The 122,081-nt window shown below is 37.8% G+C and overlaps 7 protein-coding genes across 10 annotated transcripts; 6 read left to right on the plus strand and 1 right to left on the minus strand.

Annotated features, from left to right (window-relative positions):
- Window positions 1-4,755: 4,755 nt before the first annotated feature.
- Window positions 4,756-19,673, minus strand: ggt5a (gamma-glutamyltransferase 5a). The gene is made up of 12 exons (XM_051118115.1): window positions 19,311-19,673; window positions 17,683-17,810; window positions 17,491-17,586; window positions 17,068-17,257; window positions 11,449-11,609; window positions 11,223-11,369; window positions 9,948-10,078; window positions 9,466-9,650; window positions 9,217-9,308; window positions 5,958-6,070; window positions 5,768-5,878; window positions 4,756-5,677 (listed from the first exon to the last, which is right to left on the minus strand). Exons 1-12 carry the CDS (start codon window positions 19,472-19,474, stop codon window positions 5,528-5,530), a joined length of 1,668 nt encoding a protein of 555 aa, XP_050974072.1. The 5' UTR covers window positions 19,475-19,673; the 3' UTR covers window positions 4,756-5,527.
- A 5,977-nt stretch (window positions 19,674-25,650) lies between these two features.
- asphd2 (aspartate beta-hydroxylase domain containing 2) lies at window positions 25,651-32,786 on the plus strand. 2 transcript variants are annotated; one of them, XM_051117984.1, is made up of 5 exons: window positions 25,651-26,125; window positions 26,345-26,435; window positions 26,806-27,999; window positions 28,819-28,932; window positions 31,560-32,786. In XM_051117984.1, exons 3-5 carry the CDS (start codon window positions 27,105-27,107, stop codon window positions 31,667-31,669), a joined length of 1,119 nt encoding a protein of 372 aa, XP_050973941.1. In that variant the 5' UTR covers window positions 25,651-26,125; window positions 26,345-26,435; window positions 26,806-27,104; the 3' UTR covers window positions 31,670-32,786. The 2 variants fall into 2 exon arrangements, with proteins under 2 accessions (XP_050973941.1, XP_050973942.1); XM_051117985.1 differs by lacking the exon at window positions 26,345-26,435.
- A 4,346-nt stretch (window positions 32,787-37,132) lies between these two features.
- On the plus strand, window positions 37,133-63,904 carry cabp1a (calcium binding protein 1a). Of its 2 annotated transcripts, none has more exons than XM_051116308.1 (7): window positions 37,133-38,160; window positions 59,355-59,385; window positions 59,573-59,716; window positions 59,801-59,910; window positions 59,982-60,056; window positions 62,728-62,800; window positions 62,910-63,904. In XM_051116308.1, exons 1-7 carry the CDS (start codon window positions 37,465-37,467, stop codon window positions 62,933-62,935), a joined length of 1,155 nt encoding a protein of 384 aa, XP_050972265.1. In that variant the 5' UTR covers window positions 37,133-37,464; the 3' UTR covers window positions 62,936-63,904. The 2 variants fall into 2 exon arrangements, with proteins under 2 accessions (XP_050972265.1, XP_050972267.1); XM_051116310.1 differs by lacking the exon at window positions 37,133-38,160 and adding an exon at window positions 58,936-59,258.
- Window positions 63,905-66,410: 2,506 nt separating this feature from the next.
- On the plus strand, window positions 66,411-78,610 carry mlec (malectin). 2 transcript variants are annotated; one of them, XM_051117693.1, is made up of 6 exons: window positions 66,411-66,804; window positions 67,593-67,797; window positions 70,581-70,759; window positions 70,943-71,119; window positions 73,747-73,804; window positions 74,912-78,610. In XM_051117693.1, the coding sequence occupies exons 2-6, from the start codon at window positions 67,596-67,598 to the stop codon at window positions 75,151-75,153; spliced, it is 858 nt and encodes a 285-aa protein (XP_050973650.1). In that variant the 5' UTR covers window positions 66,411-66,804; window positions 67,593-67,595; the 3' UTR covers window positions 75,154-78,610. The 2 variants fall into 2 exon arrangements, with proteins under 2 accessions (XP_050973650.1, XP_050973651.1); XM_051117694.1 differs by having other exon boundaries at window positions 66,411-66,704.
- A 2,535-nt stretch (window positions 78,611-81,145) lies between these two features.
- Window positions 81,146-87,779, plus strand: unc119.1 (unc-119 homolog 1). The gene is made up of 5 exons (XM_051118105.1): window positions 81,146-81,464; window positions 81,825-81,938; window positions 82,641-82,749; window positions 83,134-83,306; window positions 85,372-87,779. Exons 1-5 carry the CDS (start codon window positions 81,239-81,241, stop codon window positions 85,482-85,484), a joined length of 735 nt encoding a protein of 244 aa, XP_050974062.1. The 5' UTR covers window positions 81,146-81,238; the 3' UTR covers window positions 85,485-87,779.
- A 3,549-nt stretch (window positions 87,780-91,328) lies between these two features.
- On the plus strand, window positions 91,329-92,738 carry LOC127170303 (E3 ubiquitin/ISG15 ligase TRIM25). The gene is made up of 3 exons (XM_051118171.1): window positions 91,329-91,440; window positions 91,536-92,061; window positions 92,152-92,738. Exons 1-3 carry the CDS (start codon window positions 91,388-91,390, stop codon window positions 92,701-92,703), a joined length of 1,131 nt encoding a protein of 376 aa, XP_050974128.1. The 5' UTR covers window positions 91,329-91,387; the 3' UTR covers window positions 92,704-92,738.
- A 4,991-nt stretch (window positions 92,739-97,729) lies between these two features.
- On the plus strand, window positions 97,730-102,057 carry c8h12orf43 (chromosome 8 C12orf43 homolog). The gene is given in 7 exon segments (XM_051118173.1): window positions 97,730-98,092; window positions 98,231-98,261; window positions 98,384-98,482; window positions 98,592-98,656; window positions 98,787-98,883; window positions 100,013-100,187; window positions 100,189-102,057. Coding segments are annotated over 7 exon segments (747 nt in total). The 5' UTR covers window positions 97,730-97,998; the 3' UTR covers window positions 100,375-102,057.
- Window positions 102,058-122,081: the final 20,024 nt, after the last annotated feature.

A 122,081-nucleotide genomic window follows, 5' to 3' on the forward strand; every position in this document is an offset into this window, starting at 1 on the left:
GTGTAGTGTTAGAATCTTTACGGAGCCATCTCTAAGTTATCCTGCATCTAGTCTGGTTTTCTGAGTTTTGTATTCTCGTCTAGTTATCTCGTCTAGTCTGTTTCGCTGCCTGTCCTGGATCTCTCGCATGTCAATTGATTACCCTTTTGCCTAGCCCCCTGGATGTAATAATGAACATGGTACTCGTAATTTACTCCTGACATCTAAGCCACTGAAGATGCAGTGGATTACATTTGTTTGTGAAGGGAATGTGCCTCCCGATCTACATAAATGCGTCTATGTTCACAGAAATCATTCATGAACCAGCTTCACTTACCTCCACCCTAATACTCCCCTAACACATCCCTGCATTCCATCCTATCACATATAGCACAACTGTACATACCACCTAGTTATTTGTCAATTTATTTTTTACAAATTATAATTATTATATTCTATTTTATTTTGGTCTATTTATATTCTATTTATGTTCTATGTGTATTTTTCTTATTCTCTTATTTTTATTGTCTGTGCGTTGTTGTCTCTGTGTACTGGAAGCTAATAACACTGAAACAAATTCCTTGTATGCGCAAGCATACTTGGCAATAAAGCTCTTTCTGATTTCTGATTCTGATTCTTACAGCAGAAGTGAGTATAAGGGGTTTTTAATGAATCTTTGCAATCGCCTTTCCTAATAATGTGCTAGTTAGCAAGTTCCGCGGCTAAACGCCGCTGAAGTAAACAGGCTCGTCACTCCACAGAGAGATGAGAGGGGCGGGGCGAGCAGAGCTCATTAAACTAATGCGTCTATGTTTGTGCGAATCATTCGTGATCCAGCTTCACTTACAGCAAGAGTGAGTATAAGAGTTTTTTTTAATGAAACTTTGCAATCGGCCATCCTAATAATGTGCTAGTTAGCAAGTTTGTGGCTAAATGCCGCTATAGTAAACAGGCTCGTCACTCCACAGAAAGAAGAGAGGGGCGGGACGAGCAGAGTTCAATAACATTTAAAGCAACATCCACCAGAACAGGACAATTTTTGCAGAGCTGATTTTGGTAAGTTTAAAAAAGTGTTTTTTTTACACTACCATTGAGAAATTTTAACCAAAGCATGGTATAGACGTTTCATTAAGACCCTAAAGAATCACATCAACTTGTGGAAAATGGGCATCCGATGACCCCTTTAATGCAAAAGCAGCCTGTGGAAACATGTTAAGTCTAAAAGGCCTCAGGCTGTGCGTGTATGATTTGCATGTATTTCCATGTTGACTTAACTCAGCAGGGAAAGACGTAACTAAAATATTCAAGAAAACAAGAAGATCATTATTTTCTATAACAGCCCTGCAGCTGCTGCTGCTCACTGACAAGAGCGTGGTCGCCATCGTAAGCTCATAACTCACTGCGGAGGCTTTGTTCAGATTCTGTAGTGCTCTAAAATGTTCCGTCAAAGAGTTTTCAAGAGCACATTCACACTTTAAATAAAGTGAAAACGAAGGAAATCCACTGATTGGCACACAAAAGGCGACGTCCAAAAGCACATAAGCGTCTGACAGTTGTATTGTCCTACAGCCTGCGGTTGCTGTGGATGACTGTAAGTTTGGGCTGAGGAAAGATGATTCAGTGTCGATGCTATTATTCTACTGTCAGACAGGAAACCCTCTGGCTTCCATATGCTCTCAGCTCCAGGATGGAAAGCATAAAGGAATGAGAGTGAGAAAGATTTGGGTACCAGCAGGCAGAATCAGGACTAAAGCTCCCCTGTGGACTTCAAATGGAAATGACTGGGCTTTAGACTCGCACACAGACGACGGACTCTAAGGGTTTGCTGACTGGCACTCGAGTCCTGCTAACTGCTTATGCCAAGCGATTACACGACAACGTTTATTCTTGTGCTCCGGAATAGCTAGAGCTCATAATGCTCTGTTTATCTTTCCTATCATGATGCCAAAGCTAATGCAATCACTCATATTGTTCATAGCCTCGGATGAGATCTCGCTGTGTGTTTTCATGAGTCAGACACATCCTATTTTTCAGGGCTTCGGACGGTAATTATAAAGAAATGCTGGGCGTCATGCTGTGGAGGCATCATTGGTGAGCAGCTGAGCTCAACATTCCCTTTGACCATCCATCTGCGCACTTCAGAGCTATTGAGATGCCAAGAACCTGTGACAGGCAATCCACCAGAATCAATAAAGTGACTGTAACACTTTTTCAAGAGCCTGTATAGCGCTGTTGTACACATTAAAAAATGTTTTGACGCAATGTAATTGAAAATCTAATTCAAAACTAATTCATGAGAGTTTTTTTATTTTTTATTTTTATGTGTCTCAATGGCAGTTTGGCATCCCAAACATGCTTTAAAGGGGACATCGGATGCTAAGTTCACTTTTACATGTTGTTTGAATGTGTGTTGTCGGTGTATGTACAAATCTACCCTGTAATGGTAAAAATCCATGCAGTGGTTTTTAATTAATCTGTAAAAATAATATTCCCTTTTTCAAATCGAGCCATTCTCAGATGCCTGTCGTTGTTGCGTCAGACCGACAGAGGCCGCTCCCATGATAGTTTATTGACATTAGCATCTTACCTCAGATCAGTTGTTACAATCCAACCTCCATGTTTTGATGCCGGAGCAGGGATGTAAGTTAGACAAGAATTGAGCGATTGAGGTCCCTTACGAAAAAGAAGTTTATTCAGTTGTGCTATTAGTATACTTCTTTTAAACTAAAAATAGGAAAGTATACTTTCAGTCTACTTTTTATGTACTTCTCAGAAATGTGCTTTATATACTTCTCAGAATTATACTTAAAATGACATTTAAGTATACCTGACTTATACTTAGAAAAAGTCTAAATTTATTTGATCTATACTTGTGCTCTAAGAATCCGTGTTTTCATTGTTATACATGAAAGATGCTATTACACATCTTCCATACAAAATTTCCAAAACACAAGTGAAGAAGAAACCAAAACAGATGCTTCCACACTGTAAAAAATGCAAATACATATTTTCTCAAAAACTAAACAATGCTATTTTCTTGAATCTATATAAAAACCCTTGTCAGACCAACAAAATTACCCCAAATGTTGTCCCAACTAGTCACAGTTGTCTGAACAAAGAATTTCATATTGTTGAAATTTTAAGGCTTTGTAAGTTCCCAGCATGCATTGCAGCATGAATAAATTATCCTGTTATAGGATTATTGTTTTACTGTTTGCTGACTAAATTTTGTTGTTGTTGTTTTGTCATTATTGTTAGTTATTTGTTGTACTGTGATGTACAGACCTCATATTTTTAATATTTGCTGATTGCCACTGTTCTTGAGGGTTGTGTATCTAGTTTTGAGGCCTAGATTCTTTTCCACCACTTATGTCCATTTCCTGGATATCTTAGTCTTGTAAAATGCTTTACAAACAAAGATGATGTTGTATACATATAAGACTAGACTTTATAATGTTATGCATATTCAGATATTCATGTAACAAAATGTATACAATTTAATACCTAAATAGAGACATAACAGTATGCTTGAAGTATGATTTAAAGATTTCTTGAAAAAAAATAAAATAAAAATACTTCAGTATACTTGCAGTATAAAACTACTGAACTAGTATTTTACTGAGACTATACTTCAAAGTGTACTAAAAATGCATAAAAAAGTATTTTAATCAGTAAACTATCAGTATACCTATAAGTTCACTTTTAGTATACTTGCAGTACAAACTGAAAACATAGATGCAAACTAGTTGTATACTCAAAGTTTACTACTTAAAAGTATACTTTTGTATACTAGAAAGTGGGCCAATTTAGTCCCAAGGAGTATTAAAATAGTACACTTAAAAATATACTACTAGTACACTGATATTTGTATACTTACTACATAAAGTATACTTAAAATATACTTGAACTTTACTTAAGTATACTTAATAAAATAAACTTGAAGTATACTTCTTTTTGGTAGGGGATGTTGTGTTGCTGGATGTAATAATGAACATAGTGGTCGTCATTTGCTCCCGACATCTGAGCTGCTGAAGATGCAGTGGATTAAGTTTGTTTGTGAAGGGAATGCACCTCCCGATCTACATATATCCATCTATGTTTGCGCGAATCATTCTTGATCCAGCTTCACTTACAGCAGAACTGAGTATGTGTTTTTTATAAATCTTTGCGATCGCCTGTCCTAATAATGTGCTAGTTAGCAAGTTTAGCGGCTAAACGCGGTTAAAGTAAACAGGCTCGTCACTCCAGAGAGAGAAGAGAGGGGCGGGGTGAGCAGAGCTCATTTGCATTTAAAGGAACAACCCCTCAGAATGGGATGATTTTTGCAGAGCTGATTTTGGCAAGGTAAAAAGGGTGTTGTTTTACAAACTACCATTGAGAATTTTTAACCAAAGTATATTATAGACTTTTCATTAAGACCCTAAAGAATCATATCAACTTGTGGAAAATGGGCATCCGATGATCCCCTTTAACTAATAATATTAGAATACTAGCATTCACAACTCTCTTTTTTGCAGTAGTATTAGATATTTATTTATTTGCTAGATATTCTAAAAGTAAAAGGTTCACATTTTAGCTAGATATCAGCTAACATATCAGATATCAGCATAGATATCAGAACAATGAAATACATTCACAAAATAATAATAAAAAAATCAACAAATTAGTTTATGTAAAACACGTTGCAGCTCCATGTGTTTAACCTTCATAAACAGTTTATGAATATATAATTATGAAAGAAAGACACAAACCTGAAGATAAACTTAAAATAAAAAGAAAAAAAAAAGTGAAATACTACTGTTCAAAAGTTTGGGATGAGCAATATTTTTTAATTTTTTTTTTTTTTTTTTTTTTAAATAAGTTCTTTATGCTCATCAGAGATACATTTCTTTGATATAAAAAATTTTAATATTGTGAAATATTATTACAGTTTAAAATAACTGTTTCTATTTAATCTATTTTAAAACATGATTTATTCCTGTGATGCGAAGCTGAATTTTCAGCATTATTATGCCAATCTTCAGTGTCACAGGATCCTTCAGAAATCATTCTCATTCATTCTGATTTTCTTCTCAAGAAATATTATCAATTATTATCTTTTGTAACATTAGAAATATATTGATCATCATTGCTGAATAAAAGCTTTAATTTCTTTTTTAAAAAATCTTGCAGATCCCAAACTTTTAAATCATATTGTGTATTTGACCTTTTTTTGGTCATGTGTGCAAATAAACTCACATTATACAAGCAAGTTGGCTAATATACAAATTGATTTTTTAAAAATATGTGTGGCTAAAGCAGTGTTGCAAACTATTATAAAATAACATTCACATAACGTGTATATATACATCAATATATGTACTGTATTTACAACACACATTATTCACAGTAAAATTAAAAATATTATATTTTCATGTTTTTCACAGTAAAATGTCGAAACTTCACATATTGATGGTGTTTGCTATTATTTGTCAATTTGTTATCCACCCGGTTTACTTCATCCAAACACAGCACAGATGCATCGAGCAGAGCTGATGTGAGTTGCATGTCAATACCCTGCAGCTTTTCCATGTTTCCTTGAATCAGATACGGCCTCTATGCAGCTGTTTTCCTTTGACACTGCATTTACCACATTATAAAACACCGTTGAGTTACTGCTGCCTCTGTGGCCCATCTTGTTAAGTGACTCCTTAACAATCTGAGTAAGAAAGGACATGAAAGTGGTTTAGAAATATCATCAAATTCTTTCTAAACAATTTACAACATGGAAGCATTTGTATTTACTTACTTTGTCAAACAAGGGCTCAAAGTTAGGTACATTTTTGGAGTCTACATACACCACGGGGGCGTCGATGGAATCTTTCAGAGTCTTGCCAAACCACAGGAAGTTCATGAGAGTCTAGCCAGAAGGGTTTTGGTTAGAGTTGAATTACTAAATGACAACGCATTAAATTTGTTGAAGTGCAGTTTAAACTCACAAGCGCCATCCCGGTGGTGATCATACTGCCACCTGAGGCTCCTATGACCACAGTGTGCTTCTGAGATGAGGAATGGAGGATCATTGGAGACATGGAGGAAGGAGGCTGCTCACCTTCATGCAGAAACACACAGAACAGATACTTATACACACCACATATCCACAAAGTGTCAAACTATTCTATCCCTACATTCTAGTTCTAAGTCAACTCTCTGAATATTTTAGCGTGATAATGTATATGACAATGTTAATGTATTTTGTCTTGAAAGAATAGATCTGCTACACTGCTGAACTGCTGCTGCTGCTGCAAAACAAGCACAGGAACTTGCTACTGCCAATATATACACAATACATACTGTGAGTATTTAAGACACACTGCTGCTGCACAAATAGCATATATAATAACCCATAGCAGATCCATACAGGTGGAGCTGGGGAGGTGGAGGGTTTCAGAGTAATTCTGAAAGCTCGCTGTGAAATGCTTTAGTGAAGTCTAACCAACCATTTAAAAGTAAAGCAGCAAGCTCTTCGGGTGCATATACAGCATGAACCAATCAGGTTGTGCCAAGCAGTTTAATGCAGCGAATATCATCGGTTTGCATTAATGACCCTCAACCTGCACCAACTAGAGTTTCATGACATAACTTGGCATTTAAACTCTATCAAGCATTTGTATTTTTATTTAAGCACTTACAAAAATTATTTTGTAAAAATTAATTTAATATTTGAACTGTGAAATTTTATAAATAATCTTTTTTTGACATGGGGATAATGTTCTACACTGAAAAAATGGCAATTGTTACCTGAAGGATCTATTTTTCTCTCTTTCTCTTTGCTCTCACCCATTAAAAAGACTTGTGTAGGTGTAACCTAATTTGTCGGGTTGATTTAGTCTGAATAAATAACATGATAACATAATGAATAATGAACAAGGCAAAAACAAGAAAAAACTAGACACAGGAAAACTAGGACAACGCTTTGTATGAATGCTAACTACAATTCAATACTCGGCAACTAGAGAAAGGAATTCCGGGGCTTAAATAGGGTCTATGATTAGATGCAGGTGATAAGTGCAATGGCTGATGGGGAACGTAGTCCGGGGTGTGGTATAACAGTCAGTGTAATATGAATGTGAGAGGGCGACATCTGGTGGTGAGCAGACTGAAGGTCACCGGCCAGATTTGTAACAATATAACTGTGAAAGTAAGACACTGAACCTGAAGAAACTCACAAAATATTAGCAAATATCTTTTTTAGTTACTAGTTACTTCATTTACTTCAGTTTTAGAAAGAAAAAAAAATTTGACCTACACTACTAGATAAGATTATAATTATGTTAACATTACGTCTGATAAGGGATAAATACCAGAGATTTCAAAAAATACAATTATTCAAAATAAAACAATAAAGTAAATAATTTAAATGTCACAAGTGCATTTATGCATCAACATTTTACACGACTACATTAGCCTTTCTTTCACATTTAACATAATCTGCTTCATTCTTTGTAATCAGCTGTAACATTTATTAGCAATTTTTAAATGAAAATAGCTTCAAAGTAAATTCTACACAATTTTTTTCAGCATCTAAGTGTTTCAGGAGAGTGGCACATGTAATCTAAAAGTAAAAATAGGGAAAATGAGCATGCTCAATTAAATATTCAATATCGGCATACTGATAAACAAACAAAACAATCTGTAATATTGGCTGTATGGAACTTACAGTCATGTGAAAAAGTTAGGAAAGTTAGGACACCCTTTTGAATTCCATGGTTTTCTGTATCCGGACATCATAAAAAATGATGGTCCTTGAAAATAACACCTCTGATCAACAACAACACATGACATATTGCAATGTCATTATGTATTTATCTAAAATAAAGCCAAAATGGAAAAGCCACGTGTGACAAAGTTAGGACACCCTTACTATTAACACTGGAATTAAGAGGGTAAGTAGCAGTCAGGCACTGCTGATCAAATGCCTTTGATTAACTGATCATCAGCAAGAGTGAGCACCTCCATAAAAGCAAATGTTGCTGCCATTAATCTGGGAAGAGTAACACAGCATTATTCAAAACTGACACCAGTCCTCCCAGAAGAGAACGTCCCTTGAAATTCACCCCAAGATCAGACCATGTAACACACAGAGAAATGGAAGACAACCTAAGAACTTTACTGCAGACTCTACAGGCCTCAGTTAACATGTTCAATGATAAATTTCATAACAGTACAATTAGAAAAATATGCGACTAGTATGGCATGTTTGGAAGGCTGGCCAGAGGAAAACCTCTTCTATCTAAAAAAGCATGGCAGCATGGTTTAGGTTTGCAAAGTTGCATCTAGACAAAACCATAAGACTTCTAGAACAATGTCCTTTGAACAGACGAGACCAGAGTGGAGAGGTTTGGCCATAATGCACAGCGGCACGTTTGGTGAAAACCTCAAGAGCATATTAGCACAAACACCTCATATCAAAAGTCACACATGCTGGTGGAGGGCTGATGATTTTGGGCTTGTTTTGTAGCCACATGACTGGGGACCTCACAGTATTAAAGTAATCTATAGTCAAATATGAGGCCATCCATCCAACAGCTAAAGCTTGGCCAAAATTGGTTGATGCAACAGGGCAGTGATCCCAAGCACACCAGCAAATTTAAAACAGAACGGCTGAAAAGAAAAGAATCAAAGTGTTTAAATAGCCCATTCAAAGTCTAGAGCTCTTCCTGACTCAAATGCTGTGGTGAGAGCTGTGCGTAAACAAATGCCCACATACCTCGATAAACTACAGCAATGTTGTAAATAAGAGTGGGCCAAAATTCTTCCAGAACGATGTGAGAGACTGATGAAGTCATACAGGAAATGATTACTTAACTAATTTCTGCTGAAAGTGGATCTACAGGCTGTTGAATCATAGGATGTCCTAATTTTGTGGCTTTTCCATCTTGGCTTTATTTTTGTTAAATAAATAATGACATGGTGTGATATGCCATGTGATGTTGTTCATCTGAGGATTCATTTTCAAAATTTTAAGACTTGCCAGGGACCAGATAATTTTTTTTATGTCCTAATACAGAAAACCATAGAATTCAACAGTGTGTCCTAACTTTTTCACTGACTGTATACATAGTGCATTCTCTAAAAAAATAGTGTGTATCCACTTTTGCAACTGCATATGTTTATAGTATGTGTATCGATCCTGAAATATTCCTTTCACTTCAGTAGCTGCATAAGTCAAGAATTAATTTGTGAATGTTTACTAACCAGCATGAATCTGGTCTGTTCTTCCACAGAAGTCTACAAGTTCATTGTTGAGGAGGATGCCTGTTTTGGGGGAGAAAATTCTGGATCCAAATCTGAAAAGGGAGAAAAAAACAGCCATTTTTGGCACTTTCTAAGGCTTTTTCAATTTTATTCCTGTATAGCACTGCATTCTTTAATACAGTAATAATATAATAACAATACTATCTCACTTTGTTCAAGAGCTCGTATAAATGGAGTGAGTGCACATACATGTAGTTGATGGTGCTGGTCACAGATACCGCCATGCCATCCTCAGCGAGCACGGACACATGAGTGGTGCCATGAGAGTCCAGGTATGGAGTGACATTGTAGTAGCTGGCATCATAAGTGTGGTCAGGGCTGATTTTTGCTCTGACTTTGTCCGCAAAATGCTTCTGAATGATCTCAACTGCCTCCTGTATGAGCCACACAGAACGTCGAGGATGATGAACTAATGCATGACTTTATGTGTCCCAACCAGTGGGTTGCCAGCAATAATGGCAGTGTTGCTGTGCTGTACTCTACTGCCTACAGTAATGATCACCCAGAACACAGCACTTAAGTCATTATAGCAGATTACACCAGTGCCTCCAGAGAGTGTAATGACTGTAATGTTTCTGTTGAGATACTAAAGCACAGCCTGACCAATGGTATCATGCATTACAGAGAAGTTAAAAAATGTAAAATGAACAATTTCCTCCTACAGAGCCTACCGTTTGAGATGCAAAGTTGGGGTCTTTGATGAACTTCTTAAGACCGTTGGCAAATTTACAGGTTTCTATGTAACGATGAAATGTTAAGACTTTCTCGTCCCCCTCCAGAGATGCAGAATTTAGGTTAAAACCTGAGGAAAACAGAGAAATAAATTAGTGTAACAAAAAAGATTTGACATTTGTGGACTTGTTAAATATGTACACTACCAGTTAAAAGATTTTTAATGTTTTTAAATAAGTCTCTTCTGCTCACCAAGCCTGCATTTATTTGATCCAAAGTACAGCAAAAACAGTACAATATTTTAATATTTTTACTATTTAAAATAACTGTTTTCTATCTGAATATATTTTAAAATGTAATTTGTTCCTGTGATTTCAAAGCTGATTTTTAGCATCATTACTATAATTTTAGCATGATTCTGCAGAAATCATTTTAATATTCTAATATAATATATTAATTTGTATTATGTTGAAAACAGCTGAGTAGATTTTTTTCAGGTTTCTTGATGAATATAAAGTTCAGAAGAACAGCATCTGACATAGATCTCTTTTGTTGTCTTTATCATCACATTTGATCAATTTAAAGCATCCTTGCTTAATGAAAGTATTCAAATTTATAAATGTATGTTTTATCACAGAAATAAATTACATTTTAAAATATATTCAAATAAAAAGCAGTTATTTTAAATAGCAAAAATATTTCACAATATTACTGCTTTTGCTGCATTTTGGATCAAATAAATGCAGGGTGGGTGAGCAGAAGAGAATTCTTAAAAACAAAAAAAAACATAAACCTTACTGTTTAAAAACTTTCTTCTTGTAGTGTATTTCAAATAAATAATCACTGCTAATAATAATCTGAAATATTTATTGAGCAGCAAATCAGCATAATAGAATGATTTCTGAAGGATCATGAGACACAGAATCTTGGAGTAATGAGCCTGAAAATTCACCTTGGCATCACAGGAATAAATTACATTTTAAAATATATTCAAACAGAAAACAGTTGTTTTAAATTGTATATATATATATATATTGCACAATATTAAGGTTTTTACTCAAATAAATGCAGCCTTGGTGGGCACTAAAAACATTTTTTTATCAAGTCCTACCAACACCAAATTTCTGAATATAGTTGGGCCACTCATGCCAGGAAAGTCTCTGTTTATTTTAATCATTAAACTTAATATATGAACCAGTAAAGCACAGTAACAGTGATACCTGCCTCAGCAAGCACTACTAACAAAGGACAAATGGGTTAATAAGTTTTCCCACCTAGCATAGTATTGAGAATGAAGCTAAGTGTAGCTCCCCCTGCTGGTGGTGGAGGAAAGTACATGTCATATTCTCCTAGAGCCACTTCCCAGGCACCTAATTCAGATGCTCTGAACGACCTCAAGTCCTCCAGAGAAATCGTTCCACCTGAAATACACAGTGAATAAACTATAATTCATGTATATTTATACAAATCACAACGGTGGATAGTGAAGTTCTAAATTACCTGCGCTTTGTATATCACTGACAAGGTCTTTGGCGAGGTCTCCAGTGTATAAAGCATCTGCCCCATGCTGTGCGATGATCTCAAGCGTATCTGCTAGTTTCTCAAATCTCACTATGTCCCCCTCTTTCAATAGCTCACCTTGTTTATTCTGGAATAACTGGCTGTAAAAGAACGTCCCAGGTTACGTATGTAACCATGGTTCCCCGAGGGAACGAGACGCTGTGTCGGCAAACGCTAGGGGAACGCCTTTGGCGGAACCACGCTCTGAACACATGTGAAATCTGACCAATGAGAAAGCGGGACGTCACGGGCGGGTGATGTCACCGACCAGGAAGCATAAAAGCACGTGCGAAGCCGGCCGGCGTCAGCTTCAAGAATGAAGCGAGCGCTCGGCAGGGATGCCAGAAGGATGGACCGAGACGCAGCGTCTCGTTCCCTCGGGGAACCATGGTTACATACGTAACCTGGGACGTTCCCCTTCGGGAACTCGAGCTGCGTCGGCAAACGCTAGGGGAACGAGATGCCCACGCCACCAGACTTCGAAGTCCCTGCCTAGTGAATTGCTAGGGCACAAGGACAGAAGAGCCAGGAGTGACTCGGGTGTCTAGGCTATAGAACCTGACAAAGGTGAGCGGCGTGGACCACCCCGCAGCATTACAGATGTCCTGGATGGGGACACCTAACATGAGTGCTTTGGAAGCAGCCGTAGCACGAGTGGAATGGGCTCGAAGACCCATAGGAGAAGGAAGGTCCGAAGACACATAAGAAGTAGAAATGGCATCGACGATCCATCTACTAATAGTTTGCTTGGAAGCAGGACTCCCCTTCTTAGGGGGGCCATAGCAGACGAACAACTGTTCAGATTTACGCCACAGGGCAGCTCTGTGGACATAGGCATCCAGGGCACGTACTGGACAGACACAATTTTGCTTCTGTTGGTCGGGCTCCCGGAAGGGAGGAGGACAGAAAGCCTGGAGCACGACCGGCTGAGGTGTGCTGGTGGGGACCTTAGGTACATACCCCGGTCTGGGGTAAAGAAATGCCTTGGTCATACCAGGAGCAAACTCTAGATGAGAAGGGGCCACCGAAAGGGCCTGCAGGTCCCCTACCCGCTTGAGGGAAGAAAGAGCGAGCAACAAAGCTGTCTTAATAGTTAGAAGATGATCCGATATGTCTTCTACAGGCTCGAATGGAGGCCTACAGAGAGCCTCAAGCACCACAGCCAGATCCCAAGTAGGGATATGAGGTCGCGTCGGAGGCCTCAGCCTCAGTGCACCGCGGAGGAAACGTGTAACCAGGGGGTTCCTACCCACTGACATGCCACCAAGAGGGGCGTGGTAGGCCGAAATTGCCGCCACGTAGACCTTTAAGGTGGAGTGGGCTAACCCTGTGGAGAGACGGGCCTGCAGAAACTCCAGTACTGTACCAACTGGGCAGTTAGCTGGGTCTTGCTGGTGTTCTCCACACCATGAAGTGAAAAGCTTCCACTTCAGGGCGTACAGTTTCCTCGTCGAGGAGCTCTGGATTGGAGGATGGTCTCAACAACCTCGGTTGAGAGACCGGAAGCTATGAGTTGTGCCCCCTCAGAGGCCACACCCACAGCTTCCATAGCTCCGGGCGGGGGTGCAAGATGGTACCCCCCCCCTGTGAGAGGAGATCCCTCCTGACGGGAATCTCCCATGGAGAGCCGTCGAGGAGAGATATCAGGTCCGAGAACCATACTCGGCCCGGCCAGTGCGGGGCTACTAACAGTAGACTGACTCCGTCCCGGCGCACTCTCTCCAGAACTCCTGGAAGCAGAGCAATCGGGGAAAAGCGTACAGACGTAGCCTCGGCCACGTCTGTGTCATAGCATCCAGTCCCAGGGGAGCTGGATGAACTAGAGAGAACCAGAGGGGACATTGAGCATTCTCCCTCGTGGCGAAGAGATCTACTTGGGCTGAGCCAAAGATTCTCCAAATCTGCTTCACCACCTCCGGGTGAAGCATCCATTCCCCGGGCCTCGGCCCCTGCCTCGACAGGATGTCTGCTCCCACATTTAGATACCCAGGAATATGAACTGCTCGCAGTGAGAGGAGTTTGTCCTGGGACCACACAAGGATCTGGTGCGCCAGCTTGTATAAGGGGCGCGAACGCAGGCCTCCCTGGTGGTTGATGTAGTAGACCACGGCTGTGCTGTCGGTGCGTACTAGCACATGGCGATCTCTCAGGTCTGGAAGAAAGTACTTCAGAGCTAGAAATACGGCCAGCATCTCGAGGCAGTTGATGTGCCAACTGAGATGGCGACCACTCCACAGACCCCGGGCGGAGCGGCCACTCATGACCGCCCCCCAACCGGTGAGGGATGCATCCGTCGCTAGTGAGACACGGCGGCAAGGAGCTCCCAACACCGGGCCCTGATTTAGGAACCAAGGTTTCCTCCACATATCTAAGGAACGTAGCCCTCGGCGCGTAACCTTGATCATGCGGAGCGGGTTTCCCCTCGGGGAGAACCCCTTGGTTTTGAGCCACCACTGAAGGGGTCTCATGTACAGCAGGCCAAAAGGTATCACGTTGGACGCAGCTGCCATCAGACCCAGCAGTTGTTGGAACTGCTTGACAGTGAGTGACCGGCCTTCTTTGACTCTCCTGACTGCGGCAAGGATCGACTCGATCCGAGCCGACGTGCCTGCATCGTGGGAATCCCAAACCACGCCCAGATAAGTGGTCCTCTGTGATGGAGAAAGCACACTTTTCTTGGCGTTTAGCCTTAACCCCAACGCTTTCATGTGCGCGAGAACAACATCTCGATGCTGAACCGCTAAACTCTCGGACGCTGCTAAGATCAGCCAGTCGTCGATGTAGTTTAATATGCGAATGCCCTGGAGCCGAAGAGGGACCAGGGCAGCGTCTACGCATTTCGTAAAAGTGCGGGGGAGAGTGCTAGGCCGAACGGAAGAACCCGATACTGATAAGCTTCGCCCCTGAAAGCAAATCTCAGGAACTTCCGATGTTGAGGAAGGATGGAGACATGGAAGTAAGCGTCTTTCAGGTCTATCGTCACAAACCAGTCCTCGGACCTGATCTGTGAGATGACTTGCTTGATTGTAAGCATTTTGAACTTCAGTTTCATTACTGAATGATTGAGACGACGAAGGTCTAAGATGGGACGCAACCCTCCATCCTTCTTTGGAACAATGAAGTACCGGCTGTAAAACCCGGATTCCCTGACGTGAGGAGGGACCACCTCGATGGCCTCCTTCCTCAAAAGGGTGACTACTTCTTGCTCCATAACCAGAGCCTGCTCGGGGCCCACCACTGTGGGAAAAACCCTGTCGAAGGGCGGCGGCGGAGCGCCGAACTGAATAGTATAGCCTTCTTCTACTGTACGCAGGACCCATGCAGACACGTTTGGCAGTAGCTTCCACGCTGCCAGATAGTCTACTAAGGGAACCAGCCGCTCGAGGCTGGCCTCTGGTGTTGACTGAACTGCTAGCTCGGAGACCTGTAACGGCGGACCGGCAGGAGACTGCCGAACTAACTGTTCTAGAGACCCCCGTGGGGGGTGACGAGCGCCCTGGCTCCGCTACGAGACCGGGCGGAAAGACCCAGGGCATGCGCTCGTCGGAGGCCGCTGTGTTCTGTAACCTTGGCAGAAACGTCAGACTGACCCCCCGAGGGCACCGAGGAGAGATGGGTACCGTGTAATGCGGTAAAACCCACCCTTCCCCGGCAGGGGCTACCCTCGGCGGTCCTGAGTTGGCGTCAGGACCGCTTTTGGGCCGGGGCCCTCTTCGCCTGAAGCACGACCCGCAGGTCGGGCCTCGCCTTAGAGGACCCCGGTCTAGAGTGCCGCGAGTCTCGGCCCCAGGACGGGGGAGCACGAGAGGCGACACTCAACTTTTGAACCTCACGGTACGAGGAGCTGGTACACGGTTGTGGCTGCTCACGCCCAGCAGCCACATGAGCTAGCGAACGGCGAGGGAGGAACTTCTGGAACGCCGCCGCTTGTTTGCGTGCCTCCTGGTACCTGTTGACGACAGAATCTACTGCGTCGCCAAACAGGCCAGAAGACCCAAGCGGGGGCGTCCAGGAGGAAGACCCTGTCCTTCTCTTTCATATCGGACAGGGTCAACCACAGATGCCTCTCCGCCGCCACCATGGCTGCCATAGACCGCCCCACTGCACGGGCGGTCTCCTTGGTGGCGCGGAGAGCTAAATCTGCTGTCTTTCTAAGTTCCTCCAAATCTACTTTATCGCCTTCTGCTAGCTCTTTCAGCAGGTCGGCCTGATAGGCTTGGAGCAGTGACATAGTATGAAGACACGCTCCGGCCTGACCTGCTGACGTGTACCCCTTACCCAGAAGCGCTGATGTGGTGCGTAGCGGCTTCGAGGGTAAGGTAGGAGCCTTCAATGACGATGCCTCGCCGGGGGACAGATAGCTCGCAAGCGTCTGTTCCACCCGGGGCATCGCCTTATAGGCTCGCTCATCGAGCCCCACCACATTTCCATAATAGTCAGAGGCGGGGACGAAGAGACGAGCCGAAAATGGTCTAGCCCACGACCTCGAGATCTCATCATGGAGGTCGGGGAAGAAGGGAAGGCTCCTTCTTGGAGGTGGATTCTTACTCCGTAGAAAGCGCTCATCCAACTTGCTTCTCTGCGGAGTTAATTCTTCCTCGGCGGGCCAACTGATATTTAATTTGGCTACCGCACGAGTAACCACCTCCAAGAGCTCCTCGTACTGTGGGGATTGAGGGAGTGGCTCACAAACACTCTCCAAGTCACCCTCGCCAGAGGATGACAACAGGAGAGAAGAGCCCGCCCCCTGGGAGGAAGTAGCCGCAGAGCGGGCTTCCGAACCCACGGAACGAGCTGCGGATCTGCTGGGTGAGGAGGGAGATAGGGGGTTACCCGTCTCCATTCCCTCCAACAGATCCAACTGCGAACCCCAGGAATGCAGTGCCCGCTCCGCCTCGGCGGAAGCGGGACCCGCACCCTGAGGAACGCTGATGAAGGATCCCTCCTCAAAGAGATCCTTCCGGGAGCGGAGCGTCCGCAAAGGAAGCTCTTCACAATGCGGGCAATCAGCCCCCTCAAGGGCTGACGCTGCATGCTCCGCTCCCAAGCAGACCACGCACATGCTGTGTGTATCCCCGCTAGTAATATATCGTTTGCAGGGAGGAACACACAGCCTGTAACGCGGTCCGCTTTTATCACTCGAGCCACTCTTAACAAGCGCTTTCTTCGACATTGCCCTCAAAAGAAAGTTGTGCAAACTAGCACAGAAAAACAGGGTCAATGTTAGACAGACAATTCACACACAGAGCGCTCCACTGAAAGACAGAAGCTGACGCCGGCCGGCTTCGCACGTGCTTTTATGCTTCCTGGTCGGTGACGTCACCCGCCCGTGACGTCCCGCTTTCTCATTGGTCAGATTTCACATGTGTTCAGAGCGTGGTTCCGCCAAAGGCGTTCCCCTAGCGTTTGCCGACGCAGCTCGAGTTCCCGAAGGGGAATTACATTTAGATTTTTTTTTTTTTACTCTTATTTGAATGTGACAGATTTCCATTAAAAAAAACTCTATTAAAGAGAACATTACAAGTCTGAATTCATTCAGAATGTGAGTGCATGTATTACCGTAATGGAGATTCTGGCTTCTCATTTCGGAGAAATGGCAAAAACTGAGAGAGCACGTAGGAAACAGGGATGCCCTCTCTAGCCATCTTGATAGTGGGCTGAAATAAACTGGCCCAAGGCAGACGTCCATACAGCTTGTGTGCTCGCTCATAGCCACGAATATCACCTGGGACACCGATCCAGTGAGCACCTACAAAGAGAAAACCATAGCTATCACGTGTGCTTAAAGTGCTCCGTACACAGACTATGTGTAGTTAGGAAAAATAAGAAGGATGCTTCCTTATAATACACAACAAGGTCTGTATTTAAAGTAACAAATAGTAGATTACATCTTTTGCCATGAGGCATTGCACATATAAAGTGTAAATGTAAATAGCTGTATTTAAATTAACCGTAACCAGAACATCCACTGTTAACTGTCACCTTTCAATGACTGTACTGTTGCTGGACACGTGGCAAGAAGGTCTGTTTTGAAAGCTTTTGGGACAGTCTCTCTGGCATTTATTACTCTCACTTTGCCTAGATAACAGAGATGTGAATGAACAATAACAATAATATACATTATAAAATAAAATAATGATTAATTTAAGGTAATAAAGGTAGGATAATCCTCACCACTTTGATCCTGTATTGTAAATATACAGCCTCCACCAATGCCCATACTCTGAGGATGTATGATTGACGTGCACAGTAAAGTAGCAATGGCGCCATCTACCGCTGAGCCACCCAATTGCAGTATATCTCTAGGAAGAAAAAAAAGACGTGAGCTCTGGCAGGGGTTTTCAGTCAATTTGATGTCAAGGGCTTTCAAATATGATAAACGCCCTGGAAAGGGCCCCCTTCTTCAAATTTAAATGCCACTTTAGACATCATGTACATAGAAAATATGTGGTTTCCAAAACGAAACAACTGTACTGGTATTGTAGTAATTTATTATTATTATTATTTAAATATTATCTGGAAAGTAATCAGTTTACAGTGTGCCTATTTACCAGCTGATTTAAAATTTATTTGTATAGTGATTCTCACAGTTATTATTCCTAATGGTGTGTTCACACTTAATTTGCTCAATACTTGTCCAAACCAGATTTCTCAGCCCCTTCCCCAGCTGGATTCTGGTCACACTGTATTTTTCGAGTCAGAAACCGCGGTTCTTTCACGTCATCATATTTAAGTGGAAACTGTTCACCTCTGTTGCTATGTAACGACTGCTCAGGTGAAGGCGGCAAAATGTCTGCTCACCTCAGTTTTGTACTTAAGTTTTAAAACTTTTGGTTTGTTTCTTAAGCCTCATAACATGTATTGGAAAGGTTCCAAAGAATGCAAGAGTTTTTTTCCTTCATTTTACGTATACTTTCATTATCTCTTATCAGGACAAGCAGGTGAACAAACACACACACACACACACACACGCGCGCACACATTTGACCAAAACATAGGTCACAGCACCAAATGTTCTAGTGTATAATGATCCTTTTCTAGGTACTGTCAAATACTAATGCAGTTAACCGAGTAAAACGATAATGACCTAAACATAGGCTACCTAACACATGAGGAAGTAAAAAGGAAAATGATCTACAGTAGATTAATAGCCGCAGTCTGTCACGAATCAAACGCGCTTTAAGATTCGTCAAGCCTCTGCGGGATGCTGGCATAACCATTTTTATGATTACAAAAGATCTATATTTAAATAGTATCATAGCGTGCTCTCTGTCCCCCTCCGAGCCCTCGTAACATACCCATTGCATCGTTTACGTCTACAGAAACAAGTGACTTTATAGTAACAAACCAGCCTAAATATGAAACAGTAGCCTAATAGTAACCGTACAGTATGTTGAAAACTTTAGCGATATAAGTCTAAATTATTAGTTGTTGTTAGGGAATGTCTAGTGAGAGGACGTTAGAGATTGGTGTCAAGAGGATTACTAGGCTGTTTAGTTACTTCGCCTAATTAACTTCAAACTTGCTGTGTACATTTAACCGGACGGTTCACCTCAGTAGCCACTCGTATCCTCACATTTACCTGACCCAGACGATTACGACAACCTAGATGTTGTCATTTCCCAGGAAAAGCGATCTTCCACGATTATGCATGTTTAAATGAAAGCTATGTATGCTAGATTTTAACATATTTAATGAAATGTGAAATCTAATCATCCGTAAGCAAACAATTTCTAAATGTAAACTAACACACTTTATAGTGTACTGCATACATAGTGCACTAGTAAGGCACCATCACTCACCGTCCGATCTTTGAGCAGGTTTCCGAATCCGCCGCCACTGCTCCGTTTTTGTAAAGTCCGTCACACTCCACGTTAAAGTGAGTAATGCAAATAATAATAATTATGATGATACATATAATCGGAATACTTATACACAAACAAACTTTTTCTTTTCGTCTAGCCATTGTATCTCGACCCGCTCCGGCTGTGCTTTCTGGTTGAACTTCTTGAGTGCAGCAGAAGTGCGCTATTAGCCCTCCCCTTTCACAGTGTCAACGCCTAATTAAGCGCATTGTCAAGGTGTAGAGGTCGAGTCTAAATTGGATTGTGTAAAGTGTTTTTGTAAGAGGTCTTTTCGCGCCCTCCAATGATACTAGGCAGACTTCACTTCTACAGTCAGAGACATTCCCCAGCATGCAGCCGAGGGGTGGACTGCTGGACCACCCGGGCTTTGAATTTCTTTACGACCATATGTTGTATCATATTATTGATACACTAAAAGTGAGTTGCTTCAGCTGTTTCTACCTGACTCTTAAAAGAGTTCTGCTGGTGTAGTTGGGTTGCTTGAGTCATTTTCAAATGTAATAATATTTTAAACTACTTTTGTAAATTATCTGACAAAACATTTTCTACAGTGTACAACGCAAACGTCATATTCCCCTATCAAACTGTATGTCAACAAGCTAACTGATCAAAAGTCATTCATATTTTGAAATGTCTCTTTTAAGTCTAATTCACACTACGTCAACATGTTCGTCGGGTTCCGTGGAATCATATGTTAAACCTGTCAACGTCTGTTAGTGTTGGTTGGTGCTTGTTTGAGACATACCCTTGTCGGGTGTGGAATGTCTGCGAAGTGATGTACTGTAATCTGGTAAATTTCGGCGTCTGTCAGTGCAGTATGAAGAGCCTTTAAATAAAGCGATAAGAAGAGGCAGTGCTATAATGTCAATATAGTCAGAGCTTAAGAAAATTTTGGAGAAGTGGTTTAGGGAAAAAAAAATGAACATACTACGACTCCTCTCCAGTGTCCTCATAGGGCAGAAAAGCCCAAATTAAACTTAATTTTACACATACGCTAGTATGTGCACAACATAAGTGACGTAAATATCTTCACCAGCATAGTAGGTTTGGCGGAAAAAAATCATGGATATAGTAGTCCAAACATAGCCTACTATTTTTCCATGATGGCATACTACGACGTCAGTCAGTGTTCCCTATAGGGCTGTCAAACGATTAATCGCATACAAAATAATAGTTTGTTTATATATGTGTATGTACTGTGTATATTTATGCATATATAAACATACACACACAGAAAAATGTTACATTTATATATAAAATATTTATATTTATATATAATTATAATTATATATATATATATATATATATATATATATATATATAATACATATATACATGTATGTGTATGTATATATACATAGTTCATATACACAGTACACACATATATTATGTAAACACAAACTTTTCTTTTGCATGCAATTAATCGTTGGGATTGACAGTTCTAGTTCCCTGCTGTTTCCAAATATGACAACCATGTCCTCATGAGACAGTATACTTCACAAAGTATGCTTTGTTATATGTATGCTAATGTGTGCATACAGTGCATGTGACGTAAATATTGTCATCAACATAGTGCACATGTACTATACACATGTAGCCCTGTTTTTTTCTAAATTTGAAAATGTACTTCAGTTTTTGTGTAGGGTAAAGAAAAACATTTTGACTGTTAAAAAGTATGCATGTACACTGAACTGGTTTGGGGTGGGGGGAAACGAACATTCACCATGCTTGCAATGTCATGTTTCCCGCCATATGACTTCTTTCTTTTGGCCTCAGGGGACAGTAAAGCCCAAACACAGTTTTTACAGATATGCACATACATTACCAGTCAAACATTTTTGAACAGTAAGATTTTTAATGTTTTTTTTTTGTTTTTTTTTCAGGGTTCGCCTGGTAAATTTGTATTTCAGGGGCTAAGTATGATGTTATTGGGGTCGCTTCAGTGTTAAAGTAGCCCAATTCCACGGGAAAACTGCAGACTTGGCAACACTGCTGCTCACCAAGCCTGCATTTACTTGATCCAAAGTACAGTAAAAACAGTAAAATTTAGAAATATTTTTACTATTTAAAACAACTGTTTTCTATTTTAATATATTTTAAAATGTAATTTATTACCGTGATTTCAAAGCTGACTTTTTAGCATCATTACTCCAGTCACATGATTCTTCAGAAATCATTCTAATATTCTGATTTGCTCCTCAAAAAACATGTATTGGCATACTATATACAGAATAACTACAAGTAGGCGTAGGCTACTCAGATATGAGGATAGTCCCTGATTTTACAACGCTGCTATGATACAACAGGCTGAACAGGGCTGAACAGTGACTTGATGAACAGGTTTCATGACACAGCTGTTAATATCATGTTCTATAGCAGGACTGCAACATTCAATTATCCATTTCATGATGTTCCAAAGTGAAATATGTACTATGCTACTGTGAAACCTGAGGATGACTGAGAATTGCAAAGAATCATTGTCATAATATTAGAATGTGTATGGATTCATTACATATTAATAGCTGTATTTATGTGTACAGAAAAGCATATTGTCACTTTCAACTACTATTACATAAAAAAAATCTAAAGATAATAAAGACAAAATGTGTACAAAAGTTCCATATTTCAATTCAGGTTTCTGTCAAGAGGCTAAATTATATATATATATACAGTAGTCAACATTTGAAGTGGATCAAAACCTTTCATTAAATTTGTTCTAAAACCAAAAAGAATACCTGTTCTTGTCTTAGGACGACTTTGATGAACCTTTTTTTGATCCACTTCAAATGTTGACTACTGTATATATATACAGTGTTGGGGAGTAACTAGTTACATGTAACGGAATTACGTAATTTAATTACAAAAAAAATGTAATCGTAATTAGTTACAGTTACTGAGAAAAAATGTGTAATTAAATTACAGTTACTTTTGAAAAATGCCAGTGATCACAAAGGGGATTACATCTGAATTTTTCCACACACCTTTATGCACATTTATGTTATGATTTTGTATAGCGCAAGTGCGCTCACGGTGACCCGAGCTCAATTCCCGTCTCGAGGTCCTTTGCCGATCCCACTCCCCTCTCTCCTCCCATCTCTCTACTGTCATCTCTCTACTGTCCTATCACAATAAAAGGCATAAAAAGCCCCAAAAAATAAGTAAAAAAAAAAAAAAAAAAAGTCTGAATTTGTGGTGGTGCTTTAAATGAAATTATTACACAGCTCAGGCTCATTCGGGGCAACTTAGGTCAGTGCTATATGCTTGATAATTTTTCTTGGTGGAAGCTTTGCGTTTGGTTAGCTAATAAAATATTAAAGCTTAGTTCAATATTATGTGGACAATTTCTTAATTCTGTCATCCTGGTATTGTGGACTTGCTCTATTGTTTCATACAAACGCAGCTGCTGCCTTTTTTTTTTTTTTTTTTTTTTTTTTTGTACACTGTAATGGATTATAAGACAACTAACAAACTAGTACTACTACTTAATTATTTATGTGGTAAAATGTTGGTATGAAAACTGGTATGACTGCACTGTATCCCTAAAATGTCTACTTTGAACTTGCGTTTTCTAGCAACTGATTTTTTCATTGAAGCTTTGCGTTGAAATATTTCAACTCAGATCAGTGTTTCGTGTCTAATAATTTTGACAAAAAACATCAAAATAATCTATCAAGCAGCTGTGTGAGGTAATGTCTACTCAGCCAGTTGTTATCACAAAGTAAAAATGTATATTATCCCTTACTTATTATGATCTTAATTCAAGTGATAAAGAATTTTGAAAGTCTGACAGTAATCAGTGTTGAGTGCTACTGTAAGGTTAACTCTGCCTGATTTAAATGTTTCAAAATCATTAACAGTTGAAAAAATTAGAAATTTAGAAAAGTAATCAAAAAGTAATTTAAAATAATGTTACATTACTTTAATAAACTAATTGAAAAGTTACACTACTTTATTACATTTTAAATCAAGTAACTTGTAATCTGTAACCTATTGCATTTCCAAAGTAACCTTCCCAACACTGTGTGTGTATGTATATATATATATATATATATATAATAATTTTTTTTTTAAATTATATCTCTTATAACCACTACGCTGTTAGAGAGCGAAACTGTAATTATATAAAAATGTAACCTTAAAATGATTTTTTTTTTAGTAAACACCTGCTTGTCAAGTTCGCTTTGTTGATAAGCTTCTCATGTAAATGACTGGGAAAAAAGGGAGGTCCTTCATATTATCTGTTAAGATTCACGAACACAAACCCCACAGCAAAACAGGAAGCATGTTCATCTGGCGCGTCACTTGAAGGCAAGTATCAAATTTGCAGCTGTCATTCATTTGTATTGTGCACTGTCACTGTGGTATTCAGGAAAAGTGTCAGGTTTTAATTAATACGCCTGCTTATCTACATTTTGAACAGGCTGGTTTCCTAGCTTACTGGCTCATACAACGTGAAGCACATACCACGTCCGCATACCTGTAGTCTACTGAGTTGAATTTCATACAAATACAAGCAAAAACTAATCGACGAATACATTTGTAAGTCTAACGTTGGTATTAACGCAAAGTCATAATTAAATCTTCCGCAAACCAAAGCGTTACATTGTTGCGATTCCTTTTGTGGCGATTCTAGCTGAGCGCTCATGAGCGTGACGTCAGAGGAAGTTGTCTATTTGGTGTACAATGCACCATGGGAATTGTAGGCCGCTGGGGTGTCACTTGTAAACAACCACTAAATATTTTGTTATAAAACAGCATGCAGACTTGAGCAAAGCTGTCACATATCTTAAACACGTGGCAGAATTGGGATTTACTTTGTTCTGTTCTTTGTCATATTTCTCTGTGATTAGTTCTTGTTGCACTTATGGTTTTACTTTTTATATTGTGCAGATATGGTTGATTGTTCTTGAACGATTATATGTTTTGTATTAATCTTCTAAATGAACAAATTGTTGAAATCTAAGCACTTTTCAGCTTTGATCGACTATTTAAAGCACACGACTGCTTTCCTGCCTTTGAGATTTGAAGACTGAATCTTTTGCTAATTTTATTTGATCAGTGTTTTGAGTATGAGACAAAACCTGAATTCCCAACAAGAATAGAGAGTAAAAGAATTCTGAACGTGTGAAAATGACTGATTACATTTTTTAATTCATAATTTATTTAGTTTTTTTGTTATCTTCAATAAGGTTAAAGTGAATGAAAAGTCAGTAATTGCTTTTCTCTTTTTTGGGGAAACCGTTTAGAATGCTTAAGCACTTTCTTAGATTTGTAGATACTCAAATTACGATAAAAGAAGGGGGTTTTTTTTTGGTCATGAACAACTCAATGTTTAAGAAATCGTTTGCGTGTAAGATTCAATGACTTGCTCATTGCACAAAACTTGTCGCCAGCTGGTTAACGATAACCAGAGTTGGGTAGATTATTTACAAATTGTAATCCGTTACTGATTCCAAATTACATGACAAAAATTGTAGTTAGTAACGTAATCCATTACACTACACATTATAGGTAGGCCTAAAATAATCAGACTACCTTTAGATGACTTTTAGATTGCTTTTGACCTATCTCATTTTTCACATTCATTTAAATAGGATAATCTTGTACCATATTGATATAAAATACTGAGAGTAAAAAAAAAAAAAAAAAATTCCATTGTTGTTATCAACAACAAAAATTGCATTAGACATTACATTACGTCAAGGTTTCCCAGACTGGGTTTGTGAAGAAACTGCAGGGGGTTTATGAGTTTAATGAAAAGCTAATAATGAATTAAATCATAACAATGTTAAATTAAAATAAAAAATGAATCCAAATAAAACACTGAAAAATGCATGTTGCGTGACCATAAAAGAACCATAAACATGCAAATGTGATGCTTGATTATCAAAATATTTATCCCAAAATCCACAAAGTTGGTGAATTTGTATATTTTTATGTGTTTAAAATACAAACGCCTTTGGTAAAATAACCGACTGAGTGATAATTCAAATAAAAATTAATGCAGTGTAAAAACATGTATTAAACCTGAATTATTTTTGTATATCAGTGGTCAAATGCTGTGTAGCCACCTGACATGACCGATGTTTGTATGTGAGAATCAGTAAATTATGAATAAATTATTGCTATTGTGTAAATAATATGTAATCATGTAATTTTTGTAGATAACATGCAGAAAGGCTTACTGAATTTGTTATTAAGTGAATCTTTTTGTGATCGGATAAAGATTCGATTCACTGGGATGATTCGAAATCCCCCCCACTACTGTCCGTGACACCCTCCTTATGCGGTTTACAACCTGCACGCATCAGTGGGCTGTATGAGGAGGCTCTATTTTAATAGCTAATATACCATTATTATTACAATAATAATACTTATTATTGTTATTACTATTATTATTATTCGTGTTAATGTGGTTACTAGAAGCAGTATCGATATTAATATTATAATGAAGCATTTGTTATGGTTTCAGTAGCCAGTCAGTCAGTTATGCGTCTTCGTTATATAAACGCCCAGATTTCAGTGATGAGACGTCGGACGCCTGTCATATTGTTTTCTGCTCAGTTGTCTTCGGCATTATGGACGTCGCCTGACAGCGCTTTACGGACATACGGGCAGGACTAGAAACTGCAATGAAACACAGCGACAGGGAGGTGTCTGAGAGGGAAGTGTAGAGGCAGGGTAACTGGCAGCGCCGGGCGGAACAACAGTCGCTGCAAATCTGACAGACAAGAAGTGCCGCGAAGCTCTCGGTAAATATGCAACTGAATGGGCGTCATTTGCGCGTTGAGTGGTTACAGTCTTTGCATGCTTAATCTTATAATTTAAATGTTGGACTAGATGGCTGGGGTTTGTTTTTCTTTGTGTTGTATTATTATACGCATTCCCCTGCTGTTACTCTCTCTCAATCTGTGATGACAGCCGCCGTGAGATTGAACCTTAGATTTGTTTTTGTCTTTTATCTCTACTAGCCTGTCAGGTTGCATTCCATCTGAAGGATCCTAATGCCACAGTAATGCAACAATTCCCTGTTGTCGTTACCTCAGGCAATTAGGTGATAAGGTAAATTTTGTCCCTGCTGCAGGTTTGTGTTGACTGTCTGCATGCTTTTATTGCAGTATGGCTTGGAAATTCTCTCATGACTCATGATTTTAAAAAGTGCAATGCGGAGGTGTTGCAAAGATTGAATTTCAAATGCCATACCCGTGTGTGCTGCGGTCTCTATCAAGCTGCTCATCGGTCTGTGCGTGAGTGTGGGGAGGGGTAGAAGAAGCCAAATGTGTGTGGGTGGTATATAGAAATGATCATGTGGTCAAGCTGGGCCATCAAGGCAGGTGTGATGCAGTTTGGCTCGATGGCAATGTCGGCGTAGTGATATTCCGCTGCGCTTTATCACAAAATTTCTTTATATCTGCTTTTTTCTCTCTCCCAGGTGCCCTCGGGTGCACTGTGTCCCTGTTGGTCTGGATCAGGAGGCGAGGAGCAGCTGAATTATCTCACAGCAGCACACTGTCAACTCCAAATGCATTGAAACGGAAGAAAAAAGCTTGCTTGCATTAACCGAAGCAGCTGGCACGTGATCAAAAAAAACCCTTGATGACAGGCAAAGGCTGTCACTTCAAGCCTTCCGATGCACAAGCCAACAAATAAGAATATCTAAATCATATCTACACATGCACGTCTGAGCGTGTGCGTTTGAAATAGAGTGTGTATGTATGTTCGTATGCAGGGATGGAGTGGTCTTTAGAGCGGATGAGGGAATGGGTGGCAGGTGGCATGCAGTCGGTGCGAGAGTGTGAGTCCAGTGCTCTAGGCACTGCTCTTTGTCTCGCCCTTCTGTTTATTTGGTACTGCTACCGTGTTGGATGCGAACACACCGCACCTTCGCTCCGTGGCGGTTTCAGCCCCGAGCCACGTGGCGGAGCCGTTCCTGGTGGAGTTCTCGCCTCTGACCTCTCGGCCCGCGGAGGCTTGTCGAAACTCCGTAAAGTCGGCGGGGTAGGAGGAAGTGGAGTCGGCGAGGAAGAACTCAACGGCTTCGCCTACTGCCAGTCGCCTGAGTGCTTCCGTTGCGCCAAACCTGGCGAAGGCCTGAACCAGCGGCTCTACCATAGCCTGCAGGAGTATGCCAAACGCTACACCTGGGCCGGCATGGGCCGTGTGCACAAGGGCGTACGTGAGCAAGGCCGATATCTCCTCTGCAACCGCCCGTCCATCCAAAAACCTGAGGTCTTCTTCTTGCCAGACCTTCCCTCTGCTCCTTTCTTCTCACGCGAGGCACAGAAGCATGACGTGGAGCTCCTAGAAAGAAGTTTCCCAGCACTTCTAGCAGAATTTGAGAGCGTTTATCGGCTGCCAACCAGTCGGACCGGGTCTTCGCTTCCACTGGGCTGGAAGGCCAACAGCACACCTCGTGGCCAGTGGTGGACCTTCTATCTGGTGAACCAGGGTACTCCAATGGTGCTGAATGCCAGGCGATGTCCACGTGCGTGGAGAGTGCTTGGACAGCTCCGTACCTTTATTGCGAATAATGTGTTTGGAAACGCTTGCTTCTCGGTCATCAGTCCCGGAGCCACCATCACTGAGCACTACGGGCCAACCAATGTACGCCTGCGCTGCCACCTTGGTAAGAAGTCAAAAGATGTAAATACGTGTACACTAGGGCTGTCAAATGATTTATTACGATCAATCACATACAAAATAAAAGTTTTGAGTTTGCCTAATATATGTGTGTGTACTGTGTGTAATTATTATATATATATATAAAAACGCATTCATATGTATATTTAAAAAAAATATTGAAGTATATGTATTTATTATAGTTTTTAGATAATTTATGTTATATATAAATAAATTATTTATGTACACAACATATTTTTCTTAAATATATACATTAATTTGTGTGTATTTATATGTACATAATAACTACACACAGTACATACACATTTATTAGGCAAACTCAAACTTTTATTTTGTATGCAATTCATCGCAATTAATCATTTGACAGCCCTAGTGTACACTATCAGTCGAATTGTGAGCGTAAGAGATTTACCATTTCAAAATCTTTACAAACCCAAACTTTGAACAGTAATGTATTTAAAACCAATCACTGTATGTTTGAGCTTGTTCAAATTTGTAACCCACTCAAGCCACTTTATGAGGTGCATCCTGGGATGTGTTGTAAACAGTATTGAAGAACTAATCTAAACACTTGAATGCTAAAATGAACAATTTATACATAGCTTATATTTCTCTACAATACTGATTTCAAACATTAACCCTTGAAGCAAAGGATTTTATGATTATGAGAAACATAAATTGTCGAATGCAGTCCAAACGTCTGACTGGTAATGTAAGCGTTAAATGAGTGCAGCAATATAAATGTGGATGTCTGTGTGGATGTTAAGGTGTGTAAGCCATTTTCTGTGTGTGTGTGTGTGTGCAGGATTGAAGGTGCCCTCTGGTTGTGAGTTGGTAGTTGGTGGAGAGCCGCAGTGCTGGTCTGAGGGAAGCTGCCTGCTGTTCGATGACTCTTTTCTTCACACTGCTTTCCATGATGGTGAGAAACAGAAATAATGTGTATAATAAGTATAATAAAAAGTAGTGCATGAGGCTTCTATTCAGGATTAAGAAAAAAACTAACTGTGCAGTAGTTATTGATCGATTTCTAATGGAAAATATATTTTTTTCAGTGTGGCTGGATATAAAGCCAGTATATATGACATCTCACTATTTAATTTATAGATATTAAGATTTAAATATTTGCAGTGTTTATATTTATTTTAAATAATATTTACTAAAAAATAACAGATTTATACTTTAGATAGAAACTTTATGATTACTCAGTAATCTGGTAAATTTGTGCACAGTGGGAATCATATTTTCTCAAATGTCAGAGCTAATTTTACATATAGTACAGAGTGAATATTTCATGATATGGCATAGCAAACTAGATATAGCACAGCATAGTTTGAAATGAAGGATTTATAGTTGCTTGTTTATGAGTATCCAGTGACAGCAGAATGCAATGTGTATTTGACAGTATTTTAAAAAAAGTATTATAGCATTTGCCTTTGAATTATTACACAGAACTGTTAAACAGAAAGAGTAAACTAATGACGCTGGAGAATAGGAGCTCCACCAAATCTACAATTAATCAGTTGTAAGGAGGCCCTGAGTAATTAAGAGGTGATTACATGAGATGCATTTTTGCATTCATAAACAGCTACCATTAGTCAGCCCAAAACACTATCTAAACACAACCTTTCCTTTACAGTCTTTTGTGACTCCCAGCAAACATGTGTGACCCTGGACCACAAAACCAGTTTTAAGTAGCACGGGTATGTTTGTAGCAATAGCCAACAATACACTGTATGGGTCAAAATTACAGATTTTTCTTTTATGCCAAAAATCATTAGGATATTAAGTAAAGATCATGTTCCATGAAGATATTTTGTAAATTTCCCACTGTAAATATAGCAAAAATAGTTGTATCTCAGCCAAATATTGTCCTGTCCTAACAAACCATCAATTGAAAGCTTATGTATTCAGGTGATGAAATCTCAAACTTAAGAAATTGACCCTTATGATTGGTTTTGTGGTCCAGGGTCACAATGATGCTCTCACAAAAATATGCTCTCACCTGAGAGGCAAGATCCTCGAGCAAAGACAAATGTGCTATCCTCAAAAACCAGTTCAAATACAATAAACACTTTCCATAAAGACCTTTAACTAGCTAGCTGTAACAAATATATATGTGTTGTTATACAGATAAACCTCTCTGTTTGATCAATAACAGTATTTTTATCATGACAACTCTCTGAAGATTTTAGCATGGTAATGGATATGACATTGTCTTTGTATTTTGTCTTGGGAGAATAGATCTTCTGCACTGCAGAATTGCTGCTGCTATTGGTTATTGCTGTTGTAGATTATTGCTGCTGCAAAGCAAGTACTGCAACTTGCTACTGCCAGTACATACCCAGATACGGTGCTGTAAGAATTTAAGACACACTGCTGCTGCACATGCAGTCTGTATAATAACCCGTAGCAGATCTATACAGGTGGAGTTGGGGAGGTGGAGGGTTGCAGAAGAACTCTGAAGGCATGCTGCGAAATGCTCTAGTGGATGCTATATGCTATATTCGCATACAGATTTTACATACAAATTTGTGCATATTAGGGATGCAGCAATACAGTTAGTCCACGGTTCAATACGTACCTCGGTTTTTAACCACTGTTTCCGGTTTGGTTCTGTTATCTTGCCACTTCAGTGTGTGTTTTTTTTTTTTTTTGCAACAGATTAACAAAATACTCTCGTAAAGCTCTATACACTGGAAAAAGCGTGGTTTAATATATGTCTGCTTAATTTTTCTTTTGAGAGAGGTATTCTTTTTTTGGATTTTTACAAAAAATAGGATGGGTTTCATTCATACTGGATGCCAGGGGGCGCCTTTGTGCAGAAAATCTACATATGCGTCAAAGAAGTATCACTGTTAAGGTTCCGTTCCAGCTTCTCTAATATGGATAAAGATATTGCTATTGCTGTAACTGAATAAAAACAAGATATAACGTTAAACGGTTTAAATGATGAAGTGTAAGGACAATAAACACTCATCTGCAATAATATATGGTTTATCTGTGTTCTTCAAGCCATCTTGTGTATTTTCATAAGCCCTTGCTAATCGACATACATAGAATATGAGTATAGAATTTATTGTCTGCCTCATTCTGTGATAAGAATCCACATCAGATCACATAAGGAAGTTATTTCAAACACTCGACTGATGTTGTGAATTAAAAACAAGTTATACGGTTTTTATACTTTAGTTTTTATAACTCTTTTGTTGGACAACAGGTATAGAAAGGCTTAATCATTGCATGTCATTAGAAGGGAAGATGCTCTGCGTGTGTTGCTTTTTTAAATATAAACAGGGAAGAGTTTCCCCATTTCAGCATGTGAAATTGCACACATACAGCAAATTCCAATAGAAATAAATCAAGGAAGTTATTTAAATGCAAAACCGAAAAACTGCAATTCACAAGTGCATATTGAACCGTGGATGTTGTACCGAACGGTTTGATATTTTATTGAGAATTGTGACATCCCTAGTGCAAATGCACACTTAGTGATTCATGTTTTAGTATTTACCACTTCCTTCATGAATTCCATATATGTTTGCCTAGGTTCTCCAGAAGATGGCCCGAGAGTGGTATTCATGGTGGACCTGTGGCATCCAAATGTGGCCGCCGCCGAGAGACAGGCTCTGGACTACATCTTCACCCCTGGGCGCTGAAAAAGAGCCGCACAGAGAAAATGGTCAACGATTTCCATTGTATTAACAATATGAGATGAGTGCAAAGGGAAAGATAGAGTGTGGAGAACAGTCTCTTCCTCTAGTGTACGTACCTTTACTCTCACTTTCCCTATTGGCACTGCTTCAGTAGAGACTTCAATGTACCGTCACTATTGTACATTATCAGTGTTTACAGAACTCTTCGAATCTAACCATAGCAAAAACCTGCTGGTGAACTGTGCTTGAGAAGAAGCTCTTGCGTTCATGTTGTTCCTACAATTTAGCTGCAGGGTCACATTTACACCCAGTGAATGTCATAGTATCATTTCACCTAAAGCATAGCCAGTCAACCGCACATGGAAATGCACTTTTTGCCAAGCCTGGTCGCTATTACAGCCAGGTAGGACTGTATAGGAAGCACAGTACATTGTTTGGTCTGTAAATTTTTACTGAGGTTAGGCTTACAGAAGCTAAGCTAAACAGTCGTAAAACGACATATGCTGCAATGACAAGGGTTTTGAAGAAAGTGTGGATATATGACAGAGATGTTATGCGAAGTGAACTGAAGCACTACCAGCTATTGTGTAAAACGACCTCCATTAAACGCACTAGTGGCAAGTTGTTTTGCCGCCACACCTGAGTCAGGGTTGGATCGCTCCAAAGGGGGAAGAATATGAGCACATCAAGTCAGCCTGCTTTCCACTTTAACTCTTTCCTACCCTGAATTTTCGAATCAAATCGAAATGCGTTATCAATCGCTTTGTATCTCTGTGAAACTTAAAGAGGGACATGGCGCTTATTGTTTTTTGGAAAACACAATGTTCTGGCTGTTAATATGTGCTATAGGTTCTACCTTATTGTGCTTTGTCGTACTGCTTGTAAGCAGAGCTTTCGTGGTTGTCGCATCGATATTGGTACATTCCTTTTGTAAGACGACAGACAGTTTTGAGACCGTTTCGTGAGAAGTGACATTTTATATCATTGTGAGACTTTTGGAGTTGCAGATCAATTTTATGACAACGTTCCTACTTCCATGTTTCCAAATTGTGTGCCATGGACTCACTTTGCAATGGATGAGTAATTCTGTAGATTTAATAAAGAATTAATTTAACCCTTGTGCCGTGCTGAAAATCCTTCATCTTATTTGGTGTTCCCAGTTGGATATGGCTTGCCTTTTAAAATTTGCTTTTACAAATATAGCCTTTACTTGTAAATTAGCGTTAAGAGATTATGTGAACCGGACCTTTTCAAAAATACCAGTAAATTCGTTCTGGTATGAGAAGTTGTAAAATTAACAGTAAATTACCAGTTATGTGTTTTGTGTGAACGCAGAACAAGATTACTGGTATAAGCAAGCACGAGTTTAAAATGTGTTGATGTAAGACGTCTACTCTGGGCCAATCATAACATTTTAATGCATAAATGTAAATGTTTACAAAAATGAAAACATCAACAAAAACACTGACTGCGTATTACAGCTGCCCCCTAATACTTGACTAACTATTAGTCAAGGAGAAGAGGCTTCGATCAACCAAAATTTTATTAGTCACTTAGTTGCAGAAAAAAAATATATCCACAGGAAGTGGCAAAGTCACACAGTCTGTGATGGACAGATTGTTAACTGCTGGTCTATGTGGTAATATAGTACATCGGATAGGACGCTCACCTATCATTCATCGACCTCAAATGTGGCTTTTATTCTGAAAGATATATGTAGTAGCAACTTTACATAGCATTCAAACTAATGTTAACCGAGGACAATGTGCGCTATTCAAGTGTCTGTGGGAAGTGTGGAAGTTGATGCATGACAGATAGAGGCTTGCTTTTAAAATACTCTGTCATTTTTGTCATACAGATAATAGGGGAAATCTTAAAAAGTACAAAAAATATCTAAATTTGGGGGAAAGTTGTTATACTATGTCTCAGCAAAGTCAGAAAGAAAGTAACAAACAGATCCTCAAATGATTTGAATACAACATATCAGAATTAATATCTGGATTTGTGTCATTTGTGACAATGCTTGTAATTTAAATATGTTAAAAAAAATAGCATAACACACCATAGTCTTTTGTATTCATGAAAATTAACCGTGGGTGTTTATGAAAGAGAGATCTCGCAACAACAAAATTTGCTTCTTCTCAATAGCATACCTGCTTTTTTTAACAAACATTAACACAACATGCTGGATGTTTGGAGGATTTTGTATATGGGGGTGGCAGATAGATGGGTAGTGCTGCAATCGGCAGCCATTATCAGACTGCAGCTCTGGAGATTTACATAACTAACCTCTTTTGCTAACACAGAGGAGAGAGAGATAAATAGTAGATGAATGAAACGTCAGATGAAAGGCAGATGTAATCCACCTACGGTCCATATCTGTTCTCTGGATGGCATTTTGCAGAGGTTGCAGATCTAATAATATTCAGTTAGTGTCATAAGTCTTTAATAATGCAGAAAATAATTAGAATAGCATTGCAAGCAACACTATCTGCATAAAGGCTCACATGATTTTTCTTATATTAATATTAACAGACTTACATGTACAGTATGTTGAATCCACTTCCCTGTTGAAACTCCATCACAGAAATTCTAATGGTTTCTACTACAAATACCATTACAAACACTACAAACCACCAACTTTTAACCATTAAACCATTTTAAAAATGTGTTTTGGGACATATTCCATTAGGATTTAGTTAGTAGTAGCCACCAATAAAAGGTGACCAATTACCAGTATAAACCCACAGGTTCCATTACAGTTTTCATTAAAACCAATACAAGTCCTATTATAACCAGTAAAAACCATCTGATGCTGTCTGTTGCAATATACATTTTCAGCAAAGTGCACTATCCATTCAAATGTATGTAAAAGAAAACTTTACATACCGCACCGCATCACGCCGCGCTGCTTTTACAGTATTGTGTATGTAAACACACGATACGTTAGTTTGACCGTTGCGCTGGCGTCTCACGTGACACGGCGTTCTAAAAACGCGCCATTTACGTTCAAATAATTTAACTTTTTAAAAACTCGTATGTGTACCAGCACAGAAACATTCGCCTATCTACTGCAATGTAGCATCATTGACGCAAGGGGGAGCTAGACAGCCATTTCTCGGTGGAAGTGACAGGGCGACTGTACAGCAGCTAATAACGGGTCTGGATTAATGTTTCCACTCATCTTTTCAAGGTGAAGGTTAAGATTTTTAATTGGATGAGCAAGGCCTACATCAGTACAAAAGGGCACCTTTTACCAATAGCAGTGTCTGAAAGAGAAAACAGTGACGGATGTTGGAGGTTGGCAACATAGTGAAGCGACATTCTGAAGCAGACAGGGACACTGCAGGGCACATTCCCTGAGCACTACAGCAGACAAGCTCTCAGTCTGTGCCTCAAAACACACACACACATAAACTACAACCATTTTTTCTAACAAACCGGCATTGCTGAATGCAATAGCTGTGAGAAAGGCAGGAGAAAAATATGCTGAATAATATCAAATTATTATTTTTTTTATTACAATACACCTATTTTAACAACATTCATTCATCATTCATGAATATTTAGAACAAATTAACAATCTGTTTAGATATCTGCAAATTCAAAAGACAGATATTACCACATCATAGGCCTGTAATTTGCATCAACCCCTGTTATCAAAGGCCTACCTAAAAAAAAAAAAAAAAAAAAAAAAAAGGCCTATAAAGGCCCTTTGCTGAAAAAATAAATAATATATATCCAAATGATCAGATGCACGTTTAAACAAAAGAAAACAGAAGTCTGAGAAATAGGTTTATTTTAATCTGAATTATTATCAGAATCTACAATTTTATGCTATTGTCTAAAAAAAAACTAAAAATGTTAATTACTCTCTTTCCATGATTTACTGCACAATTTTAGAAGACAACAATAAAATCTCAGTAATATCACCACGGAACTTTGTCCTTTTGATTAATGTTGTGTTTGCATACATCTTTTGAAGATGGCTTTTAAAAATAAGGCTTGGAATGAGTAAGGCAGAGGTGGAATTTTGGTCTAAATGTCATGTTTTATGCAGGTTATCTCAGTTCTGGTTCATAAGGAATAAATGGACCATGGAGTGGCCTGAGGCTGGGATGTCCTGCACACGCAGCGCAATGGGATGCTGTGTTTAATCAAGTGAAAATCTGTGGGCGAGAGAAGAGAACTCCTCAACAAGATGTGTTCTGAAAACTTTATCACCCCGGGGACACAGAACACATTCAAGATGGTTGAAAACCCGGGGTGGATGGGAAGGTTTTATTGGAGTTAATGAAAATACGTTTCTTAGTTTAAGGCAATGGCGTAACCAAACACTTAAGAAGAACTGAACTAAACAATAAAAATGTAAGCAATGAAAAAACTATTAATCAACCAATTTTCTGAATTTCTCAGTGTTTATTGTGGTTACAGTACTTTACGGATCGTACTTTATGGATCTGATTACTGCAAGCAAAGTATACATATTGCATAAACTTTAGATTTGCTGTTTTGTTTTATTTTAGATTTATTTAACAAAAATACATGTTGGCATGTAGTCAGAACAACTCAGAAAATATTGACTGGTGATTAGTGAAAGACTTTGGGGGTTAGAAATAAAATCAGAAAATTTAGGATATCAGAATGAAGCTGACAGATGATCAGTATTTTTTATGATCTCATTTTCACATTTGTCATTATAGAAGTTTACTCCTTATGAATAGATTTTTAATAGGCCTATAACAATTTTAAATAAAAGCATGATTATCGGTATTACTCATAATTAAATATTAAATACAATGTTTTGTATAAATTAATGAATTAAACAAATTAAATACATGCTTTTCATTAAACATGCATTTGTAAACTATTATTTTATGTATATTTCATCTGATAATCCTGTTAGTTCAGAATTTTACATAGGGCGTGATTAAATATTAAACGTTTTCATTAAACATGCATTGTAATTTTTTTATATATTTCATCTGTTAAACCTGTTAGCTCATTGTATATACAAGACATAACTAAATATTAAATGCAGGTTTTTCATTATGCATTATATGCTATTTTATGTATTTTTTTTTCTGATAAACCTGCTACCTCTAAAGTTTACATAGAACATGATTAAATATTAAATACATGTTTTACATACAACTATTTTAATTATATTTTATCTGATAAACATGTTAGCTCAGAAAAATGAATAAATGGGCTTTACTTGCTTTCATGTCACAGAATAATATTTAATTGGTTTAATACTTAAACGTCCAGGAAAGTCTTTAATTACGTCCATATTGGTCAACATGAATTAGGCTATACTTTTGTTTGTCAGGTTCCTCACAGCATCCAATTCTCTTTTGCATACTGAAGTATCCTTTACTTATAAACACATTACAAATGAAGCTTAACGAAAGAGATCCTTGTTTCGGTCCATACATTACATGTTGTGTTGTGTCACCCACAGGCATCTGATGATGCACACCATACGTTCCGCGTGTCCTCTCTCTCTCTCGCTCTCTCTCTCTTTCTCTCTGAATCTTTTTTGGTTTATTTCCTAGCCCATCTCCCCTTACCTACGCGTCCTACCAGAATAGCGCTTATACCGCCTTACGGAGCAATCAGGTGGCACCAACTCTAAGAGGAGAAGATCTCGACAGCATCATTTCAAGCCCAACATGCCATCGAGGAGGTGCCGATGTACTCTCAGCACTCTACACCGGGCTATTATATTCAAACGATAATAATGTGACACCCCAGAGGTCAGCCTTTACCTTCAAGGGCATTTTACTAGGCTGAGGATGAGTTTCACGCTCCCCAAAAGCGAATCGACGACCTCCTTACTGAGATCCTCCGCACCGGCCAGGAGCGCGGCTCAGCCGCCCGATCATCCCGGAGCCCGGCGGATACACCATCAGCGTTCCGCCGCGACGGCATCTGGAGCGGAGACGGCGGATTGCGATGCGAGCTCGCGGAGACCCCTTTGTCACCCCTCACTGGTCGGTACCCGGAATAGCGCAGAGAAGAGCCACCCACAACACTCCCACTCCCATGGACACGCTCTTTCCACGGCTCACAGTCAGGAGGACCTGTCGGAGCTTCCAGATGGAAGAGAGCGCAAGACAGCCAGACGACACCACCATCATCATCACCATCATCATCACCACAACCGTCATCATCACCATCACCGCCACCGGGCTACCCGGGACGACCTGCCTCAGGAGCCCCGACCCAAGCACTCTCACGCCGCTCGCATGCCCACCAGAACTCAGTCTTTCTCCGAGTCCAGGGACGAAACGGCGCTCTTTTTTGAGTCACCTCAACTGGCTCGACCGGGGTCTTCATCGAGCAGAGAGGCGTGTCCAGCCTCCACCGCCTCATCCTCGCCGGTGCCCGCATCCTCCAGCCGCTCCTCCCGGAGATCGGGGAGGTCCAGCGCAGCATCTTCTGAAGCGGACTTCAACCTGCGGCCGTTCCTCAGCTCAGTGTTTGGACAGGTAAGGCCTGAACACACGCTGAGAATACGAGTTTTATAATGACTCTTGTTTAAGTAGCTGTAAGCTGCTTTTATGGGGCCAAACACGTCAGTGACATAAACTTTATACTACGAGTAAATGTCAGTAGCCAGTCATGATTTTAGTTGAGAAAGGCTTAAACGTCATAGGCAAACCAAATTTATTCAGACACCTTCAACGTTTCTCACATTATCACAGTTTATTCGCTATAGTTTACAAAATGGTATAAAATATGACAAGAACTCATAGTTAAACTGTGTCGGAACAAGTTCATCTTGATAATGTCAGATAACTTTGTTAGAAAGGTATGAAATGGATTACAATATTTACACAACTATCAATACTTTGTTGACCAATTAACAAGTAATGCTTAATTTTGTTCATTCTGTGGGATAAAAAGGTTGAATTAGCAATTAAATAAATAATAAAAAAAAAACACTTAAGCAAAACATGGTTAGATCAAAGTGTCTGAATAATTTTTGGTCCCAAAATTTAATCAGTTTTACTGGTAGTCCATTGTATGAAGAATTTTTGGGTGTAATATGTCACAGTTCACTTTATTTTGCTATCCTCACGTACATAAATGAACTATAGTGTCCTGCACCCACTAAAAAAAAAAATAAATAACAAAAAAATAAAATAAAAAATTATATCTGGTGTCTGAATGATTTTTGTTTTGACTGTATAATACAAATGCTTACAGTTCATTGGTGGTATAGTCATTGAGCATTGTTTTAATGACAAAAAGTTTAGTGTAAATACTTGCTACTTGAAGGTAATGCTTGATAAAAGTATCGCAAGAGTTGCCTACTGCCACAAAAGTCAGAGATATGGTATGATTTGAGTCAAGAATAGGTTTGAGTTCAGTTTAGGTGTAGGGTTTCAGTTCTTTTCATATGTTTCATGAGAACAGTTGAGTTTATGAAAAAGCGTTTGATATGTTTTGTCCAACATGGTCTAAACATTACCAAACCCAAATGTGTTGAAAATCTAATCAATGGTATGAGATCAAGAAGTTTTTAATTAAATTCAAAATGGTGGGCAGGCAATGCCATAGGCTATTTTATGTAGAAAAATGGATGATATCATATTCCAAATGATCAAATTAATCAAGACAGGGCAGAACAATTCAAACACATTTATCAGCTGGCGCCGTCATGAACTTTCCAGGTACTCAGGGCACACATGTAACAAGTTTTGTCATATGCTAAAACAAATTTTGTCATATGCTGTCTTAATATGTCCTATTCCATCAGATTAATATGTGAAAAACAAAACACTGAAATAGTATGTCCAAATTCATAGTAAAAAATAAAAAAATCCTAGATGACCAAATAGTTCCACCAAGATTCAGTGGACACTTTACTATCCGATGAGGCCACAAGAGATGAGTTGTGAATGACACTGAAACATGCTACTGAGACTGCTAGGTCACTTAAGAGTAACAACCTATCATCAGAGACTGGGCAGAGACAGTGCACTTGCACATAGGCCTTCATCATAGTGCAGTCACATTAGCAAAATTTCTGTAACATTTTCGGTAATATTTGGAGGCAAAAAAGGTGTAGCGAGAAAGCACAGCTCACACACACCTTCAAACTAGCTTTCTGTTGGCCAGTGTGGTGAATCTGCTGGACCAACCTGTTGCAAAATTTGTGTGGGGAAATGTTTCGCTCTCATGTGAACTTCCTGATCACCTACTTTCCTATTGAAATCACTGGATCACTGGACCTTAGCTAGACCAACCTGAAAAATGCTGTTTAGTTGCGTCGTTGTGCTTAAAATCCCAATGAAACCAAAATGAAAGGAGAAGTTCACTTCCAGAGCAAAAAAAATGTACAGATAATTTACTTACCCCCTTGTCAAGATGTTTTTGTTTTTCTTTCTTCAGTCGTAAAGATTTTTTTTTTTTTTTTTTTTTTTTTTGAGGAAAATATTTCAGGATTGCTCTCCATATAGTGGATTTCAATGGTGCCCACGAGTTTGAATGTCCAAAGTGCAGTTTAAATGCAGCTTCAAATTAGCAATATCACACTCGTAGACTTGAGATATGGCTGTATATCAGCACGGCTGTGATTTGTCCATAGGCTGTAGGTAATCACAGCGTGCTGATATACAGCCATATCTCAAGTCTACGAGTGTGATATTGCATTTATACAACAGTTTGATGGCACAAGTGTGTAAATAAACAAAATAACAATGGAGTGTCTATAAAAGCCCTCTTTTGTGCAGAACTACTTCCTTCCACCACAGATTCAAATCAAAGTTTGACAGTTTAACAGCTGAGCTCAAGCCTCCGTTACTAATTCCAAAACGTCACTTTAGAACGAAGGAATGTTGAGTTGTTTCATTGAAAGCTTATTGTATTACTGCATTAAAACCTCACTGTATCATGTATGAGCATTTTGAGAGAGAGAGAGATGGACTGAGCGAGTGTGATTAACGTACCTGCATCTGATAAAGCATTCACTATTCATATTCACAATGAAAGTGTTATGTTTGTGGTAACGTTAATATCCTTTCATCTGTAAAGGGTGATTTTGCTGCTCAGTGCATTTGTTTGTTGCGTCAAGCTGTTGATAAAGCTAAAAATAACTTCCGCTTAAAACCTTTATAACTTTTTAGTATAAAAGTCTTTACCAAAGTTCCTTCTTTACTGCTGACTCAGTCTCTTGTTGCCATCTAAAAGCAGAACAATGTAACTAAAGTCACCATCACATGCACAGTTTCTCAATACTAAACACCATTATTAAATATATTATTAATATTAAATATTGTTTATATAAATTATTATTTATTATATTTAATAAACAACAACAACAAAAACAGCCATCAAAAAGTTGCTAGGCAATTCAGTCAGAAGTAAAGGTGTTCTGATATACAATATTGAATTTACATGTACATGAGATTTTGCTAAAACTATCTCAAAACTATCAAATAATAGATTAATGAAACCAAAGACTGCCCGTTAGATTTACCCCAAAATGTATTATATCTCATGTTTAACCACTATAGAGACATTAGAGCCAGCAGTACATTCCAGAAGATCTGGCCAAGTTGAGGCTTCCCCGGCGGCTTTATTAAGCGCAGAACGGTCGCTGACACTCTGGAGCTCACACGTCTGAAAACGTAGACGCAAATTTTCAAATAGATGTTATCTTTATTAGCAAACTGCATATTTAAACTATAAACAAGTACATTCTCGCCTTCTTCTCCTTTTTGCTTTTTTGGCTTTTAGTATTAATATGTTAGCCTTAAAGGGCCGGTTGCACCAGCTAGATGCTGGGTGTGAGCCCAGTGCTGGACTTTGCAACGTCCAGCTTTACGATAAATATTTACAACTGTTGCACCAACAACACTACGATCAGGCGCAACTACAACCGGCATAGATGATGTGCGTCCACGCTGACACATTCTCCCGCAGTGATCGCTGAGACACGCTGCAATGGCTACAACTACTAATAGAACTGAATTGTTCAAGACATCGTAACAAGTGAAGCCACCGTGCCATGATTTCATTGAGTAAACATTTCTTAACAAGTCCGCATTTTTGTATCTGAAGTCTCCCTGCACATTCCCATGACAGATTTCTTTACTAAAAATGAAAGCGACTTAAAAAAACACTAAAAATGGAACTGTAACAGAAACAGAAATATGCACTATATAGGGGATAGGGAACAATTCAGATAGTGGTTTCACGCTGTATAACGTGAACCGCCGCAGCACACACAGTTTGCTTGCTCCGGTCCAAAGACTCAATAGCACGGAGTAGATCATATGCACGAGTTGGTTCAGACCACAAAACATGTCGGACCCATTTGAATTCTACACAGAATGCTATAATTTATATTGATATGGATGAGATTGTGGCTATCATACACTGTCAAATGCAGCTTTATCTAGCTCAACGGATCTGTCACAGTTGTGTGTAGACGGAGACGTACGAAGACAAAATATAACAATTCTTTAATAAAATCCACAAAAGGTAACTCCAGACAGGAACAGCAGGGAAACACACACCAACATAACCTTAAGATCGGACGAAAAACACTGAACTGAATACAACTTATATAGCGGTGCTAATGATACAAGAACAGGTGATGGTGATTAACTAATAATGACTTAACAAGGACAGGAACAGGAAAAAACATATATGGGCACAGAAGGGAGAAACCAACACAAACAGTCCATAGGGGTGTGACATGACATTACCCGGGTGGAGGACGGCTCCGTAGAAGAATCAAAAACAAAAACAAAGGAGGGGACATGGGATGGTAACAGAAAGTCAAAGGCTCAGGGTGCTGACGGATGGAGGGAGGACAACAAACAAAGTCCAGGGTGCTGACGATGGAGGGAGGAGCCATGGAGGAGACAGAAGGGTCCAAGGTGGATCAGACGGAGGGAGGAGCCAGGGAGGGGACAGAAGGGACTCGGAGCAGGAGAAGCAAGGCGAGACCCAGGCCGCAGCCATAATGGTAGCCCACGTTGGAGCGACGGAGGGAGGAGCCATGGTGGAGGAAGGGCTGACGACTCCAGGGGGCTGACCGACGGCAGCGGAGCAGGTGGAGGTGGAGCCCAAGGCGGAGACGGAGAGCCGATGATCCTGGGTGACACCGAGGATCTGGAGAGCCAAGGCGGAGCCCAAGGCTCTCGCGACTGAGGTGGAGATCCGGAGACACTCTCCAGACACTGGAGGATCCCTTCCCTCCAGCTCAGTCCTGTGGTGTCTGGGAGGTTCACAGGGCGGCTGTAATTGGCCCCAATCCAGAACAGAGAGTTGATGGTGGTGTCGTCCAGCCCTGACATCATTGCCAGCCTAGGGCTAGGGCGGAGAAGCGAGCGGCTACTTCCATTTTTAATGGTCCGATCTTCTGTCACGGTTGTGTGTAGAAGGAGATGTACAAAGACGAAATATAACAAATCTTTAATAAAATCCACAAAAGGTAACTCCAGACAGGAACAGCAGGGAAACACACACCAACATAACCTTAAGATTGGACGAAAAACACTGAACTGAATACAACTTATATAGGGGTGCTAATGATACAAGGACAGGTGATGATGATTAACTAATAATGACTTAACAAGGACAGGAACAGGAAAAAACATATATGGGCACAGAAGGGAGAAACCAACACAAACAGTCCACAGGGGTGTGACAGGCTCTGGCCCAAGCGGTGAAATAAATAAAATGCTATTGGCTATTTTAAAAAGGGGGCGGGGCTGCTTGATATGTCCCACTTGTCCTTCTGTTTCAGTTGAAATTACGTCAACACATAGTATAACTCTGCTTGTTTTAAAGCACTGCAGTGGACCTTTAAGAAACAAAATTAATAATGCCATTGTTGTCAGCTATTACTGATTTGATATGTGACCCTGGACCACAAAACCAATCACAATGGTCCATTTTTTTAAATGAGATTTATACAACATGAAAAAATGAAAAAAAAAAAAAAAATAAATAAGTTTTGATATATTTACGGTAGGAAATTTACAAAATATCTTAATGGAACATGATCTTTACTTATTATCCTAATGACTTTCGGCATAAAAGAAAAATCAACCATTTTGACCCATACAATGTATTGTTGACTATTGCTATAAATATACCCATGCTACTTAAGACTGGTTTTGTGGTACAGGGTCATATATGTTACTGAAACATAATTTAGTCTAATTATTATTATTTTATTTTTTCCATACTAAAATTATTAAATTCTTTCAAATTGTGTAAACATCTGCCTGTGGGAATTACAAAAATACGGCTGCTGAGACTTGTTTATTTTTGTTCATTCAACACTGTATGACCTGATGAATCTAAAGAGACCTGTATATCATGATATCTCGCACACAATAGTTTGTCATTTGATACCATATTCTGCAATCAGAATCTCTATACTGTGTAGCTGAATCGGCACCTTTAAATGACTACGTTTTTAAATTAATACAATAATAAATTACATAAATTAATATGAACTTATCTTCACAATGTGTCCCAGAATTTAATTCCTGATTGAATGCTTTCTGACAGTAAACAGCTGTTAGCTGCCACTGATTAAATGTGCCCCTCACAGGATTGGATGTCTAGAATGTTGTGGAAGCTTGCCTTCGGTACACGTATCACACGAACTTTGAAAATCAATTGCATTAATAATAAAGGAGTCTTGGCTGGAAGGATGAGCTCCGGGCGGGCGGGTTCTCCTTTGTTGAGTTAGACACTGAAAGGCTTGAATAGATGAAGAACACATTGTCTGTTTGTGAAATGCAAATCTTTTTTAGGCATATCCGATTCTGTGAGATTCTGTGTATAAATGATTAAAAGCTGTCTGATGGCACCGCCATAATGACTTTGATGCTGCGTTGCAGCTAGAAAACAACACACATAAACACACACATTCATCTGCAGCAACACTAATGTGGGTCGTACTATTGTGGATATGCAGGAAGCTTTTAAAACTGACATATCGCCACATTTTAGAATCCGTGTTAATAAGATAAACCCCTTTTTGAGGGTGGAAATGAACTGGAGGGTTAGTCATAAAACAAACCAGATCAGACCTATTAATTATACCCAGCTTCAGGGTCAGAGCTATTTTAAATGTACAAATAATAAAAAGCGCCACTTGTTAGATTAAAGGGTAAAATGAACTGGCGGCTAGTTAGAAAACACGGGCAAATGAGACCAATTATAAAATTCGCCTTCAAGGTCAGAGTGTTTCTCACTGTAACCCTCCATCTGTCATTGTTTATACTGTGATGGTTCATTTACATTTGCCTCAGTGTTTTTTGCATCTCAAAACCCCAAAATACAGTTACTATATAGGCTTTTATAACCTAATTTGCTACCTAGTTAAAATAAAGTCACCACTACTGCCTGTACTGCATCATTCAAGTCTAAAATGTTGGAGTATGTCATTGGCATTCATGGAGGAATCTCACATTACTGGGAGAAACCTTCTGTTTGCAAGTATGTTGTTTAGGCTGTCAGCCTCAGACGCTGTATGAATCAGTGAGGCTGGCTTACAGTCTCTCACTGGGTGTGTGTGTAAACACAATTTACCAGAAATGCTGTGTAATAGGCTTCAGATCACAGAGGTGACACATTTGCACATCGGTCTGTCTAAATTCCCAGCACTTGCATTGATGGGATGTTGCAATAAGACTGACAAAAATGTCCTTGGATGACAATGCGACTCTTTCCCTCCATAAATCTTGAAGATGTTAAACCAGATATGGAGTTCGCTTGAATGCTATTTTTAGTCTCACACCCCTTTGTGCATCTGTGTCATTCCTCAGATGTTTTTGTGTCTATTGTCAAACACACCCCTCCTTTTTTTCTTACTGATGTGTTTTTTGAGGTTACGGTGACCTTGCCATGCTCTTCTGGGAGATCAAGAACCAGATACTTGAGAGTGAGGGTGTGAAGATGAAAAGATGAAGGAAATTGAATGGATCTAGTGTCAATATTGTAGCTGGCGTGTATATATGATGAATGTGCAACCAATTATCTTTGTTTCTGCAGACTATTTTGATTTATGTAATATAAAAAGTCCTGTGATTCAGCAGTCATTCATTCAGCGTGTTTCCTTATCTACAGCCTGAGATGCAGGAATAAGTGCTTATTTGCTGTAAATATTAAAACTCTGTCATCATGACAGACCTTTCATTCATTTTAACATCTTAAAGTATAAGTTTGGGTAAAGCGAAGAAGAACACATCCCAGTGTGCTGTTAATTTTCTCTATTATCTTTTCACAGGTGATTTACCTTTTTTTATTACACATTTCAATGTGTTTTAGGGTTGAAAGGAAATGTATGTAAACTAAATATTTAATTATTCTAATTGGTTAAATAGGAACAAATAACAACAACATATTAATTCCATAAATTCAATATTCTATGTAAGGAAAACAATTACATTCTAGATGCTGTCGATATGTTAATTATGCCGATTTGCAAACATACAAATGCTGGCAGATTTTTATAAGATCATGTTGCTGTCTATGTGTAGATAATTATAACATAAAAGTGTAGAAGACTGAAACACAAATGTTAACTTGTCAGATTCGAGTCTCAGTAATAAGAAGTAGCAAAAAAAATTATTTTGTACTGTGACGTACAGCTGAGCGTAATGGATTATTAAAAACGAAACAAACGTAGAGTCTTGGTTTTATTAATTGGTTGTTGATTGGATGAAGGCAGATCTGACTGCAAGCTTGCAGTTGACTGTAAAGGGAACCACATGTATTAAGACTTGTATGGCTTCATATATCGTAAATGATGTCTTTTACTAAAATATGTAGTTGAAAACGATTTACATTATTTAAAAAAATCCACATCGTTTTACATCGGAAGATGCCTGTGGACGAATAAATCTTCCTAAAGACCCGCGTCTTGTTCTCTCCACTTTAGCACTGATGCCTTTGAGGCTTATAGACCACAGCTACTGAAAGAGCTTACAAACGGCAGAGACAAGAAACGCTAGATGCCATCCTGGCAGGATGTAAACATGCTGATGATTGTCAAGACACAGCAGCCACTGAAGGAATTTCTCAGTGCGGATTTCAATCAATATCCAAGGCGTTTAGACTCCTTGTGGGGAAAAATTGATGGTATGGCATTTGGTTTAAGCCTACACTTATATCCATCACCATCTGTAAGTTCTTTCAGTAGCTGTGGTCATTGTATCAGTATTTTATTTTCCAAGTTGTGGAAAAAAAACAGCAACAGGTAGCACCAGTAGCTCAAAGAGTGCGACCATTTCATGCCATTGAAATAATGGCACCCTCAAAAGTCCAAAATATGTATAATACGATGTGGATTTTTAAAAAATAACATTAATCTTTAATGGGTTTTCTACTGCATATTTCTGTATGAGACATCATTTACATTATATTAAGCCATAGAAGTCTTAATACCAGTTATTCCCTTTAAGAAGTATTGGCTCCAAAAAAAGAGTATTTTGACTATATGGACACAACACTGTAAGTTCATTGTTGGCTATTATTTAATGATCATACATCATTAGTTAACTTACAGTGTCAAATTAGCTCATTCTCTCAGTCAAGAGGTGCTTATAGGTTAATTAAATGCCTTCATCTCTTCACATTTTCACAGGACTCTCTCACTCTCTCAATTCTTCTGTCTCGTGCCTTATTTTAGAGCATACGGTACATTCTTTAAAACAGTGTTTCTCAACCTTTATGTCTTCATCTGCCTTATCTGTAAGGCTCAAAAATCCTTTTATAAAGGATCCTTTCAATTTCTTTTAGTTCTAGATAATCCAAAAATGAAAATTTGCTAACAATGTACTCACCCTCAGGGCATCCAAGAAGTAGATGACTTTGTTTCTTCATCATTAAAGAACTGGAGAAATTTAGCATCACATCACTTGCTCATCAGTGGATTCCCGGTGAATGGGTGCCATCAGAATGAGAGTCCAAACAGCTGATAAAAACATCACAACAATCCACAAGTAATCCACACAACTCCAGTCCATAATTTAATGTATTATAAAGTGAAACAAGTCCATCAAGACTTCTTTATTGCCAAACTGTTGCTAGTCTAAAATCCATAATCCATATTTGAACTTTATCCAGTAAAAAAGTCATCTCGTCTGAATTAGATGAGAAATATGCACAGAGGAAGCACTGTCTGAAACAGTCCAAAAAAAATATGATGGTAGATTTTGATGTGAGAGGACAACATTGGATAGACTTTTTAATTGGAGGATTATGAACTAATATTTTGGCCAGATGTATCAGTTTATGTAAAGTTAAAACATCTGAATTTTGCATTTATTTCTGACGTTAATTAATGGACTGGAGTTGTGTGGCTTACTTCATGTTTTTATCAGCAGTTTGGACTCTAAATTTCTCCAAATATGTTCCAATGAAGAAACAAACTCATTTACATCTTTAACGCCTGAGAGTGAGTACATTTTCAGCAATTTATTTATTTATTTTTGGGTAAATTAATCTTTAGAAAAAAAAGAACTGAACAGAATATGATGTTATTTTAATCAATTAGTTTTTCACAGTTTTATGTGTTTAAAAGATCAAAATCAAAATCTTTCCAACAAATATCCTCTGGAAACTTCTTAAGCGCCCCCTGCTTGGAAATCAGTGCTTTAAAGTAATCCTCTTTCCCAAGTCTTATCCTGTTACAATAATGCACAGTTTTATAACCTTAGGAACTGCTTTTGCTGTAGATTTTTATTTTTTATTTTTTTGCCTATGCACATTTTTGTTTGTGTACAGGTGGAAACAGGTGCACATTCAAGGACTGAGAAAGATATTATGTGATAATATGCCTTGCATTCCAATGAGTGTGCGTGTTGAGCTTGTGACTGTGTCTGCTGACAGGATGAGAGGTGACAGTTAAAAGTAGGTTGCACACTGAAGTTCACAGAGAGCTTGAAAAGGGGATGGAGGGATAAATAAAACTAACATATCAGAGGAGAAGAGGCAGAGAAGGGCTTCTGCCCCTAAATCTGTTTCTCAGGATGAATCATCTCATGGAGAAAAACGAGGGGAAAACAGAGATGGATGCAAGATGACAGATAAAAAGTTGTGCATGTGTGTATGTTTATGTGAGAAAAAGAGATTCATAAGGATCAAAACGAGAGCCAAAAAAGAACATTTATCTGTGTCACAGATAACCGAGCAGCATAAACAGAAGCATTGTTAATTGGCCTCTGCATCCACTCAGTAAGCTGTGATGTCATAGTCATGGCTTGCATGTAAAAGCATGGCTATGCAATTTCTGAAAGGTTTATGAATACTTTTAAGCTCACAATAAAGGACAAGGACAGTAGCACAACATCAGCCTGCGAATAATACAATTTGTGTACTCAGATGGTATACCTACTATAGTAAAGAATAATTACCATATTCATGTAACAGTATTTAGTTGCAATAGTTCTCAACTGGCGGGTTGCAACTGAAAAAAGAAAAATCAAAGTTGTCAATAAAATAAAGAATATTGGAGTACATCTTTAAAGAAAATACCATTTCAGTCTTTCTAAAAAAATGCTAATAATTACAAAGAACCTGAAAGTTACAAATTGAAATAATCATGAATTTTTGAAGTAGAATGAATAATTGTATTTTCTTGTAAAACATGGTCCAATAATCCTTGGTCTTTATTAATAGTGTGGAATGACAAAGAGAATGAAAAACAATGCTAACTGCAAATGTCAACACAACTATTCGGGATAAAAGCAGACACAAACCAGACTTCATTAAGAACAGATTCACTTACAGCAAGGATAAGCATGTTTTGTGCTGAGTTTACAGACCATTTTGAATGGTTACTTATTGGCTGCCAAGAACAGAAATAGAGTTGCTGGTTTGACCCGGTTTTGAACCAATGTTTACTCTTTTTGAACTTAATGTTTACTCACATGAACAGGTACACTGTAAAAAATAAAAAACACAATTTGTTGAGTCAGCTTAAAATAATTTGTTACCCTGCTGCCTTAAAATTTTAAGTTCAGTCAACTAAAATAAGTTTATTCAACTTGAAATGTTAAGTTGTACTAAGTAACAACTTAGATATTTGTGTTTGCTAAACTTAACAGATGGGTAAGTAACCCAGCTGCCTTAAAATTTTAAGTTGATTCAACTCAAATATCTAAGTTGTCACTTAGTACAACTTAACATTTTAAGTTGAATAATTGTTTTTGAGTTGACTGAACCTAATATTTTAAGGCAGCCAGGTTACAAATTATTTTAAGTTGACTCAACAAATTGTTTTTTACAGTGTAGATGCTATTTTCACTAAGTGCAAATAACAATTAGATGCTATTTATACTAAGCGAAAATAGCATATTTTCTTAGCAATGCACAGTGTAAATAGCAATGGATTCTGTTTACACTAAGTGCAAACAGCAATGAATTCTATTTACACAAAGTGAAAATAGTAAGGCTGCAAAATGTTTAGTAGTGATTAATCGATTTAAAATAAAAGTTTATGTTTACATTCTATCTGTGTGTGTACTGTGTATATTTATTATGTATATATAAATACACACATACATTTATATATTAAGGAAAAATAGGTTAGATTTAAATGTATTTATATTTATATATAATATAAATTATATACAAGTGTTAAATACATACAGTTGTTTTTAAATATATACATATGTGTGTGTATTTATATATACATAATACATATACACAGTACACACACATATGTAAGCATAAACTTTATTTTAAATCAATTAATCACAACAAACCGTTTTGCAGCCCCACAAAATAGCATATTTTCTTAGCGATACTATTTACACTAAGTGCAAATAGTGATAGATTCTGTTTACACTATGTAAAATGAAACTATGTAACATTATGTAAACAATTTTCTTTGCAATAAGTGTAAATAAGATGCTATTTATACTATTTAGCTACTTAGCGCAAAGAGTGGCAGATATCTGCATCTCAGTATTGTAGTACTTTATAAACGAGTATGTAATAATTACATATTGAGTGTAAATTATCATTTTTTCTTAAAATTATTAAATGGATGCTGCCTTAAAGCCATCCCTACACCTACCCTAACCCCAACTGATATGGGCAATTTGCACTTTGTTTTTTTTTAATGCAGAAAAGGTTGATAAATCACACCTGATGTCATACTGAAATATAAACTTCCCAACCTAGATAGCAAACTTAAGTCTGCAAGATGTCTGTTGAAGATCACTTGATCTGGAAAGCATCTGCTGTGTACAAACATCTGACAGATGTCTGTAAGATGTCACACTCTTAAAACTGCTGGGTTAAATACAACCCAGCGCTGGGTAAAATATGGAGATACCCAATGATTGTGGGTTGTTTTGACCCAGCGGTTGGGTTACTTCCCAGAAGGTTGGGTTAAACATTTAACCCAACCGCTGACTCAAAACAACCCAATTGCTCGGTATGTCCTTATTTTACCCAGCGCTGGGTTGTTTTTAAACCAGCAATTTTTAGATTGCAGTTTTACATACATTCAAAATCATAAACATCTTAAAGACATCTAATTAGGGATGGAACGATTACCGGTTTAATGATAAATCCTGATGAAAACCCTCCACGGTTAGTATTTTAGAAAAGATTCGATGGCATTTTGTTTTCATCTTTGCTCCCTGTAATACTTGATTCTTTAATCGTAATGCTGCTTTATCTACGGAGGTTACGAGAAACATCTGCAATTCAGCTTTTCCGTACGCGCCATCTAATGTGAGAGAATAGATTTACAGAGTTACATGTACATTCAGCCTGTGTGCAGTTTTTGTCTGGCCAAAAAATTGGACCGAATTTGCATGCCCTGCTGTAAATTTTAACTGATTGATCAAAAACAAGCTTATGTGGGTTATATACATTTAAACAATTCAGATAGGTATCTAGAAATATTTATGAATCAGATAAAATACGTATGTGACCCTGGACCACAAAACCAGTCTTAAGTCGCTGGGATATATTTGTAGCAATAGGCAAAAATACATTGTATGGGTCAAAATTATTGATTTTTCTTTTATGGAAGAAATCATTAGGAAATTAAGTAAAGATCATATTCCATAAAGATATTTTGTAAAATTCCTACTGTAAATATATGAAAACTTAATTTTTGATTAGTAATATACACTATTAAGAGCTTCATTTGGACAACTTTAAAGGCAATTTTCTCAATATTTTGATTGTTTTGCACCCTCAGATTCCAGATTTTCAAATAGTTGTATCTCGACCAAATATTGTCCTTTATATTATAACAAAACATACATCAATGGAAAGCTTATTTCAGAGGATGCATAAATCTTCATTTTGAAAAATTGACCCTTATGACTGGTTTTGTGGTCCAGGGTCACATATAAACATCTGTTAATCAAATATCATTTTGACTTTTCTTTATTTAAAGGCTAAAATGTGAAGTTTACCATTTTATGAAACCTTTTCAAAGTTTTATTTGAACATTTCGTATGAGATAAAGTGTTGTCAGTCATGTTGTCATTTAAAATCCAGGCATCATAGGTAAAGTTATTGTTTTAGTGTTTATGCAAACAAAAAGTAATTTTATTTATTTTTTGTTCAATTTAAATATAAAAGTTTGTGAAATGTTTTCTGTGTCAGTACCTTTTGAAAATTTCCAGCACATTTTAACAATACCGTGACAATACTGATAACCGTGATAATTTAGGTCACTATAATCGTGATAAAAAAATTTTCATATTGTTACATCCCTGCATCTAATAAATGTCTATTTGACATCTGATAAATCCTCCAATAGACGTATTGCAGAAAAGCAAACACTCTAAATAATATGTCTTGAAGATGCAGACTTTAAATAGACATATCTGTGATATGCATGTGCTATCAGGGAGGAGGACTTTAACACACATAGGTGTCAAGTATCCTATTTAACGAATTGTTTGGATAATCACTTAATTTTAAATTCATAATACAAATGACATTTATATTTTCATATTCTATTGACAGTCCAGTTTATTATTGTGTAATCAAAAATAAAATTGGTTCTGCTTATCAGCAGTTGTTTTTTAAGGTCCTTTTTTTTGGACCAAATCTCCTCTCCTGTGTTTTCCTCTTTGTCCTCCTATCTAAACAAATGCAATAAAGCACTCATTCAGAATCAGTAATGCAAAATTAGTATTGGTGGATCTACAGCTGAGAGCATGAAAGAGACACTTAGAAACCATCCACACAATGTATGTGTATATAATTGCTATTTTTCCTCTCCAAGCCGATATTGTGTTAAGGATTTTTGAAAGTGGAAAGAAAACAAGCAGAGAATCACTTCAAAAAACACATGTAATACAATGAAGGCTGTCAATGCAGGGCTGAAACAAAACATGTGAACAAGCTGAAGTTACGTGTGTGAGTGTGTGTGGTATTTTTAGCTGTCTGTATAAATGATTGTTTGGATTAGTAACCAGGCCTCCAGCTGTGAGAATGGTAATATGCATGTCTGAATGAGACCCACTCTCCTCCCATCCTTTAAACACACACACTCACAAACAGTTTCTCATTTACACCCTCCTCTTTCCTTTTTGCAAAGGTTTATAGCTTATTATTATTATATTGTATTATAATTCATCTTAAACACTGCCTTTCGTCTGTGCGTATAAGACCAATGGAACTGATTCTCAGTGTATTGAATTTACTGAAAGAGTCCTTCATAACTCTATTTAATGATGTCTGCACTTACAGAAGAAACATTTTCAACAACAACAACAAAGTTTCTGTTGTTTCATGATGTTTTCTTCCAGTGTGTTTGAGATTCAAGCCCCATTTTCTTGTGGCCCATTTTTCTGTTGCTACATTTCTCAGAGTGACCTAGTTTTAGCTTTAATTATCACTAAACACCACCACATTTTTTAGTATCTGGGTATGCGGTCTTCGTATGAATTCAGGTTTTCAGGGAAATCTTTGAATAATCTCAAAGCTTCCATGAATGCTGACTAACATGCCATTATTGTAAAAGCCTGGAAACCTCATTCTGCTCATAAAACAAAGGATGCGAGTAAATTAACATTTTAAAAGGTGTCCCAGTTATTTTCATTTGCATACGTCTTGGTTCTCATCAGTTTCCTGATAAAATGGTAGGGGTGCGCAAGGCACAAACTAACGCGGGGTTAATTGTAACACACGCTTAACCAAATTTACAGTATTTACTAGTTGCCATAGCAATACTATACAGAAAAAAGTGTGCCAAAATTACTTAAAATACTTTTATGGATTTTAAAAAGAAACCACCAGAAACAGGTGGATATACGTTTTTGTTATTTACCTCAAAAGAAAGGAAGTGAAAAGTGACAACATGCCCCACATGTGGCATGTGTGGCATGTGTTGGTACAGCTTAAAACGTTATCTGATCTAATGAAAACAATATACACGACAAACTAAAATATTTTGTCAATAAAATAAGATAGTTAACTTTTTTTCAAATAAAATAATAGCTTTTTTTTAAGAATTAAAAAAATTATAATTTTTGAGTTTCACAGTGAACACATCACAACCATGCGTGGGATGGCCCTGATCGCAAAACACAGCTATACAGTGTAGTTCAAAACAATGTGTGCAAATAGATGAAACACATTCAGTGAAAATGACATGGCTAGTGTCATAGAATAGCATAGTTTAATATAGCGAGGCAGATTGTAACGCAGTGTTACAACGTTCCCCATCAGCACGACTGGAATATAAAAGTGGTTAGTGTCTTCTGCTAACTTGCCAAGCATTAATAAACTTTCTAAACTGATAAATAACATATTGGCGATTAAAATAATAGCAGATTTGTCTCATTTTAAATAAATACTAAAAACTGAGAAGAAAAATTTACTTAAGCCAGAAATTTACTTTTACTATGGTAAAATAAATATTCAGCGATATCATCAAAAGGCTTTTGAATTTTGGTACACTTTTTTCTCTGTAGTGTTGCTACGGCAACTAGTAAATACCTTAAATTTATGCTAACGTGTGTGGAAATATTTAAACCACATGTGTTACAATTAACCCCGTGTTAGTTTGTGCCCTGCGCACCCCCTATGTACCCAGAATACCCTAGCAACCACATAGCAGCATAAAAATTCCACAGCATCATGGCAGCATGCTTTGAACAGGCAGACACAACATTTTCTTCAAAGAATGATATAATCTGAAAGCAAATATAAATGCAGGTTTTTTTATTGGACTCTATGCTTTTATAACTTTGGAACCTTAACGATGGAACCTTTACATTGCACCAAATAGCAAATAGCATGCCTTTTTGGCAGAGGCTATTTACACTAACTCCGCCCACCAATGTGTAATTGGACTAGTCGACACTACAAAAGTCGATTGTTAAACATAAGCTCCAGTGGTGTAGATGGTAAAATGCGATCTACACGAGTTCGGATCTGCTTTTTCCTAACTTTTTTTCTCCCTTTTTAAATCTCAGATCTCATAAATAAAGTATCGGGTAAGGTTAGGGTACACGTAGGAAGGCCTTCAGGCCAATAAGGTGGCATACATTTAATAATTTAAAATTATAATTTGCCCTCCAAACGCTATTATTGCATACTGTTTTATAACGTACTGCAATAATGAGGAGAAGATAATTGCCACAATTTGCAATAAAAAGTATAAATAGAAGAAAATCCTGCTAATTTAACATAGTGTAAATAGCATCTATCTTTGCACTTAGTGTAATATATTTATATAGTGAAAAAAGGTTCTTTAGATTCATAAAATGCTCTTTACACTAAGAAAGAAAATGTTTCTTTGGGAAGCCAAAATGGTTCTTCTAAGGCACTGGTGTGGTGCTTACATTTTAAAAATGTAAACAATAATAAAATAAACAATATAAATAATTATATTTGTTAAATTATTTATTATTTATATTGTTAGAAATAGCTAAGTAGTGAACTCAGCAGACATGATAACATGTAAATCTATATATTGATTTAATATCAACCTGAATCAACCTAAATAATTTAAATTATACCAACAAAGCTCATTCATACTGGTTAAATCAGATTAAAATATCTCTTTAAGGTAACAATTACAGATTATCACTTTTTACAGTGTAATAAACACCTGACGCTGACTAGATTACAGAAAAATCCCAATGTAGTCCATGACTTAAATACTTATTTTATATATAAGAACACACACATGTGTCTATTTGTGTTACATATTGATACTCTTCTAGTTCTGGAAGTCGATATGTCAATATTTTGTTTCTTTTTATTCTATGAGCTGTTTTTGAGAAAACACATTTCTGACTTATTTTTCCCAAACCACACTAACTATAAATATATCCCATTGTGGCTTACACAGTCAGACTGAGCACATTAGCTAAATGATTTTGTTTCCCAATACTATTAAAGCAGATAATGCCTTCTCTATGTCTTTGGTGTTTTTTTATTGTCTCACTCTCACTTTCCCTTCCTCTCTGTTTATAGTCGCAGTGAGAGTGTATAGATCTGAAGAGCCAGTCTACACAATGTGTTCAGTAAACTGTTATGATGAATGAATGGAAAATGTTGGCTGGATTGCTTATTTTTATTAATGGGAATGCTTTCTTTCTCTATCTGTCTTTCTCACACATACAAATTCACACACAGACATACAACCCTTTCTCTGTCACATTCAAAACACATATGGCTGCGTGAATAGGCATAAATAACATAAGCAATTGTGAGTTCATGCGTCTGTGTTATTTATAAGATCAGTGTTGAAATGGATATGCAGACTTGACGTGCTGTTAATGGATGGTGGTGTGTATAAGACTCAACTGTGATACCCAATGCAGAGAAAAGTGAGAATGATGCTGAATTAGATGTTAACACATCCCTGTTGTTGGGATTTGTGTGCGTATATGAACTTGTTCCTCCTAAATGTTCCTTAGGAACCTCATTAACAGTGTTTCAAGGTTTTTTTCTGTCAGAGATGCTGTTCCTGAGCTCCTGATCGACCATAACATGAGCTATTCTCTGTTATTTACCCTTAGGAGTGTCTGTCTGTTTAACACAACACAAAGTATCTGTCATCTTTATAGAGCATGTTTAAGAGCCTGGAAAAAAGTGTTGTAAAATGTGAGGTGTGCAAATGTAAAAGTTTTAACAAAGGCAGGAGGGACATTTTTGGGGCAATGGCCTATAATATATTTTTGAGCTATACAGAGACATGGCTTTCTGGGACATGGAATCAAAGCACAGACATATTGTATCTAAAATTAAATGACCAGAAAACAGGTTCTCTTAATAAAACGTATATACATAAAAATAGGGATATACCATAATTGACCCTTCGCAAAGACACGCCACCCTTTATTACTGTTGCTATGTCCGACAAGCCATGGCAGTTAGGTTGAAAAATTCCCATCTCATTTTCTCCTCCAACTTTAAAATTGCCCTACACCGCTGTTTTACCTTTTTGTAAAGGGCGTTTGACCTTCTTTGCATATTCACTTTGTAAACACTGGGTCGGTACTTCTGCAGCAATTTAAGGTGATTTTGAAGTTGGAGAAGAAAATGAGATGGGAGTTTTTCGACATACCCTAACTGTCATGAACTGGAAAAAAGGGTTCATGCAGACCCACACAAAATGAGCATTTGAGGTTAAAAAGTATACAAATTGTAATCTTTTTTAGAAAATAACCTATCGTCTCGCTAGATAAGACTCTTCTTCCTCGGCTGGGATCATTTAGAGCCCTTTGAAGCTGCATTTAAACTGCATTTTTGGATTTTATATGGAGAGGAATCCTGAAATGTTTTCCTCAAAAAACTGAATTTCTTTACGGCTGCTTAAAGAAAGACATAAACATCTTGGATGACAAGGGGATGAGTACATTATCTGTAAATTTTTGTTCTGGAAGTGGACTACTCACTTTCATTTTCATAAAATTGATTAAAAGTGACAGTAAAGACTTTCAATTTGTTACAAAAAAAAAAATAAAAAATTTAATTGTCACAAAAATATGTATCACAGTTTATCACATTGGTAATAATAAGAAATGGTTATTGAGCAGCAAAATTAGCATATTATATGAGTTATATAATCATTTCTGAAGGATCATGTGACACTGGAGTAATGACTGCTGAAAATTCAGCTTTGCCACCACAGCAATAAATTACATCTAAATTATATTAAAATAGAAAATAGCTATTTTCAATCTAATAAAATATTGTGAATATTGTAAATTAATCAAAAATTAAAAATCTACGTAACCTTACATGTTGCCAGTAAAATAAATAAATGAAATGAAATGAAATTAGGCTTTTTTGGCATTTTTATTGTTCCACTACACTCTAAGAAATGCTGTGTTACAAAAACAACCGAGCGCTAGGTGAAATATGGACAGCGACTAACTCAGCGACTGAGTTAAATGTTTAACCCACCTTCTGGGTAGTTTTAGCTCAACTATTGCCTAAAAATTACTTTATTTCTTGCTTAAAATGAACCCAAAATAGGTTGGAAATGAACAGTTATTAATATGTTCAACAAATGAATATTTATTAATAAGTTGAATAAATAATAATGAACTAATAATAAACTTTTTTTAAATTGCTTATTAATAATTATTTACCAAATGGTTGTTGCTTAGGACTCCAGTGTCTGATTTTTAGTTTACAACCTATTTTAATTTTAAGCCAGATGTAGTAATTTTCAAACAATTGTTGAGTTAAATAAAACTACCCAGAAGGTTTGGTTAAACATTTAACCTAACCGTTGGATCAAAACAACCCAGGATTGTATTTAACTCAACATTTTTTAGAATGTATTCATAACATAAAGGAAGGTTGAGGAATACTATGGCCTCTAAAACCAAAGTGAATGTAGAGGGGGTGAAATGGGGTAACAGTAAATATGCATCTCCATGCTATGCATATGCCAAACAAATGAATGAATGTGTAAACTTTAATTTAGACTCAACAAACACACAAACACTAACACAGACCAACTGCAATGTAATGCATGTTCTGAATGATGCTTTACTGTAAATACAGTCCACAAAAGACTTTGCCCTGGAATGTTTGATGCTACTTACATAAGCAATTTAGCTTTTCTTATTCTGCATGCTGCCGTGTAGGCGTATGTATTTACGTCGCATAAATTGCTGCTGCTTTGTTTTGGTCTACAATTTAGGTTGCATGTTTTTGCATGTGCGTGTGCGTGAATGTCATGGTCTTACGTCAGTAAAGCCTGCATGTTTATACTCCTTTCTTCCCCTGTGGTGAATGCTACAGCTTCTGTTCTCCATCTTTCTCCCTCTCTTTCCTCCATCGCCTTTAAAGGTTGTCACTGTTAGGTGAAGACAGATTGTTTTTACTGTCTCACTTGCCGGGATTTGTTCACTTAGCTGTGACGCTGGAGAAATGCCATTGGCACGTGACCAGGACCACCTCACCTTTTTGTAACGTGCTATTGCTCTTTCTTAACACTATAAAACGCGTCCTAAATACACGTTGAGTGACTCTGAACGACTACAATCATAAAACAATGGCCACTGTCACTGGTTTGGATACACCACTGGTTAAAGGTTTTCTGTTAATGGATCCATCTCCAGAAGAACTTCATTTCCTGGATGGCCTGTATTTTATTGTGAGGGACTGAGTTTTTTTTTGAGTGTTATCTTTTTAATTTTGACTTTTGCTGGTGTAGTTTTGATCGTTTTTTCCTCATCTTTTGTTGTTGCAGAATCGAGAGTTGAGACCAGAGGAGATCGATGGTGAGTTTTTCAATCTGTCTATTAGATGATTCTAATTTAATAGTTTATTTAGCTATTAACCTTTTCAAACCTGTATAAACTGAACTACAATAAAAACATTCTTATGTTGTTGTAATAAAACTCATGGTTCGCTTAGCCTGTGTGTTAACGTGCTCTTCATGTGTTTGGTTTGTCTTGACGAGTGAAGAGTTGCGAGAAGCGTTTAAGGAGTTTGATAAAGATAAAGATGGCTTTATCAGCTGTAAAGACCTGGGGAACTGCATGAGAACTATGGGCTACATGCCCACCGAGATGGAACTAATAGAACTGAGCCAACAAATCAACATGAACTGTAAGGTTCTGTATGTGCACTGCCATTATCTTATCAGCCGCGTCTTTTCGTTACGAAATATTGACATTAGTTTGTTTTTCTTAGTAGGTGGCCATGTGGATTTCGAGGATTTTGTAGGGTTGATGGGACCTAAACTCCTAGCAGAGACAGCAGACATGATTGGCATTAAAGAGCTGAGAAATGCCTTCAAAGAGGTGAGTGGAGAGTTAAAAAGATTGTAATATAAAATATAAAATAAATCTTATATATATATTATGTATTCCAGTTTGACACAAATGGAGATGGTGAAATAAGCACAGGAGAGCTAAGGGAAGCTATGAGGAAACTGCTGGGACAACAGGTTAGTGCTTTTGGTACATTTGTGAGAATTTGCTTAAAGTGACATTAATATTTTTTAAATGTATGTTATTGATTGTTGACGATTTATCCATGCATATGTTTTTTTATGAATTTCAGTCTCATGATGTTTAATCAAAATGTTATTCCGGTGAAACCGGAATTTCTTTTTTTTCCGATGACGTGGTCAGGTGTTACAGTTTTAAAAGGGTAGTTCACCCAAAAATGAATTTACTCACCCTCAAGCCACCATAGGTTTATATGACTTTATTCTTTCAGATGAGTACAGTTGGAGTTATATTAAAAAATGTCTTGGCTCTTTCAAGCTTTATAATTGCAGTGAATGGGTGTTGAGATTTTGAAGTCCAATAAAGTGCATCCATCCATCATAAAACTATTCAAATAAATAAAAATGTATAAACTATAATCTTTAGCTTCTGCTAACTGTCGTACCCACGTTTATGAGAAAGTGGCGTTCTAGTGGATGACGTAGGACGTAGGACATAGGGGTAGTGTAAGCTCCGATGAGAATATGCTAGTTTCATAAAAACCAAGTTTTGTTTACAGCAAAGGAAAACCAGTCTCCTCTTGCCTTATATTGAAATCTTCCGACATTTTTCTTTACAAATCCTCTTTTTGTACTTCTAATTTGTGACTGGTGCTTTTTTTTTTTTTTGTTTTCTCCACTGCGCTTCCACATTCGTCACCTCACCGGAGCTTACGCTACACCTACATCCTACAGTATATCATCCACTGGAATACCACTCTCTCAAGAATGCTCAAATGACAGTTAGCGGAAACTAGAGATCATGGTTTATAAAGGTTTAAATATAAATATTTTACTCTAATTTTACACAAACACATCAATTCGCTTCAGAAGGTGAGTGGAGTACTTTTTATGATGGATGAAAGCACTTTATTGGACTTCAAAATCTCAGCACCCATTCACTGCCATTATAAAGCTTAAAAAAAATTAGGACATTTTTCAATATAACTCTGATTGTATTCATGTGAAAGAAGAAAGTCATATACACCTAGGATGGATTGAGGGCGAGTCATTTTTTTGTCACGTAATTTTAATTTTTGGTGAAGTATCATTGTATTATTGTTGCTTTCAACAGATTACACCTTAAAAACTACAAAGCAACTCTACAGTGTCTTTACGTTTTTCGAAAGCTGTTTCGAAATCTAGAAACTAACTCCAAATCAACTTAATTTTGGCTTGATTTTGTTCAAAATGGTGCACACCAGTTGATTTTAGTTTTAAAATATTATTTTAATATTATTAAACCTGTAATGTTGGTGCTAAGAATAATTCCAGGTTTGCCAGGTTTTCACAACAAAGACCCGCCAATTGCTACTCAAAACCAGCCCAAAACTAGCCCAATCACGTTTCGATAGGGGTCCCTCGTTAAAAATCGTGTTCCGGGTGATAAAATACACATTTTTTTTGTCTGGGTTCCCCTGGCAAATTCACATTTCAGGGGCTAAATATGACGTTATTGGAGTTGCTTAAACCTGCGGACCTCAAAAACAACCTGTGGCAACAGCGTTAAAGTAGACCAATTCTACGGGAAAACCCCTGACTTGCCAACACTGGATAATTCCGAAGAATCTACATACAGTTCTTTTCCACACTCTCAAAAAGGATGTGTTCATTTTTAACACTTTGTTTGTGTGTGTGTTGACTATTTTAACATGTTTGGTGTCATTTTGTGTACAAAATTGTCACAAATTGATTAACTATACCACATTAGTGTGTTAACTAGACACAGAGTTGTGTTAAGAAACAACACAGGTTGAACAATCTTTCATATTCATATGCATATTGTTCTATATAGTGTAAAATAGTTGTTTAGAACATTAAAATGTTCTTTAATCTAAAACAACAATGGTTCTTTTAAAAACAGTTCAATAAAAGGATCTTTGAGGACCCCAGTATGGGTTTTCTCTTGAATCACTCTTAAAAAATAAAAGGTTCGATATTAGTATCAGTTGTTCCATGAAGAACCTCACTCAAGCCATCCTAGGTGTATATGACTTTCTTCTTTCAGACGAATAAAATCAGAGTTACATTAAAAAATGTCCTGGCTCTTCTAAGCTTTATAATGGCAGTGAATGGGTGTTGACATTTTGAAGTCCAAAAAAGTGTGTCCATCCATCATAAAAAGTACTCCACATGACTCTGAGGGATTAATAAAGGCCTTCAGAAGCAAAGCAATGCATTTGTGTAAGAAAAGTATTCATATTTAAAAATTCACTTTAGAAGGTCTTTATTAACCCCTTGGGGCCATGTGGAGTACTTTTTATGATGGATGGATTGATGCACGTTTTGGGACTTCAAAATCTCAACACCCGTTCACTGCCATTATAAAGATTCGAAGAGAAAGTCATATTTACCCAGGATGTCTTTAGAGCGAGGTTCTTTCAGTCTATGGTGAACTGTTTGGAAACCAAAAATAAAACAGCCATTAAAGCGGTCAGTATGATTTTTGCAGATCTACTTAAGTATTATTATAAATTTGTTTGAGGAAATGACCAGAATCAGTCATTTGAATTTCTGAACCAAATCAACATGAAATACAGTAACCATTTTGGGGGTCAAAATGCCGGATTTTTTAAATATTTGGGTTCCTGTCACCTGATTTTGAACATCATATTCCTGTGTTTGTTAGGTTGGTCATCGAGACCTAGAGGACATACTGAGAGACATTGACTTGAATGGAGACGGCCGAGTAGATTTTGAAGGTAAAAATCTCAGAAGCACTACGTGATAATAAAAAACTCAAAAGTACACAATAGATACGCAGTAGTTTTCAGTTAAAGTCTGAGTATTTTTTCTGTCTGCCCCTTTTAGAGTTTGTGCGAATGGTGTCCCGCTGAGAGGGCAGCGTTCATATGGTGTCTCCAACAGAAGAAAGTGAGATGCTGTACTGCTTCCTGCTGGTCAAAGCAGACAGACTATTAGACTACTGCAAGAAAAGCCTTGCTGAGCCAGTGCATGGTATAAAAATGGAAAACTGGACTTTTTGGAGAAAAACTAAACAAAACAAAACTCATGCACACACACAAACAAAAAAAGTATACACTTATACTGTAGCCAAGAGTCTTTGCACTTTCAACCTGCAAGACCAAACAATATATGTTTTTTACATGCACATTTGAAGGAGAATACCATGCTTGATTATGGCAATATTACATTACATGTTGTCCCGTGTATAGTTGTCTCTGTGTAATAAGGTAGGTGAAGATAATGATGTCTGAAAGTTTTCCTTTAGTTTGCAGTAATGTAACGGCGTAAATGCATCGACTTCCAGATACTATGTTATATATACGTCAAGCTCAGCTACCAAACTCCATTGTTTATTTGTCCTTGTCAAACTATTTGCCTGTTTCTGTTCTTAATTCACAGTGCATGCCTTTAAAATATAAACCACTGTGCAAGATGGAACTAAAACGGAACCAAATTTTGTTGCTGGGTTAACTTTAGATTTAATTTTGACACATAACTAAGTGGTTTCTAACTTTAGAAATGTTTGATTCACTATTTTTAGTTATCATGACATACTTGCCAGGAACCAATTTCAAGAGCACACATTTGCACTCAGACAGATATTACAAATGTTCAAAAACTGATCACTATAACCTTAAGAAACAGGTTTTGTTTATTTGAATTGAGCCTCTTTGTGTCTGTGTGACCAGTGTCAGAGACATCTGTAGTCTAAATTGTTACCTGATCAGATTCTTGCATGCCAAAAACCTTTATATGTAATATAGTGGTTTTAATACATTGTAACAGAATAAGCAAATAAAACTGTGTCTAGTAATAGCATATATTTTTCATCACCACATCTGTGTAAGCGTCATTACTCTATTAGTTCATGACTCAACAAAAGGTTTGCATACACCTCCTCTAAAGAAACGCTATTTATATATATATAAGGTGCAATATTTTTACTGGTGTCTGTTCAGCTGTTCTCCAAATCATTCAGCAGCGAGCATCACTTTCCCAGCGGCTGGAACAGACTGTTCGTGTTGTCATGGCAACGGGCTTTTTCCTCCGGACCAAAACGGGACAGATTTTTCCTGCTTTTTCATTGTGAATGCAAATAGAGAGAGCGAAAACTAACGCCACCGTGTGGTCAAAACAGACTATTGATCACCTATTGACATTTATATTAAAACGTATCCATTTCAGTTTAACCACAACTGTAAACATGGTAAAAGAAAGGTTCCTTTGAAAATATAATACTTTCAGTCATCCTTTTTTTGTTTTTTGGCTCCATAAAGTAGAGGTTTGTCATATCAGGGGCTACTTAGTCTGACAAAATATGACAAAAATTGAAGTGAGCACTAATAGAAGCCTATATTTTGTATTTTCAAAGAAATTCAATTACTAAATAAACGTATAATTGCATTAATGTAATTAACTGATCATTCCGCAAGGCAAATGTGGAACTTCCTGGAAAGTAATGTGTGTCCGATAATTTATAATTTGACAAAATAATGATTACATAAAATAATAATGTTATTTTACATATAATGTGTATGTATGCATGTTCATAACCAGTGTTGGGAAAAGTTACTTTTAATGCATTGCAATTTTGCGTATCACTCCCTAATTACTTATTTATTATGTTACTTTTGCGTTACTTTTTAAACCTGGGCAGGGCTTGCTTGTTTGTTTTTAATAAAAAAAATTCTGTTTTTGGCAAACATAAAAAAAAAACACCTCAGGCTGAATGGAAAGTAAATTCACACAGGAGAAGAACACTCTTTGGCAATAATAATAATAATAATAATAATAATAATAATAATAATAATAAAGCACAAATGTTACTTTATCTAAAGTAATTTTTGCTCATTTGTATGGTTGAACTGGATCAACAAAGGTCAGCAGCAAATTAATTTTAAAAATTTATTTTTTTAATATATTAAATATATTTTAAAATGTAATTTATTGCTCTGATCAAAGCTAAATTTACAGCATCATTACTCCAGTCTTCAGTGTCACATGATTCTTCAGAAATCATTCTAACATGCTGATTTGCATGTTCAAGAAACATTTTTTTTAATTATTATTATCAATATTTAAATCAGTAATTTTTTTTTGTTTTATAATTTTATAGTTACATTTTATAATGTTACAAAATATTTCTATTTCAAATGTTATCTGAACTTTCTATTCATCAAAGAAACCCGAAAAAAAAATCTACTCAGCTGTTTTCAACACAATAATAATAATACATGTTTTTTGAGCAGCAGATCAGAACACTAGAATGATTTCTGAAGGATCACGTGACCGGAGTAATGATGCTAGAGGAATAAATTACATTTTAAAATATATTCAAATAGAAAGCAGTCATTTTAAATAGTAAAATAATTTAATTAATTAATTAATTAATTAATTAATTTATTTATTTATTTTTTGCTGTACTTTGACTCAAATAAATGCAGGCTTGGTGAGCAGAAGAGACTTCTTTAAAAAACATTAAAAATCTTGCTGTTCAAAAACTCCCAGTTAATAAATGGGGGAAAAAGTAATCGGCGTTACTTATTTGAAAAGTAACTCAGACATTTTTTATATATATAAATTCAAAAGTAATGTGTTATTTTACTAGTTACTTGAAAAAGTAATCTGATTACGTAACTCGCGTTATTTGTAATGCGTTACCCACAACACTGTTCATAATAATTGCTGTTTTACGTTTTTATTATACAAAGATTTTTTTTTATTTATTTATTTTTTTGTAATATATATGAAGAGTTAGGATGCAAAAGCCTCTAAGTACGTCTGACGTTTTTCTTTAAAATTAGCATTTCTTTGTGGCTACTTTGTATAGGTTACTATGTAAATACTGGTAGTTCTGAATCGATTTAGGCTGGTATTTAGCGCATTTGAAGTGAAAATGATGAACATGTACAATGTGTGGACAGCATTCACCCAGTATCGTTATATCATTTTTGACCAAGATGGCTTTTAGAGGCTTTTGCATTGGAACTCTTCATATGTAATAATTTAATTTAATTTAAAACAAAACCTAAATTTGTTACCTGCTTTCCGCCTGATCCCGCCCTCCTTTCGCTGCATAAGAACCAAGTACCAATGAACTGAAGCCAGCTAATTTATGCGAGGAAGTGAGTGAAAGTTGATACACTTGATTCGCTGGTCCTGGACACTTCCACCGATCGTGATTGGTCAGAGCTCGCCGGACTTGACGAATCGATTCCTTCCGCAAGCAAATCAACAAGCAGAACCTGTTATTTGGCTTTGCGCGATTGGCTACTCCTCGCAAAGTCCCGCCCTCTCCGGAACCTGACTATCAAGTTAGTCTGTCTCCCCTTACTGTTCCATCCCTTCAACCTGCGCTGCTGACTGCACACATACCCACAGTACTGACGCGGCCCTCCCGGTCAGAAACCGCTGTGATTTCAGGCGCAAAAAAGCTCAGAACACCTGTATTGAGCAGTATACAAGCGCAGAATAACCACGCCGTGATCGTCTATTAAACGAGAGCGAGCACACGCCGCACACAGCGGTGCAGATGTAAGGGAATATACCTGCAGACTACAGCTGCCACACTGATGACAGAGCAAGAGGGAAGTCAGTTAGCCAGCTAACCAGCCAGAGCTAAACTCGACTATCAGGCAGGTAAATGTACGGCGATCTGGACGGTTCAGCAACAACGTGAAACTCAAGCATCTGAACGGAGCCGGCCGTCCGCTACAGAGAGTATTTCGCAGACTGCACAGTAAGAGTGACATAAATATTGGCTGATATTGCTTTGGGCTATTCACACATGAAATTGTTAACCAAGGGCCATTCTGGACCCTAGGCTGTCATTTTCACATTGTCACACTGTTCACTTCTCTTCACCTTAGGTTAGGTATTAATCCTGAGTATTTAGGTATTGAGATTTTACACAGTACATTTGTATATCCTGGGTTAACCTTCTTATTTGCATATGCATGATGTCAGGAACACCGATTGGACAAGTACGGCTCGAGCCGCGCGCGCCCTATTTTAATAACTGTATGTTTATCTGTGTCAGTTTTACCACATAAAACGTCTAGAAATGAAAACAAATAACTTAGTGTATCACTCCATTTGTCGTTATTATTTCACATTTTTCAGCGCTTGAAAGTTACTACAACTGTACAGGGTTTATGAATATTTAATAAGGTGACGAGCTGTGAGGCAGTTTATGATTGGTTGTTTGTTGCTAAACAACGTGCTGTCACTTTCTATCACATCGTGGCTTAACTCTGTACACTGTTACTACTACAATTCGGTGTTTACTTGGCTAATCCAGGGTTAAACGTGATTCTAACTCCAATTAAATTTAACCCAGGGTTAAAATGGCCTTTCACCCTGCGCTTAACGCTGTGTCAGTGTCGTGTTAAACCCTGGGTTAAGCGCAGGGTTTAAAGTGAGGAAGTAAGGAGGGAAGTCACTCACCGGTGTTGAGTGACTTCTTTAACAAACCGCTTTTCCTCCTTCCCTTTTATATTATTCTTTCACTTTTCTTCTCTGTTGTAGGCCATGAGGAGGGTGACATTGTGCTGTGCCGCCCGGCTCGTATTAACAGCTTTGTGGTTGTTGGTGGAAGTGTGTCGGGCTGAAACCGGGGCCCCGAATCTGGCCGAGCGAGTCATCTGGGCTGTAAACGCCGGCGGGGAGGCACACACAGACGTGCACGGCATTCATTATAAAAAAGATCCACTGGAAGGAAAAGTGGGAAAAGGTGAGTACTTGGGGATGTGAGAGACTGCAGAAGATTGTGTTATTTTTTTTCCCTTCCTTGATGTCTGCACCAGAATTGGTGGCAGTTGTTAGTGGCGATGGTGAATGAATGAACAAGTGTCCATGTCGTGTGTAAAAATGGAAGAAAATCTTTGTGTTGATTTTTCTCAAATCAGTATAATACAAACTCAAATGTTATTGCTGTGTATGTAGCATTTTAAAAGTGATAATTCAACCAAAATAGAAAATTGTCACTATTCTCTTGTGAAAAAGAAGTGTGCCTAATTGTTTTGAATGTGCACTTGTAGTGTACTTAATATCTTAAAAGTATCTTTTAAAAAACTGTACTTTTAGATAATGTAATACTGATCAAATGAAAAACCACTTAAGTGTACTCAGAGATTACCTAAAAAAAAACATTTTAAAGTACATTTTTGCCATGTTATTTGATGTAATATTTAAAGTTAAATATGCATAATTAAAAAAATGTAATTACCAGTGTTGGGCGTGTTACTTTAAAAAAGTATTTAGATATAGTTACTAGTTACTTCTTACAAATAGTAACTGAGTTACATCATCATAAAAGTAACTAATTACTAGGGAAAGTAACTATTGTGTTACTTAAAAAAAAGTTCATACAACTTGGATTATATTTTATATTGTATAAAAAGCTTAAAAATGTCTGCTTTTAGATGAAGTAAATCACGTCAAAAACAAATATTCTCTGATAAACTAATCCATATGATACCAATGCAAGCTCCAGTTTTTCCCATCTAAACTCATTATCTTAAATGTAATCACACCCATGAAGCGGCTCCACTTTTCAAATGTTCAGCGTCGCGCAGACATGTAGGTAACGTTTCTGGAAGAGAACGCGCTGAGAGGAATAAGCCAGAATTTACCTCAGAAGACGAACGCAACATGATGCAATGCGCGGAGAGTCTACTCGGATGAAAACTGCTTCAGTGGTCTCAATTATAGTAACGGCGTATTTTATTATCTTTAATGGTACAGGCGTTGTAACGGGGGAAACAGTAATCCGTTTGATTACTCATTACTGAAAAAAGTAATGCCGTTTATTTATAATGCCTTTATTCCCATCACTGGTAATTACTTATTTTTAATTAAAGGTACACACACTGAAGACATTTTAGTTACCACATATGCTTTGTCAGTACATTCTCCAGTTTACATTAATTTTATTTCAGCGACATTAGAGCTAATCATGAAATGACATAAAAGATGTACTTAAAGGTGCACTAGGCAATTTTTGCTAAACAATGCTGATATTTGAAAGCACCAAAACAAACACGCTCACACCCCAACGGGACCTCACCCCTATTTTGATATCTCCGCCCCGCACGTAAGCACACAACCCTGGCATAACGATGATCGTGGAAACAAGCGAAGATGACAAACAAGCATATTCAAACAAAAGCCAACACAGATCATTTGTGTGAAACAATGCAAAATCAACGTTACTTACCTATCAAAAAGAAACAGCGCAACCTCTGCGACTGATTCAAGCCCTTCCTGCTTCTTGAGTTCTCTCCACTGCTGGAAAGCTGCTCGGATATTTACACAGGTCCAACCTCTTGCCTGATTTGTTCAGTTTTCTCTATCTATAGTTGATCTGCTAATGTCTGTCCTGTGCACTCAAATTGAGCTCTGTTTTCTCTTTGTCATTACTAGTCACGCCCCTTACTGCTGATTGGCTACAGTGTATTTTGGGACCTGATCCGTTTTTTTAAAAATTTGAGTTCTAATTAACTGGCTCAAAAAAGCACTCTTAAGTTCAACTAATTGCATTTAATATAAAGTAAAACTATAGTAAATGTATGTCATTGTAAATAACATACAATTTAGTGTCCAAAACATTACATTTAGTTTACACCAATGTATATTCTTTTAAAGTATATTATTTCTCTAATATGTACTCTGTTGAAAAGTGTGCTAAAGTGTACTTTTTCACAAGGGTATGTGTCTTTTCAAACCCATATGACTTTCTATTCTGCAGAACACAAAAGCAGATGTTAAGCATAACACATTCACTTTCATTAGATGGAAAAAGTTAAAAGTGAATGGTGACTGAGGTGTTTTTTTGTGTTTCTCTGATAAAAAGAAAGTCATGTGGATTTGGAAACTCCACCTCGGGGTGAATAAGTGATGACAGAATTGTTTAAATGAACTGTCCTTTTAAGAATTAAGAAATATCAAGGGTATTTTGATTGCGTTGTAGTTGTTTTATTACAGTATGATTTTTTTTTTCCTTTTTATATTGTTTTAAGAACATTAATCATACTGTTTGTTGAAGAAAGAGACTGGTTGTCAGCTCATCTGGCTCATTAGTCATTTGTTATTAGAGCTGTCGATCATATCAGGAAGTCTGTGTCACTTGAAATGTGATGACTGTCACTTCCTGAGTCAGATAAGAAATGCGGCATGCACATGTCAGGGCCTGTATAGTGCTTTTTAAAGCTCTCTAAAGACATCAAGCACCCTTTTTTTTTTTTTTTTTTTTTGTCGTCAGATTTCACATTATTGCATCAGTGTCACGAGAAAACCACCAGTATTATAAATATGGTACTTAATTTTCCTCTTAGCTCTACATTGGCTATAAGTAGATATTGGAATCAAAATGGAGATTAAACCTTGCTCTGGTTTGGTTTCTCCTCATGTTATGAAGCACAAAATGGCATGTACACTTACTATATACACTTAATCTCACCTTTTGACACTTTGTTTTTTTTTTGTTTTTTTTTTTTTCCTCTCTCTCCCCTCCAGCATCAGACTACGGTGTGCGTCTGCCTATCCTGCGCTCTAGCCCAGAGGATCAGATTCTCTACCAGACAGAGCGATACAATGAGGATACATTCGGTTATGAAATCCCCATAAGAGAAGAAGGAGAGTACATACTGGTCATGAAATATGCTGAGGTTTACTTTGCTCAGTCTCAACAAAAGGTATGAATTTTGCTCACAGCCGCAGTGTGTGCAGTTACTCTTAGTAGTCGATATTTGAACATAGTAGTGTTCAATAATTCATGGTACTTCAAGGTCTCTATTTCATAGTTTTCCCCTATGACATCATCTATTCTCTCTTCTCCTTTTTTTTGTCTTTTGAAACCCTTTGTTCGCTTTTCTCAGGTTTTTGATGTACGCTTAAATGGCCACGTTGTAGTAAAGGATCTGGATATTTTTGACCGTGTGGGTCACAGCACGGCTCATGATGAAATAGTACCGTTCTCAATAAAAAGAGGAAAGCTCAGTGTGCGTGCTGAAGTTTCAACTTTTAATGGGAAACTCACAGTAGAGTTTGTTAAGGTAAGTGTTACGCTATTTTTCTATTGCCTTATTTTGTATTGCATATTAAATAGTACCATTTAAAAGTTTGTGAACTAAGATTTGAAGGCTTCATTGCTCATCAACACTGCTTTTTAAATTAAAGGGGTCAAGTTGTTGCACCTCTCTGCCCCGCCTTTCTGAAATGCATTGAGTTTTACAAAGCTCATCGTTCTGAAAAGCGGTGTGCTCTGATTAGCCCGCTTTTCAATGCGTAGTGATTGGCCGAATACCTTAAGTGTGTGACGGAAATATCACGCCCTTACCATGTTGTGAAGCCGTGTTCTGGTGACAAAAACAATAAAAACCCATTATAAATGAGGCATTTGTTGCATCCAGTGAGGACATAATTACTGATTAAAATGACACATGCTGTCTTTTTACGCGTTGTGTTGCATTGCGTTGCATTGACGTAAAACCATGTCTGCATTTGTGATTGTAGAAACGACAAACAAGCACTACTCTACACTGTTCAAAACTCCCGTTTGAATAGCCAATAGCAAATTATTTAAATATAAAAACATACTTAGAGGCTGTGAGTCAGAAGTGCCAGACTGTCCTTGGAAAGTTGGAATTGCTCCACTTTATAGTGTGCACAGCCGGCATTGTAGGCTACTCTCCCAGGTTCAGGAAACTCGAATATTTGCGTTGTACTGTTCTGGAACAGTTTTGTAAATATAACTTAACCACTGATTTCTAGTTGTGTACTCATTTGGAAGGCCAAAGTAAGTAGTTTTGCTTTCGCAATGAAACACACAGCGTCTCCACAACAATACGACAGCTAGAATAAAAGTTACGCCACCTTTGCATATACATTTGGGCGGTGTTATGCAGATCTTCCCACACTGTGATGTAGACATGTGGGGGCGTGTTTGAATGAGCCGTTATAGGAAGGCGTGGCTGAGTCTTAACTTTTATAAAGAATATCTCTTTGGGTTTGAGACTTTAATCTTTGCAACTTTACAGATCTTGTATATGCACAAACAGCTTGTAACACTCCAAAGACAAAGGAAAATATATGCCCCGTTTAAAGGATTGGTTCACCTCCAGAATAAACATTTCCTGATCACCTCTATGTCATCCTATATGTTCATGACTTACTTTCTTCAGTTGAAAAAAAATTGAGGGTTTTAAGGAAAGCTTTTTAAGATTTTTTCAATGGGGATCAATGGGTTGAAGGTCCAAATTGCAGTTTCAATGCAGCTTCAAAGGGCTCTACACAATCCCAGCTGAAGAATAAGGGTCTTACCTAGCAAAACAATTGATCATTTTCTGACATCGTTGTTTTACCTGTTTTTGTAAAGTGCGTTTGACTGTTTTTTTTGCACGCTCGCTTTGTAAACACTGGGTCTGTACTTCCACCTACGTCACATACTTTACAATGTGATTACATAATGCGTGAGGTTGGGCTGGTGCAAGGTGAGCATTTGTGGTTAAAGTATATACAATTTTTTTTTTTTTTTTTTTTTAAGAAAATTACCTGTAGTTTTGCTAGATAAGACCCTAGATATTCCACAGCTTGGATCGTGTAGAGCCCTTTGAAGCTGCTTTGACACAGCAATTGCAAATTGCAAATACATGAACATCTTGGATGACATAGGGGTAAGTAAATTATCAAAAAAAAATTATTTTGGAAGTGAACTAATCGTTAAAGTGCAATTTATTCCTGTTACTGCGAAGCAGAATTTTCATCACTCATTACTCTGGTCCTCAGTGTCACGTGATCGTTCAGAGATCATTCTAATATGTTGATTTGCTGCTTAAGAAGGACATTTCTGATTGGTGTCAGTGTTGAAATTAGAATGCAGTCTTTCCGCTTCAGCACAGTAAAATCCCTAAAAGCAGACATACTGTACCTCTTTGAGCAGTGGCTATGCAGTCGTCTTTTATTGAATAAACCAGACATTGATCAATCTAATAAGCCTTATTTATTGTCTTTTTTCACTAAAGGAACATTAATTGAAAATTATGATGTAGTTACAGACACTGAAGCTGAGTATTTCTAAGAAGATGAATTCTGTCACAACTAATTGTGGTCCCTTGGAGCGCTTTTTGTTCCAGCAGTGCAATTTAATTGATTATTTCAAAGCTGCTGCTCCTTTTTCTTATGTAAACAGCGAACGTGTTTGGCTTGTGGGGTTTCTGTCAGCGATTAGTCTCAGAGGAACCGTGCACATTGAGCATGACAGCAATCCAGAGGGAAGATGACATTAATGGATACTAGGATGTGACGCACATTAGCTTGTCTGTCAGTCATAAAACATCTCATTCTTGAAATGAATCATTTTGATGCTTGGCGGTATGCATTGCTTTGACAAATCATGCCAGAACTGTTTAGCAAGTTCTTACTAGATTGAGATGCATAGTTTGACCACTAACTCTGCAGTGTTGCATAAAACAAAAGGTTTTATGAGGTTCGAAACCGAAACCAGTCGTGCTGAGAGCCACAGATTTGACCTTCGGCACTGTTAGAAACCCAGCAGGGCCAACCGGCACGCAGAATACACTAGAATGTATTTGCATATTTTTTTCCATGTGTTTGCATGTGTTTATACACTGTAAGCAGCACAACCTAACCTAATCTGTCCATTTATCTCTTGTGTCCACAGGGTTACTATGACAACCCCAAGATATGTGCACTATATGTGATGAAGGGCAAGCCAGAGGGTAAGAGGGACCCCTGGGATCGAACCTCCTTTTTATATTTTTTTTTTTTTTGTACACTACCAGTCAAATGTTTTTGAACAGTAAGATTTTAAGATTTTGTATTGTATTTTTTTTTTTTTTTTTTTTAAAGAAGTCTAATCTGCTTACTACGCCTGCATTTATTTGATCCAAAGTACAACAAAGACAATAATGTTGTGAAATTTTTACTGTTTAAAACAACTGCTTTTTATTTTAATATATTGTAAAATGTAATTTACACATGTGATCAAAAGTAAATGTTTAGCATCATTACTCCAGTCTTCAGTGTCATTTGATCCTTTAGAAATCATACTAATATGCTGATTTGCTGTTCAAGAAACATTTATTATTAGTAGTATTATCAATATTTGACAGTTCAGTGTGTGTGTGTGTGTGTGTGTGTGTGTGTGTGTATATATATATATATATATATATATATATATATATAATTTTATTTTTTATTTTTTCCCAAGATTCTTTGATTAATAGAAAGATCCAAAATCCAAAGATCAGCATTTATCTGAAAAGATAAAATAAAAAGATTTTGTAACATTATACAGTATACCATTTAAAAGCTTGGAGTCAGTATTTATTTTTTCATTTATTTATTTATTTTTTTTTGTGAAAGAAATTACAGAAATTAATAATTTTATTTAGGAATGATGCTTTAAATTGATGTGAAAAGGACATTTATATTGTTACAAAAGATTTCTATTTCAGATATATGTTGTTCTTCTGAACTTTCTATTCATCAAAGAAACTTCTACTAAATGTTTTTTGAGCAGCAAATCAGAATATTAGAATGATTTCTGAAGGATCATGTGACTGGCCTAATGATGCTAAAAACTCAGTTTTGAAATCACAGAAATAAATAACATTTTAAAATATATTCAAATAGAAAACAGTTATTTTAAATAGTAAAAATATTTAACATTTTTACTTTTTTTGCTGTACTTTGGATTAAATAAATGCAGGCTTGGTGAGCAGTAGAGACTTCTTTAAAAAACAATAAAAAAAAAAAATCTTACTGTCCAAACACTTTTGACTGGTGTACGTTCTCCTGCTAACAGCCTTTGGTTTATTTTTCAGATGTGCCCAAACTGCAGCCACATCCTGGACTGGAAAAGAGAGAGGAAGATGAGGAGGAAGAGGACGATGGGGAAGGGGGAGAAAGCGAAAAGAAAAGCACCTCCACCGCTCCCAAGAATCCGGTTCGGTCCGGGCCGCGCACTCCCAACCCGTACGCCACTGACAACAGCAGCCTGATGTTCCCTATACTAGTGGCATTTGGGGTTTTCATCCCAACCCTCTTCTGCCTCTGCCGTCTGTGAGGGGAACAAGTGAACAAGAGGGAACGAGAGGAGAATCGACAGACATCAGGCTGTGGAGGGGTGGGGGGAGGGGCGCAACGAGGGACGCACAGCCGTGGGGACAGGCAGAAATATAGACTGACGTTACAACAGATAGAGAGAGAGAGAGAGAGGTGGGCGAGAGACATGCAAAAACAAGGAGGTTTCAGGTATTGCTGGTTTTTGAAAAGGGTGACCTGGAAAATAAGGATTTTGAGCGTTCATTTTATGTGTGTGTTTGTGCTTGTGTTCGTACACGTTTAATACTAATTTTAGTTTGAGGAGATCCTGAGAGGTACTGATTAAATGCACTTACACACACATATGCAGCAGGACTAACCACTTTTATAAACCTGGTTTGTCTGGTCTAGCAGGAGATACTAGGAAGAGCTGGAGACACTCCTAGATCACGTGTCCCAACTCACGGAAGGTTATTGGCTAGGAGTGTTTTTTGATCAGCGGTGGCGTTGATCTGCTGTTTTTTTTTTTGGCCTCTAGTGGGAGGCAGAAATGGTACATGAATTTTCACAACCCATTTGATAATTTAGGTTAATGCATTTAAATCTCAGTGACAGATCATAAAGCATTTTTGTTTTACTAAAGGAGAAGTTCACTTCCAGAACAAAAATGTACAGATAATGTACTCACCCCCTTGTCAGCCAAGATGTTCACACGTTTCTTTCTTCAGTGGTAAAGAAATTGTTTTTTGAGGAAAACATTTAAGTTTTTTTCTCCGTATAGTGGACTTTAATGGTGCCCCAGAATGAATATCAAAAATGTAGTTTAAATGCAGTTTCAAAGGGCTCTAAGCCGAGGAAAAAGGGTCTTATCTAGCAAAACAACTGGTCATTTTCAAAAATAAATTACAGTTTAAATACTTTTTAACCTCAAATGCTTTTCATCTTGTCTAACTCTGCCTGAACTCTGTTTTTTTTCCGGTTCAAGACAGTTAGGGTATGTTTCAAAACTGTCATCTCATTTTCTCCCTCAACTTCAAAATCGTCCTACAGACCCGGACAAGATGAGTGTTTGAGGTTAAAACATAGAATTTTTTTTCGTTTTGCTAGATAAGACCCTTCTTTCTCAGCTGGAATCATTTAGAGCCCTTTGAAGCTGCATTTAAACTGCATTTTGGACCTTCAACCCACTGGCAACCATTGAAGTCCACTATATGGAGAAAAATCCTGAAATGTTTTCCTCAAAAAACATAATTTCTTTACGACTGAAGAAAGAAACATGAACATCTTGGATGACAAGGGGGTGAGTACATTATCTGTAAATTTTTGTTCTGGAAGTGAACGTCTCCTTTAAGTGATTTGAGACTTTGGTTTCTATTTACCTCACGTTTAATTTCCCCTCCCACTCATACAAGCTACTATCATTCATTTCCTGCAGCTTCTTTCATTGATTTCAAAAGCATAAATATTCAAATATGTCTGGTGACCTGCTTTCTCAAGCAACAGCAACACATTTTTGTATCTCTAACTGCACAAGAGAGATATAAATTATTATTTTTCCCATTTGCAGGGACTTTTTGGTCTCTGGTGTGTTAAAACATACGGTTTTGTTTTGAAAGAGCGCATAATTGTTTCAAGGTAGCAGCATGAGTTTATAACAGATAGACTCTCCTTTGAGTCCCAAAAACTAGATTGTATTGGACTAAAGTGCTTTTTTTGAGGTCAAACACTCTTAATCACTCTCTTATTGGTACATGATGTGTCTGGGATAGCATTTTATGGGTTAATGCAAATAAAGGCGTCTTAATTAACATCTCAAGGGCTCGGTGTAGAGAAGGGTAGTCGCTCAGCTCGGTCAGGATACTCTTTATGTTTTCTCTTAGTTTAACCAGGCTGTTTTTAACAACCACCAAAGATCTTGGATTTGTGTTACACACAATACCAGCATGTTTGCGGTGGAAGACTGAAAGCTTGAGAAACGGTTTGACAGATACATGCCTGCCATACACTGTGAAGTATGGATGCAGAAGCGTGAATTTTGTGCTCAAGGTGGCAGATTTCAGTGCTGTCATTTTAGCTAGGACTTTTGAGTGAACATTTGCATTCCACCTCATCCATCTTTTTTTCAGCATGTTCTGTAACTGGTTTACTTTTGTTGTCCGCTGCATCTTGTTTCTTTTTTGAATCGCTACTTTGTTTCTTTCAAGCAAGCCTGCCTTAAAATGTGATTTAGTGTGCTATCAAGAGACCACCTCTCACACTGCTGAAATACCAGACCACAATCGAGTATTCATGCCACTGAGCTGTCTGACGTGTGAGCGCAGCATGTCGGTTTGACCCCGTCTCTTGCGTGAACTTAGAAACTTATCTTGGCCTTGGATGAGAGGGCAGGTTTTGCCTTGATTTTGTTTATTAAAATAGAAAACAATCATAAAGGCACCTTTTTTGTTTATCTGAGTTGCGGAAGGTTGATTGCTTATTGTCGCCAAAGTCGTTTTCTTTTACACGGTGCATGTGTATATAAGGTACTTGGTTTGTTGTGCCATACGGTTATTTTTCTCTTTAGGATATTGTTCTTTTTTTGTTGGTGTAATTGCTGTTGCTATTGGGGTGTCTGGGTTTTTAAATATCTTGCCTTGTGGAGGAGTGGCTTTGAAAATAGCTTTGGTTGGATGTGGTTTAGATAATGACAGTGATTTGATTTGCGGCCACATAGACACACTGACCGATTGTCAGAAAGAGTTTGGATCGTATTGAGTTTAGTTAATTTACAGTTGGGGTTTTTTATGTTGTGTAATTTAAGCAAAAGGAAATGGGTTGAATATTAAAAATATTGAAAGAATTTATTTTCCAGAAGTAGTTGTTTTTTTTATTTCCTCAGGATCTTTTGAATTAATTTTTCTTTTTTTATGATGAGTCTTTTACTAGTGTGAATTATTGCACTGCCTGGTGTTGTTTTAAAAGCATTTTTTTGTTTGTGTGTGATTTTTCTGTTATGCATTATGTACTTTTGATTCCTTGTTGCCTTAAATTTGAATACATCCTCTTTACCATTTTGTGCTCTCTGATCTTTTTTTTCACCGTATTGGTTGATTTATTGCATGATTGTTGAGTTTTTCATTGTTTTGTCATCTGAAAAACAGTTGTGTTTAGTTTGTCCTGCAAAGATGCACAACTTCTTGGACAATAGCCAAAGACCACATGGAGGCCTTTCATTGTGTCCTCCTTCATAAAGAGCTTGGGTGTATTGCTCCATGCCACATAAACTGCTGCGTTTACGAGGGATGTAGTTTCTGTTAATGTTAGTCGTGTTCAACTACCTGTCCCCCTCATGAACCTCCTCCCTCAGAACTGTAGAGAACATGGGAACTGGTGAAATAGTATTGGAACGGTTAGCACCCACACTGTCTTTACAGAAGGCTTCTGAAGTGGGAACTGCAAATTGATGCTGTTTCTTTTTAATAAATGTGCTATTTTATCTATCTGGCCTTGCGGGTGTTTTTAATGAGCTCATTTTCATTGTTTCAGGTATCAGGTTCTGTTAACCATCACAGTTTAGGTTAAGATAATAAAATGTAAAATTATTAATTTATAATTATGATGAAATAACCAAATTATATGTGAAAAGATCAGTTCAGATGCAAAACCAGCTAAAAGCCATCTCGGTCAGAAATGAGATAATGAGAGTGAATGCTCCTGACACATAGTATATGTCCATCAAATACTTTCACTTCAAACTCGCTAAATTTCAGCCTCAGTCCAGTCAGAATTACCAGTACTTAAATAGAAACCTATACAAAGTAGCCAGAAAGAAACGCTCGTTTTAAAGAAGTGTGTCAGATGGATTTAGAGGCTTTTGCATCTGAACTCTTCATACATACACACACACACACACACACACTCACACACACATATATATATATATATATGTCATGTGAAAAAGTTTGGACACCCTATTGAATTTCATGGTTTTCTGCATCAGGACATAATAAAAAATTATCTGGTCCTTGGCAGGTCTTAAAATTTGGAAAATAAATCCTCAGATAAACATCATCACATGACATATCACACAGTGTCATTATTTATTTAAGTAAAATACAGCTAAGAGGGAAAGGCCATGTGTGACAAAGTTAAAACACACTGTAAGTCAACTGCCTGTAGCAGCAATAACTTGACACATTCATTTTCTGTGTGACTTTATCAGTCTCTCACATCGTTCTGGAGGAATTTGGACCACTCTTCTTTTCAACGTTGCGCCAGTTTATTGAGATTTGTGGGCATTTGCGTATGCACAGCTCTCACCACAGCATTTGACTCAGGATGAGCTCTGGACTTGGACTGGGCTGTCACAACACCTTGATTCTTTTCTTTTCAGCCATTCTGTTGTAGATTTTCCGGTGTGCTTGGGATCATTGTCCTGTTGTAAGACCCAATTTTGGCCCAACTTTAGATGTCTGACAAATGCCTTCGCATTTGACTGTAGAATACTTTGATATACAGAGGAGTTCATGGCCAACTCAATGACTGTGAGGTGCCCAGGTCCTGTGGCTACAAAACAAGCCCAAAATGATCAGCCCTCTTCCAGCCCTCTTTTTTATATAGAAGATGCTTTCTTCTGCCAAGCTTTCCAAACATGCCATTTTTGTCCCATATTTTTCTAATGGTATTGTCATGAACTTCATCATTTAACATGTTAACTGAGGCCTGTAGAGTCTGAGGTGTAGCTCTTGGGTTGTCTGCCATTTCTCTGAGCTTTACACGGTCTGATCTTGGGGTGAATTTTCTGGGACGTCCACTCCTGAAAGGAGAGGTGTCTGTTTTAAATGTTTTCCACTTGTGAATAAATTTCAAATTGTTTGGAAATGGCCGTATTACTCTTCTCAGACTGGTGGCAACAACAATTGCTTCTCTAAGATGATTGCTGATGTCTTGCCTCCTTGGCACTGTGTTAACACACACCTGAAGGCTCCAGACCGGCAAACTGCCAAAGCTTATGCTTTTATAGAGGCGCTCAGACTTGCAGATGATCAGTTAATCAAAGGTATTTGATTAGCAGTGCTTGACTGTGATTTACTCTCTTAATTCCAGTGTTAACAGTAAGGGTGTCCTAACTTTGTCACACATGGCTTTTCCATTTTGGCTTTATTTTTGTTCAGTGAATAATGACACGGTGCAATTTGTCTTGTGTTTTTGTTCATCTGAGGTTTTATTTTCGAAATTTTAAGACCAGCCAAGGACCAGTTTTGTTTTAATGATGTCCTGATACGGAAAACCATGGAATTCAATAGGGTGTCCAAACTTTTTCACATGACTGTATATATATATATGTTTATTTTATTATATTTTTATTTATATATGAATGAATAAAGATATAATTAACATATATTTATTTAATAATAATTTAATATTATAATTTAATAATAGTTATATCTATATCTATCGATCTATGTATATGATTTGTCATGCTAAATATATATATGTGTGTATATATATATATATATATATATATATATAATTTATTATGCAATATTATTCTAATTTAATAATTATATAGAATGTATATTTTGTTATATTATTTATATATGAATGAATAAAGATACATATGTATCGATCTATCTATATGATTTATCATGCTATATATATATATATATATACACACACACATTTATGTTTTTTTTATATTATATATTTGTTTTTATTTGTAATGTATTCATATATATTTATTTAGTAATGTATCATGCAATATTATTATTACAATTATATTTTTCCTTTTTAATTAACAAGTTAAATTTTTCAATTTAACATTCAAATATCGTAAAAATAACTGCACTGCTTATAAATAATACCAATAAAGAATAAACAGTCTTCTAAACACAAAACCGCTAAACTAATTAAGAAAATAAACTAATGTACGCTAATGGGGAGGCTTTTGTAAACAGAAATTACGGTAACCATAGCAACTTTCAAATGTGTTCAGCCAATCAGATCGCAGTCCTGTCGGCGTAGGTTCTCCATAGTGACGCGCTACGCCATCTTGCATTCAGCGAGCGTCGAGCTCAACAGAAACGCAGTTCTCGCTTCGCCGCTGCACCAAGTGAGATTTCAGAGAGATGAACAGTCAGAGCTCCCGCAACGAAACGGCAGCCGCCGCGGTTAACGGCTCGGATACAACGGCGGCGGCTCCCCGAGACCGCAAAACCGGAGGCGGTGTTCTGAAAAGGCTGAAATCGCGACGAAATCAAGTGGACAGACGGCCTGTAACGGAGGAAGAGCTGCGGGCGCTGGGGAGAGACATCACTCCGGATGAAGTTTTGGGACTCCGTGCAGTCACTCGCGGTAAGAGCTCTGAGACTCCACTAAGATGCCTGTTCCATCTCACAACTCTTCAGATGCTCGCATTGTACATGTATTATGAGTCACAGCATCCGTTGACTTCATGTGTTTGTTTGCTTTGTATTTAGTAACAGGCCCAATCCTTGCAACACATTTAATTGAGTTTCCAGAGAGCACTTTATCTTCATGTCTATTTTAAACATAGCAAATTGAGCACTTTGGGTCATACATCACGTTTAGCAGTTTAAAAGTATTGCTACACAGCTTTCTCAGTGCATGGATTGCTTGTGTTACTAATCCAGTTTCTTATTGAGATGTTAGTGTTTAATATGTTGAAATACTTATTATATTTTCTCTCCACAGACTATTTGTGTAAACCAGAGGACAACATCTACAGCATTGATTTCACACGGTTTAAGATCAGAGACCTGGAGACGGGGACGGTCCTATTTGAGATTGCCAAACCGCCACACTGTGGTACGTTTCCTTTCTTTGTCTTCAAGTTAAACTAATAAATGAAGTCAAACAATGGTTCTTTCATCATGACTAACTTTATTTACCTTTAACATCTCAAACGCAAGCTGAAAGACCCATTTCACAAAAATTCACCTATATATTCACCTGTACATTCACTCTATACTGTAAATGCATGTTATAGGTCTTACTGTGAATGATTTATCCATGTATGTTTCATATTTTTTAAATTTGAAGTCCTAATTATTAGTTGATATTGTCAGTCTTTTATGTTTGATGTTTGCGGAACTAATCCATTCATTTCATTACATCGCAGCTTCAAGTGCACCATAACTATTTAGAGGTTGCTATTGTCATGTAACTGTGAATATATTAGGAAATTCTGTCATGTCATATTTATGGAAATTACTATAGTTGAATATATAGGTGTGGTTTTGCTCTGCATGGAAAATTTAGCTTTCTGAGCTTCTGTTGGGCCGTATGCAAATCTCGGATCCTGTTTTTTCTTTTTGTCTTATTTAAATATTTCTATATAGTTTTTATGTTTTAGTTCAATCTGTTTAAGTTATTGTGGTACGTTAATTTTTTTTTGTGTTTTATTTCTGTTAACATTTATTGTATTTCAAACATTTTTTTTATGCTGTTAGTTTTCATTAACGATAATAGCCCTGACTCATATGTTCTATCTCAATCTTTTGCATTCAGACCTTGATGACGAGGATGAGGAAAACGGAGAGATTGACACCAGCGCCGGGCGCTTCGTTCGCTACCAGTTCACACCTGCGTTCCTTAAGTTACGCACAGTCGGAGCCACGTGAGTCTCTCTAACAAGCACGGCCATGTGCATTCTGCTGTGTAAACAAACCTTGGAGGGTCTAAAATTCAGTTGACCAGCTCTCGTGTTTTGAAACAAAGGAGCTTGTGTCATCTGTTGCAACGCTTGAGCAATGTTATTAGCCAAATCCCACAGAAATCATGAATAAGTCATGATTTGGTAATTCCTTCGGTTTTGCTGTAAACATGAGCAGCCTTCAGTCTGTGTAGTTTATTTTTAATATTGTCTTTTTAATTTAGTATTATCAAACATTATAAAGCTCTTGTTTAGTTAAAGACAAAAAGAACTGAATGTTTTTTGCACAATTTGATCATCTGTATTGCTGTTGAGTAATGTCTCTTTTCTCTGTTCACACTCTCTCAGGGTGGAGTTTACAGTTGGCGATCGACCTGTTACCAATTTCAGGATGATTGAGAGGCATTATTTTCAAGATCGCCTCCTGAAAAGTTTCGACTTTGACTTCGGCTTCTGTATCCCGAACAGCCGGAACACGTGTGAACATATTTACGAGTTTCCTCAGCTCCCAGATGACCTCAGTGAGTGTTCTGGTTACTATTTTCTGGTTCTGGAGACTATATAGTCCTTGAATTAATATAACCCTTCTTTAAGCTTAAGTTAAATCAAACATGCCTGCTTATTTTTGTTTTTCCTTTACTTTTATTTTACTTTATCTTTTACTAAGCTTTTCTTCGAGTAGTTAGAAGTTTTTTAAAACAGGTTTTTGTTGCCCCACTGACAGATTTTTTTTTTTTGTTTGTTTTCTGTATAAACTCTTTTAGTTTGTATAGATTTTTAAACTAAATGTATACTCCTTTAATGTATATAAAATATCTTTTAGCTATATAAAAATAGATACATGTAGATACATGTAAGTATTTTCAAAATATATACTGTATGTGTGCATTTATATATAACATAATAATTATACACAGTACACACATTATGTAATCAAAAACTTTTATTTTGGATGCGATTAATGGCAATTAATCGTTTGACAGCACAAATTTTGTTGTATTTAAAAGCTAATACACTGCAAAAATGATTTTCTTGCACTGTGTTTTTGTCTTGTTTTGCAGTACAAATATATAAAAACATTTTTCATGTTTTAAGTTGAAACTCACTTAGTTTTGATGTTTTTCAGAGAACAAGACTTAATATTATAAACAATGTCGCTTCTCAATTAAATGTATATTAAATTATTTATTATATATTTATTCATTTATTTATTGCACAAAAACGATGAACATACTGTGTAAGAAAATAATTTGTACGTATTTGTAATATGTACATCAGGAGGGATTGACAGTATAATTTGTGAAATTACCATATAATTAGAATATATATAATACAGCATGATTTATTAATATATATTATTTGTAATATTATAATTTATATAATTTTGTATTTATACTATAATCTGATTTACACTACCAGTCAGATGTTTTTGAATAGTACATTTTTTTTTATTGTTTTTAAAGTCTCTTCTGCTCACCAAGCCTGCATTTATTTAATCTGAAGTACAGTAAAAACAGTAGAAAATGTGAAATATTTTTACTATTTACAATAACTGCTTTCTGTTTGAATATATTTTAAAATGTAATTTATACCTGTAATTTCAAGCTGAATTTTTAACATCATTGCAATTTTTAACATCCAGTCACGTGATCCTTCAGAAATCATTCTAATATTAATTTATTATTGTTATTATGTTGAAAACAGCTGAGTAGATTTTTTTTTTTTCAGGTTTCTTTGATGAATAGAAAGTTCAGAAGCTCAGCGTTTAGCTAAAATAAAAAGTCTTTTGTAACAATATAAATGTCTTTTTCATCACTTTTGATCAATTTAAAGCATCCTTGCAAAATAAAAGTATTAATTTCTATAATTTCTTCACGACTCCCAAGCTTTTAAATGATATAGCGTATAATGTTACAAAAGGTTTTTTTTTTTTTTTTTTTAATTTCAGATAAATGCTGATCTGTGCATCTTTCTACTCATCAAAGAATCCTGAAAAAAATACTTAACTGTTTTAAATATTGATAATAATAATAATAATAACAAACAGCATATTAGAATGATCTCTAAAGGATCATGTGACACTGAAGATTGGAGTAATGATGCTGTAAATTTAGTTTCGATCGCAGAAATAAATTACATTTTAAAATGGATTAAAATAAAAGTTATTTTGAATAGTAAAAATATTTCAAAATTGTACTGTTTTTGCTGCACTTTGGTGAGCAGAACGGACGGAAAAAACGGAATGAAAAAAAATGGGGAAAAAAAAAAATTTGACTAATAGTGTATATTTTTATATTTATACTATAATCTGAGAAAACTACTTATTAGCGACCAACAGTTTTTTTTCCCCTGACAGAGCTCAGAGGAAATTTGGCACAAAAGAGTAACCAATTGCCTTACTAGTAACATATTGACCTAACGCTGTCTGACATCTCACTCGTCCTGTCAGGCTTGTATCAAATTTCAGACCTCTCTCTCTTACCCGTGCTCAGATAGAGAAGAGTGCATTACATGTCTGTGTTCATTTGCTAAAGTGCTGTGTAACACACCATCCTGTGGCGTTTTTTTTTTTTTTGCCTCCTACAGTTCGATTGATGATTGAGCACCCGTATGAGACCAGATCAGACAGCTTCTACTTTGTGGACAACAAACTCATCATGCACAACAAGGCAGACTACGCTTACAACGGGGGCCAGTAGTGCCACTTCAAACAGGAAACCTGACGATTGTTTGTTGGAGTGACCGTGTGCTTTTGCGTGGAATGCAAATACAGGACCGCCCCTCACTACCAGCAACACACGGTGTTGTCACCAGCATTACGATCTGGCACCATCGACCCACCCAACTGGAAATGACCATCCCTCAATGAAGTTCCTGCATTCCACAGACTGCACGCACTACTTGTGGGTTTGGCCAAAAAAAGCGGAGCCTTTCTCCTCCGCCACACTCGACTAGCCGGAACTGAAGAATTGTCCTGTCATCCTGCTTAAGGGCGACTACAATAGAGGAGATTTGTTTTGTAACTTTCGTTGTCTAACTTCCTACTCCCACTACCTTTGTCCTGTTTTGTGAGATTTTTAAAACTCTGAAGTTGTGTTAACAAACTAAATCTTGAGTGGGGTCTTTCTAAATGTGCTAAATGAAGCAACCCTGCCACATTTAGCTTTGGTTAATAAACAAAAAGAGGGGTTTTGCACAGATTCGCGAAGTTATAGACGGGATATTGCGGTGTAGTTTATCAGAGCCAACACTATTGCAACACTTTCAGACATGTGATCAGGATTAGTATGTAGGGTTCACAGGTCATCTGTCTTTGTCATATACGAGGGCTTTCGATGTCAAGCTCAGCTGTGCGTACAGAAACCCTTTTTTCACTCGTGTCACACAGAGAGGGTTGGGATTCCCAACAGGGTGTGCTTGTGCACCTTTCAAGCTGTTTAGCCTCTATCAGAGCTTTGATGTTTACCTTTGATCTAATTCAACATGATGCTTAATAGCGGTTGGGAATTGGTTGAGAAACAAAAATTGAAAAGGCCTTTAGAGCCCATCAGAGAGCTCTAACTTTACATATTTGATCAATATTAACTTGATTTGATTAGCTTACGATCAAAGCAAATCATGTTACAGTTGCAAAACACCCATTCACAGTCAGTTCTCAGTGAAACAGTAACTTGCTTATATTCTTAAGTGTCCTTAAGAGGAGTAATATGAGACTAAAGGACCAATGTTTGTCAAGTATTTGTGGTTGCATGTCTGTCTATTGCCTTACTTGTGCTGTTTACATAGGTCTTTGTACCGTCTATGTGTTGACATGCTGTAATTTACATTGAGTAATTTACCATAGATTTTGGGCCGTATATTAGCTTCAGACAAGATCAAATTTGGTTTTATTCATATTAATTATTCTCTATTTTCAGTCTACCTGGTTTGTTTAATCCCTTACTGAGGTAATAAAGTGTCTTTATATTCTTTAAAATATTCCGTTGTCACAGCAAGGTTGTGATTTGCTCATCTTTGGTGGTTTCTTGTACATCATGGACACTAATGTGTGGATTTTTAGTAATAGCAATTGCTTTAGGAATGCTGCTCATGCTTTACATTTGTTGTGTAATATGTCTACTGGAATTCATGTGTCTTTTTATTTAGCCATTTATTACGTGAAGCCTGTATCAGGACTGGTATAATGAAATATTTCATAATATGACATTCTTTAACAAAGCATTCTGCAAAAAATTACTTGTTTGTATGTTAGAGCTAACAGGAACCATTAAGGTGCATAGTAGGTTAATTAAACCATAAGGAAACGTTTTCATTAAAGACAAGCATGAGTGATACTGATGGCTTTAAGATTGTTTACATTAAATATTCATTGAAAGTAAATTCTCATGACATTCTTAGCCCTTGAAGCTCAGTGACAAATGTGTATTGTACATGTACAGTTACAGCTGCATCAGAATGATGTTACCCATGTGTTCTGAGATCTAGGCTCTTGGTTTAAAGAAGTTGACAAGATTGAAAACAAATCAAAAATTCAGGCTCCATTCTGTAATTGGGGGAAGCTGTTTGTTGGGGATAGTTCACTCAAAAATGAACATTTTGTTATCACACTCAAACTGTTCTAAACCTGTGTGAGTTTATTTCTTTTACTGAACACAAAATAAGATGTTTTGAAGAATTTTGGCAACCACTTTGTGGTCCCCACTGACTTCCATAGTATTATTATTATTATTATTATTTTTTTTTTTTTCAAACTGTGGAAGTCAGTGGAGACCAGCATGTGTTTGGTTACTAACAGTTTTAAGGAGATTTTATGTTGAACAGAAGAGGGTGAGTATAACAGCATTTTAATATTTTTAGTGAACTGTCCCTTTAAATAATAATAATAAAAAAAAGTTCGAAGGCCCGCTCTCTTGTAGGAATATTGTATTATACTGTATAAAGTAGGAATTCTGTTCAAAGAGATAAATAAAATACATTTTATAAACGAAATCTGTTTAATTCTTAACTTCACAGTACGATCCAATATTTACCACGAGATGGCAGTCATCACCAATTGGCCATTACAGCAAATTATTTAAGATCACTTTTCAGTTGACCAATAAATATTGTCATTGTTTTCTTGGATTAAAAAACAGATGCTTTGTACAGACCTAATAGGAGACTGTTTTAAAAAATTAATTGCACATTTATTATCCATTATTGCAAACATCTCTGTTTGTTTGGGAAGTTAGTTGTCTTGATTTGCTGAAAAACACAGAACAAGAATACACTTGTTTGCTGGTATTTGTTGATCATCCAGCTTGGTAAGGCATATCTATTTGCTGTTTTCAGATGGTTGTGGGGCGCTTTTTGGCTGGATGGCCTGGAAAAAAAACACACACACACACACACAGCTCACAGAAGCAAACCATGTTAGACTGGTTTATAGTTATTAGTTTTTATTACGTCGTTTGTTAGTTTACCGAGATGGGCGGATAGTAAAACATCACGTGTTTTTCCTAAATTTGATCGAAAGTGCTGATCGACTGAGAGTGAAGTAAGATTTGCGCGACTGAAAATTTCAAATTGTAAGTATTCATAGAAATGTTCTGAGATGTGTTTAAATTCTTATTTTACTGCTAGACCCACATTGTTTGCTTCATCTGCACAGGTTTATAATGTGAAAACCACTAAGTTTCGATTTCTCCATATCGCCAATAACAGATGAATTACTGTTTTGGTTTGCAGTCATACAACATCATGTTTGCGTGCTTGTCTTATATATTCACAGCTGTCATTGTCTGCCCTTACTGGACATTATAATGAGTCAAAAACAACCGCGTGATTTTAAAAGGTGCACAAAGCTCTACATTTTTTCAGTATTATCACTGTTTTGAATATTGGTTTGGTTAATATATAATTGAAAATTGAATTAAATGTTAAGTATTCTTAATAAATTACAAATCATGCTGTGATGTTGATTTCAAGCCAATCCAAAAGGAGAAAAGAGTCTGAACGCACTGCCCATGACCTTGCACAACAACCGAGTGAATACAGAAATACAAGGTAACCAACTTGTCTTTTCATTTTATGTTTAAGAAATACTAACCATTATATAGTTGTTATAAATAAAATCTGGCATATTCTGAAACAACCATTTCTAGCGTGATTGGAGGCTTTGCAAATGGCAAAATTAGTGCCTATTAAATGGTTAGGCCTGTGTGTCAGGAGACCCACTACAAATACAAACATTACAAACCATTTACTATTAACAATTAAAACCACTGATACCACTTTATATTAAGTGGCCTTAACTACGATGTATTTACATTTAAATTAATCATTTGATACAATGCACTTATTGTGTACGTTTTTACACTGTACCTGTATTTTAAAAAAACCTGCATGTAATTACATCTGTAATTAATTTCCGTAAGTACATTTATAGTTACACTGTTGACCCACCCTTAAACCTACCCAAACCACAACCTGCCCCTAACCTTACCCTTAAGGTTACCCAATACAATATGAACAGAATAAGTACATCGTATAAAAAAAAAAAAAAAAAAAAAAAAAAAAAAAAAAAAATATATATATATATATATATATATATATATATATATATACACACATATATTAATGTTTATTCACATGTAGAATTATGAACATTTTTATCACACAGTTCTGACCTGACCTTCTCTCTCTTTAGACTAAATTTAAAGAGAGCACCTTCTCCAACACTCAGCTATCTGTCAATGAGGACAGACTGGTCGATGGATCCACCAACCAACTTCAAAGATGGAGAGACATCTCTTTTGCATTCAGGGTGAATTTTACTTGAACACCATAAAAAAGCATTTTTTACTTCATTATGTTTCCTTTAAATAGAAATAAAATGATGCATAATAAAAAATCTGAAGTAACCAGTAATGAGTTATAAGACAAAGCAGTAGCAATTTCTAACCTAACACACAGACTGGCACTTTGACAAAATTGATAGGATTAAGAGAAAAAGAGAGACATCACCAGTCAACAGTTACATCTCCCTGAAAAGTGACAACCCAATGAACGCTTCAAGAGGCAACACATCCATGCAAAGGTCAGGACATTTGTCATATTTGAACTAAAAAGTGCATTACACTGTTGGTGCATTAAAGTCCTCATGAGAAGTTTGTATTTACGAGCTGGGATGATTGAGCTAATTATGAAGTCATGCACATTCAAATCAGTTTGGCTGGAGCAGGATGGTCAAGTCAAGTCATCTATATACATAGACCATGGGTGTTAAACTCTGGTCCTGGAGGGCTGCAGCCCTGCAGAGTTTAGATGCAACCCTAATTAAACACACCTGATATAACTAATCAAGTCCTTCAGGCTTAATTACAAACTGCATGTGTGTTGGAGCAAGGTTGGCAAAAAACTCTGCAGGGCTGCGGCCCTGAGGAACTGAGTTTGACAACCGCAACATAGACAGTTTCATCGGGCGTACGCGCCTGGCCTGCTCCAATAGCACCTCCTACTGGCAGAGAATGAATTAGCATTTTCAGTCAGCCCATCTGATTTATGCAGTAAACACGCAGAGCAGAGTTGTAAATGCAAACTAGATATATTTAACACTGGCACACATACAGTGTAAGTCTGTGAGAAAGACGAGGGGAGACGGCAAGCATGGATCACCACTGTGCGAAGAGAGGCTTGGCAGCCAGGCAAGACATAGGTTTAACTTGCTAGCTAATGTATCTTACTTGATATATATTTAGCTTGTTATCAGCAATAATCTACTCTACAGGGGCTCCGCTGTTATTGATTCTAAGTATAGTTAAGTTTGGGCTACAACTTGTAAATACAATCTTTCCGACATAACTTGAATGCACCATGTTGCTGTAATAATCAAAAATAATAACATAACATTGTTTTCTCACAGAGTAAGAGCAGTTTCTCATACACCCACCTGTCTGTCTTTGAGGACTGGCTGGTCGATGGATCCACCAACCAATTTTAGAGCTGCAGAAACTTTCCCACTGGATCCAAGGTGAAGTTATTCTTAGACTTATTTATTATTTAGTTAAGTTAAGTTTGCAATCATGCAAACTTCAAAAGTGAGGCAAATTCACATTATGCTGTAAAGCAAGACAACAGTGTCATTATTCAGCTCTGGTAATTTCAGTGTTGGTTTAGTTTAATAACTGTAAAGTTAATTAATTATGAAGAAAATAAATGAAGACAGTACACGCTTAAAAATAAAGGTGCTTCACGATTTTGTTTAAATGGTTCCATAATGAACCTTTCAACATCTGAAGAAACTTTCCGTTTCACAAAAGGTTCTCTGTGGCGAAAGGAAGTTCTTCAGATTATAAAAAGGTAAGAAAGAGATGGTTCTTTGTGGAACTAAAAATGGTTCTTCTATGACATCGCTGTGAAGAACCTTTTAAAGCACCTTTATTTTTAAAAGTTTAGTTTCGTTATTCAGTCGTGCTCAACTTGTAAATACAATATTTCCGACATAACTTGAATGCACCATGTTGCTGTAATAATCAGAAATAATAACATAACATTGTTTTCTCACAGAGTAAGAGCAGCGTCTCCTACACCCACCTGTCTGTCTTTGAGGACAGACTGGTCGATGGATCCACCAACCAATTTTAGAGCTGCAGAAACTTTCCCACTGGATCCAAGGTGAAGTTATACTTATTTAGTAATATAAATAATGTTCTAAACTCAGCATGACAGAACTGAAAAGTTAGAATGACTTCAATTTTTTTGACTTCCAGACTGCTGACAGAGCATCACTTAAGGTGTCCATTGTGCAAATCAATGCTGAAGGATCCAGTGTCCATCCCATGTGGACACAATTACTGCAGAGGTTGTATTAATGAATTCTGGGACAACTGTGCAGGAGATTATGTCTGTCCTCAATGTGGTAACCCATCAGAAACTCGTCCAGTGCTGAACACAAACGCAGCTCTGGCTGAGGTGGTTAGAAACCTGCAGCAAGCTGGCTTCAGTCCAGCACTTCCACCACAACCCTATGCCAGACCAGAAGACGTTGCCTGTGATTTCTGCACTGAGCGCAGATTGAAAGCTGTGAAGTGTTGTTCAACCTGTGGTGTGTCCCTCTGTGAGACTCACGTCAAGCAACATTACACAATACCAGCACTACAGAAACACACACTGTTAGACGTGACTGGAGACATGAAGACCAGACCCTCACAGCAGCACCAGAACACAGACAGCAGCTTCAGCAGTACTGTTAGTGGACAACAGCATCAGACAGATAAAACTCAAGACATTATCAAGGTTTGATGTCCTTGATAAGCAGCAGATTTGGGTTTTTACTAAATAAATGCTAATTGTTTTATCTGCTTGATGTATTTTTTCTTTTTGCAGGAGATGGCAGTCAGGAGCTTCTTTGAGACTGTTTTGAATACCGCCAAGGTCCAGACACGTCCAAAAAGACCTGCAAAAACCTTTAGACCTAAAACAAAAGATAATGAAGATGTTAGAAGTCTTGCACGTATGTGCTCCACACTACAGCAAGAAGTTTCAGGGCTTAAAAAAAACCTCTCAAGGTTAAAAGCGAAGAAGAGAAGGCAGAAAGAAACATATCACGACGATAAAAAGGATTATGGAGAGGAAGATGATGATGAAGAGGAGGAGGATTATGAAGAGGAAGATGATGATGAAGAAGTTAATGAGCATGAAAAAGAATATGCTGAAGAGGAGGAAGATTATGGAGAGGAAGATGAAGAGGAGGAGGATGAAGATGATGATAGTTCCAACAGTGAGAAAGATTTTGATGCAGAGAGTGATGAAGAAGTGGAGAGTGATGAAGATGGATATGATGATGATGAAGAAGGGAACACAGATGATTATGATGGGGAAGAAGATGATGAGGATGACAGAAATTTTAAGGAGTATGATGATGAGGATTATTATTAAAGGGACTATTAGTGGCAATTTACATGATAATTTACTCACCCCCATGTCATCCAAGATGTTCATGTCTTTCTTTCTTCAGTCGAAAAGAAATTAAGGTTTTTGTGAAAAACATTCCAGGATTTTTCTTCATATAGTGGACTTCAGTGGAGTCAACAGGTTGAAGGTCCAAGCTGCAATTTCAGTGCAGCTTCAAAGGTCTCCACATGATCCCAGCCGAGGAATAAGGGTCTTATCAAGCAAAACAACCAGTAATTTTGTAAAAAAAAATAAAAATGTATATACTTTTTAAGCACAAATACTCATCTTGCACTAGCTTTGTGATGCGTGTGCGCGACTTCACACATTTCCAACGTGATAGTGCAGTGTGTGAAGTCGTAGACGCGCATTGCAAAGCTAGTGCAAGACAAGACTTTAATTTTTGTTCCTCGGTTGGGATCATGTAGAGTCCCACTGATGTTCAACCCACTGATGAAGTCCACTATGGAGAAAAATCCTGGAATCTTTTCCTCAAAAACCTTTCAATAAATGTCTTTTCGACTGAAGAAAGAAAGACGTGAACATCTTAGATGACATAGGGGTGAATAGATTATCTGGACATTTTAATTCTGGAGAGAACTAATCCTTTAAGTGTAATTCAACCGACTGTTGCTTTTCTTAATATGCATATTTCCGGAAGTGTCATGTAACAGAAAAAGTATGGTATATTTTCTTAATCTTTCTTCGATGATTACAGTTAAAACTGCTAATACTTGGTTTGATTATTTACATTTTGCCAGTGCAATATAACAACAGCGTTTTTTTCACTCACCACCAAGATGCCCTTGATATCAAGGGTGAATTTTACTATAAAAGAGAACGTGATTAAGACTGCTATGAACTCTCTATGCACTTTCGTAGCTGCAACATTTCTAAATAATAATGTACTGCATTTTAATCCTATATAAAGCCCAGAGCATCATATTTGATCAATTTCTCTAAATTATCAACGTGACCAAAACTTTGCCGAATAACCTGTTATACACAATCTACTACATTAATTCTGTCATCTGATTGTTATAAAGTAAATGTAAGAATGATGTTTATATTGATAGTAATACTGCAAGATGAACTTTTAAAAAAATATATATATATTATAATATTATTTTAAAATGTCAGTGTAAAATATCATATTAGGCTTTGAGGAAATGTTCATTTTTACATCTCTCAATCATCTGCTGTATTGCACTGCATTATTTGTTATGACCCCCACAGTTTTGATCATAAAACTAATCATTTAAATATAATCTAACTATAACATATTATTGTGAGATAAAGACTGGCAACTGATATTCATATGCTGTTTATTTAAGTAGTCTTTTATACTGTTATAAAAATCTCAAACTCTAAGAATTTCAGTAACACTTTACAATAAGGTTCATTAACTTTAGTTACTTATAACTACCTAAGTTAACATGAACTAAGAATAAACAATACTTCTACAGCATTTATTAATCTTAGCTGATGTTAATTTCAGCATTAATGCAAATCACAATTTGTGTTTAACATTAGTTTACGCACTGTGAACTAACATGAACAAACAATGAACGACTCGATTTGTATTAGCTAACTAACATTATCAAAGATTAATAAAAAGTGTAATTAATGTATTGTTCATTGATTGTTTGTGTTAGCCAATACATTTAAATATAAATAAGCAGCTGCACCAAATTACATATTTTTGCATATTCTCTTATAAAGGCTGATGTATCAAATATGATACACATTTTTTAGAGGTTTAGAGGATTTCAAGGTTCAATAAGGTGTTTGTTTATTCATTTTAAACATTTGTCAGACTGTTATTATCATTTCAGGCTTTACAGGGTTTTGTCCTATTTTGGTACAAACACAATCTGCAATAAAATCTTATTACAACTAATTTCAAACTGGACTCATTTAAGAGAGCACTAGATTAACAATAGATTGACAAAGTTTTAAAATTGCCACATTGAAAATTTTTTCTTCAAATAATCTCTTAATAATAAACAACTTCTCTGTGCACTGACCTTAAATCAGGACCTATGGTAGGGTAGACCGAGTACGTTTGAGACGTGTACAGTTGAAACACCTTAAATATCTTGTATACACAGGAATCCCGAGCCGTGATTTTTGCCCCACACATATGTGTTAGTGTGCTCTTTAATCGTAGGAAATTTGAAATGTGTGCATCTTTTCACTCTGAAGATATTGAATTTTTTATTTTTTTTTCCAAGGTTAGATTTTCATTTCACCATGTCCTTTCCACAATGAATAGCTTGTTATTCTTTTATGACATATATCATTGCAAACCTTACTCTTTGCTCTAAAAATAGACACATTTTACGACATTGTAACCATGCAAGGTCTTTTCATAATTTTGAGAAACGTGTGAGTATGTCAGTGGGGTACCTGGATTGCTACCCTTTTGTGTCAAATGCTGTTTAGTTGTACAGTGTTATGGTAATAGGTTAAAAGTCACATTTACACACCTGCTACACAAATTATGTTACAAAATGATACTTGTGACATTTCAACTGTCTATTATTAATGGACATGTTTTTCATTTAACATAAATGTTAAAAGGATACCATTTTAAGAAATATACAAGGTGGTAAAGTGGGTACAGTTGATACACCATTTTTAGGTTGCTGTGTATACAGTAACAGTTTAATCATAGAAAATAAAATGTTAATAAAACGTTTAGAGGCTGTGTGTGTTTGTGTACTGTTATTACATATATTATGGGGACCAAATGTCCCCATATAGTAATACCAGTAAATTCTAACCTTATGGGAACATTTGTTGGGTTCCCATGAGGAAACAAGCTTATAATTCATACAGAATAACTGAAAATGTAAAAATGCATAAGTTTTGAGTGATGTGTATGGTTTAGGAGTAGTTATAGAATATACAGGTATGTATATTGTTATTTTACTGTTTGTAATGTTTACATTTGTGATTCATTCCACGAAACCGGTACAGTTGGAATCCCTGTAACCTTTTTAAGTTTATTTTATCTATTGAGTCACCAAAATATATATATTTTAAAAAGCTTTTTGTATTAATTGAAATGTCTTCTTTAATAAGGTTTAAAAACATGACATACATTTTATCTTTATATTAGAAATTATCTTGGTTTTTTTTGTTTTTTTTCGTTGACACCACCTATTTTGTCATGTCCCTTACGACCTTCTATGAAAGTGTACTTGGGATATGAATAATAAAATCAGAAAAAGTTCCATACATTTTGCCATTCTCATAAATATCTATTTGTGCTTTTTTGCTAGGTTTTTATTCTAAGTAAATTCATAATTATACCTCAGTAACCCCTCAACCCGTTACACAAATCATTCTCCCCCCATCAAAATAATTAACTGATCCTTATGTGACATCATTAACAGGAAGTGACATCATATAAGTCTTCTGAACAACATTTTGAGCAGACACAGGCAAGTTGCCACCTTCTTTTATAACTATATATATTATACTTATTAATATTGTGATATTGTGATTGTTAGGCTTAACGACTCAACCCCATTACATCAAATAAAGATAGAAAACTATCACTTGTGAAAATGATGTTTAATATTTTAACATTATACATGTTTTCTTAATATCATGCATGTCATGTGCTCTCCTGTCATTCACTACATTTAGAGCAAAAAATCACAACCCTGTTACACTCAACCCCATTACACCTACATTTTTATTAATTATTTTTTAAGTTTATAAAAAAGTAATTTAATGTTTGTTGAACTCAGTCTGAAATGTTCAGAGGAATACTGGAATACTGACTTTAGTTTAAATTCTGAAGTGAAGTCACTTCTTTAATCAAAAATGATGAGGTTGCTGTCACAAAAAGTTCCATTTCAGGCTTTAGCATAGCAAAAGTGTGAAATTTTACGTAACTTTATGTACCTTTTATATTTGCAAATACTGAATTAGTGTGAGGGACATCTGATTTATAGGAAAATGTTGATTTCATTACAAATACATTTTATAATCATATTTAGAGAGCTCTCATAGTATTCGCAACAGGGTTGAAGACTAACAGTGCCCATATCTTAAAATAATGACCAATAATAATCGGGATTTAGTGCCTGAGATGGGAAAACATGTTTTTCTGGAAATTAAATAAGTCATTAATGTTGTGGGGTATTCAAAAAAGTAATACATTTTGGCAAAAAAATCTAAAAATGTATAAGTCCAACACCATATGGGTACAGTTGAGACAAAAATGCACCTTATGTTTATGGGCTAATTGTGGAAAATATAAACTACTTATGGCTGTTACCATTATATGATATTTTAGTACACAAACAAAAGAAATATGTGAAAAATCACTTAATTTTAGCATCTAGTTTTTGTGTAGTGATGAAAAAAGCAGTAAGTGTGTCTCCTGTACTCAGTCTACCCTATTATTGAGGAAAAAAAATCACATTTTAAAGGGATAGTTCACCCAAAAATTAAAATTTGATGTTTATCTGCTTATCCCCGGGGCATCCAAGATGTAGGTGACTTAAAAAAAAACAAAAAAAAAAAAAAAACAAATTAAACCCTGTGACTCGTGACAATACACTGATGTCCTAAGACACGAAACATTGGCGTATCGTCACAATTCGCAGGGTTTAATTTGGTTTTGTTTGTGTATGTTTGGTTTTTTTTTTTTACTCTCAAAGATTTGGTAGCCATTGACTGCCATTATATGACTGACAGACTGCAACGGTTTGAGTTAAAAATCTTCGTATATCTTGCATGCCCTGGGGGTAAGCAGATAAACATCACATTTTCATTTTTGGGTGAGCAATCCCTTTAAGTAAGAAAAACAAAAATCACAGAAAAAAGTATAATTTAAAAAATAATTTAAATAAGTTTAAACAGTTTGACTATAATTACTTGAAGATGTTGATTTTGTCTCTCTGTCTTTGTGGGTCAGCAGATCACATACTCACCTACATGTACTATTTTGGCTCCATTACAGCAGGGGGCGGTAAAGCACGTAAAACTTGACGCTGCAACCCAAGCGGTTTCATTTCGTTCGGAACACACGTGGGACTCCCTGAAAACTGGCGTAAATATATTTTTGAATATATGAAGTTAAATGATTTTAAAACATTTCCTCATGCGTTAGTGTGTACGTTGAGGTCTTTCGTTGATCCTGCATTTATGCAGGTCATGTCAACCAGGTCTAAATTTAATAGCATGCATTAACTGCTCAGTGTTGTAGCAACAAACTGATGTGTTTATTAAAACACAAGCTGCATCCGATAAGCTTAGAGGATGTCTGAAAGCAGCAGTGAAGATGAAAACGCAGATAGACTGAAAGAGGCGGTGTGGAGTTTTGGATCACAGAATGTCAAGATCAGTGGAAAAGGTAACGCATTGTTTTTATGAAGAGCTTTATCCTGTCAAGATGTTTGCAGTGAATAGTATGAGGCTATTACTTAGCCAATTAAGCGTTGACAGATGTATGTTCCCTGAACTAACTTATTGCTGGTTTTACCCCATTCAGGTGGAGACAACAACGGGAGACAAAGTCGTAGGTGAGTAAACTTTTGTAATATTCATAATTTAATTATATTCAGCCTCTTTTAGGATGCCAGTATGACTATATAACACTTTGAGATTGGATTTCAGTGGTTATTTTGCTAACTTTGTCACACAGACCCGATGTTTCAAAGCATGAACATGATGGGAATGAGCTCGGGACAACACCAGAATTTAAATCCCATGTGGCAAAAAAGTTAGGAGCCTTAATGGACCGGTGAGACACATACTGCTGTTATCTCTCATGTTCTCGGTGTCTGTACATTTGTCAGCTTAACAGAAAGTACAATTTCCCTTCCTCACTCTCATTTACAAATGCACTTTAGTTGTATTTCAGAAGTGTTTTCTGAGACTGTCAACTCAGAACCTGATCACTCTGGAGATGAAGAAGGTAAGCAAACTTGTCATTTGCATTCATGCAAAAAAATCTTTGTACAGCAATATGGATGTAACTATCCACAGCTGCAGGTATAATAAGTCCAGATATTCAACTGAGGCTTGTTTCCTGTAATTTTCTGAAGGTTTCCGTCTCTTCTCAACATCCGCTCCTGGAAAATGGATGGAGGAACCACTTCCTCCTCCTCCTCCTCCTAAAAAGCGACCAATTCCCAGCTCCAGGTAAGCCTAAAGCCCCATTCACACCAAGAACGACAACTATAATTATAAAGATAACTATATTTGCGTCCACACCAGTGAACGATAATGGTCTGTTTTTGTTGCATTTACACGACTTCAGTCAGTAGATGTCCTCAGCGCGCATGTAAACAGTCCAGCATAAACTATTTGATCAGTGTAGTGGAATAAAAACAATACGTACTCTTTTCTGCTTTTCTGTTGTCCAAACTAGTGCTGAATTCCTGAGGTGATTTTCTGTTTATCTGTTTGCTGTGCAATGGCTGTTTGTTTCGCATACAAGTTCAGATGCACAAGCCTAATTTGAATGAAGTCTGATTAGCTATCAGTGTCTAATCGTTCATCAGCTGTCAAAAAAAAAAAATGCTGAAAGTGATCCCAACAAAGTCATGATGTGAACTCTGCTATTCCATTAAATTTGAAACGATTTTTAGAACGTTATCTTTATAGTTATAGTTCTCATTCTTTGTGTGAATGGGCCCTAACTCCTGTTTATGTTAGTACACACACACACACTCACACTCTCTCTCTTTTAGGGTGAATCTCATCAAAAAGAATTTTGCTTTAAAGGAGAAGTCCACTTTCAGAATAACAGTTTACAGATATATAGTCACCCCCTTGTCATACAAGATGTTCATGAATGAGCCAGAATACACAGAGTTTAGGGAGAGCAAGACAAGATAAAAAGTATAAAATTGTATTATTTTAATGAAAATAACCGATCATCTGCTAGATAAGACCATTCTTCCTCGGCTGGGATCGATTACAGCCACATAAAAGACGCATTTAAACTGCATTTCGAAAGTTCAAACTCGGGGCACCATATCAGTCCATTATATGGAGAAAAATCCTGAAATTTCCTCAAAAAACAATTTCTTTACAACTGAAGAAAGAAAGACATGAAAATCTTGGATGACAAGGGGGTGAGTACATTATCTGTAAATTGTTGTTCTGGAAGTGGACTTCCCCTTTAAGGAAATAATTTGTGTGCGTGTTGTATATGTATGAATAAATGCATGAAATGATTATCAACAGGCTAAGTTTAGATTTGTTTAGATTTCATTATTGACAATCTGTATGATGTTTAAAGCATTAAGTTTTTCACTTTCTACAGTGACAGTGACAGTGAGATGGAGATGAGGTTTAGAGAAGCCGCTGTGTCTGGGTCAGACATCCTTGCCTCTGCAGCCAAAGACCTTACAGAGAAAACTGAGGAGCAAAGTGTGACAAAAGAGTCAGTGACTGGAGAGGAAGGCACCGTTACCGAAAAGAAAAAGAAGAAGAAGAAAAAGAAGAAAAAAAATAAAAGAATCCACAGAGGGAACTGAGGGGAACATTATCCATGTATCAGAGAAACAGTCTAATGGACAAGAAACAGTAGAGCAAACAACTGTGGTAGAGAATTTGACAAAGAAAGAAAAGAAGAAAAAGAAAAGGAAAAAGTTGGATGATGACGGAAAGGACTGTGATGAATGAAAGGCTTTATTTGAAGTGCTAGACCTCAGTCAGGGTAGTGCTATATTTAATTTTTGATAGGAATGAAAACGAGGTTGTGAGGGATAAAAGTACAGTGCGTTTAATGGATTGTAGTCTTGTTTAAAAACTTTGAAACGTCTTTCTGAAAAAAAAAATCAATAGACAAGAACTTCATAAAACAGTTTTGAAAGTTGTGAGTTGTGGAAATTGTGATCTAGGACCTTTATACAGCCTTGTTTTCATTCGTGTAAAATTTCAGTATGGTGACTAGCCTGATTAGGGTCTATTATTCTGTAAATGGTGTTCTTGATGTTTGTATATTAACAGTTGAATGCAAAATTTAGAGAGGAAAAAAAAAACATCAATAAAGTGTTTATTTTGCCATTTTACTAGAAAGTGTTTTCTAGACATTTTATTCATTTTAATCAGTCTAATAGCCTGACTAAACAAATAACTCTACAATGATAACATTCATATTTTTAGAGTCATTTATTATAGTCACATTTTGAAACCTAAAATTCTAATTATATACATGCTAATGTTCACATAAGTGCCTATTTTGAATTGAACTAATCTGAAAATAATGTGCATGTAATCATGCCAGTGTGATGAGTTTAGGTTTGGTCCATGCCTGTCGAAGCTGTGAGGTTAGTCAGTGTCCCATTTAGTGATGGGTACTTTTGAAGTTTCGAAACCTTTGTGAATCATTTGTTTCGGAACAGTGGTTTGGTTTCAGTTAACAAGGCTTTGTTACATCATAACTGTTTTGAAATGTCAGTGGTTTGCATGTGGGGGGCAATCCAAACCCTAATAGCACACGTACATCTGCAAGATGTCTGTTAAAGATCACTTGATCTGGAAAGCGTCTGCTGTGTACTTAGAGATGTCTATAAGATGTCAGTTTTACATGCATTCTAAATCATAAGATATCTAATAGTCATCTATTTGGCATCTGATAGGAAACGTCTTATAGACGTAGTGCAGATGAGCAAACACTCTAAAAAAAAATACATCTTCCAGATGTAAATGCAGATGTATAATAGACTCCTCTGTGATGTATGTGTGCTATCAGGGAAGCGATCTCTGTGAACCTGTGAATCGTAACCAGCGTCTATGGTTTTTAGTTGATATTGAATCTGTTTTATTCATTTGTAGACATTTTTAATAAGACTTTTGTGTAATTAAAAGGATGAGTAGTAGTTAATAGCATCTTACTGGCTTGGTTAGACAACTTCTCAATTGATTGCAATTAATGTCTTTTTTATTTTATTTTTGATGTATTATACTTTGGCTGAGTTTTTGTTGTATTACACAGTTTTGACCAGCAGGCGTCACCAGCGTGTGGCGTTTGATTTGAAGCTTGGAAAAAGGTTTGGTTTTCATTAATTTTGTTGCTGTCTGCGATGACCATAACCTAGGACAGGAGATTGGAGGAGGGGTAAGAGCTCAGCTCAGGTCTGCCTTGCCCTAGTCCACACTATATTTCTGAAACGAGACAAACTAGATCATTGTGTGATGCTTGTCCATTAAAAACTTTCCGCTGCCATGCTAATATTGCTATATAGTAGATAAAGTGTTTTGGCAATGGCAAAATGAACGTACTTTATTGATGTTCTCTAAATTTTGCAGTCAACTCTTAATATACAAACCTCAAGAACAGCATTTACAGAATAACAGATAATGACCCTAGTCAGGTTAGTCGCCATACTGAATTTTACACAAATGGCTGTATAAAGGTCCTAGATCACAATTTTCACGACTCACAACTTTCAAAACTGTTTTATGAAGTTCTTGGTTATTGATTTTTTGTTTTTAAACAACAGTAAAAATCCATTAAACGCACTGTACTTTTATCCCTCACAGCCTTGCTGTCTATGGGAGGGTTAAAGAGCTTCCATAGACAGGGGCTAATGAGTAATGTTTTCATAACTTTGGCTAATTTTGTTTTACAGTTATGAAACAGACATTATTACAGTAATGTTAATAGAATGTTTGTTCAAAGTTTGGGCCTGTATACACAAAACATTTTATCTTACCACAAGAGTTCTCATAAATAGCAGTAAAAGTTTTTAGCTAAGAGTTTTCTGGACTTGTTTACACAACAGAAAAAATGCGTACAAAGCTGAACCCTGCTCTCACCTCGGTTACTCTGACCACATCTTTGTTATGCCAGTCCCAGCATACACACCACTTCTCAAACTTGCCAAACTGGCTCAAAAATAGATTACAGTATGGTCAGATGATGCCACCTCAGCACTACAGGACAGCTTTCAGTACACAGACTGAAACATGTTCAGAGAGGCAGCCACCTACAACAACCACACAGACCTGCATGAGTACACTGAAACTGTGACTGCGTACATCAAAAAGTGCATTGATGATGTGACAGTCACCAGGACCATCACCTCACGTGCAAACTGGAAGCTGTGGATGACAGCCGTGGGCTGCTAAAGACCAGAGATAATGCATTCAGATCAGGAGACAAAGCAGCCTTAAAAACAACAAGAGCCAATCTGTCCCGTGGCGTCAAGCAAGCAAAATGCTTGTATGCACAAAAAATAATCACTGACAGCAAAGACACACGGAGTCTGTGGCAAGCCATTCAGACCATCACTGATTACAAGCCCCTGCCACAGGCCTGCGATGACGACACATCCCTCCCAGATGCACTCAGTGAGTTTTATGCACAGTTTGAAGTGCAAAATGACACACCTGCACAAAAACTACCCGCACCTCCCAACAACCAGGCACTCTGTCTGTCTCAAGCCGACGTAAGGAAGACTCTATCCAGGGTTAACCCACGTAAGGCTGTGGGTCCTGACACCATATCTGACCGTGTACTGAGAGACTGTGCTGCACAGCTGACGGATGTCCTAACAGATATCTTCAACACCTCGCTGAGCCCCAACACACCTGTCATCCCAACACACTTGATCCGCTCCAGTTTGCATACCGTCAAACCGCTCCACGGACGATGCCATTTCCTCTACCCTACACCTGGCTCTTACTCACTTAGAAAACAAAGACTCTTATGTTAGAATGCTATACAGTAATCCCACAACAGCTCATCAACAAACTAAACACCTCCCTTTGCAATTGGATCTTGGACTTTTTAACTGGAAGACCTTAGTCAGTCCGTGTCGGCCACAACACCTCCAGCACTACCACACTGAGCACAGGTGCCCCACAGGGCTGTGTACTCAGCCCGCTGCTCTTCACGCTGCAGCAACAACGATGAAACACCCTACAGAGGTGAAGTGGCACAACTGGTTAAATGGTCTGGTGCAAACAACCTGTCCCTCAATGTGTGTAAGACAAAGGAGGTTGTTATGGATTTTAGGAGGAACTCTGTTGACCATCGACAGCTTGGCTGTGGAGAGAGTCAGCAGCACTAAATTCCTGGGGGTGCACATCACAGAGGATCTGAGGATCTCACCTGGACCACCAACACCATGTCAGTTTTCAAGAAGGCACAACAGCGCCTACACTTTCTTCGCCGGCTGAAAAGGGCAAGTCTCCCTCCACTCGTCCTCACCACATTCTACAGGGGAACCATTGAGAGTGTGCTGACCAACTGCATCACTGTCTGGTACAGGAACTGCAGTGCCGCTGACCGCAAGACCCTACAACGGACAGTGAACACAGCTGCAAAGATCATCGGTACCCCTCTCCCCTCCATTCTGGACATTTTCCTTGCACGATTCTCTGGTAAAGCCACCAGTATCGTGAAGGACCCCACCCATCCCTCCCATCATCTCTTCCAGCTCCTGCTATCAGGTAGACGCTACAGGAGCATCAGAGCCTGCTCTGCAAGACACAATACGACATTTCATTTCACTGTATGTCCACACATGTAGCGGAATAACAATAAAGCTCGACTTGACTTGACTTGACTTTCTCTTAAAACATTAACAAAGCTGCTGAGACAAACTTTTCCTAAGAAATAGAAAGAAACCTTAAAGGGTTAGTTCACCCACAAATGAAAAGTCATATAATCATGTTGTTTCAAACCTGTAAGACCTTCTTTCATCTTCGGAACACAAATTAAGATATTTTTGATGAAGTCCGAGAACTCTTTGACCCTCCCATAGACAGCAAGGTTACTACCACGTACAAGACCCAGGAGAGTACCAAGTAGTCCAAGTGACATCAGTGGTTCAACTGTAATTTTACGAAGCTACGAGAATACTTTTTTGTACAAAAAAAAAAAAAAGAAAAATGACTTTATTCCACATTTTCGTCTCTACGGTGTCACTTGTGGACGCACGTTCACGAGTGTACCACAACGCGTAAGTGTGACAGCGCTAACCCAGATCAATATATTTCAGTAGCTTTAATACAATGTGCATCTTTCTCCGCATGTAAACAAGGCACGGCGTGTGTATTCAACATCAACGTCGGATCTGGGTTAGTGCCGGCGCCGCCACACGCATGCGTCATGGTATTCTCGTAAACGCACAACCACAAGTGACGCAGTAGAGACGAAAATGTGGAATAAAGTTGTTAGCAGCTCCTTGCCCAACTTGTTAATAAAAACAAGGATATAATCAAAGGAATCTTTGGAGTTGAGATAAGATGTTTTGTGAATACAAGATCAAGAATAAAAGATGCATATCTGACTTCAGGAAAATACATAGTATGGAGGTTATGGACACACTCCACACTACGGGCTCATATTACAAAAGCACCGTTATCTTATCTTCTTAAGTAATCAAAGACAAACATCTTCCAGTCACACTGGTTCTACTGGTTCTCTAGATGGAAGGACATGGGCTCACCCATTTTATCTTCTGGCAACACAAATGATATTATACAATTTCAAAATCTAAAACCTTCCTGGCGTTGATGCTAAAGGGCAGTAAGGATGTGAACACATAAAAAAAATGTTTAAAGATTTTCTTGAGTCTGTTGTATGTACACAAAAAAAAAAAAAAAAAAAATGAGAGAGACAGAGAGAGAGAGAGAAAACAAACAAAAGACTGAGCAATTTGGGATATTTCACACTATAGATTCAATAATATCACCAGTTTGTAACAATTGTGCAAGGACTTGGCAACATCAGCACATATTTGCAAACATTAGGCTCGTTTGAGATTCACCTGGCCTCGCCTGAAATGTAGGGGAGGAGTGAAATAAGTGCAGTCAAGACGGACAGTTCTGACCTCTAGAAGTAGAACAGACACCTACAAGATCAAAGGCGGATATCGCGTTATCACAGTTACATGCTGTGTTGCTGATAAACATGATATAATTTCAGCTCTGTTGTTTTTATATGAAAATAAATATGATGAACAAGACACTCAAAGTGCTTGCTATTTAATTCCATACGAAAGATGTATTTATCATCCATTTTTACTTTAATACAAATGTATTTTAGATTTTTATAGAAATATGACAACAATCACATATCTCACGCAGAGATCGCACCGGCATAGTGTTTGGGAATATTTATGCATAATTTAAATACATAACCACATGATATTAGATTAAAAAATAAAACATTTTAGAAAAGAACAGCAACATCACGGTTGTCTGAACCAATGAGCTTTGAGCTGTGTCGTCATCCAGGCGTTTCCCATCGTGCTTTTGGTCAGCGCAGTCGGTGGAGAGCTACTGCGCCCGACTGCTCAATCCGACACAGCCGCCTTGCCATCGCCTTGCCTATTGGCTTGCAGGGATGTGATGAGATCTCGTGGTACCACCAGTCGGATCTCTCGAGATCTCGTGACAATCTTCTCATAAAACATTTCGCAGTGTTTACATTAGAACTGCACGATTAATCTTAAAATATCAAGATCTTGATTCAAACACCCACGCAATCTTACTCCCGAATGACAACGATTTAGGTATGTATATCAGGACTGTTTCACATTGCCAGTGTCAGTGGAGCGTGAGAAGCACGTTTTGTCGCTGCTCATGTTAGCAAATCAGAGGGTCGGGGTAAATGTGAACGCAGAAAGAGCAACATAAACAGTCTTTTTAACCACATTATAATCATTATTTCTGCGTTACAGACATTTAAATAATAGAAGCACTGGGATAAAAATTCATAGTTTGGGAATAAACACTTATTGTGGACAGTAGCAGAAGTAAACGGAAGTATCTTAACACTTGGATGTATAGTAACGCTTATCTTCTTCCGCCAGGAGGTGACAACAACTGCCCGTTTAAAAAAAGTATGTCATTGAATCATTCATTCAGGAGATTTCAATAGTTAAACAAGTCTTAATGAAGTGAGACACTGACTCCTTCATTGAATGTTTTTTTGTTTGTTTGTTTAAATAAATATATATTTTTAAAAGACAATGAACAGTTTGTCAGAACCACTAGTAAATTACGTTATTTTGTTTAGTTTTCTAATCTTTTTTTCTCCAGAATCGTGAGAGAATCATGGTCTCCAATTTATTAAAAATAACTGGAATTCTCAATTTATCCAGAATCGTGAAGCTCTTGTTTAAATGTTGTTTATTACTGCATATAATTCATTAAAATAGAAGTTTAATTTCATAAAGTTCAAAATGCACTTACATTTTTTTTTTGCATTTTGTCTTTTTCAGTTGAATAAAAGACTATTTTCCCTATATATGTCATCATTGAGGATTTCTTAAGAAAAGTTTAAAAATCTCATCTCGTCTCGTTCTCGTGAACCCAGTCTCGTGTCTCGTCTCGTGGGATAAGTGTCTCGTCACACCCCTATTGGCTTGACATTAACATGGAATCGTTCTGTATTTAGGGCATAAGACTGGTGTTCCACATTACATCAATATGAGAGTGGTTTGTCCCATATTTTATCCTTTCTTAAAATCATTCTTTCACTCTGCCCTTTTTGCTTGTGAACCAGAAATAGTAAACAAAACCACACGTGTGCTAAGGTCATCCATTCACTGGTTCATCCATTCAACCGTACCCACCTCTTCAGCTGGGTCTTGGTATGGTTGTTTGGTCCGCACAGGAGTATGATTGCTGTATTCAAACCTGCCCAAAAGATCTGCGCCAAGGTGGGGAAACAAACTTATTTCCCTTACTTAACCGATAACCGATCATTTGAACTGATATATATGCCTGGGGTAAAAAAAAAAAAAATGAATGTCAAAATTGAGAATAACCAAGGGCTCTGACAAAAACTGCTTTCCCTGGTGTTGGCTGGGTGTAGTACTCCCACACTGTACTTCTTACTCTTGTCTTCCTCTGTGCATCCATCTACAATAAGGGTAATATAAAGAGAGAGTTAAAAGTGGGGCCACTGTATGCTTCATGATTAAGCCTATGAATTCTGTACTACAGCTGAACAGCTTGGGGAAATGTAAAAATTTAGCTTCAATAATTTACATGTTACAAATGTATGTGTAATAGCATAACCTTTCATAATTCCTCAATAATTCTTTTCTGATGACTAAAACATAACCTACAATAGTAGAGGTGACTATTTCATTCATCATCTAATATACATCACTGGATTAACTTAAAAAAAATAAATAAATAACATAATAAGTGTAAATAATTTAATTGTTTTCATAGCTCCATTGTAGAAGTTAAGAAGACTGCAACTATTTTCATGGAACTATAACACTAATAGCCTATTACAGGCACTCTTAGTTCAATAGCCTATTGAAATTTTTTGTCATCCTAATCTTGGCCTGTGTGACACTAGAAATTTTTAGTTCAAATCATAGATCTGGGTCAGCGCCGGCGCCGCCACACACGTGTCATGGTATTCTCGCAAACGCACAACCACAAGTGGCACAGTAGAGACGAAAATGTGGAATAAAGTTATTAGCAGCTTCTTGCCCAACTTGTTGATAAAAACAAGGATATAATCAAAGGAATCTTTGGAGTTGAGATAACTTCCAAAAACCAAAAAAAAAAACATAATTGTGCAAATAAATGCAGCATGTTTCTAAAATGTTTTTGTTCTGAGGCAGATCGCTGACAACAGCCATTTTAGCCCTGCTGAAAAAAAAAAAGAACAGTAGAAACTGTAGGAGTTCTAAATTTAGGATTGACATGCCCATTATTTTTTAAGATTTTCTCCTAAATCTGCAAGTTATGAGCTACTTTTAGCCTTAAGATGTTTTGTAAATATGGGCTCAAAGATCAAGAATAAAAGATGCATATCTGACTTCAGGAAAATACATAGTATGGAGTTTAGACACTAGAAATTTCAGTTAGTTTTAATTTACAGTACAGTGCAAATGAAGGCATAAAACAATTGCATTTATCTTTTAATCAAATGGGAGTTAAACTCTCTATTTTTGCCAAGTAAAGGGGTTTACTATTAAAATTAAAACATGGAAGAATTAGCGTATTGTGTGTTTATTCTTTTAAACAAAATTGTAGTAATTGTTGTAGTAGTAGTATTACATATATTCTACTGCACCACAGTAATATATTTCTGACAATTTCTTTAAGCTAAATGGAACTTATATTTTGACAGGTTGCCATGAGGACCTTTTAAGTTTCTGCAGCCTATATGATATGATGATAGTTTTACTTAAATTAAACGGTCAAATGCTCATGAAGTGACTCTCAGAGCAGTTCTGGAGATGTTGTTCATGTATTTATGTCCTCATTTTGTGCAACAACAGACGCTGAAATCACAGTGAACGTTGTGCGCTTCAGTATGTATGTAGTAAACAAAACCATGCGTCTGTGCCATTCACATACAAAGAGACACACAGTGCAGAACATGCAAGATTCATATTTAAATAGTATTTTTGTGGCTTAATATTTACAGATACTATCCATATCGTGACTCGATTTAAGTGTACTGACCTACTTTTGATTAATTCATCCAAACTTTGACAAATTCTGTGGCATTCCACATTATACAGTAAATTCCACTTATGACTGGATTCTATGATTCCATCCACGTTTTCCATATTGCAGAAATCATAGATAATATTGAGGTGTTTTGCAACTACAGCATCTACTGCTGCCTTAACTTTGAGAGACAACTGATGCATGATCACTTAAGCAGTTCCAGTTAGCAAGTATCGTGACAGAAGACCAGAGCAGCGTGATTTGCCCCCATGTATTTTTTTTGTTTTGTCAGTGTTTTTTTTTTTTTTTTTTTTTTTTTTGGATCATTTCACTGTTGTCACCCTTGAACAGGGAGTTCCCTCCCTTGAGGAACACTTGGAGAAATTCCTTGGTCTTCCCAATCAATCAGACCACCGTTCCGGACGACTGCCTGCTGGACTGAACGCTGCCACATGTGCGCAGTTGTCCAGGGAGGGTCCTCAAGGGAGTTTTGCAGACTATGTGGAGTGGGTGCTGGTTTCCTCTGGATCAGCTTACATGGATGAGGATGTCATCAGCCCCAATCCAGCCCCAGAGCCCAGCCAGCCATCATCATCCATCTGCATGTAGTATCTGCCTGAGCCCACCGTGACCAACGAGCCATCACCAGAAAGAGCAACAGAGCTGAGGATCGCCCCAGAGCCAAAGCCTCATCAATCGTCTGACCAGGTGCTAGAGCCTGCAACAACGCACGTGGCAGTGGATGTTACAGCAAAGAGCAAGGGCACAAAGGAATGGCTCACACTTTGGCTCACACGTCCAGTGTCATCCTGGAGCTTTGTCTTACTGTAGATCTTCCAGTCTCCTGCTTTGCCTTGGTGTGAGAACCCCCTATCTCTTCCTCCAGCCTCCAAGGCCTGGATTCCACTCTGGTTCATCGACCCATTAGCTCCGCCTTGGCTTTTAGCTCCTTCATCTCAACCATGACCTGTCATCCCACTGGCTCCACTGGGCTCCCTCATCCCTCCGGCTCTGCCTTGGTCAGTCATTAACCATCCATTGCTATGGGATTTCAATCCTCCGGCTTTGCCTCATCCCTCCGTCCCTGCGGCTTCATCAGGCTTCTCCTTCCCTCCAGCTCCACCTTGGTCCTCTTTCGCTCTGGCTCTGCCGCGGTCTTCTGGATCCCCGCCTCTGCCTTCTGGATCCCCACCTCAGCCTGAGCCTCGGTCACCAGGGCCAGCTTTGCCTTGGCCCTATGGATCCTTGCTGTCATCCTGGCTCTGTGGCTCTCCTTCTCCGCTCTGGACTCCAGTCTGATCATTGGGCCCCTGGAGTTGTCAGCCCTTCCTCCTCCATGGCTCATTCCACCGTGGCCAACTTCTTGGCTGGGATCCCATGTTTCCTCCTGCTCTGGGTTCCCCCCCCGGCTTCTCCCTCTCTCTACTCCCCACTGTACTCGGTTTTTCTGTAGTTGTTTTTGTCTTTCTCTCGCTCCATGCCCTCCATCAGAGCCCCCACCTTCCCTCCTCAGTTGGACCTTGTTAGGCCCAGTTGGGCCTTGTTGGCAGAGGTTATTTATACTAACTCAACCCACCAACGTATGATAGGGATAGACAAAATTACAAAAACAGCTATCAATCACCAGCTCCAGTGACGTAGATGGCATGTGTTTTAGTTTTTTTGACGTAATCAACTCAGGTTTGAAATCTGAATGAAACTTTTTTTCCTACTGCAACACCTCCTTTCTTATTTTAAACAAAGATGTCACTCTGAGGGGGTTCAACAGAAAATCGACTGGTACTGAAATACTAAAAACCACTTCATCAACAAATACTTTTTTGTGTGTTTTATTCTCAAGTGCACATATAGATATACATAGATTTGCCACCACAACAAAAAAGAAAAAAAAACAAAGAAACAAACGAGCAGTCTTTGACTTTGTGCGTGAAAAGTCAATATAGTAGTAAATGCACCTTAACGTGAGTGATCGGAGTTAGCTGATATGAGATGAAGACGAAGATGAGAAGAGTCACGATTCAACAATGTTATTTGAGAGTGATGCAATGTTATATTCCAGTAATTCAGTACATGCAAAGTGAAGATCCGTAGCGATCGTAGAAATGAAGCAGCGCCATGTTGATTAAAGCCATGTGCCGCAGTCTTGCAACGGCGCGGTTTTTCACAGCTCTGTGATCCTTGCTTTACTGGAAACGTGCAGTGAGTAGTGCTCCATAATGAACATGGTGCCCAAAAGCAGCATTGACCAATACAGGTATTTATCTAAACTGTAGCAAGAAACACCCAAAAAATCCTTTCTACAAGAGAAAGCAAAATATCTAACATTAGCCATTGTAATTCAAATACATCAAATAACAAACAGTAACAGTCAGACGATACTCACGTTTGAGCTTAAACTTCAACAGTTCTCAAACAGGACTTAGCATAGGTACGTTAAGCAGGTAGCAAAGAGTTCAGCCGCGAGGTTTCCCTCTACCAAATGAACTGACTTGCTCATCTGTAAACGGGTATATATTTTCGGTAATCACTTAACCCTAGCGCCCTCAAGCGGCTGCTAGTAGTAATAAATTTTGACCCAGATACATCATAACATTACACAGAGGAAATATACAATAATAAAACAGGTAACATTTAAGACTGTTACACTAACTTTTCAAATCTCATATCCCATTGGAAAAACATTTATTTAAAAAAAAATGAAGAAAATAATCAAAAAGTTGACAATAAAGTATCAGTTAGGGTTATGGAGGGCTTTTGTTCAACAAACGTGGCATCCATTTAATAATTTGAATTAAAATTATAATTTAATACGTTATAATTTAACACTCAATATGTTATTATTGCATACTGATGTATAATGTACTAAATTATTGAGGTTCATATAATTGCCACTATTTGCAATAAGTAGTAGAAATAGCAGAAAATCCTGCTATTGTAACACTGTGTAAATATAATCTATAGGTATTTGCACTTAGTGTAAATAGCATATCACTAAAAAGTAGGGCCATTTCAACGTTGCTCGCAGCTTTAAAACATTTTGTTATCAAAAATAAGATCAGCAAAGGACGGCCTTCTGTGCAAATGAAACATAACTTAAAGTAAATTACCAGATTATGTAATCACGATTAGCACATCACATGAATGCACTATATCTTGATTAACATAACAGTAGAAAAATTATAAAAGGTATTTAACTCAACTTCTGCCATTTGCAATATGTATCCGTTAGCCACTGATAAGTGTCTGTGTTTATATATTCGTGTTGTTTTGTTCTCAATCTACATTGGTCAAAACCCAAATTTGGTTAAAATAAAAATTTATCAGTCAGATATAAAATAATCTATGTGATATTCCTGCCTCGGTTTGTTGCTCCTTGGTACTGTTAGTGTTTTTGTTTGTTTGTCCTGTCTTAAGCAACGTTTTTTCCAATCAGCTTCACTAGAAACAAGCTCTTGGACACTTTTTGTCAACGTTTGAACATTCAGACGTTTTACTGGACATTTTAGTCGGAGGGGCTGCATTCCTATACAAGCGTTCCAAGCAACGCAAGCGAAGCACGCCGGCGAACTCATGAAACTCTGACAGCGCGGTTTTAGGACTCTGTTGCCGAGTATTCATCTGGCGAATCTCCGCTCCCTTGCAAATAAATCAGACGAACTACAAATCCTTACCCGCTGTAATGTGGGGAGGGAGACGAGAAGCGAGCGGATCCAAATGCAAGCTTTTATTAGTGTCAGACAAAAACATGGTCGAAAATAGGCAGGGTCGGAACAATAGCAAACAGGTGTAGCAAAGGCAAGATGTGGGAATAGTCCGTGCAGCAGGTGTGGGTCGAAGATCGGCGAACGTAATCCAGGCGGGAAAAGCAAAGGGGTAATCCATGAAACGAGCGAGTAGTCCAAAAGGCAGACGGCGAGATAGATGAAACGAGATGGCCAGGCGAGAAAGCTAAACACTGTGAACTCGGGAACTCTGGAACTAGGGAACTCAGAAGACACGCGAAACAACAATAGAAAACACCACAATACTCAGTAAGTAACAGGGGGGAAGTCCGGGGCTTATATAGCTCGTCTGATTGGCCACAGGTGCCGGCGCAATCAGCGCGATGGATGATGGGAGACGTAGTCCAGGATGTAGTGCAACAGTCTGTGTCATGTGAAAGTGTGAGAGAGACATGTGGTAGTGAGCGGACCGAAGGTCGCCGGCCCAATTCATGACACCTGCACAAAAAAGAACGTTTTAAACTCTCCTGTGCTTTGCTTCACGGAAACCTGGTTGAACGGAGCCATTCCGGACAGCGTGCTTTATCTAACGGGCTTCCAGCTGTTCGCCGCGTCACCGAGTCTTCGGGGAAAACGAGAGGCATGGATTATGTTTTTATATCAGTGGAGACTGGTGTACAGACGTGACCGTTTTAAAGAAGATGTGCTGCCTAAACTTGGAAGCTGTCTTTATTAACTGTAAGCCTTTTTATTCGCCGCAGGAGTTTTCCTTGTTTATTCTGGTGAGTGTGTACATTCCTCCTTACGCGCGTGTGAGCATGGCACTAGAATTGTTGACCGATCAGATCACACACACACACAGAGCAGCAGTACTCGGGCTCTTTCATTATCGTTCTCTGTGATTTTAATAAAGCTAATCTCACCCGTGAACTGCCTAAATATAGAGACATCACATGCCCCACCAGAGACAGCAATATACTGGACCGTTGCTACACTGCTTTAAAGAATGCATATCACTCTGTCCCCTGTGCAGTGCTGGGACTCTCTGATCACTGTTTAGTTCATCTTTTTCCAGCCTACTTGCAGAAACTTAAATCTGCTAAGCCTGTAGCAAGAACTGTAAAGAGATGGACTGTTGAAGCAGAGCGGGATTTACAAGCCTGCTTTGAACTTACTGATTGGAGTGTTTTTGAGGCTACAGCTACTGATCTGGATGAGCTCACTGACACTGTGACATCCTACATCAGTTTCTGTGAGGACATGTGTGTATCCACCAAGACTTATTTAACATTTAACAAGGACAAACCTTGGTTCAGTGCAAAACTCAAACAGCTTCTCCAGGCCTAAGAGGACGCCTACAGGAGTGGGGACAAAGCCTTGTACAAAGAGGACAAATACACACTGAATATGGAGATAAAAGTGGCAAAGTTAAACTACTCTGGAAAGCTAAAAAAAACAGCTTTCAAGCAACAACTCGACATCAGTGTGGAATGGCCTGAAAGCCATCACCAGCTACAAAAGCCCATCCCCAAGCACTGAGGCCAATTAACAACTGGCTGATGACCTGAATGAGTTTTACTGCAGGTTTGAAAAACAAAAGACTGGTCTGACACATTACACCCACCCCGACTGTCCCACAACACAGCCATCCGACCTTCTGTGAAGGTGATGTTTGCAAAGTCTTCAGGAAGCAGAAGGTAAGGAAAGCCAAAGGCCCAGACGGTGTCTCTCCAGCCTGCCTTAAAGCCTGTGCTGTCCAGCTATCATCCATCTTCACACTGATCTTCAACAGATCCCTGGAGTTGTGTATAGTCTCATCCTGCTTCAAATGTTCCACCATCATCCCTGTACCCAAGAAACCAAAAATCACAGGACTTAATGACTACAGACCTGTTGCTTTAACATCTGTGGTCATGAAGTCATTTCAGAGACTGGTGTTGGCCTACTTGAAGGACATTACTGGACCTTAGGTCTGTGGATGATGCAGTCAATATGTGATTGCACGACATCCTTCAACATTTCCTGTTTGTTGTTGCCGCACGCTTTGAGTTTGAGCTCCGTCAAGTTAATTTATTATCATCTATTTTTTAATCTATAATCAATTTTATACACTGTCATTTTTGTTTCTTATAACGTGTGAGTACACCCACTGTTGTATTTTATCAGAGTGACTTATCACTAGTTTTATTTTGATTTCCAGAGTCTGCTACTAGCTTATATCCCATTAGCACCGTGTGGTTGCCGCTAATCTTGCTTCACTCTATTCACTCTACACTCTATACACTCTATTCACTCACATTATCATTGTTTATTCACTTTTCTTTTTGTTTGCTTTAATGGCGAATTCGTGTCTACCTTTGAGTGCAGGTGAGGACACGTTTGAGCTGGAGGCCATGGAGAATCAAATCCATGAGCTGTTGGAGAAGCAGGCCGAGCTGAGAGAGTGGAGAGCTGTGCTGGAATCTTCCCGGGCTGACGCTCACAAGTCTGGGGTAAGTATACAGCGCGATATTAACACTCTAACCACCTCTACTCCGTGTGTTTCTCTGCACAGGCCCAGTGCACCCAGGACGTGATCTTCCCAGGTCTCCTTTACTCCGGTGCCGGGACACCGTGGACCGTGGGTGCAGCAGCAGTGGAAGACGTGAGCCAGGCCCTGGGCGAGGAGACGGAACATGGCGCTGTGATCGTCGGAGACTCCATCCGTGCTACCTTAGCTAAAGGTAAGGTGCACACTCACTATTTTCCTGGTGCTCATGTTCTTGATGTTTCTGTGCAGATACCCGCAATCCAGACGACGAGAGCGTAGGCGCAATCGTGTTGCATGTGGGCATGAACAACATCAAGCTGCGGCAGACGGAGATCCTAAAGAGGGACTTCAGGGGCCTGATCGAGACGGTACGCAGCACATCGCCTGCGACGAGGATCATCGTGTCAGGACCACTTCCCATGTATGGACGTGGGCACAAATTGTTCAGTAGAATTTTTGCTTTAAATTTTTGGTTATTGTCATGGTTTAAAGAACAGAACTGCTCTTTATTAATAATTGGAATCTTTTCTGGGTACATTCTAGGCTTTTTTGTGTTGATGGCCTGCACCCCAGTCGGAGCAGAACTCCTGTCGGACAACATCTCCAGGATGCTATGCTCCATATGATTAGTAAGCCAATTCTCAAATGATTGCTATGATGGCTTTTGTTCTGAACACTTATTTATAGTATTATTAGTTATAGTAATTGCACTGTCTAAACTATGTGTCTGTTCCTCGCATAGTGTGGTCAAAACATAAATTTAATGCGGGATCTAGAAAAAATCTGATTGTGATTAATCCTGAAAAATGCAAAATAGATAAACAAAAACAATTTTTAAAGCTAGGGCTCCTAAACATTAGATCACTCACATGGATTGTTTGAAACGGTGTTATAAACAGCTGGATCAACAATTCAAAGCTATCAAACCGATAATGTCAACTCCTGTTCATTCCAGCACCACTACTTCTCGCAAGATGTCTCAAACACCATCTAAGATATACTTCAATTCCGCAAGACACTACGAGGCAAGTAACATATCTTTCTTCAGCATCTCACCTGCCTGCTGTTAAAATTGATTTACCTACATTTAGTCAGTTGAATTCAGAAGATCCCATTGGATTCATTGATCGGTTTGAGGAGTATAGGGAATTGAGACCTCTGCCCCACGAGGAGTTGTTGGCTGCATTATCCGTAAGTCTTAAGGGTACCGCTAAAAGCTGAGAGCAGAGAAACAGAATATTAGAGATTGGGATGCATTCAAAGAAAACTGCAACCCGCGGTTGACTTCTCTGTTAAGGGGAACGGTGAAAACTATTGATGACCTGGTTCGTCTCGGCACACAAATCGAGAAGGACTGGACTGAGAGTAAGAGAAGATGGAGTCAGGAAAAAGGAACAGAAGAAGAATTCTTCTGGAGGAAAAAGTCAACCTAATCTCCTCATGATTATGGATCTCTCAGTGTGATAATGTACTGCAAGCGCCCATTCTTTTAAATCACTTGTTCTTCAATGCTGTGATTGATACAGGAAGTACTTTTTCTTTGATGCAGCAGAAAGTATGGCAGAGACTAAAGAAGAAGGATGAGCATTTGACCAGAAGCACTCAAACATTCATGCACAAACTCTAGTCATCCCTTGTATTTTAATAAAATGTACAAGCACCCTGCTGTATGCTTTTATGCTGCACAAGGAGAAGTCGAGTTGATACACGATAAGAAGAAGTCGAAGCTGATTGACCAAGCCATGGGAAACTCACAAGCTGCAGACAAGGTAAAGAGTCAGTTGAAAGCTCTCTTGTATGATTGGCCTTCTGTAAGTACCACAAATCTAGGGCGTACAAGTTTGATCAAGCACGAGATTAAAACTACTGACAAAATTCCTTTACAAAAGAGACTGTACAGAGTGTCTAAAGTTAAAAACGATTTCATTGAAGAGCAAATTAAGGAGTTACTTTAATTAAAGATCATCAAACCTTCTACGTCTCATGGACCTCACCTGTGGTAGTCGTAAACAAAAAAGAGGGAGGATCTAGAATATGCATTAATTACCATGGTCTGGATGCAAAGACTCACCTCGACGCATACCTGATGCCTCAAATAACAGACATTCTGGATTCTCTCCAAGGAGCCAAGGTCTTTAGCATGTTGGACTGAAAGAGTGGATACTAGCAAGTTGAAATGGATCCTGCAAGTGTACAAAAGACAGCTTTCATTATTTCTTCTGGGCTGTATGAATTCTTACATCTTCCCTTTGGCCTTAAAAATGCAGCAGCATCATTCCAACAGCTGATGGAACAGGTTTTAAGAAAGCATAAGAACAAATTTTACATGGCCTATATCGATGACATCATTGTGTACTCTCCAGATGTCCAGTCGCACTTACACCATCTCAAGCAAGTGTTCCAAAGTTTTCACAAGGCCGGTCTCATGCTTAACCTTAAGAAAGTTCTTCTGCTCTTCACTTGACTACCTAGTAGGGTAGTCAAAAGGTACCGGGTTCTGTACCTTCAGTACTTACATTTTAAAAAACATCCATTTAATGCTCACATTAGAGCGCTGTTGAGCCGATTTTTAAACATCGCTGATTGGCCATATTGTTCACGCACTCTACTATGGCCAATCAGCGATGTTTAAAAATTGGCTCAAATGTGAGCTGGAAATGGACGTTTTTAAAATTCCAGTACCGAAAGTAGCGAACCTGGTACCTTTTGACAACCCTACTACCTAGGACACACTATCACACCTCGACACTATCAATGCAGAGGTGGATGCAATCAAGACCTTTCCTACTCCCAAGACCTTAAAGGAGGTACAGCGGTTTCTGGGTCTAGCAGCTTGGTACCATCATTTTATCCCTGATTTTTATAGTAAAACAGCACCATTGCATGCCCTGAAGAACAAAGGAGTGAAGTGTTGTCAAAACCAAGGTTTTATTTAGGAGTGTACCAGCCTCCAAAGAAGGCCAGAGACTTCAAATTGTCATTCCTGTAAACTTGAAGGAAACTATTTTAACTTATGAACATGACAACCCACTGAGTGGTCACTTGGCTAAATTTAAAACACTTTTAAATTTAAATGAGACTTTTAGAGTTCGCCTATTGGCCCTCAATTCGCATAGATGTATGGCAACACTGCAAGAATTGTCAGAAATGTCAGCAACACAAGCCGACTAATTTGAAACCTGCAGGCGGTCTGCAAAGTATACCTGTTGTCGAGCCTGGTTATATGCTTGGAATGGACATCATGGGACCATTTCCCCAAAGCACACGACAGAATGAATATCTGCTGGTTATAGTGGACTACTTCTCAAAATGGGTAGAAGTATTTCCCATGAGAGCTGCCAAGTCTGCTACCATTGTGCGAATTTTAATAGAAGAGATTTTGGCATGTAACACAAAAACTCACCACAGCATACCATCCTCAGTCTAACCTTACTGAAAGAGTCAATCGGAACTTAAAGACGATGATTGCCACGTATGCTGATCAGAACCACCATCTTCCAGGACCTGAAGTGGGACATTCACATTGACTCCATTGTGAAAAAAACCCCAGCAGAGGTTGTACTTCCTTCGTCAACTGAAAAAGTTCAATCTACCACAAGCACTGATGACACAGTTTTACTCGGCTGTTATTGAGTCAGTTCTGTGCTCTTCTATAACTGTCTAGTTTGGGGCAGCCAGCAAATCAGATATAGACTAAATAATGCACAAATCTGTACATAAATCTTCTGTTCCAGATTCATACACATTATTATTTAAGTTTTTATTTAAATATTTTTCTGTTCCCATGTCAGATATGTATGTACGTACGTATGTGTGTATTGTCACGGGAGGGAGCAAAGCGACAGACACAGTGGGCATGGCGTCAGGCCTCGGAGAGGCTTTTATTAAACAATATCAACAAAAAGTGTCCAAAAGGGGGAAATAAAAGTGTCCAAAATAAACAGGGGGTCTGGTGTCTTTGGCGTGAAGGGGTTCCGTGAAGGAGTGGCAGTGTTCAGAAGGGAAGGGTCCAGGTAAGGGGCGGAGTCCGGCGGCCGCACACGCTGAAGTCCGTGATGCACGGGGTGGCGGCTTCTTCTGAGCGGCATCATCCACCTTCCATGGACTTTCCACTACGGCACTTCTGGAACGGCCCGGCATCCTGGCCCGTCAGCCGTCTCACGTCCATTCGGCGGCGTCCGTTCCCTCGACGCTCCCTTCCTGGACCCACGAGGACACCAGCGTGCATGCACGGGGAAGAGACCGGTCTCCTGAGGAGAGGCGTGCTTGGCATTTTAACAGCGGCGGTGATGAGGCTTCATTCACATCAGGTGTGCCTCATCACACGCCGCCAGACCTGGATGTTTCCGCGCCCCTCCTCCTCCCACACGCCCACTCCCGTCGGGAGCCTGGTGAAGGGCGGCGATTACCGACGGGGTGAAGCTGATAATTAGGGGGGAGGCAGCCGACTCGTCACAGTATGCATGTATGTACCAGGAGCATCTTAAAAAAACAGATTCCTTGTGTGTTTGCACACACCTGGCGAATAAAGCTAATTCTGATTCTGATTCTCATATTCCTCTGTCCACAATAACACTTATTGCAAACAATGCCATAATTGCACAAGTTATAAAATTTGTCTATAGATTGCACTGTTGCCTGCAGTGGTAAGGTCATCATAGCATTCATGGTATGGGAAAATGTAAACTGTAAATGTTGATATGCTGTCTGATTAATTACACAGTAATTGAGGTCTTTGATAATTAATGTATTGTCATTCATTGACTTGGTGGTTAATACTGTCACTGCACAGCAAGGTGTTTCCATAATGCAAATATGCACAATTAAAATATTTAGGATTCTAAATTCTCCATATTTGAATGCATGTTTTTCACACCTTATATGCTGGGATGCATTTCAGTCCTTTTAGACCCTTTTCTCCATGCTCTGCTTTTTCTAGTTTAAAATCTCTCAGTAGTGTGATCTCTCATTTTGTGTGATTTTGTTTTTATATAAAGTGAGTTAAGTTTGTTACTGTTATCAGGATTTGATGCACTGACGTATGCGTAGGTTTTGGGGATGCATTTCAGTCCTTTTAGACCCTTTTCTCCATGCTCTGCTTTTTCTAGTTTAAAATCTCTCAGTAGTGTGATCTCTCATTTTGTGTGATTTTGTTTTTATATAAAGTGAGTTAAGTTTGTTACTGTTATCAGGATTTGATGCACTGACGTATGCGTAGGTTTTGGGGATGCGCAGGTCAAGCATGCGCAGTGTGCGGGTGTACAAAGTAGCAACATAATGTGTTCGTAACAGCAAGAGTGCTGACAAATAAAAGTCAGAAATAAGTTCATATTTTTGGTATGTGTCTGCTATTATTTGCGTGGACCCATTTACAAGAGACTGGAGATTATTCTGATGAGTCACAGCCCCTTTTACATTTCTGGTGGCAGCGGGTTTGGACGACGCATATGGTGTGTGAGTAAACTTTCTCTTTGGCAGGTATTAAATGCGATGGATGCGGCATCGCGGCGGCGGACACCAATATCGAGCTCAAGATTTCAGCCTTCTGTTTTTCACAACGTATGTTTTGCTTTGTGTTTCAACCATGGACAATTTTGTTTGTGAGTATTGGACAGCAGTGTCAGATGTATGGAATGCGAATTTAAAATGGACCAGTAGAGGGGTAATCATAGTTTCCTGAAGTTTTCGGGTTATTTTGTTACTGTGCGATTCAGCAAGTGAGAGAGAACTGAACTGTTTTGTAACATGAGTGAAGCAGATTCAGTACGCGATTTGCCTGGCACGAGTAGTTCACATGTGGCGCAGCGCTTTAATGGACACTTTATGCCTATCTTTCTGGGGGTTGGGAAAGAAGATTTTCTCCACTGGTGCAGATGATTTGAAATGACTGTGGAGGCTACCGCGGATTTTGATAACATCAAATTAGCTAAGTTTTTGCCAACTTGTCTAGGTGGTACTGCTTTTAGCTACTGGGACAGTTGGCCGAACGACATCAAGAAGGATTATAAACAAGTGAAAGACAAAATGAAAGAGGTTTTTGGCAAGCTGCTCTTACACTGGCTTTGCAGATTGAGCAGGCACACCAGGTCAGCAAGGTACTACTGCCTTTTCACCCACAACAGTGGACTTCTTCAACAGTGGGAGACTTTACTGGATCCACAGTTAACATTCTTCCACAGCATGTACCTACCTCTCCCTGTTCCACGACATCTACAGTACTTCCTGCGGTTCACTCTGTTACATCAGGGGACTTCGCTAAACTTCAGAGGACCCTGGAAGGTTTGACAGAGAGAGTGGATCAACTTCAGCTCAAGGTCAACAGACAGAGGTTTGCCAACAGACACGCTTCAGTGGATCGTCAACGGTGCAGTCTTACCCCGGAGGATTCACGAGGGCGTACATCTGGATGTCGCAGGTATGACAGACATTCATATACTGACTGTGATTCTTTCTACGAATATAGTAGACCTTCATACAGAGACACAAGTGGCGAGAGGGACTGCTATGAAGTCCTTACAGGGTCATGGACAATCACAGTTCGAGACTCTCTGGATGGTTCTTCTCGTCCTGACAGTGGTCGGGGCAACAGGTCATGAGACTACATCAAACTACTCACCGAAGTGTCAGATTCATTGGTCCCCAAGTCCTGGGCATGTGCGTTTCCAGTCACCTTCACATGTTCCTCAGCAGCAGGG

The sequence above is a fragment of the Labeo rohita genome, chromosome 8 (assembly GCF_022985175.1).
Source record: "Labeo rohita strain BAU-BD-2019 chromosome 8, IGBB_LRoh.1.0, whole genome shotgun sequence".
In the NCBI taxonomy this organism is placed as follows: Eukaryota; Metazoa; Chordata; class Actinopteri; order Cypriniformes; family Cyprinidae; genus Labeo; species Labeo rohita.

Coding starts and splice junctions, on each gene's coding strand:
- ggt5a (XM_051118115.1), bottom strand. CDS start 19,474: ATGGCTAGACGAAAAGAAAAAGTTTGTTTGTGTATAAGTATTCCGATT. Junction 17,258..17,490: donor AACAGTACAGTCATTGAAAG/GTGACAGTTAAC, acceptor TTCTCTTTGTAG/GTGCTCACTGGATCGGTGTC. Junction 11,610..17,067: donor AAGCCAGAATCTCCATTACG/GTAATACATGCA, acceptor GTTCTTTTACAG/CCAGTTATTCCAGAATAAAC.
- asphd2 (XM_051117984.1), top strand. CDS start 27,105: ATGGAGTGGTCTTTAGAGCGGATGAGGGAATGGGTGGCAGGTGGCATG. Junction 28,000..28,818: donor ACGCCTGCGCTGCCACCTTG/GTAAGAAGTCAA, acceptor GTGTGTGTGCAG/GATTGAAGGTGCCCTCTGGT. Junction 28,933..31,559: donor TCACACTGCTTTCCATGATG/GTGAGAAACAGA, acceptor ATGTTTGCCTAG/GTTCTCCAGAAGATGGCCCG.
- cabp1a (XM_051116308.1), top strand. CDS start 37,465: ATGAGTTTCACGCTCCCCAAAAGCGAATCGACGACCTCCTTACTGAGA. Junction 59,386..59,572: donor GAGACCAGAGGAGATCGATG/GTGAGTTTTTCA, acceptor TGACGAGTGAAG/AGTTGCGAGAAGCGTTTAAG. Junction 60,057..62,727: donor GGAAACTGCTGGGACAACAG/GTTAGTGCTTTT, acceptor TGTGTTTGTTAG/GTTGGTCATCGAGACCTAGA.
- mlec (XM_051117693.1), top strand. CDS start 67,596: ATGAGGAGGGTGACATTGTGCTGTGCCGCCCGGCTCGTATTAACAGCT. Junction 67,798..70,580: donor GGAAGGAAAAGTGGGAAAAG/GTGAGTACTTGG, acceptor TCTCCCCTCCAG/CATCAGACTACGGTGTGCGT. Junction 73,805..74,911: donor GATGAAGGGCAAGCCAGAGG/GTAAGAGGGACC, acceptor TTTATTTTTCAG/ATGTGCCCAAACTGCAGCCA.
- unc119.1 (XM_051118105.1), top strand. CDS start 81,239: ATGAACAGTCAGAGCTCCCGCAACGAAACGGCAGCCGCCGCGGTTAAC. Junction 81,939..82,640: donor TGCCAAACCGCCACACTGTG/GTACGTTTCCTT, acceptor TTTTGCATTCAG/ACCTTGATGACGAGGATGAG. Junction 83,307..85,371: donor TCAGCTCCCAGATGACCTCA/GTGAGTGTTCTG, acceptor TGCCTCCTACAG/TTCGATTGATGATTGAGCAC.
- LOC127170303 (XM_051118171.1), top strand. CDS start 91,388: ATGGATCCACCAACCAATTTTAGAGCTGCAGAAACTTTCCCACTGGAT. Junction 91,441..91,535: donor ACTTTCCCACTGGATCCAAG/GTGAAGTTATAC, acceptor TTTGACTTCCAG/ACTGCTGACAGAGCATCACT. Junction 92,062..92,151: donor AAACTCAAGACATTATCAAG/GTTTGATGTCCT, acceptor TTCTTTTTGCAG/GAGATGGCAGTCAGGAGCTT.